Genomic DNA, 144,179 nt, shown 5'->3' with positions numbered 1-144,179 from the left:
AATCCACACTGCTATGATTCTTGCCTAGCTGTGGAAAATCTTGAACTCAAACTCCATCAGGAACATCATGCTTCTGATTAGTGTCCCCTGAATTATTACCTTATATTGATTAAAAAAATCGGAGAGCTTGATCATCAACATAGAAGTGAAACAACTTTCCCAATAAATGGTATTTGAATTTTTTTGCGATGAAAACCATTCTAGCTGCTCTCTTTCGATTGTTGAATATTCCTATTTAGAGCTAAACTAAACCTCCGATTGGCAAAGTAGATTGGATAGTCCGTCTTCCCAACACAATGGGCCAATATTTCTTTTCAGACGATTGAACGTGCAGGCCTCATGTTCAGACGATTATACCACTATAGCCATCCATGAATCCATACATTTCATAAATCGCTATTTTATCCAACATCATGTCCATCAATGGAGTGGGAATGGTCCTTGATTGTCTGGGCATTCAACTTTTGATAGTCGACACACTCTCAACTTCCCGTTATTTTTTGGAACAACCACTATAGGGAATAGCTAGTCACCACTTGCTACCTCTCTTATGAATTCTATTTTCAGTAGGCTGCCAATCTCTTCCTTGATCTTCTAGAATAGTTGGGATTCATTCTATATCAATGCAACCTAACTGGTCTTGCATCTGGCTTAAGTGGTATACTTTGTTGATAGATATTTGGATCGATGCCTTTCATATCCGTGTGCACCCAAGCAAACGCTTCTTTCAATTTTTGAAATAGTTACTTGGCTTTTTCCTTAATCTCGAATTTTAGATGCTTATTAATTTTAATTATTTGGGATTCTCCTCTGAATCAAGATTCCACTTTTCTATTTCTTGGTCCTCTAGTAGTCCACCTCCTTTTCTTTTATCAATGACTCAGCTTCCTTGTCAATTTGAATACATGTAGCATATTCATTGAATGGGTTTCCTGACTCAGTTATCCATGGTTCCATCTCCACTTGTTCAGTACCTTGGTTAGGGTTCTGTTGAGCCAGCAGAGGATCACACCCACATTTTTGCTCACACTCATCATTTTGTAACCATTGATTGTAATAAATGTCTTTCCGACATTAATTTTGATTTGAGCCATTCATTAAGTAACGGGACTCAATTGAGTTTCCAGCTTGTAATCCCGAAGTAATTTCACTTGCTGATGTAATTAGTTAGAGATGTTCTCACCTCCAAGGCTGAGGTATATAAGCCAAAGTTTTTGTAACCTAAAGGAGATTCAGATTATTAATCAAAGTGAGTTTTTGAGCGCCGTGACTGTGTCTGAGAGAGAGAGAGAGAGAGAGAGAGAGAGCGAGATCTTATCTACTTGCTACGCGAGCTACGGAGCCGCCATTGGAGAAGCGACACCGCCATTGTGTTAGCAACGGCGAGAGCTACGCACAGATACCAAGAGTGCGCGCTATCGGCTTCTATGTGGTAAGTTCCTACGAGCTTCGGTGTGAGTTTTCTTCCAACTCGTGTGTCGGAATGGAGCGTGCAGCATATCTATAGAACCACAACGAGTAGAGCTACACATTAGTACCATCGGGGTCAAGTTTCGATCACCTGTATTTTTCGGCCTGTCTTCATACGCGTTTACCGCACGGAGTGGTTATAGGTTGATTTTGCAGTTCAAGTCTTTAGGGTGTTGTTCTTACCTAGTGTATAGACTTCCCCTTGAGTTTGAGATCGATTCAATGATTCTAGATCCTGTTTCGTATAGCATTCGTTCGTAGTACGGATTTCAGTCACTTGCGTATTTTAGAACTTAGATTTGATTTCCTTAGTAGTGATTGTCATTAGAAGGTCGAGTAGGTGATTTGACACCCACCTAGTTGTTTCCATGCGCCTGCGGGTCAAGCTCCGTCCTCGTCTGACAAATTCTGTTGTTGGTTGAGTTCTCGCTATTTAGCTTCCGCTAGCGGCGTAACCGCCTTAACATTTGGCGCCGCTGCCGGGACGAGAGCCCTAAGTAGGTGACCTTAGACTAATCCTACGAGGTGAGTCGTATAAACTACTTTGTATACTTTAGTTAGAAAAGATCTAGGAGTGGTGGACTCCGAAGATCTCGAGAGATACTAGGAAGTGGGGTATTCCTGGGTCTTCCGTGTTGACAGTATTTTTAGTTTAGCTTAGATTTGTTTGTTGTTTTGTTGGTGTTGAGTAGTTGTTGATAGAAGAAGAATTTGCTAGTCCGTGAGTGACAGTGGATCTCTTTAAAATCACAATTACCAAACCCATTTTATGATTAGGAATAGCTTAGGTAGGACTTCATTTGATCCTGATCTAGAGCTAGTAATCATTGGAGTATTTGCTTGATATGGTTGATTGCATGTTAGATCACTAAACCGTCGAGTTAGTAGTGAAACTTGCAATAAACAAAAGTCAGAGAAATTTTTGTGTATCTGGAGTTGCTGAGCACTTGAGAAAGCTTTAGGAAGGATTCTGTGCCAAAAAACTGGAAATCTGCAACTTTAGACATCATACGCGTATGATGTCTAAATGACCAAACAGAGACCAAAACAAAAATTTTGACTTTACCAGAGTGTTCAAAAGGGGGGTTATACCCTAATTTCAACTTAAAACAAGAGCATTAACACTCAAAGAAACCCAAAAAGACAAGTCGGAGTCCAAGAAACGCAAAAAATAGGAAATTTTGGATTCAGATCTTGTTTTTACATTCAAACCTGACAAAAACACTTGAAACTCAATTATAAACATTGGAGAAGGCTTAAAACCAAGAATAGTCAAAATCTGGGACAAAAGACATCATACGCGTATAATGTCTTTTTAGCACATCCACTGCTTATTTTTGATATCTGACCTGACAAGATTGTTACAAACACTGTAGAAAGCATAAATATCAAGTCTTGACCCAAATTGATGAAAAAGACATCATACGCGTATGATGTCTTTGACCTAATTTTGGACATATTTTGATACTTTGCCAACACAGATCCATTGTAATAGCTGTCTAGAGGTTATATTTCAAGTTTCATCCCATTTGGATCACAATTGACCAAAAACAAGTCAAAAGCGGAAAATTGCCAAGAAAAGCCTAAATTAGCCATAACTTGCTCAAACAGAGTTCAAACTGAATTTTGTGAGTGGACAGAGCATAAGGGGGCTACTGAGAGTGAGCATAACCAAAATAGTCCAAATCTGTGAAAAAAGACATCATACGCGTATAATGTCTTTTTCAGCATAACTGCAACAAAATTCTCACTTGATGAAACAGAAGTTGTCCAACTGACAAGATTAAACAATTGACCAAGTATCAATCAGTTTGGATCAATTCTGACCACAAAAACTTGGGAAAACAAATTGCCGAGACGGAAAAGTTAAAGTCCTTTAGGGGAATTGATGAATTTGAGATCGGGCAGGAATCTCCAGAATAACCAACCAAAACAAGGGGAACAAGCAAGTGTCATATCAACCGAGGGAAGTGTAAACCAAAGTTGGGTGCAACCATTAGAGCCGATCTTTGAAGGAAGTGTTTCTGATACTTCTTCGGAGAGATCTTACGAGATTTTCACCGAACACGGAACACTTGAACCTGAACAACAGAGAAAATATGGCAGCAGGATCATCAAACCCTTCCGCCACAATGAAGCTATTGTTCATAAAATACCAGTACGACAATGAGCAAGGTGCCAAGATCTACAAAGATGGAATGGACCGCTATTGTGTAAAGATAGAAGATAGACCTAGTGAGTTCAAGGACTTAGTGCCTGTGAGCTATAGCGGAGATAGATATCTAGATGACGAGGGTACCATGTACTTGGTAGTCCTAAACCCTAACATTGTGGACAAGTGGGGATTGATGGGCACCAAAGCCAAAGTAGATGAAGAACTTGAGGAGAAAGCACCAATAATGAACTTCCCTGATGCGAGGTTAAGAAGAGAGAATGAAACTACAAGGATCAACACTGATAACATCTATGTGGGGCTATACAAATATAATAATGGGGAGCAAGATCTCTATTATAGATGTGAAGAACCCTACACCGGAGAGTTGACAGACCAAAAAAGACTTTATGTCTTTACCTACACAGAGGGATCGGAAGTGAAAATTGCCGCTTACGACAAGTAGGGAGGCAATACTCAACAATGGGCAAGAAAGAATTAGAAGGATATACATACTTTGGGGGACCACTACATCAGTATTATGTTACTTCTAGCTCACAAAGACCAGCACCAACAAATGGAGTGCAAAACCCAATGACGACAGGAGGACAAAGAACTCAGGTTGCTGACTCTTTCAGTCAACCTCAGTACTCGAAGCCCGGACCAATGGGATCATTACATTCCAGAGAGTCAATGGATACGAATCGAGGTAGTGCAGTTCCAATCCCCACATATACCACTCCAGGTCCAAGGTTCGAAGCGGAACCATCACATTTACCTCCTAGTAGTAGATTCAGGGCAGGGGAACCGACAAGGGTAACCCATGAAGTCCATGATGCTAGAGAAAGCTTTAGCCGGGACACAGGAGCAATGAGATTGGTAGCAGACCATAGACGTATGAGACCATCTCAAGTAGCCAAGTGTATGCCAAAGAAGTATGGTGGTTCAGGAGATCCGTATGCACATGTGTCACTCTTTAAGCAAGTCTTAAGAGCTGAGCAGATAACAGATTTCCATACACAATACGAGGGATTTGGTCTTACTCTAGAAGGTACGGCATTGACATGGTTTCAACCACTGAACATAGGGGGATTCCATGACATTGACCATTTGCTAAGAGAGTTTGCTGAGGAATTCTCAAAACGAGGGATTAAGCACAATACGGTCTCACAAATATATGCTTTTAAACAGAGAGAACACGAAAAAGTGAAGGAAGCTTCACTTCGCTTCAAACAATACATTGAGAGATGTCCAGTACGTGAACGACCACAAGATGACAGACTATCTGTTCTCTTTATTGAGGGATTGAGAAACGACACTCTCAAGAAGGACTTGCACTTGAAAGCTTGTACAAGTTTCGAGCAAGTAACGAGAGAAGCATTGTACTTAGTGGATAACTGTACGGTTTATGGAGAGGTGTCAGCGGATACAGATTTTGCATCCAGTAGCTCTTCCTCCGTAGCGAGCGAGACTACCACTAAAAAGAATGTTCAAACAACAACCATGCCAAATGTAGAGCAAATGATAGAAGATGCTCTAAAAAGGATGGCACCATACCAAAAACCATTGCCAAAACCACTGAAATGGTGTGCTATTGAACAAAAATGGACAAACCATCCAACAGAGGAGTGCTATTACAACAAAGGGTATGTAAGGGAGCGTCAGTATGCACCTCCTGCTCAATTAGCACCACCTCAGGTACATCCAGTACCTCGATACCCAACGGAAATGTACCAGACCTATGGGGATAGAAAGACCGCAACCGGTATTGGGACAACAACCACCTTTACCAGGAGCAAGACCAGTGGGCATTAGATATGCACCAACCTTAGAGAATCAGGAAGAACAAGCCTTAGTGCCTGTTCAAGCCTATTATGAAGAATCTGGTGCACACATGTCTCCAACTGTGTATTACCCACCAGAAGAACCCAAACAACCAGAACCATGGGGCATGATTGGGAATGTTGGAATACCAACAGTTACAAGTGCTTCTGATGAAGAGAGATACAATTTGGACGCAAGAACATTGATGTTCATAGCTCATGGAGGGTTAACAGGACAAAGACCATCCTATCCACAAAGGACGAATCAAGTGGGACCAAGACCAGCACTAGGACCCTGTTACAAGTGTGGAGGTGACCATCTGATGAATGTTTGTCCACATACGGAAATCATTAGAATTAACGCTTATTGCACTGAGTGTGGGGTTACTCACTTCATTGAGGATTGTTCAAAGAATCCAAACAAAGTGCAAAAGACGACATTGAATATGCTAGAAACTATTCCTACCAGCAGTGGGTCTGAAAATGAAACTCTGATACCAACGCAAGTTGTTACTAGAGCTCAAGCTAAGAAAACCACTAGAGAACCTGAGAATGGAAAGTTAGCGACTGAAGTGGTTAGTCAAGGACCGCGGAGTCAGAGAAACACATGGAAAGCTAGAAAAGCACGCATGAAGTTGAGAAAAGAACGTGAAGACGCTATTCTAGCTGAGGAACTAAAGCGAACTAAAGATAGATTAGAAAAACTTGAGAGTCAAAACGGGAAACGAGAGATGAGCCCGGAAAGAACGAAACAAAAGAGTATCAAAGAAACAACGAGCTTAAGCTCAGGGGGATCAGTGCTAGTCGACAAAGTACACGAACCATTGGACGCACTGATGAGAGCTTACGAAGCTAGGTTAAAGAACAACCAAACACAAGAACAGAGGTGGATGACATACCCAAACGCGGAATTGGAAAAGCAGAGACTTGAAATGTGCCAGAGAATGATCGAGACTGCACAAGCCTTATTAGAACCACCAAGAGAAACAATGAATTGTGGAACGGAAAACCCAATTCAGCAAGAGACTATCATTTCACGGGTAGCTGAAAAGACTCCCAGTGCACAAAAGCCTGAAAATACACACAAGGATGACCGCATAGTATTGAACACAACCGATCAGGAGATAGAGAGTTTTCATCCAGTCATACAGAGGTCTTACGGAAGAGATGAGGATTACAATGAATTTTGGAAAACAAGTGAGAGAGGCAAACTTTGCAAACGAGCTAAGTTGCCAAGCTAATCAGACAAATTGGGAAAAGGACATCAGGAATCCTCCCATAGTGGAATTTGAGGCAGGATCTCAAGTGGACTTGGATCTGCAATCTTACTGGGGAGATGGGGGCTCTGTTAGAACAATGGAGAGCAAACCTCATTCACTGAATACCTTACCTTCATACTTAGGAGAGTATGAAGCAAAATCCGAGATTAGAGCACTTCCCTCACGAAGAATCTCATCAGAAAAAGTCATGGACTCGCAAGGATTGATAGAGATCTTGTCAACACCAGTGACATGCACTATCACTCTAGCTGAGCTTTTGAGGCTAAGACCACATATGTGGACCACTGTAGGAAAATGCTTGGAGAAATTTGGGATAAAAGACCCAACATCGAGACTGCAAGAGGGTATACAAGAGCTGAGCAAACCACAAAAGAACGCTAAGCCTGTACCCTTAAACAAGGTCGGAGAGTATTGCGAAGGTGAAGAGGGGAATACAACCTTACCAGTTGAATTCCAAGGAGTGAACACGATGGCAATACTAGACAGCGGAGCTGGGGTAGCCATTGCTACAAAAGAAATCTGGAAAAAATGGGGGAAACCAGCAATAAGGAAGACTAGGTTGAAACTCCAATTAGCAGATGGACACATGGAGAAACCTATGGGGTTATTAGAGAAAGTCGTAGTGACTTCTTGCGGCATTGAATACGAACATACTTTTGCTATTGTCGATTTTGGCAAGGAGAATAACTATGATATCATACTGGGAAGACCATTCATGAGACAGTTGAAAATGGTCCAGGATTGGGGCTACGATCACATATACCTGAGAAATATGGAAACCACTACACGTGTGAACCTGAAAGACCATAGCTACAAAGATGTGAACCGAACACCGGTAGAGGAGTTTGATTCAGCTACTTTGGCGGGATCCGAATTTCCAGCTTGGTTAGGTAAGCCCAAGGAGTTATGGATGTGTGGAGCCTCGAAATGTGGAAGTCTGAGGCGAGAAGAATATGTTTTAGAAAGGGCTATCGAAGACGAAACTTATATAGGAGAACCCTTTCCAGAGGACACGCTTGAACCATTAGAATGGACACACATTCTAGCAACCCTAGATGTTTGTGCAATTCCGGATGGTCCCACAACGAAATTTTGCGACAAGGACGGGTACGACGTGGTTCCGTACTTCATGTTGAGAACTGTACTCGAAAAAGAAACTGAAAAGAACGATACACTGGAAAAGGAAGATGAAGAAGAGGTGTTTCACACGACATTCCCGATCATCCAGTGGGGAAATGAAGCAGACAACGAGTCAACGGACAATTCAAGCGGAAACGAAGAAACTATAACGGATGTCCGATTTTATGATTTTCCGAACCAAACTAAACAACGCCAGAAACGCTATAGAGCAAAGAGAAAAACAAAGGGGGTTAGAACCAATCCGATGCCTAGAATAAGAGGAAAAAATCAATTCCTAATGCTAGTAAAGGCGGAAGATTGTGTTAAGGACAAGATTTCTGGAAGAATGAGAGGCAATGATCAAAAGAGCTTACGAAAAGACAAAAGAAGAAGAAATCAAGTTCAAAAGAATGGAACGAAAACTGAAACAGAAAAATCAGAAAAAACAAGCGCAAGCAACAGAACACACGAGTCCAAGTTAGAACGTAGAAACAAGTACAGAGAGCTCAAGAAAACTCTGAAAGAAGTTTGGACGACAGAAATTGAGAGTGGAGAGGACGAAAACGCCAAAATCAAGGAAAACATGGATGTTCCCTCTCACTACAGGAAATTCACAATAGAGGATAGGAAGGTGGTATTAACCCAACCTATTCGAGAGAGAAAGGAGAACGAATCTTATGACGGACCGGAGGATGCAAAAAAAGTTGATTTAGCAGCTCCAGGTGAGACACCTAGACCGGTGTACATAGCCACAGATTTGTCTCCAGGCGAGGAAGAGAGACTTTTGAGTCTTCTCAGAGAGTACAGGGATGTGTTTGCATGGTCTTATAAGGACTTAAAGGGAGTTGACCCATCGATATGCCAACACACAATCCCACTAAAACAAGACGCAAAGCCTAGCAGACAGAGACCATACACATATAATGATACGTTTGCTAAGCGAATCAAAGAAGAGATAGATAAGCTAATGGAAGCTGAATTCATATACGAGATTGAACACACCGATTGGGTATCTCCGATTGTGGTGGTACCCAAGAAGAACGGAAAACTCCGAGTGTGTGTCAACTTAAAGAAAGTGAATGCTGCAACAATCAGGGACAATTATCCCCTGCCGATAACTGATCATGTTCTAGAGCGTGTATCAGGGAAAACAGCATACTCCTTTCTTGATGGTTTTTCAGGATATAACCAGCTAGCCATAGCACCGGAAGATCAACATAAAACAGCTTTTGCAACGGAGTGGGGAATTTATGCTTATCGGGTTATGCCTTTTGGTCTAACCAATGCTCCCGCAACCTTCCAGAGGCTGATGACGCATGCTTTCAAAGAATACTTAAGGTTGTTTCTAGAAATATACATGGATGACTTATGTGTACATTCTCTTCTGAGAGATGAGCATCTAGAACACCTAAGAAAAGTATTTGAGAAATGTAGGACATATCGCATTTGTCTCAATCCTGAGAAATGTGTGTTTATGGTCCGACAGGGCAGAATTCTGGGACATATTGTCTCACAAAACGGAATATCCACGGATTTAGAGAAGATAAAAGTTATAGTGGATATGCCTAGACCAACCAATGCGAAACAAGTACAGAGCTTTATGGGACATTGCGGATATTATAGACGATTCATTTACATGTACGCTATAATAGGCCAACCACTTTACAGGCTAATAGTGAACTTTGAATGGACAGAGGAGTGTGAGGAATCATTCAAGAAATTGAAAGAGGCACTCATTACTGCTCCAGTCTTGAAATCACCAGATTGGGAGAAGATATTCCATGTGCATATAGATGCTTCGGCATATGCAATAGGATGCATTCTGGCTCAGCCAGAAGAAGGAAACATGGATTTTCCTATCTGTTACGCCAGTCGACAGCTCAACAATGCAGAGAAGAATTACACCACAACAGAGCGAGAGGGATTAGGAATGATATATGCTGTGAAGAAATTTCGGCATTATCTTCTAGCCAACAAGTTTGTGTTTTTTACGGATCACCAAGCCTTGCTCTACCTAGTGAATAAACCATGCAATACCGGGAGAATAGTGAGATGGTTCATTATCTTACTGGAATTCGACTTCACGGTAGTAGTAAAGAAAGGAAAAACACATCTTAGAGCTGATCATCTTTCGCGATTGACGAATGGGAAGACCCTATAGGAGTAGATGACGACATGCCAGACGCGTACTTGTTCAACATAGAAATGATACCGAAGTGGTCTCAAAATGTCGTTAGCCTATTAACCTATGGAGGAGAGTTTGATAGAAGAGAATACAACCAGAAACATATTGCTATTCAGCAATCCAAGAATCTTCAATTGGTTGCAGGAAGGTTGTATCAATTGGGAAATGATCATGTTTTACGACTATGCATCAATCCTGAGGAATATAATATATATCTGCGCGAAGCACATGTTCAGGAATGTGCATTTCATTGTTCAAGAAGGAACACATATAGGAATTTGTTACAATTGGGAGTCTATTGGCCAGGAATGAAAGAAAGCGTACATGAATATGTCACTGTATGTATTGTATGTTCATCAAAACCGCCAGCAGAGTATTCGACATTATATCAGATAATGATCGCTCCGAAATGGAGTCAGTATATTGTTGAATATCTCACAAATAGAACTTTCCCAGAAGGAACGTCAAAAGCTCGTCAGAAATCTGTAGAGACAGAAGCTAGAGATTACGCTTTAATAGGAGATCAACTCTATAAGAGAGGTAAAGACAACCAGCTTAGGATTTGCGCATCAGAGTCTGAGTATGTGATAATCCTGGAGCAAGCTCATGGAGGAGTAGGTGGAGGCCATTTCTCAGGTGATAAGACAGCAAAACTTGTCTTAGCCGCAGGAATATGGTGGCCAACATTACATATGGACGCTGAGGAATACGTTAAACGGTGTGATGACTGTCAGCGGACCAAAGTACCACTTAAAAGAGATGATATGCCGCTTAGACCAATGATGGGGGCAAGAGCTTTTGCAAAATGGGGGATTGATTATGTCGGACCCATTTCACCTCCTGCATATAAGACTCATGCACAATACATCGTTGTGGCTACAGACTATCTAACAAAGTGGGTCGAAGCAAAGGCAACTCAAAAAGCAGATGCCAGGACCACGGCACAATTTCTATATGAATACGTCTTTGTACGATATGGATTGCCAATAGAAATTGTGAGTGATCGAGGCACACATTTTATAAATGAAGTGATAGAGATCCTTCTAGATGAATTCATGGTAATCCATAGGAAATCAGCCCCGTATCATCCACAAGCAAACGGACAAGCTGAAGCAACAAACAAAACCATATGCACGGTCCTTACGAAGATTGTATCTGAGTCGAGAACTGACTGGGACCAGAAGTTGCATTCAACATTATGGGCATATAGGGTAGCATATAAAACATCAATAGGAACGACCCCATATAACATGGTTTTTGGGCTAAATGCTATCTTACCAATAGAATTCTTGATTTCAACCTTAAGGGTGGCTAAGGATCTAGAGTGGACAGGGCACGAGCTTTCTGATAGAATAGATGACCTGGAAAAGCTAGACGAGCTTCGCCTAAAAGCAGTAGCTTCTATCTACGCTCAAAAAAGGCGACAAAAGGAATTTTTTGATAAGCATGTGCGGACTAAAGAGTTTAAGGTTGGGGACTATGTCCTAGTTTACACTCTGAAACAGCATGCTAAGAAGCTTAAAAAGCGAGGGATGGGACCTCTGGTGATTAAAGATCTATCACCAAGTGGAGCCGTCAAGCTTGCTACATTAGACGGAGAAGAAATGCCCAATTGGATTAGTGGATGCAGAGTGAAAAAGTATCTTTTGCCGCTAACCCAAGACATGCTTCTCAAAATACATCAAGAAAAGCTGCGTGTCCAGAAAAAGAAAAAGATTGTGGAGGAAGCGCAAGCCGAGGCGAAGGAAAGAATGGAGAAAAGAAGACTACTGCGTCAGAAACAGCGCAATGAAGGAGCAATACGAATAAACGCAGTCAGTATAACAGAAATGGATAATGACAAAGAAGAACCCATCATTGAATGCAAAGTAGGAACCAACCAAATCAAAGCCAGAGCACTATTGGATTCAGGAGCTCAAACTAACCTACTTTCACTCAGTTTGTATAGACAATTGACAAATGACACTAAATTACAAACTGCCAAGCAAGAGTTAAAGAGTTACTCTGAGAATTCAATCAAAACTGTCGGATGCACAGTTTTACATATACAGATTAACCAGTATGTGTATCCTCATATGTTTTACGTGGTTGAAGACCAAGCTACACAACATCCATTATTGCTAGGACAACCATGGCAGAAGCAATACAATGCAATGATTGACTGGAGTTCTAAATCAGTGCTTATCAAATACGAAGGTGAAAGTCAATCAGTTAAGTTCACCAAAGGAGCAGAGCCAACTCCAAAGGAAGAATCCAAGAACAAAGGTAAACAACAACCAGAGAAAAAGAAGAAGCAATGGCAACCAAAAGTTTCTATACAACTGGATTGCTCTTCGACGAGGAACTCTCAACATTGGATAAGGAAGACAAGCAATAATATAACAGCTCAACCTTGGGAAAAAACGGAGTCAAAGTTGGTATGGAGACCAAAAAAGGTTGTGCCAGAGAACACAAAGGTGGAAAACAGAGTCTTCAATACCAGACAACAGAGTGATTCCAGACAATCAAGGACAGTGAAACAGATCTGGATTCCAAAGAAGTTCATGACGGCACAAAGCTATAGCAAGCAAATTTGGATCCCAAGATTTGTAAACAGGAACTCCCTTCAGTACAATCAACGGAAACTCCTAGGTATTTCAAGGCGAGGAAATCAACACAAAGAACAAAGCAGGTTTGGGTCGCAAAGAGTTTGTGGCAAGCACAAGCGAAGCGGAAGCAGATTTGGATTGTGAAAAAAACAACAAGGTAAAGAAGAATCCATCTACTGATTCTACTACCGAAGTGCCAAAACCAACCCAAAACCCGACCACCAATCCTTCAATCAAACAAAGAGCAGCTTTATTGGAAAGACTGTTGTATCATCGCTCTACAATTGCATTGGGAACTTATGACCAAAACAACTACAATGCTTCGCCCACAGACACTTCATAGTCGTCCAGGAGGACTCAGACTAGGAGGGGGGGAGGTATACAGGTATACAGGAGCTACAAAGCAGCTACAAGCGACAAAAACAAAGAAAAACAAAAATTATATTACAAGGGCAGTGTCTTACATGATTTTGCAATTTTTGTTTGATTGCGGATATTGATAATATTTATGCCCTTATATACCTTGTTTTGCAACAAGAAGAGATCAAATGATGAATTTGGGTCTCTAGACGTGTAAATATCACTAAATAAGAGTGTTTTTGGAGCTAAAAAGTGAAAAAAAGTGGTAATCCAAGTCCAGAAATCACAAATAAGTGTATATTCATATACACAGGGTTACCAGCTATTTATTGTGTATGTTTGGAATTTTTTGGCTTCAATTTGCTATTTTCCTTTATTTTTTATGATTTTCTTAATAAAAGTAAAAGAAAAATAAAAAAGCAGGTGAAACGAGATCAGAAAAAAGAAAAGAATAGATGGTGATGATCCTAATGACAAGGGCAACCCATGGTAAAAATTGAGTACAATTCGGGAAAAGTTGCGGAAAGCCCGAAATGACAGAATTTTGGCAAAGTGGACAGATTTCTCAGAAACAGGTCAAACGGAGTCCAAATTGAGAAATTTCAAATCCTAAAGTGCATTTCACGACGAGATAGGAGCACATGTCAAATTTGGTAACAAGTGATCCGGGAAGTCCGAAGTTAAGTATTTTTCACTCACTTTCAAGCTCATTTCCACTATTACCTTCTTGGAGAGAGCAAAGAGCACACAGGAGCATCCAACCTTCTACAGCCTTCTACGACTGCTACGAGAGCTCAGAGGACACCAGACATGAGAGGTAGACTCGTTGCCATAAGCTTTTGATGCTTATCATTAACTTTTGTCGCGAAAACTGACCAAAACCAAGAAACAAGAGCAGACGGGGAATGGGGTAGAATGCTAGGTAGTGGCACAACCGCCTAACCAAACCTTGCAAGAACTTATAGGTGGGTTACCCTAGTATAGAAGATGGGTTTCTAACACTCAAAGCTCGAGAAAGAACGACTGGAAAAACCCTAGGTCAACAGAGCCTGCAAGAGGCAAACAGGAAAAAGTTGTCGAAACGACACAAAACTTCTCAGGAAGCTTAACAACATCGAGGGCAATGCAACCATGGAGTATCTCCAGGTTTGGACCACCAAAAGTGGTCAAACAACCGATTCGGCTGCGGACACACAAAGCGTCATTTTGGCATAACGGCTGAAATTGACGACCGAATGAAATGAAACTTCACAAGCAGCTTCAAATATACATGGATGACTTATGTTTGCAAGCAAAACCCAAAAGAAAGCTGATTCACTTACCGATGGTGAAAAAGACGCTTTCGGGCAACCAAATGGAGAAAGATGGAGAACGGGGAGCCAAAGTCAAGTTCAACCAAATAGATGGCTTCACAACATATCCAATGAGCTGGAAATGCAACTCTCGAGAAGAAAAGTTGAAGAAATTCAACTCCAAGGCAAAAAGACGACTTCGGAGACTGAAATGCCTATAAGGGGGCTTTTTAGCTAAACTGATGACTTTTTAAGTTGAAAACTAGTTAGCAGGGCTTAGGGCACTAGCACAAAGCATTCTTTGCACAAAAAGACCAACATTTCAAGAAAAGACATCATACGCGTATGATGTCTCACAGCATGATTTCACATCCATTTCAACATTTGAGTGCATAGCCTCATTCCACATGTTAATCACATCCTATGAACCAAGTATCATGAGAATTGGAGTTAGAAAACCCAAGGAAAACCAAAAAGACGCAAAGTAGGCCATAAAATTGATTTTTGGTCCTAATTTTGTCAAAATAACTCCAAACTCATTGAAACTTTGTAGGATTGTTGATTAACACATCTACAAGCTATCTGGAACCAAAAAGCACCATTTTGACACAAAAGACATCATACGCGTATGATGTCTATTTGCACTTACAGAGCCAAAACTGCTCATTTGTCATCATACATCCATTATATATATCTAATACATGCTACATATGAAATTTGGAACCATTTGGTCAAGAGGATCACCCCATTAGCCCAATTGAGGAAAATCCTTCACCTAAAGCCTATTTTTGGCCCAAATCCAACATACTCAAGTCCAAACCAAGATTTGAGTAGAAACAGTCCTTCACTAGTACATGGGGAGTCCACAGAACCAATCCCATGCAAAATTGATGAAAAAGACATCATACGCGTATGATGTCTCCAGAGCCATTTTTAGCCCAAAATCTATCCAAACTTCATAAATCCACTGAATAAGCCTATCTAAAGCCAAATCCAAGCTTATAGAGAAATTTGGTCCAAAAATACACTAAAAGACATCATACGCGTATGATGTCTCACTATGTGATTTTGGCACCTCAGGGCTTCAACCACCAAACAGAAGTGATCTACATGCCATTTGAAAGTGAACCACCAAGTTTTATCCAATTTGGATCATAAAATCCAATTCCCTTTCAAAATTTTGCCAAGAGCCGGAACTGGACTAAACTGGCCAAAACTTGACCAAATGGGATCCAAACTCAAATCCAAGCATATGATACTCATGTATACACTATCAGCTACAAGCACAACCAATATGAAGTCATTTTGACACAAAAGACATCATACGCGTATGATGTCTCCAGCATGATTTTGAGCCCATTTTGCATATTTTTTCACCTACCTTGCATCCTTAGGCCCTGAATAGCTCATGTTTCAATTTTCAAGTCATTTGAATAGTTAAAAGCTTCATTTCGGCTTTCAGTACTAAAAAGACGCTAACTTCTGAAATTGGAGTTACAGGATCCATGGATTCCGCCAAGTCATCGGCAACGAAGAGAAAAAGACCGACAATCAAAGATGCTCTTGCAGAAGCGGAACCCTTTGACATTCCAGCAGAAACCCTCAAGCCAACCAAAACTTGGGTGGAGGAAGCAGTATTGGAGAAAGAGGGAATAAAGATCTACCAGGGGACTTTCAGAGATCCTCAAGGGCAAGCGGTGGATGTACCGATGATCCCACAGAATTGGTAGATTATAGCAGGTCAGAAGACATCAGCAGGTACCTGGAAAGGGCAGACTTGCACAGTTTCTTCACCTCGAGACCATCAGGTGTGGATACAAGAAGAGTGTACGAGTTGGCAACATCCATTCAGAAGGATGGAAAAGCCACATTGACAGCCATGGATGGAGAGAAAGTAGAAGTACAGATCACTCCACAGCTCATTGCAGACGCATTGAAACTGCACAACAAAGGGAGCTCAGTCAGGGAAAGAAGAGAGGCCATAGAGGTCTATGGGCCCAAGAAACAGAATGCGACCTATGGAGATATGGCGGACCCAAGAGCGGCAACCCTTTGCCGACTGTACAACCAATTTCTTCATGTTTGCAGTAAAAGACCGCAAAAGTATACGACACCACCCCATGCCATTGCAACCACCATCACATGGGCATTAAAGAGCAATATGCCAAAAGAGGTGAATTACGCTCAACACATCCACGAGCAAGTAATTGCCATGCACAACGAGAAGCCAAAGTACATAGGAGGAGCGAAAATTCTGACAAGAATAGCTTATGAAGCTATTGGAGCTAGAGATCAGTGGCCAAAGGTTCCCTCCCAGAATGAGTGGCTTAGAGAAGCCGACGAGGAGGAAGAACAGCCCGAAGTATCCAAGAGGGCATCCACAAGAGCACGCCGAAAACTAGAAGTAGTTTCAGAACCTGCAGAGGATGTGGACGAGCCGCTTAAGAAGAAAGTAAAGAAGAAGGTTGCTCCCAAGCAAACCAAAAGTCAGAAAGCGGCAAGAATGGAAAGACTAGTGGAGCAGTTTAGAGCGGAAAGAGCTCTAAAGGGTGACTTTGAAGAAAAGTGGGTGCCAGACCCCACTAAAGTCAGAACTAGCTCAGTCAGGCCACATATTGATCAATACGATCAATATATTAAAGCTTATGAGGAGTCAGAGGCTATTCTGGAGCAGCAACCTGTCGAGCCATACACTGAAGAGGAGGTACAGCAATTAAAAGCTGAGCTGAAAAAAGACGACAAAGGGAAAAGGAAAGTAAATGAGTCTACTAAGCCTCAAGAGAAAAATGGGTAAGCCGACAAAGGGAAAGCCAAGGAAGCTGAGGACAGATATCCCTCTATGACTGATGTACCAAGCCCTAAGAAGACGGAAAAAATTATGGAGGAGACCACAATAGAGGTGGACACAGATGATTTGGAAAAGCCAGAGGCCGAGACCAAAGAAAAGAAGATAGATCCAGTCCAGCAAAACAGAAATGATTATGAGGATCTGGTAGAGATAGGATACACTGAAGAAGAGGCCCTTGAGGCAGTTTATGGGATCACCCTACAAAAACAAGATGAACAGAGAGGGACGGAGAAAAAGACAAAGAGTAAAAAAGAAAGTGAAGAGAAACTGGACGAACCGAAAGTACTAGAAGAGCCAAAGCCAGTAGAGGTGGTGGCGGAAGGAGCTTTAGAGAACATGCACATGGTGCATGAACTGCTCAGCAAGATAAAAGAAAGGTCCAAGGCAAAGGAAGTAGAGATTGAGACAGCCAAACAAAGGGAAGCGGAGTTGCAGAGAAATTTAGAGAATGCTATGACTTAATCTGAAAGTCATAAAGCATCACTCTATGACGCGGAAAACGAGAGAGACGGCTTGATACTCCAACTAGTTGAGGCTTCAAGAGAAGTAACAAGTGCACAGGAAGCAAGGGAGCGGATAGAGGATGAGTTGGAGGCGGCCAAGGATGAGCTCATTGAGCTAAGGGAGAGAGTCGAGCTCCAAGAAAGAACAATCACTAGACTCAGGACTACCCCTAGAGCTAGCAGAGCAGGAACCGAACAAGAGGGAGCTATCATACCAGCTTTGGAAGACCAGGTCCGAAGCTTACAAAGAGAGCTGAGATTAGAGCAAGTGCAAAGGTTGCACATTGCGGAGGGATCATTGGCCGCAGAGGAGAGGCTCACATTAGAAAATCAAACACTACGGACAGAGAATGAGGCCCTCCGCAAACAGCTCCAAGATCTACAAGAGCAACAAAGAAGAGAGACAGAGACACCACAAGAAGAATCAGGTGGAGCAGCCATAGAGCTACCAGAAACTGGAGAGGCAACCACAATTGAAGATCCAGCCCCAGCTCAAGAGGTGGCCTCGACTTCAAGAATCTCTGAAGAAGAAGAACAAAGGCTCCATGACCAAATAGAAAAGTCAGCAGAGGAAGTGCCAAGGCGGAAATGGAATGGGAGAGGAGACTCCTAATCTCCATTAGACTTCAGGGACTAGACACAAAAGTGCTCCATGAACAGTGGATGCAACCCAGCCTGCCTTTCCCTTTGATGAAATTTGAAGTGCTAAAGACGAAAAAGAGAATAGAGGAGGAGCAGTATGTCGCTCTTTACGAAGGCGACATCACAAAGGAGGAACAATCAAAGAAGATAGTAGATTCACAACCTAGATGGAGGAAAGGTTGGCTGAACAAATACCCAGCCTACCTCATCTACTTGGTGGAGGCACCAAAGGAGATTCGGGAGGATGCAACCTTCTGCCCGGTGCCAAGAGTCAGAAACTGGAAAGAGCATGGCAGGATTGCAGAAAAGAAGCCAAATTGGCTTAATTATCCCAGGATGCCAGGACCAAAGGCAGGAGAGAGAATAGGTAAAGCCTACATGGTGAAAACCCTAACGGGCACCATCAAGCTCTTTACTGGCTCTCCTGACCTTTCATGTCAGATGCTCAAGAAAAATCTGCAGGACTCTCTTAGCTTGCATTGAAGTGTTCGCGCCAGATAAAGCCACGACCTCGAGTCTACTATCGACGGCCGACACAGTGACTGATATGATGTATGATCTTTCATTGCAGCCTTCTCCAAAAGTGTTACACCTCCTATACCAAAGGATTATGTTTTTGCCTAGCTTCCACATGCAAACATTCGAAGAAGCTTTCTACACCGGCTTTTTCACCCACGAAAGCAAAATATTCGGCCCAACCTTGACCATCGGCAACCTACGATACGAATCACATTTGCAGATGCTCAAGACGACAGGACTTTATTGACCAAGCATAAAAGTCATGTCAGGGACGACATGAACGCGGAGGGGGGGAGTGTTGAGCCAGCAGAGGATCACACCCACATTTTTGCTCACACTCATCATTTTTGTAACCATTGATTGTAATAAATGTCTTTCCGACATTAATTTTGATTTGAGCCATTCATTAAGTAACGGACTCAATTGAGTTTCCAGCTTGTAATCCCGAAGTAATTTCACTTGCTGATGTATTAGTTAGAGATGTTCTCACCTCCAAGGCTGAGGTATATAAGCCAAAGTTTTTGTAACCTAAAGGATTCAGATTATTAATCAAAGTGAGTTTTTGAGCGCCGTGACTGTGTCTGAGAGAGAGTGAGAGAGAGTGAGAGTCTTATCTACTTGCTACGCGAGCTACGGAGCCGCCATTGGAGAAGCGACACCGCCATTGTGTTAGCAACGGCGAGAGCTACGCACAGATACCAAGAGTGCGCGCTATCGGCTTCTATGTGTGGTAAGTTCCTACGAGCTTCGGTGTGAGTTTTCTTCCAACTCGTGTGTCGGAATGGAGCGTGCAGCATATCTATAGAACCACAATGAGTAGAGCTACACATTAGTACCATCCGGGTCAAGTTTCGATCACCTGTATTTTTCGGCCTGTCTTCATATGCGTTTACCGCACGGAGTGGCTATAGATTGATTTTGCAGTTCAAGTCTTTAGGGTGTTGTTCTTACCTAGTGTATAGACTTCCCCTTGAGTTTGAGATCGATTCAATGATCCTTGATCCTGTTTCGTATAGCATTCGTTCGTAGTACGGATTTCAGTCACTTGCGTATTTTAGAACTTAGATTTGATTTCCTTAGTAGTGATTGTCATTAGAAGGTCGAGTAGGTGATTTGAAATCCACCTAGTTGTTTCCATGCGCCTGCGGGTCAAGCTCCGTCCTCGTCTGACAAATTCTATTGTTGGTTGAGTTCTCGCTATTTAGCTTCCGTTAGCGGCGTAACCGCCTTAACAGGTTCTCGGTGTTGGCTTGCCCTTGACCCACTTCTGATCTGTAATCATCCTTATCCTAGGTTGATTGAGTTGGTGTTCTGCCATCCACTATTATTGGCCTCTCACCTCGATTGGACTCAAGAAAATTGTCATGATACTGTGCAGCAGGGAAAGTGTGTCATGCTCTCAACTGTGGGTGCTCCTCAGTGCAGTATGCATGAAATCCTTCCAGCAAGAAGAAAACACAATAGAGAAATGGAATAACAACCGAAAGACATAGCAAAAGACTCAAAACTCAATGGACTCGACTAACTCATAGATCCAATACAAACTCTGGTTGGCACTCTCAGCTCCAAGCACAAGACTCTTAGGTACAATGGGGGTGTCATCTCCAATGTGCAAGGAGAGTGCAATTGTGTGGTGCTAGACTGAACTCACAACTCAAACTTTAGACTTGTAGGATATCTAAAACCTATGAGACTCCAACAAATTGAGCATATACACAACCATAAAGAGTGTCACTGGATAACTCAAATATCCCTGACACTCTAGCTGCACCTATCTTCAAAGTGTGGCAGGGATGAATTGGCCATGGTGTCCTCTAGATCACTACTCCTAGCACATGTCACTATCTAGACAAAACTCCATAGAGTCTTTCTTGGCTAAAGTTAACATATATTGCATCTTGTAGAAAAATTTGATGCACTTGGGCAACTTACATAGGAGCCTAATATCCCTGGAGCTGATGGGATCAAACCATAATGCATTTCAAATGGTGTCAAATTGCATAGTTCAATGTGGATGGCTATACATACAAATTCTATCTAGGATTGATGGAAGATATCAATCCCAATCATATTAGAAATATAGGCTTAATGAATGTCTTCTAAAGCTTAATTCAACCTTTGAAGTTGTTTGACCAGCTGTATCCATGTATTTCATCCCATTTTATACCATCAAATGACCTATCTTCTCATGTGGCCACACTAGCATATTCGTTTGCAAAGTTGGAAGTGTAGTTTTCTATGAACAAAAATTTATTTATTGTCAGATGTTTCATTGCATGGTGGAGTCAACAAGATTTCATGAAGAAATTTCATGTGACATGAATCAAAAACTCATGTCCAAGTAGTTAAATCTTACCTTGAGAGCTTGTTTCAATCAACCTCTCTTGTCCCCAAAGTTTCTATTCATCTCTGGATTCCTTGTTCAATTTCTATCAAGTTCTGTTTTTAATTTATAGTAGTCATAAATAGTACGCCATCACTAGACCTAACCCGTTCTATCCCCCCCCACACACACACACACACACAAACATAAACCCCTCTCTCTCTCTCTCTCTCTCTCTCTCTCTCTCTCTCTCTCTCTCTCTCTCATTTCATAGACTCCACAAGTCCATCTACACCTAGCTATCTCTCACTCACAAGTAATCATTAGTGTCTCAAAACAACAAGGAGCATACACATAAGATTATGCTTAATATACATACCATGAGTAGTTAAAGGTACAATTATGTGGGTTTGAGAGGAAAATGCGCATGCTAAAATAAAAATAGAACTCATCAAAATCTAATGGTATTTGTATATTGCATATACATTATAATCAAAACAATAGATATGTCTAGACAGCTAAAGGTATATCAACACGTGTCAATAACAATATGTCTTTTTTGTAGCATATAATCGAGTCATATATAATCAACCCCTTTGAATAGATCAAACACAAACACTTGTTTGACAAACAGGTTCAATGCATTTCACATTTTCTTTGAATCACATTTTGGGTCAAGGTCTCAATGCATTTCAAGGGTAAAAGAGCTTGTTGCATGTGCTCATCAAGTGTGAATAGGGTTTCAGCAAGATGGCCATGCGTATAACAACCCTAACAACCAAAAGATTATATAAATAAAGATATCATATAATTTTTATTTTCAACATGCACATAAATATGCACACACATATATTTACACATAAAATGTTATAATTAATAATAATAAAATTTTAAATTAGGCTCTTTAATTACTAATTTTGACCTAAATGTTTACTTAAACAAAGTAATACGAACTTGTTTAACATGAATGTTTACTTAAACAAAGAAAAATTGTTAATTTGTTTATGTTTAGATTAATTTATGGCTTTGTTACTTAGAGCTGTCTACTCTAAACAATTTTCTTAAAGTAAACTGCTCTACACAATCTTTTTAACGCTATCGGAGTTGCATGTAAGCCACTTAAGGTTGACCATATAAATCCGCTTAGGGTTGTCTGTTTCAAACCATCTTAAGACCACATTGGTTTGACTGTCTCAATGTGCTTAAGAGTAGCTACATAGTGTTTTCAGCTTATGTTTAGAGATCTTGTCAGAAATCGCTTGCGATGTTTTGTTACTATGACAAAATTATTTTCCTGAAAACTCGATCTCGAGCAGCTATCCAAGCAAGATATTTGCACATAATAGTAGGACAATTGGCACTTTTGTCAAGCCCGACCACAAGCCATTTATCTGAGATTAGTTGAAAATCAAGAGCTAGTTGAGGAGTAAGCCAAGAGCTATCAGATGAAAGCCATTTTCTAGGAAGTTGAGAAATTTTATGAAGGAAGCCTTCCTTCACTAATTCCTTTAAGTCCGGTAGGACTTTCATCTCCAGTCGAAGAGCATTGACAAGGTCAATGAGGCAGCTAAGTAAAGCTGATAGAGCAAGGTAAGGGTTTTTTGGATAGTTGGGTATGTGATTGAGCCCTTTGGCTAGTACTCTTCGTATTGTGGTATTATCGATAATGCTAAGATCCTGGGTACAGACATGTTTACCAAATCCTTCAAAATTCTTGCAAAATGAGGTGAATTGAAAGCAAGTACAATAAGGGATTGTTTCTTGTCTAAGAAAGTCATTATTTAAAACCAATCCTTTTATAGGATGATGGTATTTCCATCCTATGAGAATGTTGTCAAGCAGTTTATGATCACCAAAAAATATGTCAAAGCACTCACAAAAAAGGATTTTTGGTGAGATCCAATCGAGAAGGATATTGTGAAACAGACATTGTATGTAGATAGCACCATGATTCGAATCATCTTTGCTGAGAATCCTTCTTCCACAAGGATTGGTAGAGACCTGCAATATATTCATGGGTTAGATTTCAGGGAAGTTTCGGATTGCGGGGAATCTACCTCTCCCTCTTGTAACACTACTAGATTTTCCTTGATTAGATGAGGAACTAGGTGTAAAAAACGAGGTGAAGGAGTTGAGAGTGGCCACAACGTTGGCTCTTTTTAGAGCAAGAGACTCATCATCTTCAATACAAGGTTTAAGCAGATTAGTGATGAATTTGACTCCTTTAAAGTTAGCATAGGTGGTGAGGTATAGACCGCGCTCATCTGCTTTAATCTCTTTCAGAATATCATGCCTAAGACCGCGGAAAATATTAAAGGCAATTTGTGCAGTCACAATCTGCTTAGCCTGTCCACCAAGCCATAACAAATGAGGGGACAGATGAAAGTCGACAGGTTTCTCTGGAAATAACAGATCCAAGTGGTTGAGGATAAACCATATTGCATGGTCAAACCACATGATGCTTGATTCACAAGTAGCTTTGGGGGCCAGAAACCTGCAAGCACAATTTACATGGGGACGGAAGATATTCCACATACACCTGTATAGAAATCCGGATTGCTTTTTGGAAATTCCATACTTCCTTTAGTACGTATGTACAATCCAACATGTTAGGGGCATTTGGAGTGGTCGATGAGGTGGAGGATTAAAGGGTGCTTTAATTAGTTCTCCCTTGTCCAGGAATTGTCCTCCTTTGAGAATCTTGATTTTACAGTCTTCTACTGTTGAGGCTAGGAGATTGTCCAAGTACACCCAGGTTTCACTAAGAATGGGGGCAAGGAAAGCCTTGTTCAGGAGAACCCATAGTTGATGATCAACTCCGAGAGATTCAATTTATATTTGTCTTATTGGTAAGACAGGAAACACTTTAGAGATTTTTGGTACCATCTCCAAGAGGTTGACATCATTGAGGGGACAAAGATTGTTTTGGAATTCTTTTACTGCCTCTAGTGCAGCACTATCTCTACAGAATATTCCTCCACTTGGAGGGATGCAGGGTTGTTTGAGGTGCAGACAAACGAGGGGTTAAGCCCACAGAGTTTCTAAGGAAGTTTGACAGCTTAGCTCCAGAAGAGGAAAACTGAGCAAGCTCTTGCTGATATTGTGTAGCAAGGACTGGAAGTTGGGCAATATATTGGGTCAATAAGTTAATTCCTTCTAGGGAGTCCTTGTCCAGTGTAGCCAGAATTTTTACCCAGTCGTTAAATGACAACATATGCAAGATAGACAATTTTTTATCCAAGACAAGAGCTGAATCATAAATAAGCTGTGAAGCATCCAAACTGCTTATACATCTGAGGACAAGAGATGAAGCCACAGAGAGGGGCTCCGAGGTAAGTTCCAATCCTTGAGATAAGGCCAGAGTCTGCAAAAACAGTGAGGTCAGGTTTACTTTTTCTTGCCATAGTATGTAGTACATAGTTTGGCTTTCCTAGCAAGGACAGGTCTAGTTCTAGAAGCCAAGGCATCCTTTGGTATTTGTCTTTTAATGTAAAGCTTAATCTGATCAAGAATCTTTGCATGATTCTTAGGGTTGTGATTAGTGCTCATGCGAGCATTCAATCTATAGCATGAGCAGTCCTGAAAAAAGTGACATAAAGATCAGCAAAAAGTGTCTAAATAGTAAAGTATACTTGGTCATGCAAACCTTCAACCGGCAAAAGTCAGAGACTATGGTAGCCGTGAGCACGGAACCAGGAAAAAGATTCTAAAGGGGACCACCTAACACCAGTCTACCAATGAAGGATTTATGGACTGTGGATCCAATTTAGAGCTCCATTCCTAAGAAAATATCCTAGGCCAGCATCCCGGTTTTCCCAAAAAGGAGAAACCTTATGTATAGCATGTGTGTGTAGCTGTTTAAATCTTAACTAATAAAACATAATTGAATTTTTACATTCAGAAGACAACTCGCCAAGGAATAAATGAACTGATATGTACAAAAATAACTCATTATTAGAATTATTTAGGTACAATGATTGTAGGAAAAAGATCCTCTTTCAGTAAAATTAGAAATAGGAGAACTTCCTGGTTCCTCAGTGAGTAATTCATTACAGAAAGGTTGCTTGCCAAAGAAAAGAAAGCCATCCAAGATAAGATAGAGTCCTTACCTGCATCCATCCAAACAAGACAACAATTATGTTAGCCTTGGATGTGTTTTACAGGTATCAATGGACTATATCAGTTGTTATCCATGTCCATCTTATAGGTTTTAATTACTTTAGACAAGCTAGTTTATTCATTATGTTAGCAATTTTTCATATTCCTTTTTAAACTATGGTGGAGTCCATCAAGGGTAACACCAAGAGCCACCCCTTAGTGACTATGTATAAAGAAGCAACTATATACTTACCTTCTTCAATTAGTAGAACCCATGTTATCAAAGGTAAAAAGATGCGGGATCCGATATTTTTTGTTTAACCAGAGGTTATAGATGCCTCGTTTTTTTTACACCAACTAATAAGAAAAGATAAGAGCAGTAAAGAACTTTATCATTTTCTTGCCAGACAGCTTGGAGGCTATACCCAAGCCAAAAAATATCCACTTACCTTCTTTATCCAAAGAGTCATTATCGATTATCTCGACCAATAGTGTCTGGTCATGCCAACCATGGCTTATTTCAAAAGTTTAGAAGAATGTGCTGCTATATATTTACCTTCGGAAAAGGATGTCAGGTTATTCCCATATGCAATGTCGGGCATATGAGTTCAAAAATATACTAAGCAAACAGTTAATCACGGAAGACAGAAAGAGAGAGCCCTCTGGTTTCGAGAACTGTCAGATGGAAAAAACCAATAATCACAGCGATAGCAACCTATTGTTTGTTTTCACCAAGTGGCCCATTAGCCATAATCCCTTGTAGCAACCATTTACACAGTCAGTATACAATAACAGCCCGCCTTTTGCTTCTTACCCAACAAAAGCGTGAACGGTCATCAATCCAACCTTCATGCTTCATCACCACATACTCACCAACGTCTACTATTATTTATGCACACGCAGCAGTATTGCGCCCTGAGGCCACCCCATAATGCAAACCATGATTATTTTGTATGCACAAGAGGCCCACGGCCCCCCCATAGTGTCTGGGATTTTAGCAAACAAAGAACCAATCAAGTTTTGAAAGTATATGCACCTGCAGTAATTGACATAGCCTACAGTAAGCCAAAAAAGTCGGCCCAACAAGTTCTAGGTCAGGAGACATTTCTTATGCATATGGCAGGGATGCTCTCAATATTTTTTTCACTATATCCAGCCTTTTAAGACTATCAGCAGGAAGTGTTAATATGCTCAGTTTTTGCAAGAAGCCCAAAACAAAAAACGAGCCTACACAATATGCATATTTTTACCAACCAAGAGGTAGGAAAAACCTTTAGTATGTGTAACAAACGGTGCAGAAAAATAGTAAACTCAACAAAGGAGGGATTGAACACCTGAGTCACCTCCGAGGAGAGCTCCATTCTCCTTGGTAGTGGCAAGCAGACAGGAAGTGTTTCACAAAATGACCCAATATAGCTAAGTGAGGGGCAGAGATGCACCCTCACCTTTTTTTATAGCAGGAGGAGGCAAGCCTTTCCCTTGTGCAGTGTCATGGACTCGAGAGAGGAAGGCCACGCTTCACCATGAGTAGGAGATACAGCATCGAGTACCCCGCCTATAGTTTTCAATGGAGATCCACAGACTGGGGGGAAGATGAGGGCCACCTTCGCTACTCCCTAAGGGCAATAGCCATTGATCACACTCGACAGAGCATCATTACTTAGTAAAGGGCTTGGCCCCCGGTAGTAATCAACAAAAAAATTTTGACCTAGTATGGTCCAGGCAGCAAGAGTCTAAAAAAGGAAAGGGGGGGGGGGGGGGGGGTGTTGGCGAGGTTTTTTTCATATGCACAGTATACAAGTGAGTGTGTGTGTGTGTGTGTGTGTGTGTGTGTGTGTGTGTGTGTGTGTGTGTGTGTGTGTGTGTGTGTGTGTGTGTGTGTGTGTGTGTGTGTGTGTGTGTGTGTGTGTGTGTGTGTGTGTGTGTGTGTGTGTGTGTGTGTGCACCCGCCCTTACCCAGGCACCACACACAATGGGTCGGTAAAAGGCCCATTGTGTATGGGCCTACTACCTAATGAGAGAGATAAGACTCTCTTTTTGAAATAATAGCCCCGGCCAGTTATGTAGATTGAGGGCCTGAATGATGGTATTCTTGATCTGATTACGGTTAAACCCGTTCCGGCAGTATTTCCTGATATTTCCTTTGATGAATTCTATATGAGGCAGCTTGAGAAGATCCTTTCTCCAAATAAATCTAAGGTCAAAACCGCCTGTGGATGGGGAATGAAGGGAAATTGAAAGGTTGAGAAACTGGGTTGATTTGCAGAATTTCTCAACAGCAGTTGGATTTTCTGGGAGGGAGGTAGGCTCAATTTTTAAGCAGTGGGGGTAGATTTGATCAATCTCGTTTGAGAACATTCTGTTGTTAACACTCAGCAGGTCATCCATATATCTAAAAGTATGATTGAACAAAAGAAGTATTTTATTATTAGTTTCCAAGTTTTTTTACACACCATTTGTATTCAAAAAAGGCAAGGTAAATGTTACACATAAGAGGTAAGCAGGAGAAGCCCATAGGAATGACAAGGCATTGGTTAAAGCAAGAGCCACCTGCAATCACAGTGCAGTTATTCAATAGCCAGAAGATATAGGCGCAGATCTTTGCTTCATTGAAGTGTAGAGGGTGTATGGAGTGAGATGTTTGAATCCATCTGGGTTTTTTGGATAGAGAGATAGAATGATACTTTCTTTTTTATCATTGGAGAAGGCTAATTTAATAACCTTAGCTAAAACAGTCTTAAGGGTGTATGGAGTGAGATGTTTGAATCCATCTGGGTTTTTTGGATAGAGAGATAGAATGATACTTTCTTTTTTATCATTGGAGAAGGCTAATTTAATAACCTTAGCTAAAACAGTCTTAAGACCGAGTTCTCCACTAAGTGAAATGTTTTCATAGCATTGTGTTATGTCAGCTGAAAAGATGTGGAAGATATGTTGAGGAAGGTTAAGTGTGACTTCTGTAGCGTTTTTTGTTAGCCGGAAGGGATTGTATTGGATTTTTCAGAAGTTTTTGCAGATTTTTTGTTTCTCTACACAAATGAGTTCAAATTCTGTGAGAATAATATCGAGGCATAAAGTAATATCCTTGGTGATATCTGTGAAGATGCAGTTAGAGGCATCAGATATCCATCTGAATTTACGTTTGTGAAATTTATATGTAGGCAATAGTACAGGTAGCCTCGTGTTATTAAGAGAATAGCCAAGTTGTTCTAGATGTTTAGAGATCTTGTCAGAAATCTCTTGCGGTCTTTTGTTAGTATGACATAATTATTTTCCTGAAAACTCGATCCCGAGTAGCTATCCAAGCAAGGTGTTTGCACATAATAGTAAGACAGTTGGCACTTTTGTGAAGCCCGACCACAAGCCATTTATCTGCGACTAGTTGAAAATCAAGAGCTAGTTGACGAGTAAGCCAAGAGCTATCAGATGAAAGCCATTTTCTAGGAACTTGAGAAATTTTATGAAGGAAGCCTTCCTTCACTAATTCCTTTAAGTCCAGTAGGACTGTCATCTCCAGTCGGAGAGTACTGACAAGGTCAGTGAGGCAGCTAAGTAAAGTTGATAAAGCAAGGTAAGAGTTTTTTGGATAGTTGGGTATGTGATTGAGCCCTTTGGCTAGTACTCTTCGTATTATGGTATTATCGATAATGCTAAGATCCTGGGTACATACATGTTTACCAAATCCTTCAAAATTCTTGCAAAATGAGGTGAATTGAAAGCAAGTACAGTGAGGGATAGTTTTTTGTCTAAGAAAGTCACTATTTAAAACCAATCCTTTTATAGGATGATGGTATTTCCATCCTATGAGAATGTTGTTAAGCAGTTTATGATCACCAAAAAACATGTCAAAGCGCTCACAGAAAAGGTTTTTTGGTGAGATCCAATCAAGAAGGATATTGTGAAACAAACATTGTATGTAGATAGCACCATGATTCGAATCATCTTTGCTGAGAATCCTTCTTTCACAAGGATTGGTAAAGACCTGCAATATATTCATGGGTTAGATTTCAGGGAAGTTTCGGATTGCAGGGAATTTACCTCTCCCTCTTGTAACACTACGGGATTTTCCTCGATTAGATGAGGAACTAGGTGTAAAAAACGAGGTGAAGGAGTTGAGAGTGGTTGGCTCTTTTTAGAGTAGGAGACTCATCATCTTCAATACAAGGTTTAAGCAGATTAGTGATGAATTTGACTCCTTTAAAGTTAGCATAGGTGGTTAGGTAAAGACCGGGCTCATCTGCTTTAAGCTCTTTCAGAATATCATGCACAAGATCGCGGAAAATATTAAAGGCAATTTGTGCAGTCACAATCTGCTTAGCCTGTCCACCAAGCCAAGAACAAATGAGGGACAGATGAAAGTCGACAGGTTTATTCTGAAATAACAGATCCAAGTGGTTGAGGATAAACCATATTGCATGGTCAAACCACATGATGCTTGATTCACAGGTAGCTTTGGGGGCCAGAAACTTGCAAGCACATTTTACATAGGGGCGGAAGATATTCCAGATAGACTCTGTATAGAAATCCGGGTTTTGCAAATTCCATACTTCCTTTAGTACGTATGTACAATCCAACATTTGAGGGGCATTTGGAGTGGTCGATGAGGTGGAGGTTTAAAGGGTGCTTTAATTAGTTCTCCCTTGTCCAAGAACTGTCCTCCTTTGAGAATCTTGAGTTTACAGTCTTCTACTGTTGAGGCTGGGAGATTGGCCAAGTACACCCAGGTTTCACTAAGAATGGGGGCAAGGAAAGCCTTGTTTGGTAGAACCCATAGCTGATGATCAACTCCGAGAGATTTATATTTGTCTTATTGGTAAGACAGGAAACACTTTAGAGATTTTTGGTACCATCTCCAAGAGGTTGACATCATTGAGGGAACAAAGATTGTTTTGGAATTCTTTTACTGCCTCTAGTGTAGCACTATCTCTACAGAATATTCCTCCAGTTGGAGGGATGGAGGGGTTGTTTGGGGTGCAGACAAACGAGGGGTTAAGCCCACAGAGTTTTCTAAGGAAGTTTGACAGCTTAGCTCCAGAAGAGGAAAACTGAGCAAGCTCTTGCTGATATTGTGTAGCAAGGACTGGAAGTTGGGCAATATATTGGGTCAATAAGTTAATTCCTTCTAGGGAGTCCTTGTCCAGTGTAGCCAGAATTTCTACCCAGTTGCGTTAAATGACAACATATGCAAGATAGACAGTTTTTTAATCCGAGACAAGAGCTGAATCATAAATAAGCTGTGAAGCATCCAAACTGCTTAGACATCTGAGGACAAGAGATGAAGCAACAGAGAGGGGCTCCGAGGTGAGTTCAAATCCTTGAGAAAAGGCCAGAGTCTGCAAAAATAGTAAGGTGAGGTTTACTTTTTCTTGCCATAGTATGTAGTACATAGTTTGGCTTTTCTAGCAAGGAAAGGTCTAGTTCTAGAAGCCAAGGCATCCTTCGGTATTTGTATTTTAATGTAAAGCTTAATCTGATCAAGAATCTTTGCCTGATTCTTAGGGTTGTGATTAGTGCTCACGCGAGCTGTCAATCTATAGCGTGAGCAGTCCTGAAAAAAGTGACATAAAGATTAGCAAAAAGTGTCTAAATAGTAAATTATACTTGGTCATGCAAACCTTCAACTGGCAAAAGTCAGAGACTATGGTAGCCGTGAGCAGGGAACCAGGAAAAAGAGTCTAAAGGGGGCCACCTAACACCAGTCTACCAATGAAGGATTTATCCACTATGGGTCCAATTTAGAGCTCCATTCCTAAGAAAATATCCTAGGCCAGCATCCCGGTTTTCCCAAAAAGGAGAAACCTTATGTATAGGATGTGTGTGTAGCTATTTAAACCTTAACTAATAAGACATAATTGAATTTTTACATTCAAAAGACAGCTGGCAAATGAACTGATATGTACAAAAATAACTCATTATTAGAATTATTTAGGTACAATGATTGTAGGAAAAAGATCCTCTTTCAGTAAAATTAGAAATAGGAGAACTTCCTGGTTCCTCAGTGAGTAATTCTTTACAGAAAGGTTGCTTGCCAAAGAAAAGAAAGCCATCCAAGATAAGATAGAGTCCTTACCTGCATCCATCCAAACAAGACAACAATTATGTTAGCCTTAGATGTGTTTTACAGGTATCAATGGACTATATCAGTTGTTATCCATGTCCATCTTATAGGTTTTAATTACTTTAGACAAGCTAGTTTATTCATTATGTTAGCAGTTTTTCATATTCCTTTTTAAACTATGGTGGAGTCCATCAAGGGTAACACCAAGAGCCACCCCTTAGTGACTATGTATAAAGAAGCAACTATATACTTACCTTCTTCAATTAGTAGAACCCATGTTATCAAAGGTAAAAAGATGCGGGATCCGATATTTTTTGTTTAACCAGAGGTTATAGATGCCTCGTTTTTTTTACACCAACTAATAAGAAAAGATAAGAGCAGTAAAGAACTTTATCATTTTCTTGCCAGACAGCTTGGAGGCTATACCCAAGCCAAAAAATATCCACTTACCTTCTTTATCCAAAGAGTCATTATCGATTATCTCGACCAATAGTGTCTGGTCATGCCAACCATGGCTTATTTCAAAAGTTTAGAAGAATGTGCTGCTATATATTTACCTTCGGAAAAGGATGTCAGGTTATTCCCATATGCAATGTCGGGCATATGAGTTCAAAAATATACTAAGCAAACAGTTAATCACGGAAGACAGAAAGAGAGAGCCCTCTGGTTTCGAGAACTGTCAGATGGAAAAAACCAATAATCACAGCGATAGCAACCTATTGTTTGTTTTCACCAAGTGGCCCATTAGCCATAATCCCTTGTAGCAACCATTTACACAGTCAGTATACAATAACAGCCCGCCTTTTGCTTCTTACCCAACAAAAGCGTGAACGGTCATCAATCCAACCTTCATGCTTCATCACCACATACTCACCAACGTCTACTATTATTTATGCACACGCAGCAGTATTGCGCCCTGAGGCCACCCCCATAATGCAAACCATGATTATTTTGTATGCACAAGAGGCCCACGGCCCCCCCCATAAAGTCTGGGATTTTAGCAAACAAAGAACCAATCAAGTTTTGAAAGTATATGCACCTGCAGTAATTGACATAGCCTACAGTAAGCCAAAAAAGTCGGCCCAACAAGTTCTAGGTCAGGAGACATTTCTTACGCATATGGTAGGGATGCTCTCAATATTTTTTTCACTATATCCAACCTTTTAAGACTATCACCATGAAATGTTAATATGCTCAGTTTTTGCAAGAAGCCCAAAACAAAAAACGAGCCTACACAGTATGCATATTTTTACCACGCAAGAGGTAGGAAAAAACTTTAGTATGTGTAACAAACGATGCAGAAAAACAATAAACTCAGCAGAGGAGGGATTGAACACCTGAGTCACCTCCGAGGAGAGCTCCATTCTCCTTGGTAGTGGCAAGCAGACAGGAAGTGTTTCACAAAATGACTCAACACACCCAATATAGCTAAGTGAGGGGCAGAGATGCACCCTCACTTGTTTTTATAGCAAGAGGAGGCAAGCCTTTCCCTTGTACAGTGTCATGGACTCGAGAGAGGAAGGCCAGACTTCACCATGAGTAGGAGATACAGCATCGAGTACCCCGCCTATAGTTTTCAATGGAGATCGACAGACTGGGAGGAAGATGTGGGCCGCCTTTGCTACTCCCTGAGGGAGTGGCCCCCGGTAGTAATCAATAAAAGTTTTTTTGACCTAGTATGGTCCAGGCAGTCGGAGTCTAAAAAAGGAGGGGGGGGGTTGCGAGGATTTCTTCATATGCACGGTATACAAGTGTGTGTGTGTGTGTGTGTGTGTGTGTGTGTGTGTGTGTGTGTGTGTGTGTGTGTGTGTGTGTGTGTGTGTGTGCACGCCCTTACCCAGGCACCACACACAATGGGTCGGTAGTAGGCCCATTGTGTATGGGCCTACTACCTAATGAGAGAGATAAGACTCTCGTTTTGAAATAATAGCCCCGGCCAGTTATGTCGATTGTGGGCCGGAATGATGGTATTCTTGATCTGATTACGGTTAAACCCGTTCCGGAAGTATTTCCTGATTAGCATAGATATTTCTTCCCAGGCCAGAGAAGAGGTAGATGACGAATAACAAATTAAGTAGAGAATCCCAATACAGGAGCAAATAGAGTCTTGTATGGCCTGTTGCTATTTCCTTTGATGAATTCTATATGAGGCAGCTTGAGAAGATCCTTTCTCCAAATAAATCTAAGGTCAAAACCGCCTGTGGATGGGGAATTAAGGGAAATTGAAAGGTTGAGAAACTGGGTTGATTTGCAGAATTTCTCAACAGCAGTTGGATTTTCTGGGAGGGAGGTAGGCTCAATTTTTAAGCAGTGGGGGTAGATTTGATCAATCTCATTCGAGAACATTCTATTGTTAACACTTTAAGCAGTGGGGATAGATTTCATCAATCTCATTCGAGAACATTCTGTTGTTAACACTCAGCAGGTCATCCATATATCTAAAAGTATGATTGAACAATGGAAGTATTTTATGATTAGTTTCCAAGTTTCTTAGACACCGTTTGTAATACAAAAAGGCAAGGTAAATGTTACACATAAGAGGTAAGCAGGAGAAGCCCATAGGAATGACAAGGCATTGGTTAAAGCAGCAGCCGCTTATAATCACAGTGCAGTTATTCAATAGCCAGAAGATATAGACGCAGGTCTTTGCTTCATTGAAGTGTAGAGGGTGTATGGAGTGAGATGTTTGAATCCATCTAGGTTTTCTGGATAGAGACATAAAATGATACTTTCTTTTTTTAGCATTGGAGAAGGCTAATTTAATAACCTTAGCTAAAACAGTCTTAAGGTCGATTTCTCCACTAAGTGGAATGTTTTCATAGCATTGTGTTATGTGAGCTGAAAAGATGTGGAAGATATGTTGAGAAAGGTTAAGTGTCACTTCTGTAGCATTTTTTGTTAGCCAGAAGGGATTGTATTGGATTTTTAAGAAGTTTTTGCAGATTTTTTATTTCTCCACACAAATGAGTTCAAATTCTGTGAGAATAATATCGAGGCATAAAGTAATATCCTTCGTGATATCTATGAAGATGCAGTTAGAGGCACCAGATATCCATCTGAATTTATGTTTGTGAAATTTATATGTAGGAAATAGTACAGGTAGCCTGGTGTTATTAAGAGAATAGCCAAGTTGTTCTAGATGTTTAGAGATCTTGTCAGAAATCTCTTGCGGTCTTTTGTTAGTATGACAGAATTATTTTCCTAAAAACTCGATCCCGAGTAGCTATCCAAGCAAGGTATTTGCACATAATAGTAGGACAGTTGGCACTTTTGTCAAGCCCGACCACAAGCCATTTATCTTCAATTAGTTGAAAATCAAGAGCTAGTTGAGGAGTAAGCCAAGAGCTATCAGATGAAAGCCATTTTCTAGGAAGTTGAGAAATTTTATGAAGGAAGCCTTCCTTCACTAATTCCTTTAAGGCTGGTTGGAGTGTCATCTCCAATCGGAGAGCACTGACAAGGTCAGTGAGGCAGCTAAGTAAAGCTGATAGAGCAAGGTAAGGGTTTATTGGATAGTTGGGTATGTGATTGAGTTCTTTGGCTAGTACTCTTCGTATTATGGTATTATCGATAATGCTAAGATCCTGGGTACCGACATGTTTACCAAATCCTTCAAAATTCTTGCAAAATGAGGTGAATTGAAAGCAAGTACAGTAAGGGATTGTTTCTTGTCTAAGAAAGTCATTATTTAAAACCAATCCTTTTATAGGATGATGGTATTTCCATCCTATGAGAATGTTGTCAAGAAGTTTATGATCACCAAAAAATATGTCAAAGCACTCACAAAAAAGGTTTTTTGGTGAGATCCAATCGAGAAAGATATTGTGAAACAGACATTGTATGTAGATAGCACCATGATTCGAATCATCTTTGCTGAGAATCCTTCTTCCACAAGGATTGGTAGAGACCTGCAATATATTCATGGGTTAGATTTCAGGGAAGTTTCGGATTGCGGGAAATCTACCTCTCCCTCTTGTAACACTACGGGATTTTCCTCGATTAGATGAGGAACTAGGTGTAAAAAACGAGGTGAAGAAGTTGAGAGTGGCCACAGAGTTGGCTCTTTTTAGAGCAGGAGACTCATCATCTTCAATACAAGGCTTAAGCTGATTAGTGATGAATTTGACTCCGCATAGGTGGTGAGGTATACACCCGGCTCATCTTCTTTAAGCTCTTTCAGAATATCATGCGTATGACCGCGGAAAATATTAAAGGCAATTTGTGCGGTCACAATCTGCTTAGCCTATCCACCAAGCCAAGAACAAATGATCAACTCCGAGAGATTCAATTTCTATTTGTCTTATTGGTAAGACAGGAAACACTTTAGAGATTTTTGGTACCATCTCCAAGAGGTTGACATCATTGAGGGAACAAAGATTGGTTTGGAATTCTTTTACTGCCTCTAGTGCAGCACTATCTCTACAAAATATTCCTCCAGTTGGAGGGATGGTGGGGTTGTTTGAGGTGCAGACAAACCAGGGGTTAAGCCCACAGAGTTTTCTAAGGAAGTTTGACAGCTCAGCTCCAGAAGAGGAAAACTGAGCAAGCTCTTGCTGATATTGTGTAGCAAGGACTGGAAGTTGGGCAATATATTGGGTCAATAAGTTAATTCCTTCTAGGGAGTCCTTGTCCAGTGTAGCCATAATTTTTACCCAGTCGTTAAATGACAACATATGCAAGATCGACAGATTTTTATCCGAGACAAGAGCTGAATCATAAATAAGCTGTGAAGCATCCAAACTGCTTATACATCTGAGGACAAGAGATGAAGCCACAGAGAGGGGCTCCGAGGTGAGTTCCAATCCTTGAGATAAGGCCAGAGTCTGCAAAAACAGTGAGGTCGGGTTTACTTTTTCTTGCCATAGTATGTAGTACATAGTTTGGCTTTTCTAGCAAGGAAAGGTCTAGTTCTAGAAGCCAAGGCATCCTTTGGTATTTGTCTTTTAATGTGAAGCTTAATCTGATCAAGAATCTTTGCATGATTCTTAGGGTTGTGATTAGTGATCATGCGAGCTGTCAATCTATAGCGTGAGCAGTCCTGGAAAAAGTGACATAAAGATTAGCAAAAAGTGTCTAAATAGTAAAGTATACTTGGTCCTGCAAACCTTCAATCGGCAAAAGTCAGAGACTATGGTAGCCGTGAGCAGGGAACCACGAAAAAGAGTCTAAAGGGGGCCACCTAACACCAGTCTACCATGAAGGATTTATCGAATGTGGGTCCAATTTAGAGCTCCATTCCTAAGAAAATATCCTAGGCCAGCATACCGGTTTTCCCAAAAAGGAGAAACCTTATGTATAGGATGTGTGTGTAGCTGTTTAAATCTTATCTAATAAGACATAATTGAATTTTTACATTCAAAAGACAGCTGGCCAAGGCATAAATGAACTGATATGTACAAAAATAACTCAATATTAGAATTATTTAGGTACAATAATTGTACGAAAGAGATCCTCTTTCAGTAAAATTAGAAATAGGAGAACTTCATGGTTCCTCAGTGAGTAATTCATTACAGAAAGGTTGCTTGCCAAAGAAAAGAAAGCCAACCAAGATAAGATAGAGTCCTTACTTGCATCCATCCAAACAAGACAACAATTCTGTTAGCCTTGGATGTGTTTTACAGATATCAATGGACTATATCAGTTGTTATCCATGTCCATCTTATAGGTTTTAGTTAACACCAAGAGCCACCGCTTAGTGACTATGTATAAAGAAGCAACTGTATACTTACCTTCTTCAATTAGTAGAACCCATGGTATCAAAGGTAAAAAGATGCGAGATCCGATATTTTTTGTTTAACCAGAGGTTATAGATGCCTCGATATTTTTAAACCAACTAATAAGAAAAGATGAGATTAGTAAAGAGCTTTATCATTTTCTTGCTAGACAGCTTGGAGGCTATACCCAAGCCAAAAAATATCCACTTACCTTCTTTATCCAAAGAGTCATTATCGATTATCTCTACCAATAGTGTCTGGTCATGCCAACCATGGCTTATTTCAAAAGTTTAGAAGAATGTGCTGCTATATACTTCCCTTCGGAAAAGGATGTCAAGTTATTCCCATATGCAATGTCCGGCATATGAGTTCCAAAATATACTAAGCAAACAGTTAATCACGGAAGACAGAAATAGAGAGCCCTTTGATTTCGAGAACTGCCAGATAGAAAAAACCAGTAATCACAGCGTTAGCAACCTGCTGTTTGTTTTCACCAAGTGGCCCATTGGCCATAATCCCTTGTAGCAACCATTTACACAGCCGGTATACAGTAACAGCCCACCTTTTTCTTCTTACCCAACAGAAGCCTGAACGGCCATCAATCCAACCTTCATGCTTCATCACCACATACTCACCAACATCTACTGTTATTTATGCACACGCAGAAGTATTGCACCGTGAGGCCACCCCATAATGCAGACCATGATTATTTTTTATGCACAAGAGGCCCACGGTCCCCCCATAGTGTCTAGGCTTTTAGCACACAAAAAAACCAGTCGGGTTTTGAAAGTTTTGAAAGTATATGCACCTGCAGTAATTGACATAGCCTAGAGTAAGCTAAAAAAGTCAGCCCAACAAGTTCTAGGTCAGGAGCCATTTCTTATGCATATGGCAGGGATGCTCTCAATACTTTTTTCACTATATCCAGCCTTTTAAGACTATCAGCAGCAAGTGTTAATATGCTCAGTTTTTGCAAGAAGCCCAAAACAAAAAACAAGCCTACACAGTATGCATATTTTTACCAAGCAAGAGGTAGGAAAAACCTTTAGTATGTGTAACAAACGGTGCATAAAAAAAGTAAACTCAGCAGAGAAGGGATTGAACGCCTGATTCACTTCCGAGGAGAGCTCCATTTTCCTTGGTAGTGGCAAGCAAACAGGAAGTGTTTCACAAAATGATTCAACACACCCAATATAGCTAAGTGAGGGGCAGAGATGCGCCCTCACCTATTTTTATAGCAAGAGGAGGCAAGCCTTCCCCTTGTGCAATGTCACGGACTCGAGAGAGGAAGGCCATGCTTCACCATGAGAAGGAGATACAGCATCGAGTACCCCGCCTATAGTTTTCAATGGAGATCGACAGACTGGGGGGAAGATGAGGGCCGCCTTCGCTACTCCCTGAGGGCAGTAGTCACGCTCGACAGAGCATCATTACTTAGTAAAGGGCTTGGCCCCCGGTAGTAATCAATAAAAGTTTTTTGGACCTAGTATGGTCCAGGCAGCAGGAGTCTAAGAAAGGAAGGGTGGGGGGGAAGGGGGATTTTTTTTGCGAGTTTTTCTTCATATGCACAGTATACAAGTGTGTGTGTGTGTGTGTGTGTGTGTGTGTGTGTGTGTGTGTGTGTGTGTGTGTGTGTGTGTGTGTGTGTGTGTGTGTGTGTGTGTCAAATAGCATTTAACATTGCATACCAACAGAAGCCAAAATTCAGCAAAGGAGATGGAAGTCCCCGATATTTTTCAAAGGTATCCACCAACAAAAGGGGAGTACAGTATCTATAATAGAAAATGTGGACATGCTATAGCATTGAAGACGGGAAAGTAGTATGTGAATATAGGAGTCTCTTCTAGTGTTCACTTATTTTCAAAATGCTCGTGGAGAATGTTTTGCCCTACATTTAGGCTTGTATACATAAGATATGAATGCATATTGTTTACCAAACATGCTACCTTCTTATGTTCTTACTAAACATGTTGCTAACTTACAAAAATTAAATGAATTAAATGGTAATTCTTCTGATATTTTGTCATTAGAGTGACAAAATGAAAATATGCCCTTCCATAAGGGTACTACGTCCCTATGTGTCTTTTGGAAGAACATGGAGCCCTTCTCCCCCAACAGGTGGACACGTGTTTTAAAAGAAAAAAAAAAGAGGAATCTGTGAAGATGCTCGAGGGAAAAAGGGATAGAAGGCTCTCTTTATCCCGATAAAGCCCATCCATCTCTCTCTCTCTCTCTCTCTCTCTCTCTCGCCCATAACGAGCGAGTTTGCAACTCCATTGGCCAAGGGCTGATGTAGGTGAGTCCTCTCCCGAGAGTTAGTAACGCAATCGCTAGCTAGGGTCTGCTGCATGCACCTTTGCACATTTGTGACAAGATTGTTAATCAAGATTGTTGGAGGAAGGTGTTTTTGAAAGGGGGGGCAAGGAGTGGTAGTACAAAAGGCGGGGAGGGGAATCTGAGTGCAAAGAAGAGGGAATCTTCCTCTAATTAATTTTTTAAATTAGACCCATTAGTGCAAAATCAAGGATAATAGGGTTTATCTGTATACATTTGCTTCATTAGCATTATTACATGAAAGAAATGTACCTCTTCGTTTTTCTATAGTTCCCACTACAAGCTTTCAAGTGAGCCCACTTGTTGGCAGTGCAAACTATAAAACTTTTAGATCTTATATATTTTCTACAATAAACTATAAATTTATATTTATTTTCCATCTGTATAGTATTCTAATCTCTACCATTTGGTGTCCTCAATTTCAATAAAAGTTATAATCCTTGCAAAACATCTCAAACAAATAACATCTCGATTCTTTTAAATCTTTACAATGCTAGGTACTTTAATTTCTTGATAAACATGATCATAATCCTTGCAATCATTCCCATACAGAAGGGCATGCTGCATACTTTTATTCTGTGTTTGAAATGTAGAATTTTCTTGTATATCCGTAGTCGAACTAAATGACGTGTATTAATGTCACCGTCGAGTGGAAAAATCAAAATGAGGAGAATCTTTAGAGATTCTCTCTCTCTCTCTCTCTCTCTCTCTCTCTCTCTCTCTCTCTCTCTCTCTCTCTCTCTCTCTCTCTCTCTCTCGCGCGCGCGCGCGCGTGTGTGTGTGTGTGTGTGTGTGTGTGTGTGTGTGTGTGTGTGTGTGTGTGTGTGTGCACGCGCGCGCATGCGCATGCGTGTGTACCTCTCATATGAGAAAGCTATTTCACAACCACATCGGAGGACTACAATTGTGCATACATACACGTAGGAGAGCACTAGCCCTTTTTCCACAACAATCTATGCACAAGGCACATGGTTAATAAACAGAAGACGGTGAGGTCATTCAATTTGGCATGATCAAAACTAGCCTGACATGTCTTAAAAGATGTCGATGTAGGTTCTGTGTAACGACAGCACATTTACAAGGAGAAATGCTGGCGTAATACCTGTATACTGTGTATATCCTCCAAAAAATACAGCACACAGCAGAGCATTAAAAGCAATATTGCAGAGCCTGAGAGCCTGCTCACTACTCTGCTCAGCAAGATTAACTAGTGAGACCAGTCAAAATCGTCTAAACACAAACAAAGAGCCCTTGGATCCTCTTCCCAATCTCACTCTCTCGTCCAGATAGATGATGGCAATCTTGACACTCGATGTCCCTCCATATTGGAATTCAAACCGTCCAAATTTCAGATAAGGAGACTCGAACCTTATTTGAATCCACCTGTTGTCTAGAGCCTCCAATTTCCCTGAAATAAAGGAACTCTCTCTCTCTCTCTCTCTCTCTCTCTCTCTCTCTCTCTCTCTCTCTAGTTGCGCGCGCGCAAACACACACAAGCGGCTGATTTCTATTACTTGAGAATTCCCTTTGGAAGCCCAAACGGGGTTGATCCAAAAGGGGCAAGTACAAATGTAAATACATAGCAGGCTCGTAGGCAAACTGGTATAAAAACTAATACAGCTAGCCACAAGGGAGACCAAAAAATTAAACCTCTTGTAAAGTAAATAATGACAGGAGAGATACTCCCAGCAACCTCTGAAAGATAAGACACCTCCAGCAATGACTCCAAATCAATGAGCTCGAAGGGAAGCAACAACAACATGAGGCCTACAGACGATGAAGGTGGTAAGAGCTATTGGAAGAAACAACCCGTTGAGATTTCAACCATAGACAAAACATTGACCTCGCGAATCCAACTCAGTGCATCAGCAACTTTATTGGTGGATCCATCTAGCCTTCTGGCCTCTGAGATCACCCCGATCACACACATACCACAAAGAATGAGAATCAATCCATGCCAAAAAGGTAGAGCAATATACATAATACCGCCACTTCTTAAAAGTATGGCCCTAAAGCTTGTTCTCATACGTTGGATAACGCATTTCAACATCAAAAAGCTTCCTCCGTCCAAATGCAACAGGACGTTCATCCCGATAAAGCGTTGCACCCATAGTTACATGGAATGGCCATTTTCAGGTCTCCGTTCCCTGTTCCCATTCTAGCTTCCAGTTCCAAATCCTTGTTCTGTGTTTCGGACGCGAGCATCCATAACAGGGAATGGCATTTCATACTAGTTGACGTTCCCCGCTCCGCGTTCCGATTTCCCATTTCGGGTAACTATGGTTGCACCTACTGCATAATCACTATCATCCGTCTCAACAACAGATGGATTGCTAGGATCCACACTATATAGCCTTGGTGCAAAAGTCACCAAGTGCTGTAGTCTCTTAAAGCAGGGTTACATTTATGATGAGGTCCCGAACTCTTCGGTCCTTTCATCCCTCTTTTCAAAATTTGTCTAAGCAGAGTAGCAACTTTGGAGTAGTCCTTAATAAATTCGCGAAAAAATCAAGTAAAGCCTAAAAAGGATTAGGTGAACATTCTTTTAAAATGAGTCAATTTCGCACTTTGTCAAGCTTATCACGATCAATGTGAATTCCATCACAAGTAATAATATGATCCAAATATAGCTGCTCTTTCTAGAAAACTCGCACTTAAGTCTTTAGCATAAAGCTTCTCACTTCTCAATACTTTGAGAACAACGTGTATAATAAATAAGCGCAATATGTTTGGATAGAGTACAATTGTAAAGCAAGATATCATCGAGAAATACAACACGAAGTTTCGTAGACACAGTCTCATCAAATCATTCCTCATCTACTTAAACATAGCACGAGCATTAATCAAACCAAAAGGCCATCCTAAAATAGGTCCCCCCGTCGCACTTAGCAAGTTGGTGGATACTAGGAAGTGAACTCAATAAAGGCATAAAACCAAGGTGGGGTCCCCAAAGGAAAGTACCCGACATTTGGGCCACATTGCATTTTTGGATGCGGTCGCAATGGGGATAGATGGTCAAGAGACCAGTGGGAGCCCAACGGAAGCATCTACTAAAAATTAGGGAATTACTATTTTGGGCCATGAAATCTGTTCGAGTCATTATCTCCGGAATGCCAAGGGGAACGTTTTAGAACTCTGCTGCAAAGTCAACTGGGCAACCAATCGTAAGATTTGTAAGCGGCAATCCCGAAACGGGAAATTGCTTATAAATGCGCCAAGTGGCACAATTTGGTGCACTTTCCTCATGCAAGAAGAAGTGGCGCTGAATTTCTAGCTGGGAAGCTCATTTGCAAGCTCCTGCCACAGGTTAAGAGCTATTGTGTGCAAGCTTTCCCTCTCATGCACAGTGTAGTGCAAGAAGAGATGTCTTGCACACTCTACACTGCTCTCTCTCTCTCCCCTACGTGCAGTAATGTGATGCCCCACAAGAAGGCTCTTCATTTGACTCATGTACAGCTGTGTGGTTACATGCGTTTTTGCTGAGGCAAGAGCCTCTCTGAGCAGGAATAGGAGCAGCTAGTTGCTGCTTCAAAAGCAGGCACCGGTGAGGGTGACAACCTCACCGTAAAGGTGTGATTTCAGCCCCAGTTATGCGCTGTATTTTTTACTGTTTTTCAGCCATACGGAAGCCAAAACCATTGGGAACAATGCCCCACTGGTAGAGGACAATTCGGGGACTGTTTAGGGCTGAAAACAAGGCAAAAACCAATAAACACAGCGAGCTGAATTTACTGTTTTAAACAGAAATCAGAGGGTTTATGCCAGCGGAAGTGAGTTCCAGCAAGGGAATTGGTTTCGGGCAAGTTTTGGGGCTGTTATGCTGCCAGAATAGGTGGTATCTAGCTGGATACAGGCAAAGAATTCCCAAGACTCTTCTTTGTAAATACCCTCTTAAAGAATAAAGAAATACCGAACGGGGCGCCAATTTTGGGGCCTGCAGGTCGTCTCGTCTGCTCGGGGCATTCTAGCTTCCAAGCTGTGTGTGCTTAAGTGCTAATTCCCGTCGCAGGTTAACCTTGTAAAGTGCTCTGTGTGTGTGTGTCTAAAGTAAAGAATTTTGGGTGAAAGCCAAAGCCTACTGCCCTACGGGCCGGTTTCAAGGTTCCGTTGCCAAAAAATCAATCACTTTTTCCTCAAGAGTGAGCCTCGGTTGGTTTGGTAAAAACAAAGAGTACAGGAATGCGGGATTACACTATGGCCGACAAAGGGAGCGGCATTATGGAAGAGGGTTCCTCTCCGCAGGACAGACAGGAAATTCGAGATTGGCGAGAGCTCACGGCCACGCCTGTCTGTACCTCTTGTTGATGTGAATGTCCCTCCAATACAGGGCTTTATGACTGGGCAACTCGAGGATAATGCGTTCGGGACTCGGTTAGTTGCTGCGGTGAATGTGTTTTTGCAACTAGTGTAGAACCCAAGGTTTATGGAGTTCTTGTAAGTGCCACCAGTGCCACAGCAAAATAGGCAACAGAGCGAACAGAGCTTGTTGAGGCTCAAGCCCAAGTACTTCATGCGTCTCAGCAGGATAGGGAACACTCGCATGTTGCGGAGTTTGGGGCTCCAAAACAGGTTCCTCCCATCCTTGAACAAGTGGTTAGGACGCCTATTCCACAGGTTATACCAGTTCAACCCGCCACCTTTCAGAGCCCACATGCTGTCTTGAATGGACAGGGAACTGGTTACCAAGCAATGCACCCAGTTTTTCCACCACCCACGGTACATCCTGGGTATTTCAGGGGTGAAACTGTGTTCCAGAGTATGGCTGGTTATGCGCTTGGAATTCAGGCGTACATGCCAGGAACAGTGTTTGGGGGTATGCAAGGCATGATGCTAAACCCCATGTATGGTAGCATCGGCATGCCGCAAGGTTTTCAGTGCAACGAGGGCCAGTTTGGGGTGCCGCATGGCCATTTTGGCATGGCTGGTTTTTCTAGACAACAGCCAGATATGGCACCTTTGACACAAAATGTTAATGGCCAAGATGTGGCGATGATTCCTATTACAGTGCCCATGTTGCAGACCATTCCTTATGACAATTTGGGGGCACTGGAAAAGCCGAAAGCTTACAAAGAAGGTGGTGCAGCTGTAAAGTTCAACACTTTTAACGACTTCGAGGATAAAGCAAAGGCTCTCACTTATGTCCAGCAATTTGATACAGCTTATGCAGGAGGGAATTTTACAGAGGCCTCTAAGGTCAGGAAAGTTGCCACTTTCTTGAAAGACAATGTGCTTACATGGTGGACGACATTGTTAATGCAAGGACAGGCACCCGCCACTTGGGTCTACTTCAAGTAAATGTTTGCATCTGCTTGGCTGTCAGATGAATTTAAAGCCGACGTCATGACAGATTGGCACCAGCTTACTTCGGCTACACGCAAGAGCTTGTTGGAGTACAATCGGAGGTTTTATAAAGCGCTAGTCTCAGTGACCTCCTACAGATTTGTGCCATTGATAGAGCAGATAAGCCATGGGAAAGCATTGCTATGGACTTTATCTTTGATCTTCCAAGAACGCCAACAGGGAATGATGATATATGGACCATTATCTACAGGTTCAGCAAGCAAGCCAAGCCCATTTCATCCCTGTTAGGAAGAAGATAAAATCTTATCAGATGGCACGCTTGTTCATGTACAATGAATGTGTTTAAGTACCATGGTATGCCACAATCGATTATTAGTGATCGTGATCCTCGCATGACAAGTTTGTTTTGGAGAGGATTGTTTGAGAACATGGGCACTACGCTTAAGTTCTCGTCTTCGTTTCATCCACAAATCGATGGACAGTCAGAAGAGGCTAATTCTACTGTCTTAGATCTGTTGAAATAGCTATGTGTCAGATAATAAGGGCAAGTGGGAACAGTATTTGCCTATGCTTGAGTATGCATACAATAATACGGTGCATTCGTCGAGTGGCAAGGCACCTTTTGGGATTGTTGAAGGTGGCAAAAAAGTTCCTCCCATTTTGCATACAAAGGACAAGATCTTTGAGGCAGATCGATATGTTGAGAACATGGATGAAATGTATAAGAAAATTAAAGTTGCCTTGGCGAAGACTCAGGCAAAGCAGAAAAAGGTTGTTGATCGTCACCATCGTGAATTGTTGTTATCACCTGGTGATTGGGTTGTGTTAAGGTTCGAAAAGGCAAGGTTAAAGAAGATGAAGGGCAAGGAACGGTTGTTTCCTAAGCTCAACATGCGTTACTATGGGCTAATTCTACTGTCTTAGATCTGTTGAAATAGCTATGTGTCAGATAATAAGGGCAAGTGGGAACAGTATTTGCCTATGCTTGAGTATGCACACAATAATACGGTGCATTCGTCAAGTGGCAAGGCACCTTTTGGGATTGTTGAAGGTGGCAAAAAAGTTCCTCCCATTTTGCATACAAAGGACAAGATCTTTGAGGCAGATCGATATGTTGAGAACATGGATGAAATGTATAAGAAAATTAAAGTTGCCTTGGCGAAGACTCAGGCAAAGCAGAAAAAAGTTGTTGATCGTCACCATCGTGAATTGTTGTTATCACCTGGTGATTGGGTTGTGTTAAGGTTCGAAAAGGCAAGGTTAAAGAAGATGAAGGGCAAGGAACGGTTGTTTCCTAAGCTCAACATGCGTTACTATGGGCCTTTTCAAGTGCTTGACAAGATCAGTGATGTGGCTTACAAGCTCAAATTGCCTGATGCGAGGAAGATTCATAATGTGTTCCATGTGAGTCTTCTAAGACCCTTCGTGGGTGATGTGCCAAAAGATATGCCAGATGAGGATCAACCACAAGTTGAGAAACTTGATGAGATCCTGGTACCTGAGCAAGCTTTGGCACATAAGGACAGAAAAGTTAAAGGATAGGTTCTAAGACGCTACTTGGTGAGTTCAAGAACTATCCGCCTATGGATGCAAAGTGAATGGAAGAGCATGAACTGGCAAAAACTGTCAGAGTCACCAAATGTATTGCAGCTTTACCTTGAAGCCTTTGGGTTACAACCTACTTATGCCCCAACCCAACGTGTTCAAAGGAGGGGTAATGATAGGACTAGCACATCAAATGTACATATGAATTCGGTGTAATAGATGGAAATGACAGAAGTATGAAGGTCTCATTAAGTCATTTGTATCCATGTGTTACGACCTTTCTTGCGGATACATGCGATGATAAAAGAGTGCTAACAACACAAGATCATCAGTGGAGTGTATTTATGGTATGCAATCAAGGACGTTTGCAATTTCAAGAGGGGGGTATGTCACGAGGACGTGGCAATTGTTAACTATGTCACGAGGACGTGGCAACTGCTAACCTTAGTTGTTGGTTTCTTTCCAATGATTTTTGTTTTATTTTGGAGACCCTCTTTTTGAAGTTGCAAATGGTCGGACATTATATGGCCAATGTGAACGGTAGTTTCACCCGCAGACAGGAAGTTGGTCGGTACTGGGATTCGTATAGTAAGAGGATGTCTAGGCTAAGTTCCAGATCATGTAGGTCCCCCCATCGCACTTAGCAAATTGGTGGATACTAAGAAGGGACCTCAATAAAGGCATAAAGCCAAGGTGGGGTCACCAAAGGAAAGTACCCGACAGTTGGGCCACATTGCATTTTTGGATGCGGTCCCAATGGAGATAGATGGTCAGAAGACCAATGGGAGCCCAGCGGAAGCATCTCCTAAAAATTAGGAAACTACTATTTTGGGCCATGAAATCTATTCGTGTCATTATCTTCGGAATGACAAGAGGAACATTTTAGAACTCTGCTGCAAAGTCAACTGGGCAACCAGTCGAGAGATTTTTAAGCGGCAACCCCAAAACAGGAAATTGCTTATAAACCCGCCAAGTGACACAATTTGGTGCACTTTCCTCATGCAAGAAGAAGTGGGGCTGAATTTCTAGCTGGGAGGCTCATTTGCAAGCTCTTGCCAAAGGATAAGAGCTATCGTGTGCAAGCTTTCCCTCTCATGTACAGTGTAGTGCAAGAAGTGATGTCCTGCGCACTCTACACTGCTCTCTCTCTCTCCCCCCTACGTGCAGTAAGGTGATGCCCCACAAGAGGGCTCTTCATTTGACTCATGTACAGCTGTGTGGTTACATGCCTTTTTGTTGAGGCAAGAGCCTCTTTGAGCAGGAACAGGAGTAGCTAGCTGCTGCTCCAAAAGCAAGCACCAGTGAGGGTGATAACCTCACCGTATAAGTGCAATTTCAGCGCTGGTGCGCTGTATTTTGACTGTTTTTCAGCCATACCGACGCCAAAACCATTGGGAACAGTGCCCCACTGATAGAGGACAGTTCGGGGACTGTTTAGGGCTGAAAACAAGGCAAAAACCAGTAACTACAGCGAGCTGAATTTACTGTTTTTGGGCAGAAATCAGAGGGTTTACGCCAGTGGAAGTGAGTTCCAGCAAGGGAATTGGTTTTGGGCAAGTTTTGGGGCTGTTATGCTGCCGAAATTTTGCCAGAACAGGTGTTATCTAGCTGGATACAAGCAAAGAATTCCTAGGACTCTTCTTTGTAAATACCCTCTTAAAGAATAAAGAAATACCGAAAGGGGCGCCAATTTTGGGGCCTACAGGTTTTCGGCGTCTGCTCGGGGCATTCTAGCTTCCAAGCCGTGTGTGTGCTTAAGTGCTAATTCTCGTCGCCGGTTACCCTTGTAAAGTGCTCTATGTCTATGTCTAAAGTAAAGAATTTCGGGTGAAAGCTAAAGCCTACCGCCCTACGGGCCAGTTTCATTTCCTCTACTTTGCCTTCATCCAAACTAGTTAAGAGTTGCACAAGAGCCACTGTCGGATGTTGACACGAGTATAGGAAAATCCCACCAAGCGGCCAACAACCCCTCTTTGAGAGAGAACCTCAAAACAATCACAAATTTTGTGAGATAGATCTTCTGAAATGGAGGGTGCCATAATACTAGAGAGAGAGCCGATGAAAAATACATTAGACCGAATCCTTGACGTTTCCTTCCTCACCTCTAAAATCTAGAAAAGGTTGTAATGTGAGTGAGCAGGAGTGTACCCCTCAAATGCAAAAGAGGCTGAAATGTGTGTGTGCAAGAGAGTGTGAGAGAGAGTCGCAGGTGGGGCAGGAATGGACATGCGGGGCGGGGGTGGGCAGGTTTAAGAGGCGGACGGGGGTGGCACGTTAGCGAAGGGTTGGCAAAGGTGGGCTGGTTGGGCGGTCATATGCTTTAAAGTGCAACTATATGCTTTGAAGCATGTCATTACACTCCAAGGCATGTCATATGCAGGTAGGGCGGGGGCAGCACGACAGGCAATTTGGTAACGCATTTGACCTCCCAGTTGGTCTTGCTCCTAAATCAAGTCTATCGCCTTTGTGAATCTATTGCCGGTGGTGCGAACAGAGAGCTATCGGTATCAAGCTGCAGGTTTCAACAAGGCGGAGATGAAGGCTAAGGTTGAAGTTTGCTTCAACATTTCTTTTTGAAATTTAGGTCTTTCTTAGACCGTGTTTAAACAAAAGTTAAGGCTATTGCGGTGTCGAACATGTCTTTTGGTACTGCAATCTTTCGCACAAGCTCTTTGAGTTTTCTTGCGATGGTAGTTGCGCCAAGGAAAGACCTCATCACTCGACAAGAAGCAAGGATTACAAATCTGGAGGCTAAGGTTCAAGAACTCATTGAGGAGAACGGAAAACTAAAGGAACGTTTGCGTAAACTTGAGGATGGGAAAGAAGTAGAGAGCCAAACTCTGCTTGCAAAAGCACAGGAAGTCGCATCCTCCCTCGTTGAGAGTGTCATGGTCGTCCAAAAGAAAGCTCATGAGGCAGCGCATAAAAAGATTGAGACAAAGATACAAGCAGCCCTGCAAGAGTGCCGACTACAAGAATCTCTTAGCCTTAAGGTCGTCATCGGGGGGCTCGACCCACCATGGTGCACTCGACGAGGACACCTCGAAGAAGCAATCACCAAACTTAATGACATTCTTCAACCAGTTCAGATCAAACCCGAAACCGTTTCTTGGATCAACGACACACATAGGCATGTGCCACCCAAGCATTGTATTCTCATTTTCAAGGACAAAGAGGAGCGGATCAAGTTGCTACGCCAATCCCGACTCTTGAAGGAAACAAAGCTTTGGATCATCGATGAATTAACCCCAACACAACTCAAGATGAAAGCAAATGAACTCAAGAGGATGCACGAAGCGCACAAGCAAGGTAAATGGGCAGTCTATCAAGGCGGTAAAACCATCATCCAAGAATTCAAAACTCCCAAATCAGCTATCTCTTCACCTGCTATTTTCCTCTACTCTTTTGATGGACCCTCGGTCCTTAACTGATATGTATCAAACGCCCTCACATACTTGGAGCGATTGTTACGTTTTGTTTTTGGTCCCATGGGTTATATCTGACCTCCGTGGACGATAATTCAATCCATCTATCTATCTATCTCTCTCAAGAATTTTTCATTTGCAGGCACGTGGCTAATCACAGAGAGCAAGCAATCGCCTCCTTCAGCTCGCTGACCATCCCTCGACAGAGATGTCCCATTCATTGAGGGTCACCGTCACCCGTTGCAGCCCAGTTTATCATACAACTCACCTTTACCGACGTGACTTTGATATGGTATCAAGCCGACGGTGTGCTCAAGAGTCCGATCGTTTATCAAAGCCTCTTTGAGGTGCTAATGCTCATACTTGGTCATTCATTATCCTCAAGAGTACACCACTAGTAATCAATCACATCAAGATGAGGAAGAATGCAAAGATGGTCATAGTTTTTTCATAAATTTAACTACTTTCATTCCAGTATGATATTTGGCATATGACGTGCGTATGATATGATCAAACCATAGTTACTCACACAAGATTTATATGGTGAATTGAAAATTACAAATCAATCGCTAATGGCATGTGCAAGATTTGAACGCACTGGCTATCAAACTTTTCTAAGTGCAATCATTAATTAGTCTCATTAGTAGCATGTTTTCTTGGGCCTTGAATGGCATGCAACAGATGGAATTACTTGGGAATCTCAATCATACTTTTCCATACTTTCATACCCATATGCGTTTGCCATATGAAAAAACTATGTCTGGGTTCCTCACTTGGTTGGTCAACACCCAGTTTGACCTCAATTTTCCAGTGGGACTTCTCAATTCGCTCATTCGAAGCCCACAAAATCTCATCGCCAACAAGTCCTTCGGATCTTGCACTGTTTGCAGCAGTCACAATTATTAAGGATCAGGTATGGTGCTAGAGGTACGGACTCTAGGATTCATTGAATGATTTCCATTGGAATGGAGATCCACAAACACAACGGTCATCTGCTAAAATTTTCTTTTGTTATACAACAATCAAGGCAACAGTCAATTGTAGTCAGCCCTAGATCCAAGCAAGGGACAGACAAAGTAACCCCTCCCTTACCATCATGTAGCAAATAAGGATCCAAAATTTTAGAGAGTATCGGCATTTTTAGGGCTGCCGCCAACAGCCAGCAATGGCGACCTCTTCGAGACCTTTTCGTTGTGAAGAATCTGCAGTTACAGCCCTCAACACCTGCATTTTGGAAAATTATTGTGGTGCCTTGTAGCCCTAGATCTGGGGAAGAAGCTGGAACAAGACCCAAGAAGCTTCACAATCAAATCAGTCCCATGGATCCCTATCTTCACCCAAGCAGCAGATACACCTTCCCATCATCCCCAAGAGATGCCTCAACATAGGAGTTGCTTGGAGCCATTGGGTAGAACAGTTCGGAGTCTCAAAGAATGCGGATGACGTGCAAATTTTCCATTCGGGTCGATCTACACCAATGGTATCATCATCATTGCATGAGCATCAACGCACGGTTCTTATACACATCATTTGTGCAATTCACAAGCAAATACCACTCTAGTAATGGAGAGGAGGGCCTTTGAGAGGGTTCGTTAGGACCCCATCATGGTGTATCTACTTCTCTCTCCATCTCTCTTTAAGATGACCTTCACCTCTTCTCCTTCTCTTTGAAGGTCAAGAACATTCCTTAAACAAAGAACTAAAGAGCAAAGCAATAGAAAAACCAGACAAGAAGGGCTGCAAGGATTAGTGTGATCTCTGATCTCTTAGTCACATTTCTCTTTATCATTTGTTGTGTCTGACAAGAAATAAGTGGGGAGCTACTAGAGAACAAGCAGCACAAAGGAAAGAAACCGAGGGGGGAGATGATCGGTGTAGCTAAAACTAAAAAGACCACGAACCACCCTTTTTACAGCAATACAATCCTTTGAAAACCAGATGCTGACATGACACACAGCTTGAAGACCACACATTCAAAAAGTCACACCTCTTTACAGAAATAATTAGAAACCAAGTATTGGCATTACACGACATAGCGCTCGGGAAAAGATAGGTTCACTTTATCCAAAGCCCATTCAAAATGAAAAATGGCCGGCTCAAATTTGGGTGAGAAGGTTCTTAAGCCGGTTCAAATGATGGACTTTTTAGTTATAATATGAGATTTTTAGTGTGATTATCCCTCTCTTTGGAGTTAGCCTGCTCATATGAGTGTGAAAAGGTTCCAAAGCCGGGTCCACAAAAAATGTTTCCTGAACCCTGCTTGAAGCCCATCGTCCCAAAAGTCAAGTATAAGCATGATGTTACATAAAGCATTCCCCAACCTAACAATGACAGTTGCAGTGTCCACTGTAAGCAGTAAATGCCTTTTATGCATGCACAACTTTCCTAAAATTCCAAACTTTATAGAAAATAATAAGAAACTTTACAAATGCATAGAAGGCAATCACTGCATATAGCCAACCGCCATACAACCCCGCGCGTACACCCACAAATACATGCACGCATGTGGTTCCCTGTGTGTAAATGTGTACATGTACGTGTGTGTGTATATATGGATGTCATATAGCTGGCAATCAACAAGAAGCAAAAGAAAACGTTTAAACGCACTACTAGAGACTAAATAGAGCCAATCACCTTTTAAAGATACTTCCCCATCCAATATGCCCAAGGCAGCGAATGATACTTTGTTGCTCACAAAATCTGGTTCCTTGACCATCTGCACCATTTCCTTGGTCTTCAAAAGTGCGCGGCCTATCACACTTCGATAGTAGCCTCCAGTTGCAGTTGGATTAGACGAGTACACAACATCCCACTCTAAACATAAGCAAGGGTGCAACTTAGCATTGTTCAGTAACAGCACCATGCTGGCATTAAAATGATAGTCTTGAGGCTTTTTTTTAAGACTCCAAAGTTCAAATGCTAATTAAAATAGTTACCCCAAAAAAAAAAGGATAAACCCCATTATGCAACAATGGGCTGAGTAATGCTAACACTAGGGCTCTTGCTTTAGAGAAAAAAGCACAAATCAATGTCCCAAGCAACTAAGCAAGGTCACCCAAACAACAAACTCCGCATGAGTTCCAATATTGTCACTTTTTGGTAGACAACTATCTCGCATTCCTATTTCAAATTGTTTTACCCGAACATAAGCCATTCATTTTATTCCTTTTCCTTGGCTGGAGTCTAGAACCTAGTCACTTTTGTGTGCAAGTTGAACAAAATCCTTGAGGATTCTTACTGGTTTTGCTTGATAGGTACAAGCTGATTCATCATGTGATTAAAGGTCCTGTCCATATTGATTAATTACTAACTGCAAAGAATTGTGTCACAAGTTGCTGACGTGGCCAACCCTAGGAAGTTAGGGCCATTGAAGAGCTACAGTTGGACAAACTGACCATGAAAACAAACCCTAAAATGCTGGCATGGCAAGGACGCTCAAATTGCTGACGTGGCAGCACTATACGAAATGGCCCGCAATTTGCGGAACTGCTGATGTTGCAACTGTACGGACTGCCCTAAATCACAGAACAAGTTTTTGGTCCCACCATTTGACTCAATTGCTTTTGGGGATGAGAGATTTTCATGTTCACTCCTTTTCAAGGCCAAGGAAATCTGTAAAGGAAGAAGGGGGGGGGGGGGGGGGGGGTTCTTTCTGGCATTCCAGAGTGTAGGAAGCATAGGAGTACCCGACTGTTGTACCTTGATTGAAGCAATATAAAAGAAATACCGAGAGGGACACCAGGGTTTTGGGGCCAGTGCTCGCTCTCTCTCTCTCTCTCTCTCTCTCTCTCTCTCTCTCTCTCTCTCTCTCTCTCTCTCTCTCTCTCCCCAAGTCTTGAGTTCAACTCTCCTCGTCGGATAGATCTTTAAGGTCTCTTGGGATAGTTTCTTACGACATTAAATATTCTCTTCTTCTTCTTCTCTCTCTCTCTCTCTCTCTCTCTCTCTCTCTCTCTCTCTCTCTCTCTCTCTCTCTCTCTCTCTCTCTCTATTCTTTTCAGTTGGCACGTGGTACCCTCTTGTTACAGTGGTATCAAGGCTATAGGCATCTGCTCTTCTAAGAGCACACCGATCCCTTCTAGAGCAAGTAGGGCAAGATGGCACTTCTTGATTCTACATACTATTTGTGTTCCTCCTTGATGAACTCTGCAACTGGTGCAACCATCTGACTTCTACCCGGTGAAACTCCCTTTAGCACCGTCGTTGCCACCACCTCCTCCACCGCCCATAGTTACGAGGAACAAGAACGGGGAACGGGAACGGGGGGGGGGGGGGGGGGGGCGGCTCCGGAACAGGACGAGAACGGGGAGGAGGGCGGGTCGGAACAGTCGACTAAAGTAAGGCTTGAATTACCTCCATTCAGCTTAGTCCCAAATCAACTCCTAAACAACCCCAAACCTGCCCTCAGCTGCCCCAAATAAGTCCTCCAAACAGCCCCAAATCTGCTCCCCAAGTGCCTACTTTTGCTCGTTCCACCCTGAGTGTAAGGTGCAGCGGAAATGAATGCTGAACTTTGCTCAAGAAGAGTGCTCCGAACTGTGCACAAGGGTTCCTTTTACTTACGGAAGGGAGAGCCTTACGTTCCTTTAGTGAGAGTGCAAATGATCACAAACAAAGTGGATAAACACTGTGAATGAAGGTGCTCAGACTGAGAGATAGAGAGAGAAGAATACGACACCAGAATGTTGTCAAACCCTCCTCCGAAGGCCCCACTCTCTATGGCGAGAGCGCTCAGCCTCAATGGTCTACTATTGATTGCACAAATCTCTACAATGCAATGGACTTGCCGACAATGTCGACAACAATGAGGACGACGACGAGACGGGCTGAAATCTGAAAACGCTAATGGCTGAAAACTGCAAATCTTTATCTGCTGAATTCTGACTCTATGTCGATGACGACGAGGCAACGACGACGCACTGAAAACGCAGATGTTGAAATCTGCGTTTTCCGGGCTGAAACTGCAAACGCTCGCTTATCTGACCGTGCGGCGAGGATCCGTTGCGAGAAGGTGAGGTTTGCGAGGTTTAGGACTTCTATTGCGGTGTGTATGCTGAAAACTGAAAACGCTGGTCTATCTATTGAATCCGTTGCGGAGGAACTACAAAACGCTAAGTTGCCAACGTGTACACACCTGAAGCTCGCTGCAGCTGCCTCCACCCCCTCCCTCTACGCACATTTCCTGCAGCCCATCGCCCTCACCATCGTTCTCTCTCTCTCTCTCTCTCTCTCTCTCTCTCTCTCTCTCTCTCTCTCTCTCTCTCCCCCCCAACCTGCTCGCGCCTTGCCCTGCCTTGCACTCTGCGCAGCAGCCAGCCAGCGCGCCCAGCCCGCCTCAGCTCTCAGCCTACCCGTCCGCCCTTCTTCGACACAGCAACAGACACAGAATGGCGGCTTCTGCTCCACCACAGAGAGACTCCACTGAAGATCCCTCACCCGACACCGTGGAGCCGACCCTTCGACTTGCTCTTTCATCAGAAGAGCAGCGAGCTTGATGGCCGAAGTGGAGCGCTTGAAAGCAACTTTAATTATCTGTAAGATCATTGGCACTCGGCCCAGTCGGGGCGAGATTCGGGACTTACTACAGGCCCGTCTTCTCTCCGATGTGGACAAGATCACCGATGTCCAGATCCTCGGGAGAGGGTACTACCAGCCTACCACGTCGAGTTCGAGTCTGCAGATATGACGACCAAGGCGATTTCGATGAGCCCACTCGGCATCAAAGCAGCTCGAGCTTACTTCCGACGTTGGCATCACCGTTTTGACCCGACTACAGACGTGCTCGAGGAGGAGGCAGACTTACTGATTTCGGTCTGTTTCCTAGGCCTGAGGCGAGAGTACCATCCCCTCCAACCCAGGATTGGTCCCATGTTCGAGACAGTTCTGGAGTCTCCACGCACAGCAGCTTCAATTGTGGCCAGGGCCGCTATCTACCTACTGTGCGGGTTCTCGTTCGTGACACGCACTCCCTCCCCAAGGTGGTACTGCTGCCTAGGGTAAGTGGGGGATGGATCAGACAGAGTGTAGAGTATTCGGGTCTCCCGAACCAATGTTTCATATGCAAGCAGATGGGCCATATGCCAAAGGCCTATCCTCGCGGGAGACCTCGACCCACAGCGCATGCGCAACCTCCCAAGGCTGAGCATGCCAAGCAGCCAGCTACACAGGATGCACAGGCTGGTACTTTGACAGAGACCAGTGACCAGCCAGCTGATGGTTGGCAGCAAGTGTCTGGCCGCCGCCGTCAGGGGAGAGCTCACCCCACTGCTCCACTTGGTGGCCGACCTTTCGCAGCTCAGCAGCACTGGGTTCCGATTGGGAACCGTTTTGACCCCCTTCAGCAGGGCCTGTGTACCCCACTGCTCCACCTGGTGGCCAACCTTTCGCAGCTCAGCAGCACTGGGTTCCGACTGGGAACCGTTTTGACCCCCTTCAGCAGGGCCTGTGTAACGACTTGGACACTCCAAGTCAAGAATCAATCGCGACAGCACCAAATAACCACTTCAAACAATTCACAGATCACAATAGATTTGCACTGGCCCGGCGGAGTTTCGTGCCTAGAGATATTGGCCCCAAAGACTAGCGTCCCTTTCAGTATTTCTTTTTGTATTAATCAGTTCAGAGTACAAGAGAGTGGCTCGGGGTTCACTCTCAGAGCATCTAGACGCAAATCTTGAGCGACGCAAATCTTGCTTTTTCTCTACGCAATGAGAAAGAGAGAGAGAATGCTTTTGCTTTCAAGTTTTGACTCTCTGTGAGAGAGAGAGAGCAGTTGCTTTTGATTTGAAGCTTTTGGGGCTCTGCTTTTGGCATCCCTTGTAAACATTTAAATAAGTGGTTTGGGCCTTCACTTCTCAGAGCATCTGGACGCGGACTCTAAGAGTGAACCCCGAGCCACTCTCTTGTACTTTTGAACTGATTAATACAAAAAGAAATACCGAAAGGGGCGCCAGTCTTTGGGGCCAATATCTATAGACACGAAACTCCGCCGGGCCAGTGAAAATCTATTGTGATCTGTGAATTGTTTGAAGTGGTTATTTGGTGCTGTCGCCATTGATTCTTAACTTGGAGTGTCCAAGTCTATTACAACCTGCCTGCGGAGGCCCCGTCCACTTCTATTCCTCCACCACCGCCTCGTCCTCCTCCCTAAGCCGCTGCCTCCCCCACCTCCACTTTCGCCCCCCGTCCCTCCTCTATCCCCGATGAGACCCACAGCCTCGTCTCCCGACCCTTCCGCCACTCCTCCTCAGACGCAGGGTACTGGACACGCTTCTGCCGCGAGGCGTTCTCTTGGTAGTGCTTTCGCTACAAACCATGTGTGGCTAGAGAGGGACAGCCCCATTTGAGGCCACCTTTTTTGGTGCTCACTTCTCCCTTTGCAGCAATCCCCAGGGGCCTGACCAGCTTCGACATTCGCAAACGACAGGATTTCTTCGACTACAGCTTCACTCGGTTTCTAGGTGATTCCTCTCCCGACTTGGAGGAGGCCAGCTTTCGAGTCCACGTCCTCTTTCTTGTAGCTAGAGGCAGTGAGGCCCTCGACACAACGGTGGGTTTCTCCTTTCCGTTGTGCGGTAGAGATATCACAAAGTGGACCCAGCACACAGTCCTGGACTAGCTCCAGACCCTGGCTACTTAGTTCTCACACCACACGAGGGACACCTCCAGATGCAACGGATTGCAGACACATTGTGGTGCATTTGTTTGCTGACAATCAGTGCCCTCCGTGTTATGTTTTTGTGTATGAGGATTCTTGGAGAGAGGATGTAGCCCTTCAGGCTGCACGCTCAGCTTGGGCCTAGGCGGGACAGTCACTTCTTGCGCGCTTGTCTAGAGGTCGTTCGGATGCGGATTACTCCCCATCCAAACGGGCCTCAAAGATAGCGAGGTTGGCTGTTGTGGCAGCATTTGTTTTCTCTCACTGACTCCATGAGGATCATCTCATGGAATGTGCAGGGGTTAGGAGGGCCCCAGTTTCAGTGTCAGAGGGGTCGGCTGCGTCAAGAGCTGCAGAGATGCCTTGTGGGTGGTGAGATTGACATTCTTATGTTGCAGGAGCATCATCTTTGTGAGAGCGGTCAGATTTTGCGTGGTCGCTATGAGACTTTTTGGTCAGCTGCTTTTGGACTTGGAGGCATCCAGGGTGAGGTATGTATGACCATTATGGACTCTTTGCAGTTCGCCATTGTGAGCAGGGGGATTATTGTGCCAGGCAGGGCTCAGTGGATTACTATGCAGGTTCAGGGTTGCCTGATGGGCTTCCTGAACATCTAAGCGCCCAATGCAACGAGCGCACATGCAGAGTTTTGGGCTCACATTGCAGAGTCTCTGCCACACAAGCAGAGCAAAGGTGCACTGGGGGAGACTTCAACATGTTGGAGGACCCAGCTGACAGGGTTGAAGGTAGCCATACTACTGTGCATGGAGATGAGTTGGCAGCTTGGGAGAGGTTCTGTATGACTGCGGGTTTCAGATGTGTGTCAGCATTCTAGCTTTGTGAGGCCACCTCACAGCCTGGCCTTCTCTAGTTCGGACCGTCGAGTGGGAGGAGTGAATCTATCTCGGATAGATCACTTCTACAATAGTGATCACTTATGTGACTTGGGTGGGACTGTTGGCATTTTGGCCAAGACTTCCTTTTCGGACCATCCACCAGTGATCCTCACAGTGACTGATAGGCAGAGAAGGGGGAGCACGATGCTACGCATCCAGAGAGGGTCTTGCTGGACTCTGAGCTCAGAGAGCGAGTGGAGGCTCTTTGGACAGAGAGCTTAGACTCACAGGATTCTCCTGCTGACAGAGTGGCCTCAGGACTTGCTTAGCTTAGTCAGCTCTTTCTTCAGGAGTCTTCGGCTCGCCTGGCTACAACGAGAGAGGAGGAGCAGCATCTCCGACGGGGTGTTGCTTCCTTGCAGAGGATGCAGGAGCAGCATCCAGACAGTCCTTGGTTGGAGAAGCAATTACAGCAGGCTCGCCAGGAGCTCGTCAGCACAGAGGAGAGGCGCCATGAGTTTGCTTTCCATCGACAGGCATCTCAATGGACCGAGGTGGGTGACAGAGTGACAGATGCTTTCTTTGAGGCAGTGGGACCTCCGCATACGCATGCCAAGGTCAGTCAGTTGAGGAGGCCCGACGGGTCAGTTGCTTCAAAGCCAGACGACATGCGTGCAATTGCTACTGACTTTTACCGTGATTTATTGTCTGCAGAGCCCCAGTCAAAGCGTCAGGATGCATGCAGAGAGCAGGTGTGGGCACAGATGCCTTGTCTTATGACTGAGGAGATGCGTCAAAGGCTTGAGCTGCCTCTATAGCTAGAGGAGCTGCACACGGCTCTTTGTGCGCTCCCCCCTGGTAGCTGTCCAGGTGAGGATGGCTTGACTCCTAGCTTTTTCTTGGAGTACTGGGACTTGCTTGGCTCATATCTTTGTAGTGCTTTTCAGTACATCCTGGACACAGGTGAGATGCCTGACAGCATGAGTGAGAGCCTGATTTACCTCATTCCCAAGGAGGGTGGCTCCTTGGATGAGATTCGACAATGGCGCCCCATCACCATCCTCAACTCAGCCTACAAAATTCTTGCCAAGGCTCTGAGTTTGAGGATTTAGCCACTTCTTCAGAGCCTTATACATGGGACTCAGACAGGTTTAGTCAAGGAGCGTAGTATCCTTGACAACATCTTCACTTTTTGAGAGGCTTCTGTCCTCGCACGGCTCCGTGATGAGGATCCAGTGATTCTTCTTCTCGATTTTGAGAAGGCCTACGACAGAGTTGACTCGGATATTTTGGAGGGTACTCTACGCAGGATGGGCTTCTCAGATGCTTGGATCAAAGGGGTGTCAGCTTTGTACAGACAGGCACACAGTCAGGTGCTTTTAGCAGGAGGTAGAGGTGAGGTTCGGTCAGACAAGGCTGCCCTCTTGCCCCCTTTCTCTTTCTGTTCTATGATGAGGCGATGAGCAGGTTTTTGGTTTCACAGCAGGTTGGTTTACGTGGCTTAGCGCTCCCTATTTCGGGAGATGAGCTACTGGACGCTGAGTTTGCAGACGACTCAGCCTTGTGCTTGGATGGCCAGGAGGCCAACCTACACAGGTGTGAACACACTCTTGAGACTTTTTGTTGTGCATCTGGCGCACTGATCAACTGGAGAAAGAGAGTGGCTTTCTCGGTAGGTAGTGCTCCTACGCCCGATAGGATGCCAGGTGAGGGTTTCATGTGGATTCCCCCAGGGACTGCACTTCGGTACTTGGGCTGTCACTGGTCAGGTTGGTTTGAACTTGTCTCCCGAGCAGCAAATTGCTCCCCTCCTCCTGTCTATCAGGAGGAAGTTGTTACATTGGAGCTCCGCAAGACTTTCTTTGGCAGGCACAGTTAAGTGGCCAACCAGGTGTTGTTGGCTACTATGTGGTACATCACTTCTTGTTGGATCTTCTCGAGTTCTTGTATTAGCCACGTAGAGAGGCTGATCAGGAACTTCCTTTAGTCAGGGCGTGACACTCAGATAGCCCGGGCCAAAGTGGCATGGCACATCATCACTCTTCCTTGTTCTCAGGGAGGTTGGGGATCATAGACCCAACACGGCAGAGCAGAGCCCTTCTTGGGAAGTTCATCGTCAGAGGACTTCTTCCAGGTGAGGAGCCCTGGAAGGAGTTCTTGCTTCAGCGGCTTAGTGCTAGGGTGCCTCAGGCTAAAGGTCCCTGACGACCCTCGACTAGATGGATTTTCACAGAGATGCACAAAGTTGGCTTGAGCAAGAGACTGGAGGACCGCTTTGCTGTGAGTTCTTGCTTCAGCGGCTTAGTGCTAGGGTGCCTCAGGCTGGAGACCCATGGCGACCCTCAACTCAATGGAACCCCATGGTTAGCACTCAGAGAGGCCACTTGGTTGGTAGTCGGCCTCATGTTTCCTGGGGTCCCATGGCAGAGGGTCCAGCACGCTCTCTAGGTGACTGGCTACAATTTTCAGGCTTGTCAGACGAGCTTCAGGGCATTCAGCTACAAGGCATGAGAGGGGTGCAGAGCATGTGTCAGGACATCTCGAGGCAGTACCAATTGAGTGGCTCGCACCTCTCGAGTCAGCAGCGCCCAGATGGATGGGAGCCTTCACGTGACTGGAGGTTCTCATCTCAGTTCGAGCTTGCTTAGAGACTATACCCTCCCTGTTTTTCGAGCTACATGATGAGGGACGCTTACACTGAGTTGCAGTAGAGGCCCCGCAGGTGGCAGAGAGCTGTTTTCAGAGGATTCGCGTAGTGGGCATCTGTGGGAGGACTTGTGTCATAGATCCCGACCCAGCAGCTCTTGAGACTGGCCACTAGAGACTGTGGGCTTGGGAGAGCTGTCCACTGGCACGAGTACAATGGAATCCTGGAGAGTGGCTGTGGAGGGACCGTTTCTCCTCTACAGACCATCCAGGTGTCCCTTTCTTTTAGTACACTGTTCGACTAGGACGTCACATACTGACAGCGCAGAGAGAGACTTGTCCTGCTGCAGCACCTCATTGGCAGGAGGAGGGTCTCACAGCTGAGTTCTCCGCAACTTTTTGGAAAAGGTTGTGGGACTTCAGACAGCCGAGACGAGTCACTTTGTTCCAATGGCTGGTTGTACACAGAGCTACTGTAGTTGGGAGTTGGCTTCTACATAGTGGTCTCTTGGCCGCCTGTGCAGCTTGTGACCATCTTGTGGAGAGTCAGCGTCACTGTCTTTGGGACTCTCTTTTGGCACAGCAGATGTGGCTTCGTGTCCTTCGGCTGATGCCAGCTCTTTCCACAGCTCGGAAGTACACTTGGGGGGCAACTGCTTGGTCCACTCTCACGGGCCCGGCACTTCAATTTGAGCTATCTTCCACCAGCAGGATGATAGTGATGCAGGGGGGTCGACCTACACTCCAGCCTGCTACAGAGCTTACTCCACAGGAGTGGTGCAATGAGAGAGAGGAGTGTTGGGAGCTCATCAATGGCCTGACACTCTCGTTCATCTGGCGGGCCCGCTGCTTCCGCATCTTCAAGGCTCGCCCTGTACCACCAGTAGGCACTATTCGGGATCTTTGGCTAGAGCTGATCCATACTCTCAGAGGACAGTTCGAGAGACTCCAGGGCAGTTCTGACCGCATGCGGGAGCGCAGAGAGACTTTCCTTCGACTCTGGCGTCCTGGGCCTTTTTTCACCATGGTCAAGGGTGTGCTCAGATGGCACTACCGTCCACCTGCGTGGCTTTTCCCTCCTCCCATCTCTTGATTTAGACTCATTGTACATATGTTGTTTTCTCATTGGGAGAGTCTCCCCATCATGATTGTTGTAGCCCTCTCTTGTAGAGGAGGTTGTCACCCTATGGGCACTTTCATTAACTAATAGAAGGATCTATTTCTCGGAAAAAAAAAATCGCTAAGTTGCATGCTGCTCCAAAAACGCTAGGGCTGATCCTACTGGTCTGCTAACGCTAGGGCTGATCTGTGATCTGCTGTCGCCGGCCTGCTACAATTGCAAAACGTTGAGGTGGTTCTGCACTTGAAGAAAACGCTAGGCTTGGTCCTTTGGCTGAAAACGCTATGTCTCCTGCCGGGGGTTCTTGCTAAGAAGGTGCACTATCAAACACGCGGTTCCTTCTGCCTCTTCTGCCAGAAAGTGCTAGCGCTAGGGTTTCTTATATGCTTCCTTGCTCATTTTGCCCTACCCAGTTTTCCAATAAAAGTCACTTGAAAATAGTAACTGAAAATTGGATAAAATAGGGAAAATAGTTCTATGCACTGTAAAAATGCTCCTCATGGGTTCTGATGGAGATCTCATGATCATGATGTGAGCAACCAGAGGATATTCATCTACTCTAAGTGCATGGACATGCACGGTCTGCGAACAAACTCACAAAAGTGCCAGAACACTTCCTAATCTAACTAAACTGAACGCATGTCATGACGTAGCTTGTCCACGTACACATAGGGTTAGATGTGCACGACGTGACATCCCCTCCTTTTCAAAGTGAGGTACCGGTACCAAACTCTATGTCGTCGGGGAAGATCGCCAACAGCATCTGGAATCCTGGAAAGGACTCCTCGCCGGCCCACTCTGATGCCTGGGTCATGCGATACTTGAACTTCATAAACGTCTGCAACGCTTGCTTCTTTGGGCCGCGCCGAAAGCAACACAAAGTCATTTGTGGCTCCTTCAATGCTTCACCTTCGTCGATAGTCATGCGTCTACCTTCTTCAAGAATCTCCAAGGATGAAAATTCCTAAAATCACTTCCAACACAAAAACATGAACATACCCATTCCATGTAAAGAGACTGGAAAACTTCTAGTCTTCTGTAAAGACTGTGCATGCAATGTAGATGAACATAGAGACGGAGTGCCAAACCGTTCATCAAACACACGCAAACAATGGGATCGAATCCTTACTTTCTGATCTCAATTAATCAACTACGGCAAATCACAATCGAAATGCCGATGCTTGATGCTCAATCCTTCTTGTGCTCTTTTTGATACAGTGTCATGCCAAGAAAGACACCTGGAATGTGAATTTCTTGAATGCAAACTTTCATCTTTCCATGAGTAATCCGCATACATCCATGCTCATTCATGAGTGAATCGTGTTCATCGTACAACATGTCATGCCTATAAACAGGGATCACATAAGGACGGTGACTAAAATACACGAAAGCATCACGAATGAAACACTCGAACAATGCGCACTAACTAATCACTCGAACACATAATACTTCCTGTGGGGGTTCTTTGGAACTCGACTTGAGAGACAAGATCGGTTCTTCGTGATCGATCCAATCTGCAATCAAGTTAGCTTCACTAGACAAAGTATCAACTAAACCATCATCCTTGATCATGCAAATCATCATGCTCGTGAATAATCACATCTTGATCATGCAAATCATCATGCTTATCATTATCATGCAAATCATGTGTGTCATGCTTTGGGAAGGAAAGACTGAGAGAGTCTCCTTCTCCTGAATATCTTTAATCTGCGCCTGCACATTAGAAATAGTAGGACCAACGCGGCTTTCCTTTCGTTGTGCTTATGCTCTATTTCGGCTCTTCTTTCTTTGTGCTTGCGATCCATTTCTGCTTTTCTTTCTGCTCTTCTTTCTTCGCGTTCTAACTTTCTGTCCATCATCATCTTGTCGAAAGCCTCCATAGAATTTGGTACAATCCTTGGCGTAGATGGGGATGGGGAAGGGTCGGAAAAACCTCCTGGTGGGAAAAATTCTTCTTCACCTTTTTCATGCTCATCACCTTCATGCAAAGTATCCATACTGCTTCGGGTGATGACCATACATTGAGATCTTTGGTTCTTAAGTTCACGAGAAAATTGGGTTCTTGCCGGTCTTGGGTTCTTGGGTCTTGAGTCTTGAAGTTCTTGAGGTGCTTGAAGTTCTTCTTTAGATTGCAATCTATGTTAGAGAAGGATCTTTCTCTTACCCGAGCTCTTCTCTTTCCCGCGAGCGCACCTCTTGGCGGCCTTGCACTCACACCAAGGTTTCCTTTTCCCAGCTCATGTCGATTGGCCAGCCGCTAAGTGCACGGTCCGCTCTCAATGAGTGAAAAGAGAAACAAGGGGAGGCCGGACAAGACCTTCTTTCTTGGGTTTCTTGTCACTCTTCAAAAACACGATTAAAAATCGACACGCCCAAGAGAACTTGGGTTACGTGCAACCGCAACAAGCAAAAAAATTTCTTGTGGTTCTTTTCTTGAGTGATACAGAAGACTGGCAAAGCTCTGATACCAATGTAAGGTGCAACGGAAATGAATGTTGAATTTTGCTCAAGATGAGTGCTCCGAATTGTACTCAAGAGGTCCTTTTACTTACGAAAGGGAGAACCTTTCGTTCCTTTAGTCAAAGAGTGCAAATGATCACAAACAAAGTGGATAAACACTGTGAATGAAGTTGTTGAGGCTGAGAGATAGAGAGAGAAGAATACAACACCAGAATGTTGTCAAACCCTCCTCCGAAGGCCCCATCTCTATGGCGACAGCGATCTACTATTGATTGCACAAATCTCTACAATGCAATGGACTTGCCTACGATGTCGACGACGATGAGGACGACGAGGAGAGGGGCTGAAATCTCAAAACATTAATGGCTGAAAACTGCAAATCTTTATCTGCTGAATTCTGACTCTATGTCGATGACGACGAGGCAACGACGACTCGCTGAAAACGCAGAGGCTGAAATCTGTGTTTTCCGGGCTGAAACTGCAAACGCTCGTTGATCTGACCGTGCGGCGAGGATGTGAAATCTGCCAGGTTTAGGACTTCTACTGCGGTGTGTCTATGCTGAAAACTGAAAACGCTGGTCTATCTGTTGAATCCATCGTGGAGGAACTGCAAGTTGCCTGCTGCTCAAAAATCGCTAGGGCTGATCTTGCTGTTCTGCTAACGCTAGGGCTGATCTGAGATCTATTGTCACCGGGCTGCAACAATTGCAAAACGTAGGGCTGGTTCTGCACTTGAAGAAAACGCTAGGCTTGGTCCTTTGGCTGAAAACGCTAGGTCTCCTGCCGGGGGTTCTTAATGAGAAGGTGCACTGTCGAACACGCGGTTCCTGCTGCCTCATCTGCGAGAAAGTGCTAGCGCTAGAGTTTCTTATATAGTTTCTTACTCTATTACCCTACCCAGTTTACCAACAAAAGTCACTTAATAATAATAACTGAAAATTGGCTAAAATAGGGAAATAGGTCTATGCACTGTAAAAATGCTCCTGATGGGTTTTCATGGAAATCTGATGATCATGTTGTGTGCAACCAGAGGATATGCATCTACTCTAAGTGCCTGGACATGCACGGTCTCCGAAGAGACTCACAAACGTGCCAGAACACTTCGAATCTAACTGAACTGAACCCATGTCATGACGTAGCTTGTCCACGTACACATACGGTTAGATGTGCACGTGACATCCTCGCCTTTTCAAAGTGAGGTAAGGGTACCGAAGTGTATGGCGTCGGGGAAGATCGGCAACAGCGACTAGAATCCTGGAAAGGATTTTTCGCCGGCCCACTCTGATGCGTGATCTATCTGTTGCATCCATTGCGAGGAACTGCAAAACGCTAAGTTGCCTGCTACTCCAAAAATGCTAGGGCTGATCCTGCTGTTCTGCTAACGCTAGGGCTGATCTGTGATCTGTTGTCCCGAGGGTTCTACAATTGCAAAACGCTGGGATGGTTCTGCACTTGAAGCAAACGCTAGGCTTGGTCTTTTGGCTGAAAACGCTAGGGGTTCTTGCTAAGAAGGTGCAGTGTCAAACACGCGGTTCCTGCTGCCTCTTCTGCGAGAAAGTGCTAGCGCTAGGGTTTCTTATATACTTCCTTTCTCATTTTGCCCTACCCAATTTCCCAACAAAAGTCACTTATAAAAAATAGGGAAAATAGGTCTATGCACTATAAAAATGCTCCTGATGGGTTCTAATGAAAATGTGATTATCATGTTGTGTGCAACCAGAGGATATGCATCGACTCTAAGTGCCTACACATGCACGGTCTGCGAACAGACTCACAAAAGTTCCAGAACACTTCTTAATCGAATTGAATTGAACCCATGTCATGACGTAGCTTGTCTACGTACAAATAGGGTTAAATGTGCACGTGACATCCCCTCCTTTTCAAAGTGAGGTACTGGTACCGAACTGTATGGCGTCGGGGAAGATCGCCGACAACGACTAGAATCCTCGAAAGGACTCTTCGTCAGCCCACTCTAATGTGTGGGTCATGCGATCCTTTTTTTTTCCAAGAAAAAGATCCTTCTATTAGTTAATGAAAACTGCCCATAGGGCTACAACCACCTCTGCAAGAGAGGGCTACAACAAACATGATGGGGAGACTCTCCCAATGAAAAAACAGCATATATACAATGAGGCTAAATCAAGAGATGGGAGGAGGGAAGAGCCACACAAGTGGACGATAGTGCCATCTGAGCACACCCTGGACTATGGTGTAGAAAGGCCCAGGGCACCAGAGTCGAAGGAAAGCCTCGCGGCGCTCTTGCATGCGATCGGAGCTGCCCTGTAGTCCCTCAAGCTGTTCTCTGAGAGTATGGATCAGCTCTAGGCAAAAGTCACGAACAGTCTCTGCTGGTGGCACAGGGCGAGCCTCAAAGATGCAGAAACAGCGGGCCCGCCAGATGAACCAAAGTGTCAAGCCACTGATGAGCTCCCAACGCTCCTCTCTCTCACTACACCACTCCTGTGGAGTAAGCTCTGTAGCAGGCTCGTGTGTAGGTCGCCCCTCCTGCATCACTATCATCCTGCTGGTGGAAGATAGCTCAAACTCAAGTGCCGGGCCCGTGAGGGTGGACCAAGCCGCTGCCCCCCAAGTGTATTGTCGAGCCGTGGAGAGAGCAGGCATCAGCCGAAGAACTCGTAGCCACACCTGTTGGGCCGAGGGACACTCCCAAAGACAGTGACGCAGACTATCCACCAAATGGTCACAAGCTGCACATGCGGCCTAGAGACCACTATGCACTAGCCAGCTCCCTACTGTTGTAGCTCTGTGAGCGACCAGCCACTGAAACAAGGTGACTCGCCTCGGCTGTCTGGAGTCCCACAACCTCTCCCAAACGGCTGCCAAGAACTCGACTGTGAGACCCTCCTCCTGCCAATGACGTGCTGCAGCGGCGCGGGCCTCTCTCTTTGCTACTAGTATATGACGTCCCATTCGAACAGTGTACTGAAAGAACACGACTCCTAGGTGGTCTGCAGAAGAGAAGTGGTCCCTACAAAGCCACTCACCAGGATCCCACTGTACTCGTGCCAGTGGACAACACTCCCAAGCCCACAGCCTCCAGTGTCCAATCTCAAGAGCTGCTGGGCCAGGGTCTATGCCGCAAGTGCTCCCACAGATGCCCACTACTCGGATCCTATGAAAACAGCACTCTGCAACCAGTGGGGCCTCTACTGCAACTCACTGTAGTCGTCCCCCACCCTCAAGCTCGAAGAATAGGGCTGGGACAGTCTTTAAGCAGGCCCTGACTTAGATGAGAACCTCCAGTCGTGTAAAGGCTCCCATCCACCGGGGTGCCTGTCACCAGCGTGTGACTACTATCTATCCCTTTTGTTGATTTCTTTCTTATTATCTATTTACTTTCACTTTTTGGAAACACCCCTCGGGAAATCTAACTGCCCTGCATTGCATAGCCAGTGTGGAACTGTCCAGAGGGAGTCCAGGCCTGAGGGCAAGAGAGCACTAAGGTTGGACAAGGACTATGGTTAGCCAAGTGGGGTCATTGACTAGCCAAAGTGGAATCCTTTGCTACAGAGGCTACATTTCAGTTTTGGATGTGGCCGCAGTGTACAAAGAGGGTCGGATGACCTAGAAAGATACAATGGCAGCATCTCCTAAAATTTAGGGAACTGCTATTTTGGGACCTGAAAATGTGTTGGCGTCATTACCTCCGGAATGACAAAGGGAACATTTTCTTACTCTGCCGTGAAGTCAACTGGGCAACCGGTTGGGATATTTTTAGGCGGCAACCCCGAAACGGGAAAATGCTTGTAAATGTGCCAAGTGGCACATTCTGGTGCCCTTGCCTAATGCAACAAGAAGTGGCGCTGAATTTGAAGAGGGGAGAGCCTCATTTTCAGATTTTGTCACAGGTTAAGAGCTATGGAGTGCTTGCTTTCCCTCTTATGCACAGTGCGGTGCCAGGAGTGATGCCCTGCACGCTACGCACTGCCCTCTCTCTCCCCTTTGGCAGTATGTTATGCCCCTCTAGTGGGCTCTTCATTTGACCAATGTACAGTTGTGTGGGTTCATGCGCGATTGCCGAGGCAAGAGCCTCTTGCACAGGTACTGGATTAGCTAGCGGCTAATCCCCCCGCAGGTACAGGTGAATTCGGAGAGGTTTCACGCCAGAAATCTCGTCCGATTCAAAGGGCAAGTAGCCCTACAGGTGCGGGAGCTCGAGGACTTGCTAGGGATGCGACCGGCACGCGAAACGGAGCCCGAAACAGTGAATTACAGCCTGCTGTGTATTTTTGCAGGTTTAGGGTTTTGGCCCTAAACGGACCCTAATACCCCCAGGAGGTTCGGGGACGCAAGGGGACCGCTGTACAGGCGATCTGGCGCATTTTCAGGGCTGAAAACAGAGAATTCAGCGTGCTGCAGATTCTCGCCAGGTTTTGTAAAGTGCCCGTATGCGTCGGGAAAGTCGGTCAATGCGTGGGAATACTGACCGTGAAGGGTTCTAGTACAGTTATGCTGCCGAAATCAGGCTGGAACAGTGGAAATTCAGCCGAGTTTGTGCGGGGCAGCTTGTAGGGAACCACAGCGTTTATTCCCTCTTTTGAACAATAAAGAAATACCGAAAGGGGCGCCTAAGTTAGGGGCCAATCTGGTGTCTGTCTACTCATACAGGTGCAATCTAGCAGCCTGTATCCCTCTCCCCTTTGTTGTGTCTTGAAAGTACAGGTAAAATAGACGACTAATAATGGGTGAAAGCTAAATCAAGGTTTAAAGTAAAGTCTACCGCCCTTTTTGGATTGAACAGGCCGGTTACATGGTTCCATCGACGGGATTAAATCACTTTTTCCCATAGAAGTGAGCCTTGGTCAGTTTTGGGCTTGAAGACACAGGGGATCATAGACCAGACACAGGGAATTGCAATTATGGCTGACAGACCAAATGATGTGACTGAAGAGGTTTCCTCTTCACAGGGTCAACAGACACATGAAGTGGGTGAGTCCTCAAGACCACCACAGACTGATGATGATATATTCAGGACCCAGTTGGCTACTGCTGTGGCTATGTTCACACAAGTAATGCAGAATCCGAGGTTTTTAGCCTTTCTGCAACCTCTTGTTCCGTCTCAGCAAGTTGGGTCACTGGATCATATTCAAAAGCCTGTTAAGGCTCGAGCACAGGTGATTCATACCGCACAGTCAATGGAAACACCTGTACACTTGACGGAGAACATGCAGTCTCCACAACCTATGCCTAAGGTGCAAGAACAGGTGGCTGAGATGCCAGTCTTTTAAGCTGTACCAATTCAGCCCGCCACCTTTCAACAGCCTATAGCTGGTTCTAATTGGCAGGGAAGCAACTTACAGGCTATGCAACAGGTCTTCCCACCACCTTCAGTACACCCTGGCTATTTTGGAGGTGGATCCGTATTCCAGAGCATGGCTGGTCATGCACCTGGAAATCAGTTTTATACGCCAGGAACAGTGTTTGGGGGTGCTCAAACGATGATGCCTAACCCCATGTACAGTGTCATGGGTATGCAACCAGGGTTTCAAAGCACTCAGGGACAATTTGGGATGCCACAAGCAAATTTTGGTATGGCTGGAATTACAAATCAGCAGCCAAATATGGCATTTCCAGGTCAAGTTAATAGCGGCCTAGGAACACAGATGAACCCTAATAGTGTTCCCATGTTTCAGTCACTTCCATATGACAATTTAACGCCGCTGGAGAGGCCAACTCCGTACAAAGAAGGTGGCAAAGGAGTGTCATTCACGACCTTTACAGGGTTTGATGACAGGAAGAAGGCTCTTTCATTCCTCCAGCAGTTTGACAAGGCCTATGCAGGGGGAAACTTTACAGAGGCTTCAAAGGTCCGCAAGGCAGCCACTTTCTTGACAAGGAATGCGGGACAATGGTGGACAACTTTATTGCGTCAAGGGCAAGCTCCGTCCACATGGATTTACTTCAAGCAGATTTTTGCAGTAGCATGGTTATCTGATGATTTCGAAGCAGATGTCATGACAGAATGGCACCAGCTTAATGCTGCCACTTGCAGAAATCTGGATGATTACAATCGGAAGTTTTGGAAAGCTCTACTTCCAGTAACTTCCTATAGGTTTGTGCCATTGACAGAACAGATTGAAAAATACTGTTGTGGCCTACCCAAAGGATTGAGAAAATACTGCACGAAGACAAAAGTCACTACTTTGACGCAGCTCATCGAGGTAGCAAACACTGGCAATGGTTTGCTCAAGGGAGAAGATTGTGAATTTAACACTGGCGTCAAGGCAGGATCAGGCAAGAAAAATTCAGCCAAGAAGCACGTTCCCAATGAGGCTCCTAGAGGGACTCAGGAGTCAACCAACGCAAGGAAAGACAAAGCTACGGCTGAATCAGAAAAGGGACCAGCAAAGAAATGGAAAAGACGTTTTCCTCGCAAGTCAGAAGAGCAAAAGAAGGTCCTGAGGACAGAGAACAAATGCTTTATATGTGAGCAGCCTGGCCACATTGCTTACAACTGTCCTACAAAGAAAAGGCCAGCTGATTCTGAAGACAAGGAGGACAAGAAAGGAAAGAAGCCCATGGCTGGTCTAGTGCCAGATATGGTGGGCGACAAGCCAAATTCAGATGCAAGTGAGCTTTGCAGAGCATGGGGAAAGGTCAGGGATCAAATAGTGCTTATCTTCTTTGATCCAGGTGCCAAAGCCAACTTCATTTCCTCAGAATTGGCTTCAAAGTTGGGAATCAGACCTGAAGAGATGGGGTATACAGCAGAGGCAGGTTTGGCATGTCCTGGCCATACAGAGGCTGTGACACCCATCATTGGAAAGTTGCGTCTACATATCCAGTCCTATGTAGATGCTGAAGAATTTTACATCATGCCACTGGACGGATGTGATGTGTTGTTAGGTATTCCTTGGTTGTTTCGTGTACAGGGAATCATGGATGCCTACAACAAAAAGATCACTGTACAGAGCAGGGGAAAGACTCACATTCTGGATGTAAAGCTTAAAGGGGAGTCTATTCCTATTGTATCAGCTTCTGCTATTACTTCTGTAATGAAAAAGCATCTTTCTGCGTACTTGGTTTTTGCACGTGAAGTGTCAGATTGTGATGAATCAAATTTATCTGTGCTAGATAAAGAAAGGTCAATGTTTTTACAACAGTATAGTGACTGTTTTTCCGATTCATTACCGTCTCAATTACCGCCAGAGAGACCCGAGGACCATGCGATAGATTTGGTGCCAGGCTGTAGCCCACCAAATAAGCCTCCGTACAGGGTTAGTGCGGCTCAGCAGAAAGAGATAATGGGCCAAGTACAGGAGTTGTTAGAAAAGGGGCTGATTCAGCCCAGTTCATCTCCATTCTGTTCTCCAGTGTTGTTGGTGCAGAAAAAGGATGGCTCATGGCGTATGTGCATCGACTACCGTGCACTGAACAAGAATACCATCAAGAATAGGCTTCCTATACCTAGAATTGATGATATTATGGACAAATTAGAAGGAGCAGGTATGTTTAGCAGGATAGATCTAAAGAGTGGGTACCATCAGATCCGCATTAGATCAGAGGATGTGCACAAGACTGCTTTTAGAACAACGTTTGGCCTTTACGAATTTTTAGTGATGCCCTTTGGTCTCACAAATGCTCCTGCTACGTTCAATAGGATGATGGACAGAATTTTCCGTCCACACCAGCAGTTTGTTGGTACGTTCTTTGATGACATGATAGTCTATTCAAAGAATGAAGAGGAGCATAGGCATCACTTGGCCATTGTGTTCAAAGAGCTACGCAGTCATAGGTTGCTCATCAATGCAAAGAAAAGTGAGTTTTTTCTGGAAGAGATTCACTTTCTGGGACACATTGTCTCAAAGGATGGTGTCAGAATGGATCCTGCAAAAGTCGAAACGATCAAGTCATGGCCAAATTTGAAGACGGTGCATGATGTCCGAAGCTTTTTGGGACTATGCTCCTATTACAGAAGGTTTATCCGAAATTTCGCTGAGATTGCTTCACCTTTACATGCTCTTCAAAAGAAGGCAGTCACCTTCAGATGGACACAGAAAGAGATTTCAGCTTTTAATCTCTTAAAGGAAAAGATGACTTCAGATCCAGTCATTGTGTTGCCAGATCTTAGGAAGTCATTTGTGGTCCAGTGCGACGCCTGCGGTAGTAGCATTGGTGCTGTGCTAATGCAAGATGGCAGGGTAGTAGCCTATGAGAGCAGAATTTTGCAAGGGCCAGAGATGACCATGCAGGTCTATGAGAAAGAGTTACTGGCTGTGATTCATGCGCTCTTAAGTTGGAAACACTACCTGCTAGGTGCAGATTTCGTTGTCCAAACGGATCATCAGACCTTGCGATACTTCTTGACACAGACAAAGTTATCTGAGAAGCATATGCGATGGGCAAATATCTTGTCCATGTTCCATTTTCAGATTGTGCATATGGAAGGCAAGAAGAACGTTGTGGCTGATGCCTTGTCAAGGAAGCCACAAATTTCAGCTGTGTCGATTCCTTATCATCATGAACTTGATGATATGAGAGAACAGTATGCAAATGATGAAGATTTTGCAAGGGTCTTCGAGCAACTAATGGATGGACAACGTCATGAACACTATCTTCTTAAAGACGGGTTCATGATGATGCATGGCAGATTGTGTGTCACAAAGCCATTGCGAAGCAAAGTTATGGAAGAGAGTCATGTCCCACCGTATGCAGGGCATCGTGGTATCGATGCTACAGTTAAAGCGGTAGAGACATTCTTCTATTGGCCTACATTGAGAAGGGATGTGGATGCCTTTGTGCGAGAATGCCTAATATGCCAAAAGGTCAAGTTTGACAGGCAAAAGGCACCAGGGTTATTGCAACCACTACCTATTCCAGATAAACCATGGGAAAGTATTGCTATGGATTTTATCTTTGATCTTCCGAGAACGCAGACAGGAAATGATGGTATTTGGACCATTATTTGCAGATTCAGCAAACAGGCTCATTTTATTCCTGTCAGGAAGAAGATAAAGCCAGATCAGATGGCACGCTTGTTTATGAGCAATATTTTCAAGTATCATGGCATGCCACAGTCGATTATTAGCGACCGTGATCCACGCATGACAAGTTTGTTCTGGAGAGGCTTGTTTGAGAATATGGGCACCACGCTCAAATTCTCTTCGTCATTTCATCCTCAAACAGATGGGCAGTCAGAAGAGGCAAATTCTACTGTCCTAGATCTGCTGAAGTGCTATGTGTCAGAGCATAAAGGAAAGTGGGAGCAGTATTTGCCATTGGTGGAGTATGCATACAATAATACAGTGCATTCATCAACTGGCAAGGCACCTTTTGAGATAGTTGAAGGTGGCAAGAAAGTTCCTCCCATACTGCATACAAAGGACAAGATATTTGAAGCAGATAAGTATGTTCAAGACATGGATGAAATGTACAAGAAGGTCAAAGTGGCCTTAGAAAGGACTCAGGCAAAGCAAAAGAAAGCAGCTGATCGTCACCGTCGTGAAGTGGTATATTCACTTGGTGATTGGGTGCTTTTACGTTTTGAAAAGGCAAGGTTAAAGAAGATGAAGGGCAAGGAAAGACTGTTTCCAAAGCTCAGCATGCGTTACTATGGACCTTTTCAAGTGTGCGACATAATCAGTGATGTTGCATATAGGCTGAAATTGCCTGACAGTTGGAAGATTCACAATGCGTTTCATGTGAGTCTTCTCAGACCCTATGTGGGTTATGTGCCAGAAGATATGCCAGCTGAAGATCAGCCGGAAGTCGAGGAACTTGACGAGATCTTGGTCCCTGAACAGATTTTGGCACACAAAGAAAGGAAAGTGAAAGGCAAGGTTGCTAGGCGTTACTTGGTAAAGTTCAGAAACTATCCACCAATGGATGCTAAGTGGATGGAAGAAGGTGAACTTGCAGAGTCACCAACTGTGTTATCACTTTACCTGGAAGCCTTCGATTTGCAACCTACCTTGACCCCTTGAGTTTCAAAGCTACATGGATTGTCAGTGTGACAATGGCTTCTGAAACAAATGATGTACATGGTATTTAAAGTGAGCTCAAATCAAATACCTGTTACATGAATGTTAGAGCTGTACAGATTGTCAGTTTGGCAATTGCTCTTATGGAATGTCCAAAAGTTTGGTTAGTGCTATAGAAGTGAGTATTTCTTGTCAGTTTGTCAAGGATACAGTGATTGCTTCTATTGAAGAGTACATGTGTAACTGCATTCTTAAACTGTCGGTTTGGGTATGCTCGAAAGTGTTACGGGATCCAACGTGTACTATAAGACAGTGGCAAAATGTGCAGCTACCATTTTGTCATTGGAAAGTTAGTGACTCAAAGCAATGGCAGAGTGCGAAGCTACCACTATGTCATTGGGACAGGGTTCACACGCAGGCAATACATGAGTCGACGAGGTGTTGAATACACCAAGGTTGACAATGAGCATGTATGTGTCGTATATGTGTCGACAGGTGTTGAATACATCAGTGTTGACAATAAGCATGTACGACAGAGATGCAAACGAGGACGTTTGAGATTTCAAGAGGGGGGTATGTCACCAGCGTGTGACTACTATCTATCCTTTTTGTTGATTTCTTTCTTATTATCTATTTACTTTCACTTTTTGGAAACACCCCTCGGAAAATCTAACTGCCCTGCATTGCATAGCTAGTGTGGAACTGTCCAGAGGGAGTCCAGGCCTGAGGGCAAGAGAGCACTAAGGTTGGACAAGGACTATGGTTAGCCAAGTGGGGTCATTGACTAGCCAAAGTGGAATCCTTTGCTACAGAGGCTACATTTCAGTTTTGGATGTGGCCGCAGTGTACAAAGAGGGTCGGATGACCTAGAAAGATACAATGGCAGCATCTCCTAAAATTTAGGGAACTGCTATTTTGGGACCTGAAAATGTGTTGGCGTCATTACCTCCGGAATGACAAAGGGAACATTTTCTTACTCTGCCGTGAAGTCAACTGGGCAACCGCTTGGGATATTTTTAGGCGGCAACCCCGAAACGGGAAAATGCTTGTAAATGTGCCAAGTGGCACATTCTGGTGCCCTTGCCTAATGCAACAAGAAGTGGCGCTGAATTTGAAGAGGGGAGAGCCTCATTTTCAGATTTTGTCACAGGTTAAGAGCTATGGAGTGCTTGCTTTCCCTCTTATGCACAGTGCGGTGCCAGGAGTGATGCCCTGCACGCTACGCACTGCCCTCTCTCTCCCCTTTGGCAGTATGTTATGCCCCTCTAGTGGGCTCTTCATTTGACCAATGTACAGTTGTGTGGGTTCATGCGCGATTGCCGAGGCAAGAGCCTCTTGCACAGGTACTGGATTAGCTAGCGGCTAATCCCCCCGCAGGTACAGGTGAATTCGGAGAGGTTTCACGCCAGAAATCTCGTCCGATTCAAAGGGCAAGTAGCCCTACAGGTGCGGGAGCTCGAGGACTTGCTAGGGATGCGACCGGCACGCGAAACGGAGCCCGAAACAGTGAATTACAGCCTGCTGTGTATTTTTGCAGGTTTAGGGTTTTGGCCCTAAACGGACCCTAATACCCCCAGGAGGTTCGGGGACGCAAGGGGACCGCTGTACAGGCGATCTGGCGCATTTTCAGGGCTGAAAACAGAGAATTCAGCGTGCTGCAGATTCTCGCCAGGTTTTGCAAAGTGCCCGTATGCATCGGGAAAGTCAGTCAATGCGTGGGAATACTGACCGTGAAGGGTTCTAGTACAGTTATGCTGCCGAAATCGGGCTGGAACAGTGGAAATTCAGCCGAGTTTGTGCAGGGCAGCTTGTAGGGAACCACAGCGTTTATTCCCTCTTTTGAACAATAAAGAAATACCGAAAGGGGCGCCTAAGTTAGGGGCCAATCTGGTGTCTGTCTACTCATACAGGTGCAATCTAGCAGCCTGTATCCCTCTCCCCTTTGTTGTGTCTTGAAAGTACAGGTAAAATAGACGACTAATAATGGGTGAAAGCTAAATCAAGGTTTAAAGTAAAGTCTACCGCCCTTTTTGGATTGAACAGGCCGGTTACAGTGCCTAGCTGGAACTGACTCTCAGATGTCCTGACACATGCTCTGCACCCCTCTCATGCCCTGCAAACTGGAGCCCCTACACCTCCTCTGACAAACCTGTGAACTCTAGCCAGTCACCTAGAGAGCGCGCTGGACCTGCTGCCAAGGGACCCCAGGAAACATGAGGCCGACTACCAACCAAGTGGCCTCTCTGAGTGCTAACCATGGGGTTCCAGACGAGGGGCTGCCGTAGGCGCTCCTCCGTGCACGTCGGCTGTCTCTGCTCCAGGCCACGCCATAAGAGCTCCCAAGATCGAAGCAAACTCACAACGAAGCGGTCCTCCAGTCTCCTGCTCAAACCAACTCTGCGCATCTCTGTAAAGATCCATCTGGTCAAAGGTTGCCAAGGGCCTCCTGACTGAGGCACCCTGGCACGAAGCCGCTGTAGCAAGAACTCCTTCCAAGGCTCCTCACGTGGAAGAAGTCCTCTGACGATGAACTTCCCAAGAAGAGCTCTGCTCTGCTGTGCTAGATCAATGATCCCAAGCCCTCCCTGAGAACAAGCGTGATGACCTGCCAAGCCACCTTGGCTCGAGCTATCTGCATGTCACGTCCTGACCAAAGGAAGTTCCTGATCAGCCTCTCTACCTGGCTGATACAAGAACTCGAGAAGATCCTGCAGGAAGTGATGTACCACATAGTCGCCAACAACACCTGGTTGGCAACTACTACTCTGCCAACCAAAGAAAGTCGTGGTGAGCTCCAATGTAACAACTTTCTCCTGTTAGACAGGAGAAGGGGAGCAATCTGCTGCTCGGGAGACAAGTCCAAACCAACCTAACAACCCAAGTACCGTACTGCAGTCCCTGAGGGAATCCACCTGAAACCCTCTCCTGGCATCCAATGTGGCACAGGAGCACTACCAACCGAGAAAGCCACTGTCTTTCTCCAGTTGATCAGTGCGCCCGATGCACAACAAAAGGTCTCCAAAGCCTGCTCACATCTGTGAAGGTTGGCCTCCTGGCCATCTAAGTACACGGCTGAGTCGTCGGCAAACTCAGCATCCAGTAGCTCATCTCCCCAAATAGGGAGTGCTAAGCCCCGTAGACCAACCTGCTGTGACACCAAAAACCTGCTCATCGCCTCCACATAGAACAGAAAGAGAAAGGGGGCAAGAGGATAGCCCTGTATGACCGAGCGTGTAAGCATGAAACGATCACCTCTACCTCCTGCCAAAAGTACCTGACTGTGGGCCTGTCTGTACAAGGCTGACACTCCTCTGATCCAAGCATCTGAGAAGCCCATCCTGCGTGGAGTGCCCTCTAGAAAGTCCCAGTCAACTCTGTCATATGCCTTCTCAAAATCACGAAGAAGAATCACGAGGTCTTCACCACAGAGCCGTGCCAAGGCAGAAGCCTCCCAAAAAGTAAAGATGTTGTCAAGGATACTGCGTTCCTTGACAAAACCTGTCTGGGTCCCATGTATAAGGCTCTCTAAAAGTGGCTGAATCCTCAAACTCAGAGCCTTGGCAAGAATTTTGTAGGCTGAGTTGAGGATGGTGATGGGGCGCCAGTGTCGAATCTCATCCAAGGAGCCACCCTCCTTGGGAATGAGGTAGATCAAGCCCTCACTCATGCTGTCAGGCATCACTCCTGTGTGCAAAATGTATTGAAAAGCACTACAGAGATCTGGGCCAAGCAGGTCCCAATACTCCAAGAAAAAGCTGGGAGTCATCAACCCATCCTCACTTGGACAGCTACCACGGAGGAGGGCCCTAAGAGCTGTGTGCAGCTCCTCAAGCTGAAGTGGCATCTCTAGCCTCTGACGCATCTCCTCAATCACAAGACAAGGCATCTGTACCCAAACCTGCTCCCTGCATGCATCCTGCCGCTCTGACTGGGGCTCTGCAGACAGTAACTCACGGTAGAAGTCAGTAGCAACTGCACGCATATCCTCGGGCTCACAAGCAACTGACCCGTCGGGCCTCCTCAACTGACTGACCTTGGCATGCGAGTGCCGAGGTCCCACTGTCTCAAAGAAAGCACCAGTCACTCCGTCGCCCACCTGAGTCCACTGAGATGCCTGTCGGTGGAAAGCAAACTCATGACGCCTCTCCTCTATGCTAGCAAGCTCTTATCGAGCCTGTTGTAACTGCTCCTCCAACCAAGGACTGTCTGGATGCTGCTCCTGCATCCTCTGTAATGAAGCAATGCCCCGTCTGAGACGCTGCTCTACCTCTCTCGCTGCAGCCTGGCGAGCCAAAGACTCTTGAAGTAAAAAATGGCTAATCTGAGCTAGGCCTAAGGCCACTCTATCAGCAGGAGAATCCTGCCTATCCATGCCCTCTGTCCAGAGAGCCTCTACCCTCTCTCTGAGTGCTGAGTCCAACAAGACCCTCTCTGGGATGCGAAGCATCGTGCTCCCACTCCTCTGCCTGTTTGCCACTGTGAGGATCACTGGTGCATGGTCCAAGAAGGAGGTCCCTCCCAAGATGCCCATTGACCCTCCCAAGTTACTGAAGTGGTCACTAGTGTAGAAGCGATCTATCCGCTATAGATTCACTCCTCCCACTCTGCGGTCCGATCGAGAGAAGGCAAGACTGTTTGGGGGCCTCACAAAACCAGAGTGCTGCCATGTATCCGAGACCCTCAGAGTCATACAAAACCTCTCCCAAGCTGCCAACTCGACTCCATGCACAGTGGCATGGCTGCCACCAATCCTGTCAGAAGGGTCCTCCAACATGTTGAAGTCCCCTACTATGCACCAATGATCTGCCTGCGGCAGAGACTCAACAATCTGTGACCAAAACACTGCACGAGCACTCGCCACATTGAGCGCATAGATGTTCAGGAAACCCACTAGGCCACCCTGAACCTGCATAGTAATCCACTGAGCCCTGCCTGGCACAATAACCCTCTGTCCACAATGGCCTACTGCAATGAGTCCGCAATAGTCATACATACCCCACCCTGGATGCCTCCAAGTCCAAAAGCAGCTGACCAAAAAGTATCATATCGTCCACGCAAAAGCTGACCACATCACCGAATGCGGCTCTCACACAGATGGTGCTCCTGAAGCATAAGGAGATCAATCTCTCCTCCCACGAGGCAACACTAAAGCTCCTGACGCAATCGGCCCCGCTGACGCTGAAACTGGGGCCCACCTAGTCCCTGCACGTTCCATGAGACGATTCTCATGGGGAGCGAGAGAGAACAGATGCTGCCGCAGCAGCTAGACGGGCTATCTTCAAGGCTGGCTTGGATGGGAAGTAATCCGCATCCGACCGTCCTCTAGATAGGCATGCCTGCAATGAGTGCCTAGCCCAAGCCCAAGCAGAGCGAGCCGTGCGTAAAGCAATCTCCTCTGTCCACGAGTCCTCATGAATGTATACATAGCATGGCAAACACTGTGTATCAGCAAAGAAGTAAACCACAATGTGCCTACATCTTGCCGAGTCTGGGGGTGTCACCGCAAACTTGGCCAATGGCCACAAAGTCTGTAGCATGTCTGTAACTCCTAGTTCTCCCATGTGGTGAGAGAACTCTAGGACCTGTGTATGCAACCATTCCAACAATGAGTTGAGAGTCCACTCTGTCTGGACCTTGCCGCAAAGGTGAAAGGAGAAACCAACTGCAGCGTCCAAGGCCTTTGTCCCCCTAGCGGCAAGGAACAGAGCATGGACCCTGAAGCAGGCTGCCACATGGTCTGCTGAGGGGTCGCCGAGAAAACGAGTGAAGCCGTAGTCGAAGAATTCCCATCGGCGCCAGATGTCAATGCTCGTCAGACCACGAGGGATAGCTGCAAGGGAAGATGTCTATACCTGCAGAGGGGGCCGTAAGAAAGGCTGACCCTCTCTCGATAGGCGACTCCTGGCAAAGGCGATGCCAAGAGATCTCCTAGCCGCCGGAGAAGGCCCTGCCCCCTGGGACAACTGTGGAACAGGAGTAGGAGGGGGGAGGGTGGAAGGAGCAAGGGGGAGCAGTAGAGAAGAGGGGCAGAGAGGGGGGGGGGGGGGGGGGGGGGGGGGGGCCCACAGAGGTAGAGGGGCGAGGTGAAGAGGCGGTGGGAGCAGGAGGCGGGGGGAGGATGAGGAAGAGGGGGGGAACTTGGAGGGGGAGAGGCTGTCGAAGGTGAAGCTGGGATGAGGACTGGAGCAGGGACCTCCTCCTGCTCAAGAGGACCAAAGCGGTTCCCCGTGGGAACCCACTACTGCTGAGTAGGCACCTGAGGGCCACTCTGAGTGCTAGGCTGACGTTGTGGCCCCTGTCATCGTCTACCACGGGCATGCTGCCATCCCTCCTTCATTGGAGCCCCAGGCTCGGAGGGTGGCTCTGCATGTGTGCGATGTGTCTCTGTCTGTGGCTGCGGGCCAACCCTGGCAGGCTGGGGCTGAGGCTGTGGTGTAGGTCTAGGCCTCCTCCGTGGACAGGCCTTCGCTAGATGGCCCATCTGTCGACAAATGAAGCACTGGTTCGGGAGGCCCGAATACTCCACACTCTTAAACCAACCCCCACTCACCGGAGACAAAAGAATAACCTTCGGGAGCGTGTGAGTCTCTCTGACCAAAACTCGAACTGAGGGAATGTCAGCTGCCGTACGAGGTGTTTCCAGGACAGTCCCAATAGCTGAGCCGATCCTGGAAAGAAGTGGTAAGTACTCCCTCCGCAAACCCGGAAAGCAGACCGAGATGGGGATGTCTACCTCCTCTACTAGAACATCCGAAGCAGGGTCAAAACCATGTCGCCACTGTCGAAAGTGGGCACCTGCTGCTCGGACGGTCAATAGACTCATGGCAATGACCTTGGACGCCATCTCGGAGGTCTCAAACTCGATCTGATAGTAATTCCGTCCGAGAATCTATACGTCCAAGATCTTGCCCACCTCTACGAGAAGGCGGGCTTGGAGAAGGTCACGTAGCTCTCCTCTGCTGGGTCGGGTGCCGAGAATCTTGGAGATGACCGAAGTCGCCTGCAATCGCTCTACCTCTGTGGCTAGGCTCGCTTGCTCTGTCGGCGAAAGAGCAAGTCGAATGGTGGGCTCAGCGAGGTTGGATGAGGGGGCTTCGGGCGAGTCCCTCTGTGGCGAAGCTGGAGCCTCCATTTGTGTCTACTGCTGTGGCGTAAGATAAGGGCGGTGGAGGATTCTGCAACTGGGCGCGCATAGCACTGTCCCAAAAAAAAAAACACAGTGCTAAAGGAGCCGAACTGCAGGAAGCTGTCCGGAAGAAAGAAGGCAGGCGGGCGGGGGGGGGGGGGGGGGGGGGGGGGGCACGAACGACTACAGCAGGGAAAGCAGCACGCGGGCGAGCAGAGGAGGGCGAGGGCAGGCAGGGCAGCGGGGGGGGGGGGGACGCAATGGCGCAGCGAGGGGGGGAACAACAGCAGCGAGCTCAGGTTTACTTATAGATTTAGCGTTTAGGGTTTAGGGTTTGCTGTGCAGAAGGCCCCTGTCCAAAATGCAGCTGATTACTTGACTTCTCGGGTCATGCGATACTTGAACTTCATAAAGGTCTGCAACACTTGCTTCTTTGGGCCGCGCGGAAAGCGACACAAAGTCATCTATGGCTCCTACAATGCTTCAACTTCGTCTATAGTCATGCCTCTACCTTCTTCAAGAATCTCCGAGGATGAAAGATCCTGAAACCACTTCCAACATAAAAACATGAACATACCCATTCCATGTAAAGTGACTGAAAAATTTCTTGTCTTCTCTAGAGACTGTGCATGCAATGTAGATGAACATAGAGACGGAGTGTCAAACCGTTCATCAAACGCACACAAACAATGGGGTCCAATCTTGACTTTCTGATCTAAATCAATCAACTGTGGCAAATCACAATGGAAATGCCGATGATTGATGCTCAATCCTTCTTGTGCTCTTTCTGATACTGTGTCATGCCAAGGAAGAGACATGGAATGTGAATTCCTTGAATGCAAACATTTCACCTTTCCATGAGTAATCCACATACATCTGTGTTCATTCATGAGTGAATCGTGTTCATCGTACAACATGTCATACCTATGAAAAGGTATCACATAAGGACGGTGACTAAAATACAGGAAAGCATCACGAATGAAACACTCAAACAACGCGTGCTAACTAATCATTCGAACACATAATACTTCCTGTGGGGGTTCTTTGGACCTTGACTCGAGAGCCAAGATCGGTTTTTCGTGATCGATCGAATCTGCAATCAGGTTAGCTTCACTAGACAAAGTATCAACTAAACCATCATCCTTGTGAACAATCTCATCATTATCCTGCAAATCATCATGCTCGTGAATAATCACATCTTGATCGTGCAAATCATCATGCTTATCATTATCATGCAAATCATGTGTCGAGCTTTGGAGAAGAAAAGACTGAGAGAGTCTCCTTCTCCTGAATCTCTTTAATCTATGCCTGCACATTAGAAAATAGTAGGACCAATGCGGCTTTCCTTTCGTTGTGCTCACGCTCTATTTCGGCTCTTCTTTCTTTGTGCTTGCGATTCATTTCTGATTTTCTTTCTGCTCTTCTTTCTTCGCGTGTACTATCTTTCTCTCCATCATCATCTTGTCGAAAGCCTCCATAGGATTTGGTAGAATCCTTGGCGTAGATGGGACCAATGCGGCTTTCCTTTCGTTGTGCTCACGCTCTATTTCGGCTCTTCTTTCTTTGTGCTTGCGATTTAATTCTGATTTTCTTTCTACTCTTCTTTCTTCGTGTGTACTATCTTTCTCTCCATCATCATCTTGTCGAAAGCCTCCATAGGATTTGGTAGAATCCTTGGCGTAGATGGGAAAGGGGGAGAGTCGAAAAAACCTCCTGGTGGGGAAAATTCTTCTTCACCTTCTTCATGCTCATCACCTTCATGCAAAGTATCCATACGGCTTCAGGTGATGGCCATACACTGAGATCTTTGGTTCTTAAGTTCACGAGGAACTTGGGTTCTTGCGGATCTTGGTTTCTTGGGTCTTGAGTCTTGAGGTTCTTGAGGTGCTTGGAGTTCTTCTTTAGATTGCAATCTATGTTCGAGAAGGATCTTCTCTTACCCGAGCTCTTCTCTTTCCCGCGGGCGCACACCTTGGCGGCCTTGCACTCACACCAAGGTTGCTTTTTCCCACCTCACGTCGATTGGCCAGCCGCTAAGTGTACGGTCCGCTTTCAATGAGTGAAAAGAGAAACAAGGGGAGGCTGGATAAGCCCTTCTTTCTTGGGTTTCCTGTCACTCTTCCAAAACACGATTAGAAATCAACACGCCAAGTGGACTTGGGTTACGTGTGACCGCAACAAGCAAAGAAATTCTTGTGGTTCTTTTCTTGAGTAATACAGAACACTGTCAAAGCTCTGATACCAATGTAAGGTGTAGCAGAAATGAATGTTGAACTTTGCTCAAATGAGTGCTCCGAACTGTGCTCAAGGGTTCTTTTACTTACGAAAGGGAGAGCCTTCCATTCCTTTAGTGAGAGAGTACAAATGATCACAAACAAAGTGGATAAACACTGTGAATGAAGGTGTTGAGGCTGAGAGATAGAGAGAGAACGATACGACCCCAGAATGTTGTCAAACCCTCCCCCGAAGGCCCCCCTCTCTATGGCGAGAGCGATCTACTACAAATCTCTACAATGCAATGGACTTGCCGACGATGTCGACGACGATGAGGACGACGACGAGACGGCAGGCTGAAATCTGAAAACGCTAATGGCTGAAAACTGCAAATCTTTATCTGCTGAATTCTGACTATATGTCTATGACGACGGGGATGATGACGAGGCAACGACGACTCGCTGAAAACGCAAATGCTGAAATCTGTGTTTTCCGGGCTAAAACTGCAAACGCTCGCTGATATGACCGTGCGGCGAGGATGTGCGACGGGAAGCACTACGGTGTGTCTATGCTGAAAACTGAAAATGCTGGTCTATCTGTTGAATCCATCGCGGAGGAACTGCAAAACGCTATGCATGCTGCTCCAAAAACGCTAGGGCTGATCTTGTTGTTCTGCTAACGCTAGGGCTGATCTGTGATCTGTTGTCGCCAGGCTGCTGCAATTGCAAAATGCTGGGCTGGTTCTACACTTGAAGAAAACGCTAGGCTTGGTCCTTTCGCTGAAAACGTTAGGTCTCCTGCCGAGGGTTCTTGCTGAGAAGCGCACTATCAAACACGCGGTTCCTGCTGCCACTTCTGCCAGAAAGTGCTAGCGCTAGGGTTTCTTATATAGTTCCTTACTCTTTTTGCCCTACCCAGTTTCCCAACCAAAGTCACTTAAAACTAATAAGTAAAATTGGCTAATATAGGGAAATAGGTCTATGCACTGTAAAAATGCTCCTGATGGGTTCTGATGGAAATCTGATGATCATGCTGTGTGCAACCAGAGGATATACATCTACTCTAAGTGCCTGGACATGCACGGTCTGTGAACAGACTCACAAAAGTGTCAGGACACTTCCGAATCTAACTGAACTGAACCCATGTCATGACGTAGCTTGTCCACGTACACAAAGGGTTAGATGTGCACGTGACATCCCCTCCTTTGCAAAGTGAGGTACTGGTACCGAACTGTATGGCGTCGGGAAAGATCGCCAACAGCGACTAGAATCCTGGAAAGGACTCTTCGCCGGCCCACTCTGATGCGTGATCCAAGCCTAGCGTTTTTTTCAGGTGCATAACCAACCCACCGTTTTGCAATTGTAACAACCTGGCGACAGCAAATCACAGATCAGCCCTAGCGTTAGCAGAACAGCAGGATAGAAAACGCTAGGGGGTTCTTGCTGAAACGGTGCACTAACAAACACGCGATTCCTGCTGCCTCTTCTGCCAGAAAGTGCTAGCGCTAGGGTTTCTTATATACTTCCTTACCCATTTTGCCCTACCCAATTTCCCAACAAAGGTCACTTAAAAATAATAGGTGAAAATTGGCTAAAATAGGGAAAATACGTCTATACACTGTAAAAATGCTCTGATGGGTTCTAATGGAAATGTGATGATCACGTTGTGTGCAACCAGAGGATATGCATCTACTCTAAGTGCCTGGACATGCACGGTCTGCGAACAGACTCACAAAAGTGCCAGAACAGCTCTTAATCTAACTGAAATGAACCCATGTCATCACGTAGCTTGTCCACGTACACATAGGGTTAAATGTGCACGTGACATCCCCTCCTTTTCAAAGTGAGGTACTCGTACCGAACTGTATGGCAATGGGGAAGATCGCCAACAACGACTAGAATCCTTGAAAGGACACTTCATCGGTCCACTCTGATGCGTGGGTCATGCGAACTTCATAAAGGTCTGCAACACTTGCTTCTTTGGGCCGCCGAAAGCGACACTAAGTCATTTGTGGCTCCTTCAATGCTTCAACTTCGTCCATAGTCATACGTCTACCTTCTTCAAGAATCTCCGAGGATGAAAATTCCTGAAACCACAAACAACACAAAAACATGTAAAGTGACTGGAAAAATTCTAGTCTTCTGTAAAGACTGACAAGCATGCAATGTAGATGAACATAGAGACGGAGTGTCAAACCGTTCATCAAACGCAAGCAAACAATGGGGGCGAATCTTGACTTTCTCATCTAAATCAATCAGCTGTGGCAAATCACAATAAAAATGCCGATGCTTGATGCTCAATCCTTCTTGTGCTCTTTCTGATACTGTGTCATGCCATGGAAGAGACAGAATGTGAATTCCTTGAATGCAAACATTTCATCTTTCCATTAGTAATCCGCATACATCCGTGCTCATTCCTGAGTGAATCGTGTTCATCGTACATGTCATGCCTATGAAAAGCGATCGCATAAGGACATTGACTAACATACAGGAAAGCATCACGAATGAAACACTCGAACAACGCGTGCTGACTAATCATTCGAACACATAATACTTCCTATGGGGGTTCTTTGGACCTCGACTCGAGAGCCAAGATCGGTTCTTCGTGATCGATCGAATTTGCAATCACGTTAGCTTCACTAGACAAAGTATCAACTAAACCATCATCCTTGTGAACAATCTAGTTATTATCTTGCAAATCATCATGCTCGTGAATAATCACATCTCGATCATGCTCGTGAATAATCACATCTTGATCATGCAAATCGTCATGCTTATCATTAGCATGCAAACCATGAGTGCTCCGACTGTGCTCAAGGGTTCCTTTTACTTACGAAAGGGAGAGCCTTTTGTTCCTTTAGTGAGAGAGTGCAAATGATCACAAACAAAGTGGATAAACACTGTGAATGAAGGTGCTGAGACTGAGAGATAGAGAGAGAAGAATACGACACCAGAATGTTGTTAAAGCCTCCTCCGAAGGCCCCACTCTCTATGGCGAGAGCGGTCTACTATTGATTGCACAAATCTCTACACTACAATGGACTTGCTGACGATGACGACGATGACGAGACGGGCTGAAATCTGAAAACACTAATGGCCGAAAACTGCAAATCTTTATCTGCCGCATTCTGACTCTACGTCGATGACGACGGCGATGACGACGAGGCAACGACGACGCGCTGAAAACGCAGATGCTGAAATTTGCGTTTTCCGGGCTGAAACTATAAACGCTCGCTGATGTGATCGTGCGGCAGGACCTGTTGTGCGGGAAGGTGAGATCTGCTAGGTTTAGGACTCCTACTGCGGTGTGTCTATGCTGAAAACTCAAAAGGCTGGTCTGTCTGTTGAATCCATCGCGGAGGAACTGGAAAATGCTAAGTTGTCTGCTGCTCCAGAAACGCTAGGGCTGATCTGTGATTTGTTGTCACCAGGCTGCTGCAACTGCAAAACGTTGGGCTGGTTCTACACTAGAAGAAAACGCTAGGCTTGGTCCTTTGGCTGAAAACACTAGGTCTCCTTTCGGAGATTCTTGCTGAGAAGATGCACTGTTGCACACGTGGTTCCTGCTGCCTCTTCTGCAAAAGAGTGCTAGCTCTAGGGTTTCTTATATACTTCCTTACTCATTTTGCCCTACCCAGTTTCCCAACAAAAGTCACTTAAAAATAATAAGTGAAAATTGGCTCTACCCAGTTTCCCAACAAAAGTCACTTAAAAATAATAAGTGAAAATTGGCTAAAATAGAGAAAATAGGTCTATGCACTGTAAAAATGCTCCTCATGGGTTTTGATGGAAATCTGATGATCATGATGTGTGCAACCAGAAGATATGCATCTACACATAGTGCCAAGACATGCAAGGTCTGCGAACAAACTCACAAAAGTACCAGAACACTTCCTAATCTAACTGAATTGAACCCATGTCATGACGTAGCTTGTCCACGTACACATGGGGTTAGATGTGCACGTGACATCCCCTCCTTTTCAAAGTGAGGTACTGGTACCGAACTGTATGGCGTCGGGGAAGATCGCCCACAGCATCTGGAATGCTGGAAAGGACTCTTCGCCGGCCCACTCTGATGCGTGGGTCTTGCGATACTTGAACTTCATAAAGATCTGCAACACTTGCTTCTTTAAGTCGCGCCGAAAGCGACACAAAGTCAATGCTTCAACTTCGTCGATAGTCATGCGTCTACCTCCTTCAAGAATCTCCGAGGATGAAAATTCCTGAAACCACTTCCAACAGAAAAACATGAACATACCCATTCCATGTAAAGTGACTCGAAAAATTCTAGTCTTCTCTAGAGACTGTGCATGCAATGTAGATGAACATAGAGACGGAGTGTGAAACCGTTCATCAAATACACGCAAACAATGGGGTCGAATCTTGACTTTCTGATCTAAATCAATCAACTGAGGCAAATCACAATGAAAATGCCGATGCTTGATGCTCAATCCTTCTTGTGCTCTTTCTGATACTGTGTCATGCCAAGTAAGAGACATGGAATGTGAACTCCTTGAATGCAAACATTTCACCTTTATACGAGTAATCCGTGCTCATTCATGAGTGAATCGTGTTCATCGTACAACATGTCATGCCTATGAAAAGGGATCACATAAGGACGATTTTCCTGTGGGGGTTCTTTGGACCTCGACTCGAGAGCCAAGATCAATTCTTCCTGATAGATTGAATCTGCAATGAGGCTAGCTTCACTAGACAAAGTATCAACTAAATCATCATCCTTGTGAAAAATCTCATCATTATCCTCCAAATCATCATACTTGTAAATAATAACATTTTGATCATGCAAATCATTATGCTTATCATTATCACGCAAATTATGTGTGTCGTGTTTTGGAGAAGAAAAGACTGAGAGAGTCTCCTTCTCTTGAATCTCTTTAATCTGCGTCTGCACATTAGAAAATAGTAGGATCAATGCGGCTTTCCTTTCGTTGTGCTCACGCTCTATTTCGGCTCTTCTTTCTTTATGCTTGCGATCCATTTGTGCTTTTCTTTCATCTCTTCTTTCTTCGCGTGTACTATCTTTCTATCCATCATCATCTTGTCGAAAGCCTCCACAGGATTTGGTACAATCCTTGGCGTACATGGGAAAAGAGGAGGATCGAAAAAACCTCTTGGTGGGGAAAATTCTTCTTCACCTTCTTCATTCTCATCACCTTCATGCAAAGTATCCATACCGCTTCGGGTAATGACCATACACTGAGATCTTTGGTTCTTAAGTTCACGAGGAACTTGGGTTCTTGCGGGTCTTCTTGGGTTCTTGGGTCTTGAGTCTTGAGATTCTTCTTTAGCTTGGAATCTATGTTATAGAATGATTTTCTCCTACCCGAGCTCTTCTCTTTCCCGCGGGCGCATCCTTTGGCGGCCTTGTGCTCCCATCAAGGTTGCTTTTTCCCACCTCACGTCAATTAACTGACCGCTAAGTGCACAGTCCGCTCTCAATCAGTGAGAAGAGAAACAAGGGGAGACTGGACAAGCCCTTCTTTCTTGGGTTTCCTGTCACTCTTCAAAAACACGATTAGAAATCAGCACGCCCAAGTGGACTTGGGTTACGTGCGACCGCAACAAGCAAAAAAAAATCCTGTGGTTCTTTTCTTGAGTGATGCAGAACACAGTCAAAGCTTTGTTACTAATGTAAGGTGTAGTGGAAATGAATGTTGAACTTCGCTCAAGATGAGTGCTCCGAACTGTGCTCAAGGGTTCCTTTTACTTACGGAAGGGACAGCCTTCCGTTCCTCCAGTAAGAGAGTGCAAATGATCGGAAACAAAGTGGAAAAACACTGTGAATGAAAGTGCTGAGACTAAGAGATAGAGAGAGGAGAATACGACACCAGAATGTTGTCAAACCCTCCTCCGAAGGTCCCACTCTCTATGCGAGAGCGGTCTACTATTCATTGCTCAAATCTCTACAATGCAATGGACTTGCGAAGATGTCCACAAAGATGAGGACGACGACGAGACAGGGGCTGAAATCTGAAAACACTAATGGCTGAAAACTCCAAATCCTTATTTGCTAAATTCTGACTCTATGTCGACGACGACAACGATGACGACGAGGCAACGACGACGCGCTGAAAACGTAGATGCTGAAATCTGTGTTTTCTGGGCTGAAACTGCAAACGCTCGCTGAGTTGACGGTGCGGTGAGGATCTGCTGCGAGAAGGCGAGATCTACAAAGCTTCTGCGGTGTGTCTATGCTGAAAACTGGAAACCCTTGTCTATCTCTTGAATCCATCGCAGAGAAACTGCAAAACGCTAAGTTGCCTGCTGCTCCCAAAATGCTAGGGTTGATCCTGCTGTTCTGCTAACGCTAGGGCTGATCTGTGATCTTTTGTCGCCAAGCTGCTGCAATTGCAAAACACTGGGTTGGTTCTGCACTTGAAGAATACGCTAGGCTTGGTCCTTTGGCTAAAAACGCTAGGTCTCCTGCCGGGGGTTCTTGCTGAGAAGGTGCACTGTCGAGCACGCGGTTCCTGCAGCCTCTTTTGCCAGAAAGTGCTAGCGCTAGGGTTTCTTATATACTTCCTTACTCATTTTGCCCTACCCAGTTTCCCAACAAAAGTCACTTAAAAATAATAGGTGAGAATTGGCTAAAATAGGAAAAATAGGTCTATGTACTGTAAAAATGCTCCTCATGGATTCTGATGGAAATCTGATGATCATGTTGTGTGCAACCAAAGGATATGCATCTACTCTAAGTGCCTGGACATGCACGGTCTGCGAACAGACTCACAAAAGTGCCAGAACACTTCCTAATCTAACTGAACTTAACCCATGTCATCACGTAGCTTTGTACACATAGGGTTAGATGTGCAAGTGACATCCCCTCCTTTTCAAAGTGAGGTACTGGTACCGAACTGTATGGCGTCAGGAAAGATCGCCAACAACGTCTAGAATCCTAGAAAGGTCTCTCGCGGGCACACTCTGATGCGTGGGTCATGCGATGCTTGAACTTCATAAAGATCTACAACGCTTGCTTCTTTGGGTCGCGCCGAAAGCGACACAAAGTCATTTGTGGCTCCTTCAATGCTTCAACTTCATCCATAGTCGTGCGTCTACCTTCTTCAAGAATCTGTGAAGATGAAAATTCCTGAAACCACTACAAACACAAAAACATGAACATACCCATTCCATGTATAGGGACTAGAAAAATTCTAGTCTTCTGTAAAGAATGTGAATGCAATGTAGATGAACATAGAGACGGAGTGTCAAACTGTTCATCAAACACACGCAAACAATGGGGTCGAATCTTGACTTTTTGATCTAAATCAATCAATTGTGGGAAATCACAATAAAAATGCCGATGCTTGATACTCAATCCTTCTTGTGCTCTTTCTGATATTGTGTCATGCCAAGGAAGAAACATAGAATGTGAATTTCTTGAATGCAAACTTTCATCTTTCCATGAGTAATCCGCATACATCCGTGCTCATTCATAAGTGAATCGTGTTCATCGTACAACATGTCATGCCTATGAAAAGGGATCACATAAGGACGGTGACTAAAATACAGGAAAGCATCACGAATGAAACACTCGAACAACGCGTGCTGACTAATCATTCGAACACATAATACTTCCAGTGGGGGTTCTTTGGACCTTGACTCCAAAGCCAAGATCGGTTTTTCGTGATCGATCGAATCTGCAATCAGATTAGCTTCCCTAGACAAAGTATAAACTAAACTATCATCCTTGTGAACAATCTCATCATTATTCTGCAAATCATCATGCTCTTAAATAATCACATCTTGATCATGCTCGTAAATAATCTCATCTTGATCATGCAAATAGTATCTCCTTCTCTTGAATCTCTTTAATCTGCGCCTGCACATTAGAAAATAGTAGGACCAATGCGGCTTTCTTTTCATTGTGCTCACGCTCTATTTCGTTTCTTCTTTCTTTGTGCTTGCCATCAATTTCTGCTTTTCTTTCTAATCTTCTTTCTTCGCGTTCAAACTTTCTGTCCATCATCATTCTTGTCGAAAGCCTCCATAGGATTTGGTACAATCCTTGGCGTAGATGGAAAAGGGTGTAAGGTGCAGTGGAATGAATGTTGTATTTTCTCAAGATTAGTGATCTTTACTGCTCAAGGTTCCTTTTAGTTCTTAGGGAAAGAGAGAGCTTTCCGTCTTTTAGAGAGTGTTGTGATCAGGAACAAAGTAAGTGGATCTTGTGCGTGCAAGTGAATGAGACTGAGAGAAGGAGAGAGAAAGTTACGACACCGAGAGGTTGTAAAACCCTCCTCCGAAGGCCCCACTCTCGTCGGCGAGAGTGGTCTACTTGATTGCACGAAAGAGTACAATGCGAATGCAAAGGACTGATGCTATTGGACTATGCCGATGACGACGACGGTGGATGAAAAGCGGATGAAAAATTCCAACTTTGTGCCAAAATTTTCAAAGAGTGCACACCAAAAGTTGGACGTAAACTTAACATCCCTATATGAAACAATGGACTTTGGCAAACCACAGAGGGAGTACCAATGCTTTATGAACAATCGTGCAACATCCTGTGCAGTAACTGTGGCCTTACAAGGAATCAACATGCAGAATTTGCCGAAACGATCAACAATAGTTAAACATTGAGTGTTCCTTGAATGCTGACTTGGTGATAAGTTAGTCACAAAATCCATAGAGATATCCTGGAAAGGTTCCTCGGGAATAGGCAGCGGAAGCAAGAGGCCTTGCTGCTTATCCCGAGGAGCTTTCACTTTTTGACAAATAGTGCAATGTGTGACATAACTAAACACATCTTTTCGCATTTTAGGCCAATAGAAAAATCGTCCAATCTTTTCCAATGTGGTGTTCATACCTCTGTGCCCACCCGTGAGAGAGTCACGTGCATCATGCAATATCGCTGGCCTGAGAGAGGACAACACACATAGACGCTGACGAAAAAATAACAATCCATCACGAATGAGATAGTTGCTGGGCCCTTGGGAAGCAAGAGCCTGCAACCAATACTTACCAAACTCCGAATCTGCATACTGATTCTTCATGCTGTCAAAAGACTCACCCTGTATAGAAAATGTGGTTCTTGACTCAAGAGCCAAAATCTGTCCTTTGCGACTCGACGCATCTGCAACAAGGTTAGCTTTTCCAGGCACGTACTCAATCAAACCTCCAAATTGCTCAAAAATTTGTGACCACCACGCTTGGCGATCACTCCAATGTGCACTAGACATGGACTGCAGCCACTTGAGGGCTTGATGATCTGTGCGCATTGTAAACTCTCTACCATACAAAAAATGCTTCCAATGCTTAAGAGAGTGAAAGACAGACAAAAGTTCTTTATCATAAACAGAATAATTCTTTTCCGTACTATTGAGCTTCCGGCTAAGGAAAGCTACTGGGCGACCATACTACTGGAGCACAGCGCCTATGGCGACATTGCTCGCATCCGTCCATACCTCAAAGGGATCATCCCAAGAGGCAAGGATAAGACAAGGGGCTTCTGTCACCGTAACGTTGAGAGCTGCGAAAGCCTCAATGGCTGCCTCGGGTAAGTCTACGCGCTCACGGCGAGTCTTTATCCCTTTCAAAACAACAGTCATTGGTGCAGCAATGCGTGCAAAATTCTCTATGTGCAAACTATATGCTTGACATAAACCAAGAAAAGAACGCACATCATATGCAGTTTTGGGCAAATCCCAATTATGAACCTGTTCCACCTTCGCGGGGTCTAGCTTGATGCCATCTACAAAAATGATATAACCCAGATAAGTAACTTCAGTAAGAAAAAATTTAGACTTCTTAGCTGCAATGTACAACTGACACTCATCCAAACGAGTTAGTACCCTTTCAACATCTCTTTCATGTTGTTCCCACGATGCAGAAAAAATGAGAATATCATCTAAAAAGATGAACACACATACACCTACCATGTCGCCGAAACGACCTACCATGAGACGATTGAATGTACTCACGGCTCCTGTCAATCTAAAAGGCATAACAATATACTCCCATTGCCCACGCTCAGTGCGAAAGGCGGTCTTGAAAATGTCGCCTTTGAATACCCGTAGCTGATGGTATCCACTTTTGAGATCGACCTTGCTGAAAACCTTTGCCCCATTGAGACTATCGAGGATATACTCAATGTGAGGCATCGGAAACTTGTTCTTGACGGTCATCTTGTTTAATGCCCTGTAATCAACACACAGACAAGACGAACCATCCTTCTTGCGAACGAACAAAATAGGAGCAGCAAAAGGACTTACACTGGGACGTATGAATCCTCTAGCCACCAACTCCGTGAGTTGTCGCTCTAACTCTTCCTCCTCTGACTTGTTCAAACGGTAGGGAGCCTTACTGACAGGCTGCGCTCCCTCCATAAGCTCGATGCGATGGTCTTCCGGCCGCTCCGGTGGAAGACGAGGTGGAAGATCATCCTGCAAAAAGAGATGTTTAAATTTCGTAAACAACTCCGAATACTTACCTGGAGCCTGAATGCTCTGGGAAACTGGGGCAACATAAATAAATGCCGCTTGTGCTCCTCGTCGTAATTCACGCTTTACCTAAATGCGAGATGAGAGGCAAAGAATGCAAGCCCTCCTCAACACGAATGGTGAGGAGGGAATCAGATTTGGCATGTAAAATGAGAGTGTTAGCTTCAAAATCAATGAGAGCATTGAGTTCACGAAACCATTTTATACCCAAAATCATATCACATCTTGAGAGAGAAAACACGAGAAATTTCCTACGGAAAGAAGCTTGCTGAATGGTAAACATCACATCAAGGCACTTCTTCGTGATGAGAGAGTCCATACCAGGAGCGGAGCCAGAAACCTCGACAGGAGATTTCGGACTAACCTCTAGGCGAGCTCTCTCAACAAGAGGGGGACTAATCACATCATGCATACTACCTGGATCAAACAATATGATGAAACGCTGTCCTTTTACATGACCATAACACTTCAAGAGAGATTCATCAATGTGTGTGTCAGAGTCAAGAGAAGATGCTGGTTGTGTTGTGACAGAGTTTGTGGTAGTTGTGGGTGCCTTCGGTTCTTTATGTGGGACTGTCTTAGGACAGTTTTTCTTAATGTGACCCTTAATGTGATATTGAAAACATCTACCTTCTTTAGCATAAATCACTTGTTCTTCCTTACATACTCGTTCGTCTCTTATTTTATTAGGTAGATACTTTTGGAGATTCCTCCAATGCCTCAATATCTAAGTCTGTGTCAACCATTTCACAAAATGCAACTCAAGGTTTGAACCTACGTGCACAGGAGGAGCGTCAGGAACAACGGTGCTGTAAACCAACTGTACATCAAGGCACAACTGTCAAATCGAAGAAACATGTTATTTCTAGAAAAATGAATTCGGACTGATCACCTCTTGCTGCTTGCCTCTCTCTGCTCGTCGCCTCTTTGCTTGCGGCTTTCGTTGCATGCGCTCGCTGCTTTCTGCTTCTCGAGTCCTACCCAAACGTGTGTGCCACGCATCATCTTGCCAAATTCGTCGATTTAACGATTTTCTCAAAAACGCATCTCCTTAGATTCTCCATGTTCCCCACTTTTTTGAAATCGTGGGCACATACTTCCGCCGTGATGTATCCTCCTATAATTCCTTGAGAAGCTTTTTCATCGGGGGTTAGCTTAGGTTTTCCAGGTGCTTTAGCTTTACCCTTAGATTCATTGTGAGAGTTCTTTTCCGAGGAATTAGAGGAAGAAGGGCTAGAAGAATTACCATGCTTACCGTTCTTACCATTCTGTGTGTTCTGAGAATTCTGAGATGTCCCTTGAGAAGACTTGTTCTCCTTAGGCTTTCCCTTGTTGTGCTTCATCTCTTGGGCGAGAGCGATTACTACCGCCTTGTTGAGATCCGTGGGGTCAAAGAGTTCAACATCAAACTTGATGTATTCATCTAACCCAAAGAGAAAAGCCTCTTTGCGCTCATCATCTGACTTGCGTAGTTGAGTGCCTAGCTACAAAACACGGTTAGAAAAAGACATGGCTGGCATACCATGTTGCTTGAGATTACGCCAATCCTCTCTCAAGCGTACAAGATACTGAGGTGGCATAAACCGCGCCTTGAGCTTGTCTTGGAAATCAGGCCAACTACAAAAGAGGGGCGTGAAATCGTCGGCTGCCTCTAGGTGCGCGGCTAGCTGTGCCTCTTGCCATGCATGGTACCAATTTATGGCATCACCGGCAAGGTACATAGCTGCCATCAAAACTTTGCTATTTCCTGTTTTCTTAGTTGTCGCAAAATAAGCATTAAATTGATGCAACCAAGAATGAATAACTGTAGCATCCATCTTACCGTCATACTTACTGAAAGTCAACTTTTCTGTAACTGGATGGTTGGAATCCGCATCGTGGCTTGCGCCACTTAACGAACTTCCCCGATCTTTGGGTGGATCGGTCTTCGAGGCTAGGACTTGGGCAATAAATTTTTGATTGCGAAGCTCCCTTTGAGCTTCATGCTCGGCCTCCATAGCCAATCTATGCGCAGCACGATCGGCCTCCAATGCTGCGTTTCTTGCTGCGGCTTCTTCCTTCCTTGGTTCTTTTCTTTCTTTTCTTGCGTCGAGCTCGCGTTCTAAAGCAAGGCGCTTGTCTTCCTGTCGATCCATCATGGCCATCATTTGCTTCATTATTGCCTCCATAGGGTCTGGCATAGATGGCGAAGGGGGAGGGTTGGAAAAACCTCCTGGTGGAGAGAATCCTTCGTCGCCTCTCTCATGCTCATCACCAGAATGCAAAGTATCCATGCCGCTTCGGGTGACGACCATGCACTATGACCTTGGGGTCTTAAGCTCGCGAGGAACTTGGTTCTTGAGGGTCTTGAGGTTCTTGATTCGTGAGAATCTTGGGTTCTTGAGGGTTCTTTCGCTTGCAAATCGCGTTGGAGAAGGATCTTCTCTTCACCCGAGTTCTACTCCTTTCTACGGGTGCACCCCTTGGCGGCCTTGCGCTCACACCAAGGTTGCTTTTTCCCACCTCACGTCGATTGGCCGGCCGCTAAGTGCATGGTCCGCTCTCAATGAGTGAAAAGAGACACAAGGGGAGGCTGGACAAGCCCTTCTTTCTTGGGATTCCTGTCACTCTTCAACAAAACGCGATTAGGAATCGCCACGCCCAAGTAAACTTGGGTTCGTGCGACCGCAACAAGCAAAAAAAATTCTTGTGGTTCTTGTGGTTCTTTCCTTGAGTAATGCAAAACACTTCCAAAGCTCTGATACCAATGTAAGGTGCAGCGGAATGAATGTTGTATTTTCTCAAGATTAGTGATCTTTACTGCTCAAGGTTCCTTTTAGTTCTTAGGGAAAGAGAGAGCTTTCTGTCACGAGGACGTGGCAACTTCTAACCTTAGTTGTTGGTTTCTTTCCAATGATTTTTGTTTAATTTTTGAGACCCTCTTTTTGAAGTTGCAAATGGTCGGACATTGTATGGCCAATGTGAACGGTAGTTTCACCCGCAGACGGAAAGTTGGTCGGCATTGGAACTCGTAAAGTAAAAGGATGTCTAGGCTCAGTTCAAGATCATGTAGGTCCCCCTGTCGCACTTAGCAAGTTGGTGGATACTAGGAAGGGAACTCAATAAAGGCATAAAGTCAAGGCGGGATCACCAACAGAAAGTATCCGACCATTGGGCCACATTGCACTTTTGGATGCGGTTCCAATGAGGATAGATGGTCAGATGACCAGTGGGAGCCCAAAGGAAGCATCTCCTAAAATTTAGGGAACTGCTATTTTGGGCCGTGAAATCTGTTCGCGTCATTAGCTTCAGAACAACAAGGGAAACATTTTATTACTCTGCTACAAAGTCAACTAATGCACAAGTTGACAGATTTTTAAGCAGGAAGCCCAATGCGGGGAAATTGTATGTATGAGTGCCAAGTGGCACTTTTTGGCCAATTTACCAAGTTTGGGAGAAAAGAACTCGTAACTGACTTTTTAGAGCAGTTTTGGAGGCTGTTAACTCTGATTTTCAGCCATTTCTCTCCATTTTTGAGCTTCCCATGACTTTGCCTAGGTCCAAGGAGCTCATTTTCAGCATTGAAAGGTATCATATGCGTGTTTGCAAGGTTGTTTTGCTGTGTTTTCAGCGATACGCAGGTTTTGGCAGCCATGGAAATCTTCCCCTTTTTGCATCTATTTGTTCATAGATGCATTACAAGTTAAGGGCAGAAGAGGGGGCGCTCGATTTATGCTGGGGGGATGCTTCATTGAGAACCTGTCACGGGTTAAGAGCTTGGAGTGCATGCTTTCCACTCTATGTACAGTGTGGTGCTAGGAGTGATGCCCTGCACACTACACATTGCTCTCTCTGTCCCCTACTGCAGTTATGTGATGCCCCACAAGAGGGCTCTTCATTTGACTGATGTATAGTTGTGTGGGTTCATGCTTTTGTGCTGAGGCAAGAGCCTCCTTGAGCAGGAACAGGGTAGCTAACTGCTACTCCAAAGCAGGCACCAGTGAGGGTCATAACCTCACCGTACAGGTGCAAATTCAGCGTTGTGTATGCGCAGAAAATTGACTGTTTTTCAACCATACAGAAGCCAGAACCATTGGGATTATGCCCCACTAGCAGAGGATAGTACAAGGACTGTTTGGGGCTGAAAACAGGGCAAAAACTAGTAAATACAGCGTGCTGAATTTACTGTTTTTGAGCATGAATCAGAGGGTTTATGCCAGTGGAAGTGAGTTCCAACAGGGGAATTGGTTTCACGCAAGTTTTGGGGCTATTATACTGCCGAAATTTCGCCAAATCAAGTAGTATCTAGTTGGATACAGGTAAAGGATTCCTAGGACTCTACTTTGTAATTTACCCTCAAAGAATAAAGAAATACCAAAAGGGGCGTCAATTTTCGGGCCTACAGGTTGTCGGTGTCAACTCGGGGCATTCTAGCTTCCGAGCCGTGTGTGTGTTCAAGTGTTAATTCCCGTCACAGGTTCCCTTTGCAAAGTGCTTTGTGCAGTGTATGTGTATCTAAAGTAAAGAATTTCGGTGAAAGCCAACGCCTACTGGCCCACGGGCCGGTTTCAGCTTTCCGTCTTTTAGAGAGTGCTGTGATCACGAACAAAGTGAGTGGATCTTGTGCGTGCAAGTGAATGAGACTGAGAGAAGGAGAGAGAAAGTTACGACACCGAGAGGTTGTAAAACCCTCCTCCGAAAGCCCCACTCTCGTCGGTGAGAGTGGTCTACTTGATTGCACGAAAGAGTACAATGCGAATGCAAAGGACTGATGCTATTGGACTATGCCGATGACGACGACGATGGTGATGACGACGGCTTCTTGGCTGAAACTGGGACTGGTTATGGGCTGATCTGGACCACCTGTTATCTGCTGTCCACAAAGGCTTAAGGACTGAAAATCCGGTGACTTCTAAGGGCTGAAGTTCCCTGTTTTCTGCTGAGGTTTTAGGGCTGAATAAAACGCTGGTTCTAGGGTTTTCAGGCTGCGTTTTTGGGACTGGAAAACGCTGATGATGATGCTATGTTTCCAAGGTCTTGAACTGATGTAAAAACGATGATTTTCTTGCAGTTTGAAGGCTGATTCTGGCTGCGTTTTGGTGATTGGAAACGCTGCTGATTTTCCAAGGCAAAGCTAGCGATGGTAGGATCTATCTGCTGCTGCCCGTTGACGGTGAAAAACCTCCGAACTTGGTGGTGGTTGGCTGGCGTTAGTGCTGCTGGAAAACGCTGCTGAGGTCAGGGATAAACGCTAGGTTTATTGTCTTGCTGGCGATGTTGGCTTGATGGGAAAAACGCCAGATAGGGGAGGTAGCAAGCTGTGGACCAAACGCTGGCTGATGGGGTGTGGCCTCGCCAAGGTAGGAGAGGTTCTTGCTGAGAGAGGGAGGGAACACCTGCTGCTTGGGGAAGCCTGTTGTGCTCTCTGTTCATCTACCAAATTGTGCTAACTTGGGTTTGCTTATAAATCAACTTACCCAATTTGCCCTACTGACTACCCAACAAAAGTCACTTGTCAAAAATAAGGAAAAATGGGATAAAGTCATCTGAAGAATCCCCAAACTGACTCTGATGGAAATGCTTATGCTTATGCAAGGTGCAACCAGAGGATATGCATCTACACTGAGTGACCGGGCATGCACGGTCTAGGAATAGACTCACAAAAGTGCCATATCACTTCTAATCTAACTTGACTGGACTTGACGGAAACCCTGCTATGGTGTAGCTTGTCCACGGACACATAGGGTTGGGATGTGTCACGTGACAAAGAGGGAGGGTCGGAAAAACCTCCTGGTAGGGAAAATTCTTCTTCACCTTCTTCATGCTCATCACCTTCATGCAAAGCATCCATACCGCTTCAGGCGATGACCATACACTGAGATCTTTGGTTCTTAAGTTCACGAGGAACTTGGGTTCTTGCAGGTCTTGGGTTCTTGGGTTCTTGGGTCTTTAAGTCTTGAGGTTCTTAAGGTGCTTGAGGTTCTGCTTTAGCTTGGAATCTGTGTTAGAGAAAAATCTTCTCTTACTCAGCGCTTCTCTTTCCTGAGGGCGCATCCCTTGGCGGCCTTGCGCTCCCACCAAGGTTGCTTGTTCCCACCTCACGTCGATTAGCCGGCCGCTACGTGCACGGTCCGCTCTCAATGAGTGAAAAGAGAAACAAGGGGAGGCTGGACAAGCCCTTCTTTCTTGGGTTTCCTGTCACTCTTCAAAAACACGATTAGGAATCGACACGCCCAAGTGGACTTGGGTTACGTGCGAAGGAAGCAAGCAAAAAACATTCTTGTCGTTCTTTCCTTGAGTGATACAGAACAGTGTCAAAGCTCTGATTCCAATGTAAGGTGTAGATGAAATGAATGTTGAACTTTGCTCAAGATGAGTGCTCCGAACTCTGGTCAAGGGTTCCTTTTACTTACGGAAGGGACAACCTTCCGTTCCTTTAGTAAGAGAGTGCAAATGATCAGAAACAAAGTGGATAAACACTGTGAATGAAAGTGCTAAGACTGAGAGATAGAGAGAGGAGAATACGACACTAGAATGTTGTCAAACCCTCCTCCGAAGGCCCCACTCTCTATGGCGAGAGCGGTCTACTATTGATTGCACAAATCTCTACAATGCAATGGACTTGCCGAAGATGTCCACGACGATGAGGACGACAACGAGAGGGTCTGAAATTTGAAAACGCTAATGGCTAAAAACTGCAAATCTTTATTTGTTGAATTCTGACTCTATGTCGATGACGACGGCTATGATGACGAGGCAACGACGACACGCTGAAAACGTAGATGCTGAAATCTGCATTTTCCGGGCTGAAACTGCAAACGCTCGCTGATCTGACCGTGCAACGAGGATCTGCTGCAGGAAGGTAAGATCTGTAAGGTTTAGGACTTCTACTACGGTATGTCTATGCTGAAAACTGAAGACGCTGGTCTATCTGTTGAATCCGTGGCGGAGGAACTGCAAACGCTAAGTTGCTTGCTGCTCCAAAAACGCTAGGGCTGATCCTGCTGTTCTGTTAACGCTAGGGCTGATCCATGATTTCCTGTCGCCAGGCTGCTGCAACTGCAAAGTGCTGGGCTGGTTTTGCACTTGAAGAAAACGCTAGGCTTGGTCCTTTTGCTGAAAACACTAGGTCTCCTGCCGGGGGTTCTTGCTGAAAAGATGCACTGTCGAACACGTAGTTCCTCCTACCTCTTCTGCCAAAGAGTGCTACCGCTAGGGTTTCTTATATACTTCCTTACTCATTTTTCCCTACCCAGTTTCCCAACAAAAGTCACTTAAAAATAATAACTGAAAATTGACTAAAATAGGAAAAATAGATCTATGCACTGTAAAAATGCTCCTGATGGGTTCTGATGGAAATCTGATGATCATGTTGTGTGCAAACAGAGGATATGCATCTACTCTAAGTGCCTAATCATATGCGTGTTGACTAATCATTTGAACACATAATACTTCCTATGGGGGTTCTTTGGACCTCGACTCGAGAGCCAAGATCAGTTCTTCGTGATCGATCGAATCTGCAATCAGGTTAGCTTCACTAGACAAAGTATCAACTAAACCATCATCCTTCTGAACAATCTCATCATTATCCTGCAAATCATCATGCTCGGGAATAATCACATCTTGATCATGCAAATCATCGTGCTTATCATTATCATGCAAATCATGTGTGTCGAGCTTTGGAGAAGAAAAGACTGAGAGAGTCTCCTTCTCCTGAATCTCTTTAATCTGCACCTGCACATTAGAAAATAGTAGGGGCAATGCATCTTTCCTTTTGTTGTGCTCACAGTCTATTTCGGCTCTTCCTTCTTTGTGCTTGCGATCCATTTCTGCTCTTCTTTCTTCGCGTTCTAACTTTCTGTCCATCATCATCTTGTCAAAAGCCTCCATAGGATTTGGTACAATCCTTGGCGTAGATGGGGAAGGGGGAGGGTCGGAAAAACCTCCTGGTCTTCTTCACCTTCTTCATGCTCATCACCTTCATGCAAAGTATCCATACCGCTTTGGGTGATGACCATAGACAGAGATTTTTGGTTCTTAAGTTCACGAGGAACTTGGGTTCTTGCGGGTCTTGGCTTCTTGGGTTCTTGGGTCTTGAGGTACTTGAGGTTCTTCTTTACCTTGCAATCTGTGTTAGAGAAGGATTTTCTCTTACCCGAGCTCTTCTCTTTCCCGCGGGTGCACCCCTTGGCGGCCTTGTGCTCCCACCAAGGTTGCTTTTTCCCACCTCACGTCAATTGGCTGGCCGCTAAGTGCACGGTCCGCTCTCAATGAGTGAGAGAGAAACAAGGGGAGACTGGACAAGCGCTTCTTTGTTGGGTTTCCTGTCACTCTTCAAAAACACGATAAAGAATCGACACGCCGGTCGAAAAAAAAATTTGTGTGGTTCTTTCTGTCAATGATAGAGAACACTGCCAAAGCTCTGATACCAATGTAAGGTGCGACAGAAATGAATGTTGAACTTTGCTCAAGATGAGTGCTCCGAACTTTGCTCAAGGGTTCTTGTCACTTACGAAAGGGAGAGCCTTCTGTTCCTTTAGTGAGAGAGTGCAAATGATCACAACCAAAGTGGATAAACACAGTGAATGAAGGTGTTGAGACTGGGAGACAGAGAGAGAAGAATACGATACCACAATGTTGTCAAACCCTCCTCTGAAGGCCCCTCTCTCTATGGCGAGAGCGGTCTACTATTGATTGCAAAAATCGCTACAATGCAATGGACTTGCCGACGATGTCGACGACAATGAGGACAACGACGAGACGGGCTGAAATCTGAAAATGCTAATGGCTGAAAACTGCAAATCTTTATCTGCTAAATTCTGACTCTATGTCGATGACGATGGCGATGACGACGAGGCAACGACGACGCGCTGAAAACGCAGATGCTGAAATCTGCGTTTTCCGGACTGAAACTGCAAAACCTCGCTGATCAGACCGTGCGGCGAGGATCTGTTGCTGGAAGGTGATATCTGCGAGGTTTTCTAGGACTTCTACCGCAGTGTGTCTATGCTGAAAACTGAAAAGGGTGGTCTATCTGTTGAATCCATCGGGGAGGGACTGCAAAATGGTAAGTTGCCTGCTGCTCCAAAAACGCTAGGGCTGATCCTACTATTCTGCTAACGCTAGGGCTGATCTGTGATCTGTTGTCGCCAGGCTGCTACAATTACAAAACACTGGGCTGGTTCTACACTTGAAGAAAACGCTACGCTTGGTCCTTTGGCTGAAAACGCTAGGGGGTTATTGCTGAGAAGGTGCTATGTCAAACACGTGGTTCCTGCTGCCTCTTCTGCCAGAAAGTGCTAGCGCGAGGGTTTCTTATATACTTCCTCACTCATTTTGCCCTACCCAGTTTCCCAACAAAAGTCACTTAAAAATAATAGGTGAAAATTAGCTAAAATAGGGAAAATAGTTCTATGCACTGTAAAAATGCTCCCGATGGGTTCTAATGGAAATCTGATGATCATGTTGTGTGCAACCAGAGGATATGCATCTACTCTAAGTGCCTGGACATGTATAGTCTGCGAACAGACTCACAAAAGTGCCAGAACATTTCCTAATCTGATTGAACTGAACCCATGTTATGACGTAGCTCGTCCACGTACACATAGGGTTAGATGTGCACGTGACATCCCCTCCTTTTAAAAGTGAGGTACTGGTACCGAACTGTATGGCGTCGAGGAAGATCCCCAACAACGTCTGGAATCCTGGAAAGGACTCTTCGCCGGCCCACTCTGATGCGTGGGTCATGCGATACTAACTTCATAAAGATCTGCAACGCTTGCTTCTTTCGGCCGCTCCGATAGCGACACAAAGTCAATTGTGGCTCCTTCAATGCTTCAACTTCGTTGATAGTCATGCGTCTACCTTCTTCAAGAATCTCCGAGGATGAAAATTCCTAAAGTCACTTCCGATACAAAAACATGAACATACCCATTTCATGTAAAGTGATTGGAAAAATTCTAGTCTTCTGTAAAGACTGTGCATGCAATGTATATGATCATAGAGACGGAGTGCCAAGCCGTTCATCAAACACACGCAAACAATGGGATCGAATCTTGACTTTCTGATCCAAATCAATCTACTGTGGCAAATCACAATGGAAATGCCAATGCTTGATGCTCAATTCTTCTTGTGCTCTTTATGATATTGTGTCATGCCAAGGAATAGACATGGAATGTGAATTCCTTGAATGCAAACATTTCATCTTTCCATGAGTAATCCATATACATCCATGCTCATTCATGAGTGGATCGTGTTCATCATACATGTCATGTCTATGAAAAGGGATCATATAAGGACAGTGAATAAAATACAAGAAAGTATCACGAATGAAACACTCGAACAATGCGTGTTGACCAACCATTCGAACACATAATATTTCCTGTGGAGGTTCTTTGGACCTCGACTCGAGAGCCAAGATCAGTTCTTCGTGATCGATCGAATTGCAATGAGGTTAGCTCTTCACTAGACAAAGTATCAACTAAACCTTCATGCTTGTGAACAATCTCATCATTATCTTGCAAATCATCATGCTCGTGAATAATCACATCTTGATCATACAAATCATCATGCTTATCATTATCATGTAAATCATGTGTGTCGTGCTTTGGAGAAGAAAAGACTGAGAGAGTCTCCTTCTCCTGAATCTCTTTAATCTGCGCCTGCAGATTAGAAAATAGTATGACCAACGCGGCTTTCCTTTCGTTGTGCTGACGCTCTGTTTCGGCTCTTCTTTCTTTGTGCTTGCGATCCATTTCTGCTTTTCTTTCTAATCTTCTTTCTTCGCATTCTAACTTTCTGTCCATCATCATCGTGTCGAAAGCCTCCATAGAATTTGGTACAATCCTTAGCATAGATGGGGAAGGGGGAGAGTCAAAAAACCTCCTGGTGGGGAAAATTCTTCTTCATGCTCATCACCTTCATGCAAAGTATCCATACCGCTTCGGGTGATGACCATACACTGAGATCTTTGGTTCTTAAGTTCACGAGGAACTTGGGCTCTTGCGGATCTTGGGTTCTTGGGTCTTGAGTCTTGAGGTTCTTCAGGTGCTTGAGGTTCTTCTTTAGCTTGCAATTTGTGTTAGAGAAGGATCTTCTCTTACCCAAGCTCTTCTCTTTCCCGCGGGCGGACCCCTTGGCGGCCTTGCGCTCACACCAAGGTTGCTTTTTCCCAACTCACGTCGATCGGGCTGCCGCTAAGTGCACGTTCCGCTCTCAATGAGTGAAAAGAGAAATAAGGGGAGGCTGGACAAGCCCTTCTTTCTTGGGTTTCCTATCACTCTTCAAAAACACGATTAGAAATCGACACGCCCAAGTGGACTTGGGTTACGTGCGACCGCAATAAGGAAAAGAAATTCTTGTGGTTGTTTCCTTCAGTGATACAGAACACTGCCAAAGCTCTGATACCAATGTAAGGTACAACGGAAATGAATGTTGAACTTTGCTCAAGATGAGTGCTCCGAACTGTGCTCAAGGGTTCCTTTTACTTACGAAAGGGAGAGCCTTCCATTCCTTTAGTGAGAGAGTACAAATGATCACAAACAAAGTGGATAAACACTGTGAATGAAGGTGTTGAGACTGAGGGATAGTGAGAGAAGAATACGACACCAGAATGTTGTCAAACCCTCCTCCGAAGGCCCCACTCTCTATGGCAAGAGCGGTCTACTATTGATTGCACAAATCTCTGCAATGCAATGGACTTGCCGACGATGTCGACGACGATGAGACGGGTTGAAATCTTAAAACGCTTATGGCTGAAAACTACAAATCTTTATCTGCTGAATTCTGACTCTATGTCGATGACGACGGTGATGACGACGAGGCAACGACGACGCGCTGAAAACGCAGATTCTGAAATCTGCGTTTTCCGGGCTGAAACTGCAAACGCGAGGATCTACTGCGAGAAGGTGAGGTCTACGAGGTTTAGGACTTCTACTGCGGTGTGTCTATGCTGAAATCTGAAAACGCTGGTCTATCTATTAAATCCGTCGCAAAGGAACTGCAAAACGCTAAGTTGCCTGCTGCAAGCGAATAAAAAGAACGTGCACAACAAGAGATGACAACAAAAGCTCTGCATGAGGGGTCCTCAACAGCCAGCAACCGGACGCGATTACGGAGAGTGAGAGACTGTGCACAGTACAGTCTCTCGCGATTACGGATAGCAAGAGGCAACACGCAGTACGTTAGGATAAGCGCTCTCTCTCTCTCTCTCTCTCTCTCTCTCTCTCTCTCTCTCTCTCTCTCTCTCTCTCTCTCTCTCCTCTCTCTCTCTCTCTCTCTCTCTCTCTCTCTCTCTCTCTCTCTCTCTCTCTCTCCACATTATACAAAGAGACCTCTTGAGATGCTCAGAGGCCTATCACCTAGAGGATGTACAAGAAGAGAGTATCGACGCCTCTCCGATGCCTTGGAGGAGCCTACTGAAGTATCCCACTAGCTGCGAAGAGTATGCAGCAACTCAATCCAAATAGCTCTCAAGGTGGTGGATGTAGGGGAAGACTGTGAGTCGAGAATATGAGCACAATGAGCCTTCCACATGGTCCACAGAGTGATAATCCAGATCATAAGAAAAAAACTCCATCCCTCAAGGAGAGATCCAACTTATGACCTGTATCTGGAATTATCTATAGAGTACCCGGGTCTACGTCCCAACGAAGTAGGCATCAAGACCAAATTTGTCGGGTGAGCCCTAAGTTAGCTATGTGACCCTAGAAATCGCAAAAGCCATGCAACTCCACCCCAAGCCACAACTCCATCATGAATCCCCACTTTGATTAGTATACAAAAAACATCTCTACACTGTCTGAGCATATAAACAAACCAAGAAACGGTGCCTCAAGGACTCAGGCTACACAGTACATCTCTCGCAGTCCAATCACGACCAATAATCTTATTTGCCTAGATGAATCCAAGATGAGCCCAGATTCAGCTTAAAAGAAAAAAGAGGTATAGACTCATGGTAGTCACCCACAAGACAATATAACCATCAGCTCCAACATGCATGGTATTGATTAAATACTACAACATCCCACTAATGTCGTCAGTGCCCAATAATGGGTGCAGAACTAGGCACCAATATATGCCCCCACACCACACACACCAGCATACATCAATACATAGATCTGTGTACTGAGTTTCTATCATAACTCTAGAGATGCAAGGCAGAGTCAACCATAATGAAGCCTAGCACTAAAAGAAGCATAAAATAGGAAAAATTATAACAAAAATGAGGTAGTTGATAGGGCACACAAACCATAGAAGATAGAAAGAATTAGCAGAATATCAAATGGTCGTAACTCCGATAAAAACTTCACAATGTGAAGTCTACGTGTCCGCTATACGACTAAAAATTTACCTAGATGAATCGAGGATAAGCCCAGATTCACCCTTAAGGAAAGTGCAAGGTATAGACTCATGGTAATCTCCCATAAGGCAATGTAATAATCAGCTCTATCATGCATAATATTGACTAAATACTATGACATCCCCATTGACGTCGTTCGTCCCAAATAGTGGGTGTAGAACTATGCACCAATAATCTTAGCCCAAGTGCCAACAGGCAATCCAGGATGCACAATCATCCAGATGAAATAGCCTATCATGTGCATGATCCTTAGGTCCAAATACATGACCAAAACTATCACTAACAATTTAGAGAGATGCACGAATCTCACCAGACCTCTAATTGACGTAGACGTTGAACCAAGTGTTGTGTTCTCAAGATGATCCTCCTCCCAAGGGAAACAGTGTACTCAAAAGATGGAAGGGGGGGCCATCAACCTCTAACGAAGGCCACTGTCACTCACCAGGATCCCCCTCCAACTCAGCCGGTGGCCATCCCTGCCATATCCACAATCTCCAAAGCGGTGCCTCCTCTATAGTGAAAACACAGTCAACACGAGCGCCTTCCTAAAGAGCCTACCAATCGAACAGGCCGCCAATGAGCATCCAACTGTTGATCAAGAACCACCTCACCCTAAGAAGCCAATCTGTTGTGATAGCAATGATAGCCAGTCTTCGTAATGCCAAACACCTATGTCCCATGTTGCATAGCAATCGGGTCTCCAGAAAGAGGGCAAACCAACCTTGATGAGAAGGTAAAACAATCAGACCCCCAATGTAGCCAAGTCAATCAAGAGGAATAGAAGTGTCACTCTCTCATACATACAACAAACCCTTTGTTGTTCCCATCAACCATGGAAGCACCCGATCAACACCGTAAAGACATTGCCAGACCTTCATCCCATTTAGCCCAACCAATGTGCCTCCTCTCACCTCGCCGACGGCCCTCTGAATCTATCACATAAGCACTCCAAATAAGTGGTTGTCTCTCCACCTCCTCTACACAAGGTGGGTGTTGAATCAAAGAAAGTCGCAAATCCATCCAAATACTCAAGAAGCAACACATAAAGGGTGACAAATGAGTCAAACGCAAAGGAGAATTTGTAAAGATGAATCTCATGGTAGAGCACCAAGCGCCATCACTATCCATAAACCCAAAATGAGGAGAGGCACGTGACAAAGCATCGTATAGAAATTGCTTCCATTGCTCAGCCCCAAGCAACAAACCACGCACTATGAGCTTGACAAGCAATGCCCTGCTCTGCATCTTTGGATCAATAATCCCCAAGCCTCCAACCTTTCTAGGCAAGATAATTGTATCCCAATGAGCTAGTGGTTGTGTGTCAATAGACCCATCTTAACCACTCCACAGAAAATTGCACACTAGGCAACGCAAACATGCAATGACTCCACAGTGAAGAGTCGTGCAAGATGATGCAAGATGTAGTAAACCAGGTTGTCGCTACAAGGACCTGGTTCACGACGGTCCACAAGGGCTCTTTTGGCCAATGACAAATGCAGGAAATACCAATGCTTCTTTTTGATAGACTGTAAACACGCTCAAACTTCTACTCATAAGACACATCAATGCCAACATGAAAACGCAAGTATCTGCAAGTCTGTCCTCTGGGCAGCCATGTGAAATTGTCATGCACACCCCATTGTTAGTCCCCATCAAATCCTACAAGCAAACAAAAAGACTTGTGTCAGTTGATGAGTGCACCACTGGCCAAGCAAAAGGTAGCTAGAGCATCCCATAAATCCAAAGCGTGTTTGTCACAATGTGCAAAGAGCAAAGTGTCATCTACATACTCTTGATCCAACAAATCTAGTGACCCATGCAAAGGCATAGCAAGACCTCACAATTGTGGAATCTTACCTCACAAGCGGAGCAACATGGCTCAAGAAAAAAAAGAAAGCAGTAAGGTGCCAAGGGGCATCCTGGCTGGACTAAGCGTCCCAGTTGAGATCTCCACCCAATGTGGCCTTTGATTGTGACAACACTAAGCAAGATGATATAAAGCTGCAACTCCTTAAATCCATTGTAAGGAGAAACCCATCCTCTTGCTGTAACAGGACTTGAACACCTCAAGTTAGGAATCTGACACGACACACGAGAGAATCAATAAAAAATACTTCACAAATTTAATCACAATTCCCTTGAGTCAACACGGCCCGGCGTGATTCCGTGCCCAGAGGTATTGGCCCCAAAATCTGGCGCCCCTTTCGGTATTTATTTTTATATTAATGCTTGAGCAAATATTACATAGTACAAGGGTCTTCTCTGCTCATATGCTCGTTAGCACACTGAGTTTAGAGTGGCCCTAAGTTCATATTCATAGGCCCTTGGCCTTCAAACTCAAAATGGTCTTAATGCAGGAGGGCCGTATAGCTTATGAGAGCAGAATGTTTTCCAGATCAAAACAGATTTTCCAGATTAGACCTAACGATACTCCTCGGATATTAGAGCTTTACCTTGAGGCTTTTGGTGTCGCTTTGACTATTCCAAGAGTTACCGATGATCAGCGGGGTGAATCTGGTGCGGTGTGGACTATACAAGAGGGGAGTTACTTCGCTCCTTTGTCACAAATTACCCAGATGGATTAAAGTGTTACAGGCTTGGACACTCCAAGCAAGAAATCAATAGCAGCACACGAACAGAAACTTCAAAATCGTTGAGCTTTACTTAGAGAGAAAGAGAGAGAGACAACACCGCACAGCGGAGTTTCGCGCGCAAAAGCCTTGGCCCCAAAGACTGGCGCCCCTTTCGGTATTTCTTTATTATTGCTCACAGCAAAGTAACTCCCAAGGGTCCTCTGATTCTACGTCCAGATGCTCTAGAAAGTGAGGCCCTTGGGTTCTTCATAAACAGTATGAGGGTTGCCTAAAAGCAGAGCCCCAAAAGCAATCAATTTAAAAGCCACAAGCATTTGCTTCCAAAAGCTGGCGCTGAAATCAGCCAATGTGATTTGTGGAAATCCGTACAGCCTGCCACGTCATCAGCACAAGACGGGGGTGTCTAGATAGCTACCACATCATCAGCTCCATTTACGAAAAAACCCTCCAAAGTTCAAGCTTTGGGTTTTAAGGGTTTTAAGCCCCACGGCCGGTCATCAAAAGTTCTTCAAGTTGGTCGATTCAATTTCTCTTGTCCCCTCGGACATTTCTTTTCCAACTAGTCATGCCACGTCATCACTTTGTGACATTCCCCCCTCTTGAATGAATTGTAATCGCCCTTGATTACGCCTACAAAAACAACCAAAGGATAGAAAATTTCTTCAATAGACACTGACTCTATGTACTCATCATACACTAGACTCCACCAATCCAGCACCTCTCAAAGACATCAGCCACTGATCAATCACAATTCTGTTGAGGATTACTTGATCATTGTAACCATTTAGAGATCACATCCAGACCGCACTGATCTTTCACGGATGTCTTGATCTACCAAATCTTGCTACTATCACATTCTATCTTTTCATTTCACATTTAAATCAAGCAAACCATGCCCATGTGGCATGACCATCCCCACAAGACAGTACATCCACATAGCATGCAGTTCACAAAATCACACACTTAGTTCACACTGAACACCGTGTGTTGCTAAATGGACTATTTTCTTATTTTTTTGAGTAATTTCTTTTTATTGAAATTAGAATATTTAAATATGTGCACTTAGACCGTAAGGTTAGGAACTGTAGATCTACTGAAATTAGCCATCAGGAATATAAAACTCTGATGCGTCATATGATGGGTGACATTAAGCATCGCGAAGGGGTTGTACCATTAGTTCGGTAGGGGAGACCGGGGAACCGATATTCCCGATGCGTCATGTGATGGGTGACGGGAGCATCGGAAAGGGAATATTCTGTGGGTTTGGCAAGAAACCCGAACTCGAAAAAGAAATATGCGTAAAGACGCAAGCACAAGAATAAAGATGGGTTTTGAGAAGCTTTTCTTAAAAAGCGGAATATTTTAACCTGTTTTCGAGGAAGAGCAGACACTTTCCCGAGAGGAATCTTTGTCTGCATTGCATTTGTGCATGTGGTTGCATCTAGAGACGCTTGGGAAGTGTTGTGAAAGCATTGTTTTTAACTTATAAGGTTTTACTGAGTTTTTAAGCAGATTAAGACCATTTTTAAAATACGCCGACCGCCAACTTAATAAGTGGGCAACCACCTGGAAATAAAGCAGCAAAAACCAATCAATACTTTCTCTCTCCCTCTTTCTGGCAAAGCACCAAAAAAAACAAAAAAAACAACGCCAGCGATCTTTACGGGGGCAGCCAACGCTCAGCTATTCCTGTTGTGGCCAGGGAGCTATAAAACCATCACACGCCCTCTCACGAAGGAGAAGTTGCCAGTGCCAGCAAGAGGAGACTCTGCCGCAAGAAGACGCAAGAGATCGCGAGACTACGAAGCACGGAGGTCGCTTTTCCCGTGCAAAGAGCGACAGGTATCAATTGTGGATTCACCGTACGAATTGTTGTCCCGTGTTTGTGTGTGATTGTTTGCAGGTACTTGATAGCGAAGGAGAAGGCGGAAGGCGGAAGGCCTACGCTTGGGAATTCCGAGAACGGATTTGGAAATTGTCTATGTTGACAAGTTTTGGTTGGTTCTTCTGAAAGTTACACCTTTTATGAAGATTTCAGACGAGGAAAAGATGCGAAAGTTGGAAGTAGGGAAGAGCCAACTCCTTAAAGGCTGGGGATCTATGAATAACCAGCGAGTGTTGATCCTCTACGACCCTGGATCGACGGACAACTTCATCTCACTGGAAACTGCACAACACTTGGGCCTTAAACCGGCTCAGCTTGGAACTCCGGTCACTTCCGGTTCGGCATTCGAGGGGTTGACCGCTAATGCAACTCCCGAGCAAGGACAACTCAATCTTCAAGGACCGCGAATGCTTTTCGATGGCACCCATCGTGGGATGTGATATCATCTTGGGTATGCCATCGCATTACCATATGCAACCGGTCCCAGATTATGTAGAAAAGACCCTCGCTTTTGAGCATGAGGGCAAGAACATTAAATTTTTGTTGATGCAGTGGATTGGCTATTCCCTATCGTAAGCCATATCTCCATTAAGAAGGAAATAAAGAAGTGCATTTCTGCTTACTTGATTTTCGCACCTGAAAGAGATAAAACTAATGAGGGTTAGCTCTCTAGTTTGGAAATTAAACTTTTTCAATTTCTTGAAAAGTATAAAGATTGTTTCACGGATACTCTACCAGACAAGCTACCTCCGGAACGTCCGGAAGATCATCGCATTGATCTCGTACCAGGTAGCTCTCCCCCAAACCTACCCCCTTATTGGGTTGGTCTTGCTCAACAAAAGGAAATTTTGAAGTAAGTCAACGAGCTTCTGGAAAAAGGTCGAGTACAACCAAGTACTTCGCCTTACTACTTTCCAGTTCCACTGGTACAGAAGAAAGACGGCACATTTAGAATGTGCATAGATTATCGATCTCTAACCAAGATCACTATCAAGAATCGCTTTCCAATACCCCATATTGATGATATTCTCGATAAGTTGCAGTGAGCAAGCATCTTTAGTCGCATTGACTTAAAAAGCGGGTATCATCAGATACGCATGGCCCCTGAGGATATCCATAAGACTACCTTTTGCACAACTTTTGGACTTTATGAATTTTAGTAAGGTTGTTTGGCTTGACCAATGCTCCTGCCACATTCAATTGAATGATAGATCGAATTTTCAACCCACACCGAGCTTTCACAGGAGTGTTCTTTGATGACATACTAATCTTTCCAAAGACTAAGAAGGAACATCGGAAGCACTTGGACATAGTGTTTCAAGAATTGCGAAAGCACGAGTATTATGTGAATGCAAAGAAGAGTGAGTTCTTCCTCACTGAGATACAATATCTCGGCCATATAGTCTCACACAACCAAGTGGAAATGGATCCCGCAAAGATCTAAGTAGTGCAAGATTGGCCAACTCCCACTACAATAGATAACGTACAAAGTTTTTTGGGATTGTGTTCTTACTATCGGAGGTTTATTCGAGGTTTTGCTCAAGTAGAAGGACCACTTCATGACCTAACAAGGAAAAAGATCCCTTTCAAATGGGGATCGAGACAACAAGGTTCCTTTGATAGACTAAAGTACCTATTAAGCCATGGACCTATTTTGATAGTGCCAGACTTACGGAAACCATTCGATGTTCACTGCGATGCTTCAAGTGATTGCATCGGTGCAATGCTTAACCAAGAAGCCCATGCAGTGGCTTATGAAAGTAGACGACTTAAGGATGCAGAATTGCATGCCTCCGATTGCCTCGATCTACGAAAAGGAACTTATGGCAATGATCCACGCCTTGTCTACCTAGAAGCATCATCTTCTAGGAGCGGATTTTGTGATCAAAACTGATCACCAGAGTTTGCGGTATTTTCTTACGCAACGGAAATTATCTGAGAAGCAGTTACTTTTGTGTATCACCAAGAATTGGAATCACTTCCAGAATTATATCTGAATGACCCAGACTTCTCCTCCAGTTGGAGTTACAGAACGGAGCATATGAATATCCCTATTCTATTCGGGATGGTTACCTCTATCACCACCAAGCAATTTGCGTGGCATAACCATTAAGAAAGAAATCATGGAAGAAGCACATGCTTCACCTTATGCGGGTCATCGGGGAATTCTCCCTACGACCTTAGCATTGGAAAGATATTTCTTTTGGCCAAGCCCTAAAGCAAACATTGATCAATATGTCAGGGAATGCTTGGTTTGCCAAAAAGTAAAGTATGATCGGCATAGGACGCCTAGGTTATTCCAACCTTTACCTGTGCCTGATCAACCCTGGGAGAGTACTACCATGGATTTTATTATGGATCTTCCAAAGACTCAAACTGGAAATGATGCGATCTGGACCATCGTGGACACATTTAGCAAGCAAGCTCACTTTATTCCAGTCAAAAAAACAATCAAAGCAGATTGTATGGCTAGAATTTTTCTAGCACAGATCTTTAAGCATCATGGGCTGCCAAGTCTATTGTGAGTGATCGAGATCCTCGCATACAGGCAATGACGTGCCTTGTTTGATAACCTTGGCACGAAGTTGAATTTTTCTTTTGCATATCATCCTCAAACGGATGGACAGAGTGAGATCGCTAATTCCACAGTATTGGATATGTTGAAATCTTATGTGTCAGAAAGACAGTCTGACTGGGAGAAGTACTTGCCCCTTGTTGAGTATGCGTATAACAATACCGTGCATTTGTCTACGAGGAAAGCACCTTTTGAGATTCTCTATGGTAAGCCTTTGCTTTCACCGATCCTTGTCACTAAGGAGAAGATTTTCGCAGCAGATGAGTTTGTCCGGGATATGGACACGGCACGGCCTATGAGCAAGTTAAGAGAGCAATTTTGCGCTCTCAAGAAAAACATAAGAAAGTTGCAGACAAGCATAGAAGGAATCTGGACTTAACAGTCGGTCAATTCCTCTTACTCAAGTTTGAGAAGGCAACACTAAAGAAACAAGCGACTCATAAAGGAAAAGTGGTAAAACTTTCCAATCGCTATTATGGGCCGTTTAAGATAATTGACCAAGTGAACGATGTGACGTTCCGATTAGATTTACCATCTAATTGGAAGATCCACAATGCTTTCCATGTTAGTTTACTCCGGCCATATGTGGAACCGCCTCCAAGTTAACCTCCTGAGGTTGAGAAAACGGAAGAAATACTCCCATTGGAGCAGATCATTCATCATCAAGAGCGGCCACTTACGTCCGAGAAGATTACAGGAAGTATTTGGTAAAGTTTAAGAATTATTGTCACGTGCATATCTACCCTATGTGCATGTGGACAAGCTATCTCTGGTCTAGGGTTCAGATCAGCTTAGGAAGTGTTCTGGCACCTTGATGAGCCTGTGAGCAAGCCGTGCATGTCCAGGCACTTAGAGTAGTTACATATCCTCTGATTGCACACCCTGTACCACCCATCATATGCATTGTTCAAGCAGAAGGTCCAATTCCCAGCCAGTTTTGAGACAGTACATTTTACAGGCATTTTGGCATTTTTATTAATGTAATTACCAACTTCATGAGGTCGTGGACTGTAGGAGAACTGCTCGACCCAATTTTCCATAGCTATATAGGCAAACATTGGGCGCCCAGTTTTAGCAGAAGAAGCAAAAGAAGTTCTAGCAACTTGCAGTGCACCTTCTCAACAAGACCGACAGAGAGCCCTAGCGTTTTCAGCTAACAAGATCCACATGGCGTTTTCTGTAGCAAATCAGCCCCAACGTTTTCTAGCGTTTTCCTGTAGCAGATCAAGCTTAGCGTTTGAAGTTCCACGACCCACATCAACCAAGCGCATCAGCGTTTTCAGTTTTCAGCACTTAGCCACAGTAGGTCCAGCTCCTAGCCTCGCAGATCTCACCTACCCGCAGAAGATCCTCGCTCTACCGTCGAGTCAGCCAGTGTTTGCAGTTTCAACCCGCTGTTTCCAGTTTTCAGCATCTGTGTTTTCAACACATCGTTGTCGAGTCATCGTCATCGCCATCCTCGCCGACACAGTGTCAGAGATCAGCAACAAAAAGTCAGTATTTTGTAGATTTCAGCATTTCAGCCCTAGCGTTTTTAGTTTTCAGCCCGTCCTCATCTCGTCACCATTATCGTCGACATCGTCGGCAAGTCCATTGCATCTAAACCATTGTACCAGATTTGTGCAATCTATAGCATAGACCTCTCTCGCCATTCACAATAGCATTCACTTTGTTTGTGATCATTGCATTCTCTCTCTAAAGAAATGGAAGGCTCTCCCTTCCGTAAGTAAAAAGGAACCCTTGAGCACAATTCGGAGCACTCATCTTGAGCTATATCAACATTCACTTCCGTTGCACCTTACATTGGTATCAAAGCTTTGACAGTGTTCTGTATCACTCAAGAAAAGAACCACAAGAAATTTTTTGCTTGTTGCGGTCGCATGTAACCCAAGTCCACTTGAGAGTGTCGATTCCTAATCGTGTTTTTGAAGAGTGGCAGGTAACCCAAGAAAGAAGGGCTTGTCCAGCCTCCCCTTGTTCCTCTTTTCATTCATTGAGAGCAGACCGTGCACTTAGCGGCCGGCCAATCGACATAAGGTGGGAAAAAGCTACTTTGGTGTAAGCACAAGGCTGCAGGGAAGAGTCAAGCTCGGGTAAGAGAAAAGCCTTCTCAAACATCGATTGCAAGCTACAGAACTCAAGAACCTCAAGAACCCAAGTTCCTCGAGAACTTAAGTACCCAAGATCTCAGTGTATAGTCATCACCCGAAGCGGAATGGATACTTTGCGTGAAGGTGATGAGAGTGGAGGTGGTGACGAAGAATTTTCCCCACCAGGAGCATTTTTTTCCGACCCTCCCCCTTCTCCATCTACGCCACGGGTTGTACCAAATCCTATGGAGGCTTTGGTCAAGTCAATGATGGACATGATGCTACAACAAGAGGCGCAACGCGCTGCTTTGGATCGCAACCGCGAAGAAAGAAAGGTAACCTTGGAGCGTGAGCGTGAGCAAGCACGCGAAGCTCTACGCATCGCAACCGAAGAAAAGCGAGCGGCTATGGAATCAGAACGTGGGGCAGAGAGAGATCAAAGCATGCAAGAGTTGGTCTTACAGGTACTCACCTCGAAATCCGAGCCACTCAAAGACGTGGACGATTCATCAGGTAGCACAAGTGGAGAAGCGGATTCCAACAATCCAATCATTGAGAAGTTGACGTTCGGTAAGTATGACGGTAAGATGGATGCTAGTGTTATTCATTCTTGGTTGCATCAATTTAATGCTTACTTTGCGACAACTAAGAAAACGGGGAATAGCAAAGCTTTGACGACAGCCATGTATCTTGCCGGGGATGCCATTAATTGGTATTAAGTGTGGCAAGAGGCGCAACTGGCCGCGCACCTAGAGGAAGCCGAGGAAGGCGTGCCGGCACCCTTTCTTTCAATTGGGCAGACTTCCAGACGAGCTCAAGGCACGGTTCATGCCACCTCAGTATCTAGTGCGGTTAAAGGAAGATTGGCGCAATCTCAAGCAAAATGGTACCCAAATCATATCCTTTTCTAACCGTGTTTTGCAGCTTGGCACCCAATTACGCAAATCGAATGATGAGCGCAAAGAGGCATTCCTTTTTGGGTTGGACAAGTATATCAAGTTTGATGTCAAAGTACTCGATCCAGTGGATCTCAACAAGGCGGTAGCGATTGCTCTCGCACAGGAGATGAAGCACAACAAAGGAAAGCCTAAGGAGAACAAGTCTTCTCAAACAACCTCTCACACTCCTCAGAACCCACAGAACGGTAAGAACGGTAAGAATGGTAAGAATGGTAACTCTACTAGCCAATCTTTCTCTAATCCTTCGGAAAAGAACTCTCAAAATGTATCGAAGGGTAAAGCTAACTCACCTGCTAAACCTAAGCTCACCCAAATGAAAAAGCTGCACAAGGAATTATAGGAGAATACATAACGTCAGAAGGCCAAGTCATTTATGCTAAGGAAGGTAGATGTTATCAATGTCACACTAAGGGTCACGTAAAACAAGATTGTCCTAAGAATGCACCTAAAGAACACACAAAGGAACCCACAAAAGTCACATCTTCTATTAATGCAATCAGAGAGCACACAAATGTGTCCCAAGTTTCTCACAACCATGCCAATGCATCTCTCATGCATTGTTATGGTTATGTGAATGATCAACGCATTGTGGTCTTCCTTGATTCTGGTAGTATGCATGATGTGATTAGCGACTCTCGTGAAGAGCGTAAGTCTAGAAGCTCGACCCATTGATCCCAATGAGGCCTCTGGTTTTGCTCCTGGCATGCACTCTTCGTTTACGCATCAATGTCCTGATGTGACCGTGTCCATTCAAAATGTCACTTTTCACTCGAAAGTTTGTGATTTCTCCTCTCTCAGAATACGATTTGATTTTTGGCATTAAGTGGTTTAAAGGTCATAATCCACAAGTTTGTTGGAAAGAAAACACTCTCAGTCTCGCAGTTGAAGGAGCACCTCTCGTGGTTCTTCAATGTGACACTAAGATTCCATCTATGTCACTAATCTCTCACTCTCATTTCTTGGACAAGGATAAAACACGTAGTCTCATTCTAGAGAAGCATGATTTGTTGCATGACAAAGAACATGAAAAGACACATGAAACGGAACACGAAAAAGAACAAGAAAAGGAAACTCTCTCAGTCGTTCCTTTTCCGAAGCACGACATGCATTTTTTGCATGATAAAGATGTGATTGTTCATAAGGATGATGATTTGCATGATGATTTTCCTAATGAAGCTAACCTCATTACAGATACGATCAGTCACGAAGGACCGATCTTGGCTCTCGAGTCGAGGTCCAGGGAAATCACTCAAGAAGTATTGTGTTGGCATAATTAGTCAGCACGCATTGTTCGAGTTTCTCATTCAAGGCGGTTTCTTGAATTTTCGTCACCGTCTTTATGTGTTCCCTTTTCACAGGCATGCCGTATTGTACGCTGCACATGACTCACTCACAGATGAGCACGGATGTATGCGGATGTCTGGGGTTCAGGTCAGCTTAGGACGTGTTCTGGCACCTTTGTGAGTATGTGAGCAGGCCGTGCATGTCTAGGCACTTAGAGCAGTTGCATACCCTCTGATTGCACACCCTGTACCACCCAGCATATGCATTGTTCAAGCAGAAGGTCCAATTCCCAGCCAGTTTTGTGTCAATACATTTTACAGGCATTTTGGCATTTTTATTAATTTAATTACCAACTTCATGGCTGTAGAAGAACTGCTCAACCCAGTTTTCCACACCGATATAGGCAGACATGGGACGCCCAGACTTAGCAGAAGAAGCAAAAGAAGTTTTAGCAACTTGCAGTGCATCTTCTCAGCAAGACTGGCAGGGAGCCTTAGCGTTTTCAGCTAACAAGATCCACATGGCCTTTTCTGTAGCAGATCAGCCCCAGCGTTTTCTCGCGTTTTCCTATAGAAGATCAAGCTTAGCGTTTGCAGTTCCACGGCGCCACATCAACATTTTCAGTTTTCAGCACTTAGCCATAACAGATCCAGCCCCTAGCCTCGCAGATCTCACCTACCCGCAGCAGATCCTCGTTGTACCGTAGAGTCAGCCAGCGTTTGCAGTTTCAGCCCGTTGTTTCCAGTTTTCAGCATCTGCGTTTTTAGCACATCGTCGTCGAGTCGTCGTCATCGCCATCCTCGCCGACACAGTGTCAAAGATCAACAGCAGAAAGTCAGTGTTTTGTAGATTTCAGCATTTCAGCCCTAGCGTTTTCAGTTTTCAGCCCGTCCTCCTTTTCGTCACCATTGTCATCGACATCGTCGCCAAGTCCATTGCATCTAGACCATTGTACCAGATTTGTGCAATCTATCGCATAGACCTCTCTCGCCATAGAGAGGGGGGCCCTTGGAGGAGGGTTTGAAAATCATCTGGCGTCGTATTCTTCTCTCTCTCTCTCTCTCTCTCTCTCTCTCTCTCTCTCTCTCTCTCTCTCTCTCTCTCTCTCTCTCTCTCAGCACCTTCATTCACAGGAGCATTCACTTTGTTTGCAATCATTGCATTCTCTCTCTGAAGAAACGGAAGGCTCTCCCTTCCGTAAGTAAAAAGGAACCCTTGAGCACAGTTTGGAGCACTCATCTTGAGCTATATCAACATTCACTTCCGCTACACCTTACAATTATTCTACTCTAGATGCTCAGTGGATGACTGGGCAAGAATTAGCATCCTATCCCGAGATTCTGGAAGGATATGTACAAGCACTACAATTGAGGACAACTGTTTAGAAGCCAGAGGGATGTTGCTAAATGGACTATTTTCTTATTTTTCTGAGTAATTTCATTTTACTAAAATTAGAATATTTAAATATGTGCACTTGAACTGAAAGGTTAGGAACTGTAGATCTAGTGAAATTATTAAAATCCATAAGGAACGGCAAACTCTGATGCACCATATGATGGGTGACATTAAGCATCGCGAAGGGGTTGTACCATCAGTTGGTAGGAGAGACCGTGAAACGGATATTCCCGATGCGTCATGTGATGGGTGACGGGAGCATCAGAAAGGGAGTATTCTATGGGCCTGGCAAGAAACCCAAACTGGAAAAAGGAATACGCATAAAGACGCAAGCACAAGAATAAAGATGGGTTCTGAGAAGCTTTTCTTGAAAAGCGGAATATTTTAACGTGTTTTCCAGAAGAGCAAACGCTTTCCGTAACGTGTTTTCCAAGAGAGCAAACGCTTTCCCGCGAGGAATCTATGTTTGCATTGCATTTGTGTATGTGGTTGCATCCAAGGACGCCTGGGAAGTGCTGTGAAAGCATTGTTTTTAACTTATAAGGTTTTATTGAGTTTTTAGGCAGATTCATACCATTTTTAAAATACGCCGGCGGCCCACTTAATAAGTGGGCAGCCACTTGGAAAATAAAGCAGCAAAAACCAGCCAGTGCTTTCTCTCTCCCTCTTTCTGGCAGAAGCACAAAAAATCAACAAAAAAAAACAACCAACGATCTCTACACGGGCAGCCAGCGCTCGGCTATTCCTGTCGTGGCCAGGGAACTATAAAAGGCTAAAGCATCACACGCCCTCTCACAGAGGAGTTGCTAGTGCCAGCAAGAGGAGGCTCTGTCGCTAGAAGACGCGAGAGATCACGAGACTACGAAGCACGGAGGTCGCTTTTCCCGCGCAAAGAGCGACAGGTATCCATTGTGGATTCACCATACAAATTGTTGTCTCGTGTTTGTGTGTGATTGTAGGTACTTCATCGCGAAGGAGAAGCGGGAAGGCCTCGGTCTACGCTTGGAAATTCCGAGAACGGGATTAGAAAATTGTCTACAGAGCCTTGACTCCAAGTACAGACGGAAAAGGGATTGAGAGCTCGTCTCTCGGATCTCCCTCACGGGAAGGAACGACCATAGAGTCTAAGAATAGTACGAAGGGGTTTTCTCCGACTAACCCAACTCCTCGAAACTTGGTTCTTGTGCTTATAAAAAGATTCTCCCTAATAAAGGATTCTCTTTAAGGGGGGGTTGGGGAGACCAACCCATCTTCTAGTCCCAAATATTGTGTCGAACTTCTAAGTTCTCCCTTAACTATGTTTAGTTAAAAGATTATTTATTTTCATCTTGTTGATTATTCGTGTGCACTCCTCCCGCTTGTGACACCGTGTTTTCAATCATTCTATCTAGCCATCTCATTCCATCCAGAACTCTTGATGCACCTAGATCACATGTCTCCAATTCAATCAAGGAAATTTCCAATTCAGTGCACAGAGTTCATAAAGTCATTCCGCAAAATATTGTCAGCCCGTCAATACCCTCAAATCTCAAAATAGTGACTTTATTCAATCTAGGCAATATGTGACAAGGGAGTGGAGTGGTTCCCCTCTTGTGCAGTCCACATTGCACTTGATTCGACCTACTTATTCATCGGTAACTTTTGGCATAGACACTGCTAATAGCATAGTTACCAAGAACGGGAAATCGGAACGGGAAATCGGAACGGGAAACCGGAACGGGAACGCGGAACAAAATGCCATTCCCTGTTATAGGTACTCACGTTTGAAATACGGAACGGGGATTCGGAACGGGAACTTGGAATGGGAACGGGGAACAGAGACCTGAAAACGGCCATTCCCTGTTACTATGGCTAATAGGCCAAAAGCTTCAAGGTACAGCTCTCTCTAAAGAGAATTTATGAGGTTCTCTTCCTCCATCCACTTTGCATCGAGGGCAAAAAAGTACCCTTGACCAAATTATCTGGTGGACCTAGCTCACCTTTCAGTTCTTTTCTTGTGCCCTTTCACCTGTTGTCCTTTGACCTGTAAGTAGCCCTGCTAGCCTCCCTGTCCTTGGGACCTAAATCTAGATCTGGAAAATTCCCTAATCTACCAACTGATTCCCTTTCCTTTCTTTCCTTCTGCCCTCGGATCTGTGGGTAGCCTCGCTAGCCTCCCCTATCCGTTGGCACACCACTCTCAATCGTCAAGATCCTGAGACGCACTGTCATCTGATCCCTTTCACTTTCCTTTCCATGTGAGCCAGGATCTATTCTGGAATGAGAATTTCCTCTATCTCTTCCACTTTGGACTGCTCCTCTAGCTCCCTGTCCACTGATACCTCACCTTTGAAAGGTCTCAACAGACTCACATAAAATGCATTGTGAATCTTCCGAGTATCTAGTAACTTCAGTCTGAAGGATACATCATTTATCTTGTCTTGAATTTGGAAAGGCCATAGTATCACATACTTATTACTCAACTTTAGAAAAAGTCGCTTCTTACCCTTTTGTTTCTGTAGGCGTGCCTTCTCAAAGTCTCTATTTCGGCATTGGAACGTTCTCAAGTAACATTTTCAGATTATGTGCAGAAAATTACAGCAAGCATGTGTGCGTGCATTGATTATGCATGAAGGGACACAGTTAGCGGAAGTTAAGACTCTCATTTTTGAGAGCTTTCGAGGAGTTTTGTGGAAGATAGACTCTCGCTTACGAGAGCTTCCCAAAATCTCACAGCAAAGGGAAAATCCTCTTAGTAGTCGTTTTCTCACTCTCTCAATCGGAATCAGAAAAGGAACAAAGAAAGAATAGAGGACGGGCTTTTGCCCCGTTCTTGTGCTTGTAAAGATTCTCCCTTAGTAATAAAGATAATCTCTTTATGGGGAGGGAGTCGGGACCAGCCCATCTTCTAGTCCCCAATGATGTGTCAAGCTTTTCTCTCTCTCCCCCAAATTCTCTCGAGTATATGAATTGCATTTTCCAGTTAGTTTACGCTTCTGTATTTTGGGGTGACAGTAACAAGATTTAGTCAATCAAGACATCTACGAGAGATCGGTGAGAACTGGGTGTGATTGCTAAATACGTTTCAATGATCATGATTCTCATCTAAGATCTCGACAAGGATAGTGATGTGAATGTCATGTGAATGTTCAGTGGTTGTCGTCTTCATGCAAGTACTGGATATGTGTTGTCTAGTGCATCGATACTTAGTGTCAGTGTCTATTGAACTAGTTTCTAGCTTCTGTTGGTTTGGCACGCGTAATAGAGGGCAATTACAATTCTTTCAAGAGGGGGGTATGTCACAAAGTGATGATGTGGCATGACCTAAAGGACGGACTCCAAACAAAGAGGAGTCAAAGCCCTACTGAAAGATGCAGAAGAAGTTGTATCACTTGCAGAACCACTCTGAGAGACCAAAAATGGAAGGACATCCATTTTATAAGTTGTACCAACTTATGGGGTCCTGTCTGATGGGCCCAAGGGACAAAAGGCTAAAGGGAGTGTGGAAGAGTTGATCATGTGGCAACCCTACAGACGCCCACGATTTTCGTTGATGACATGGCAGGCCATATGGACTTCCGCAATCCGCGCTATTGACGTGGCACCTATAAAGATTTTCACAAATCGCGTTGCCTCTCCCTAACGCTAGCTTTTGGGCCCAGATGCTTTTAGACTCGAAGCTTTTCGTATGTATTGCTTTTGGAAGGCCTAGGGCCTATAAATTAAGTGTCAGAGCCTCAATTTCGGGGGAGCACTACTGAGACGAGGACCCTCGGACATTGTACTTTGTGAAGCATTAATAATAAAGAAATACTGAAAGGGGCGCCATTCTTTGGGGCCAGCCTTTCTGGGCACGGAACTACGCCGTGCCGTGTCCTCTCTCTCTCAGTTTTATTCAATTCTTTCAGTTTGCTCACGTATGTTGTGGTAGATTCCCAACTTTAAGTGTCCAAGTTTGTTACAAGTTGTCTTTGAGAAACCACGCTTTGGGTGAGAATTTAGAAAATTATGGGTGTGAAACCTTTGGTTTGAGTGGTTCTTCTTGGTCGGCCACTGAAGCCGCTAATGAGGAAACTGATTGTGCATGCTTCACGGAGCGCAAAGAAGTATAACCCTGAAGCACGTCCAAACGTGAGGCCATCGATGTAACAATAGAGATAGCCTGTTGAAGGGCTGCCATCTGCTCTTTTAGAATTGCTATCATATCCTCGGGCATAATATGGTCATCGCCAACTTGTGATCCGGCCATACTATTGCTTCGAGGGAATATGGTGGCGAGGCTGGAAAGGTGTATATGTTGTAGCAAGGAGAACCTGCCAGGAGAACACTGAGGCCATCCAAAACCACCTAGAGAAAGTCATTGGGGGATGCCCCTAGAATCTTACACACCAGGTTTGAAGAGGTTGTTGGTAGAGAAGTGTCCATCTGCAACAAGTGTGTGTTGCGCCACCACTATAGGTAAAGGGAATCGATATGGCAGCGAGGAAGAACCCGGCACAGGAGCGGGTGCAAAAAAGATGTCCATTGGTGTAACTACTAGCAGAGGTAGGCAGTCAAGAGGTAGATGCAAATCTAGGCTGCCGAACTTCTCCACGCACGCTGTTGGCGCATGATTTCGTGGCTGCTCGTGGCTTTTGTAATTCTCACGCTGCTGGGTGTTTTTGTTTTTAATCACTGGCTTTGAAAAATTGGGGCCGGTCAGTCGTCCACTTTGGCCGGACACTTGGGCATTGAAATTTTGGGCCTGATTTGTTAATAAAAATTGTACGTGGGCTGCTGTGTTTGCTGCGCATTCAGCGTGAGGGAAATCGAGAGGAGAGCCCGCTTGAAAGTTGGTAGGAGCACATCTTGACGCACCCTCTGAGAAGGGGTGCCCTTCCTTGGTGCTCTTTCACGAAGAGGTGCCCTTCTGATGTGCAGTAACCAACAAAGAGAATTCAGCCGCCAACAAAGGGAGAGCCACACCCGCGAACTTCGAAGAGACACACCAGTATACGAAAGGGTGCGATCCAAGTGAAGAGGCGTTGCAAGCACAACCTAATGTCCTTTCACATGAAGAGACAGGTGCGAGCCTGAGCATGAAGGGACACCACCCGATGAAGAGGCACACGAAAGGTTACCCGCAGAAGGTGTCCAGAAATTCACCGTGTATGCCACACACACACACATCTATGTATCTGTCTGTTACCTATGTCTGAAACAAAAAAATTCATGTTATCTTACGCTGGTATGTGTGTGTACCAACTTTCTTCTGCTTCCATGCAACTCCGAAAGAAAGTTAAGAGTGTAGCGGCGAGGGTGAGAGGCTCACAACTTTCGGGTCTTGGGAAAAAAAATTGCTATGATACCATTGTGAGGATTAGTGGTGCTAATCCTAGAATTAAGACTAAAACTTCATACTTAAGATTAACTGAGACTCAAGAGATGAGAACACTGATGTTTGATTTGATTGAATCTGTTACAATAAGTTCCTTATATGGGAATTAAAAGGACACAAGTGAAAAGACATGACCATTGGTCAAGAGAGAGAACTTTAAACCAAGGGTTGTGTCCTTTCGATGTAGAGTCATAACCATTCGGAGTAGAGATGCAACCATTCATTGAAGAGGCATGTCCATTCGCCGAACAGGTGTGACCTTTAAGCGAAGAGACGCGTTTTTTGGAGAATCGGGGTCTCTGATCTGGTGTCTCTTCATGTTTGCATTAGAAACAAAAAGAGTGTCACAAAAATACGGAAGCGTAAACTGACATTTAATTGCACTTCAAATACTCAAGAGAATTAGATGGAGCGAGAAAACTTGACACTTCATTGGGGATCAGAAGATGGGCTGGTCCCCCCATAAAGAGAATATCTTTAATACTAAGGGAGAATCTTTACAAGCACAGGAACGGGACATACGCCCGTCCTCCATTCTTTCTTCTGTTCTGTTCTGACTACTGACTGAGAAAGTGTTTCCACTTTCTTACTGCTTAGGGGATTTCCCCTCTTCTGCGAGACTGGTCGGAAGCTCTCGAAAAGAGAGTCTATCTTCCAAAACAGCTCATCGGAAGCTCTCACAGAGGAAAGTCCATCTTCCGTTATGTGTTGCCTTCATGCTCATTCATTCATGCATCGAACACAAAAGAGAAACAAGCAAAATGCACACGCACATGCTTGCTGTAATTTTCTGCACATAACCTAAAATTCTTACCTGTGTACACCCCTACGCCGAAACAGAGATCTTCTTCGCGATGGAATCGCGCCAAACTTGATGTAGACTTAGGATAAGGAGAGAGAAGAGAATTTCTATGGCTGATCTGCTGAAAACAGCCCTAATCGAGGTGATTAGGGGCTGAAAACAGAGAATTACAGCAGCCGCACTCTGCTAAGAGAGCGTCTAAGGCAGCTTCTCGCGATGAAACTTCACCAGAAGGTGTCTATGACTGTGAGATCCCTTGTTCTTGACAATGGGAGCACAAGGCTACCACATATGTCGCAAGGGGCTGCTCTCAAGCTTCAATGGAGGGCTTCACCGCGTAGAGCACGCTCACATTAGGGGGGGGTAGGTGCACTGCCAGCCCTGAAAATGGGGGAGGGGGGCTCCTAAATAGCCATCAAGGAGAGGGGACGCTAGGAAGAGAGAGAGGGTGAGAGTGAGAGTGAGAGAGAGTTAGTTTGCATTGGTAAGTGTGCCACTTGGCACACTTACTTTAAAAACTTAAAAACCATTCAACTTTTGACTTTAAAAACTTCTAGCTCATTAATTAAAAAAATGTGCAACTAACTAACAACTGCTACCAATGATTCTTTTATGAGAACACCAAAGGTCTGCCGGCGCAATGCCGCACGGGCACTGCACCGCCTTTACCTGTTCACACTTGTCCAGCCGCCCGCCCGGGCACGAACCGTTAAATTTAATTTCACGAAACTTACCCTAAGGCTTTATTAGCTTTATTAGCCTTAGGGTCACTGTTCTAAGGACCCCATCTCATTCATGTGCTTGTACTGACGCACGTATTTTTCTGAGCCTAAAATCTGAGGCTACTGCTTACCCCTTTCTAAAGACCCGATTTCCCAATCACTAGGGCTTCAGGGTAATTTCTGCTAAGGTCCCTCTGAGGTGTTGTGGCCCGCATTTAGGCTCACCTAAGGCCTTAGAACTGCTAGGTCTATTCTGGTGTGCACACAACTAATTAGATAATTCTTTTCTCGTAAATAAATTAATTATTTACAAAGTCTGACTTAGTTACAAAGAGAGGTGATACTAGCTTCAAGAATACGTCACAATCGTGATAAATAATTTCCTTTATCTCTTCCACTTCGGCCTGCTCCTTTGGCTCCCTGTCCACTGGCACCTCACCTTTGAAAGGTCTCAATAGACTCACATAAAATGCATTGTCAATCTTCCGAGTATCTGGTAACTTCAATCTGAAGGATAACATCATTGATTTTTTCTTGGATCTAGAACAGTCCATAGTATCGCATACTTTGCTTTCGAAAAAGCCTCTCCTTACGCTTTCGTTTCCATAGGCGTGCCTTCTCAAAGCGTAGTAGAACCCAATCATCTTCCTTCAGCTACAAGTCACGTCGATGCTTATCTGCTGCCTTCTTGTGCCATGCTTCAGACTTTTCTAGAGCCTCCCGTACCTTGACAAAAGCAACGGCCACATCTAGTGTATACTGATCTCCTTCAAAAATCTTATCTTTGGTGCTCAAAATAGGTGGAACCTTCCTGACACCCTCGATAATCTCAAATAATGCCTTCCCCGTGGACGTATTGTCACGTGCCCACTTCACTTGCACCACGTGGACACGCTTCTGCCATAGTCTAGCATGAGTCTTAGCTTAGGATTGAGCCTGGCACCTTTGTGAGCCTCTAGCAGGACGTGCATGTCCAGGCCAGTCATACCCTCTCTTGCACAAGAACACTCATTTCATCATGCAGGCATTTTATTGCGCGAACCACCTCTTATTAGTCATTTTGGAATTCTTTTTGTAAGTTTGTAAGAAGGTAGGACAAATTGCTAAAGATCTATAAAAGAAACCCTTTGGGCACTCAGTAGAAGCAAAAGAAGCAGAGACACAAGGAGGCAGGCACCCAATAGTCAGGCAGCACCTCAACAAGAGCCCTAGCGTTTACTCAAGAAGAAGAAGGCCCAGATCAACCTGGCATTTTCAGTTTTCAGCAAACAGCCCAGCGTTTTCAGTTTTCAGCTTTGACGCCGTCATCATTAACACCATCGTCGTCATCAACATCGTCATTGTCATCGCAGTCCCTATCTTGACGACCACACCTTCGTCATCGTCATCACAGATCCCTATCTTGACGACGACATCTTCGTCATCGTCATCGTAGTCCCGGACTTGGCGACGACACCATCGTTGTCATTGTCACAGTCACCATTGTCGTCGACGTCATCGTCGTCGACATAGACCAACAATACCCCTCGTCGACATCATCGTCTTCGACATAGACCCCGTCGTCGACATCATTGTCTTCGACACAGAACCGTCGTCGACTTCACCATCTTCGACACAATATCGTCGTCGACTTCATCCTCATCGACAAAGACCCTTAGTACCTCGTCGTCGACCTCATCATCTTCGACATAGACCTCGTCGTCGACCTCCCCATCTTCGACATAGAACCCACAGTACCCGTTGTCGACATCATCGTCTTCGACATAGAACCTCAGTATCCCTTTAGTACCCAGTACCCAACATCAGTAGTGTCAGTACCCATTAGCATCAGCATCTCAGCATTTAGTCATTGTAGCAGCATTGTGCAAGAATAAAGAAAGTACTTGCTTTGGCAATGGAGCAAAGGGGACCCTTGAGGGTTGGGACCCAACATCCCCGTGTCGTCTCTTTTCTCTCTCTCGTCATCTCTCTTTCTTTCAGTTCAGTTCAGTTCTTTCAAGTGAAGTAAAGTGTCCCTTGTGTTTGTTTGCGGAGTACTAGATCCGAGCAAAATCCTTATTCTCTTCCGATGCACCTGACATTGGTATCAGAGCTCTGTGTGCTTCGGTTTCGCGAACTCAAGGGAAGAACCACCAAGAACCAAGAACCCCAAGAACCTAAAGAAGAACCTCAAGAACCAAGAACCCCAAGGAACCCAAGAACAACCATCGAGCCCAAGAACCCAAGGAACCTCTCCCAAATTTGTTTATTGAAGAATCTTTTGAGTCCTCACCATGGATTTACTAGATTCCATCTTCATTGCCATGTCTTTGAAAGAAGATCGACATCGGATACACGAGAACCCAGATCTTGAGTACCAAGATCTCCTAGCTTTGTATGCGAGTATGGAAGGAGTTGGAGACAAGATCTGTCACCAGTGTGTGACTACTATCTATCCTTTTTGTTGATTTCTTTCTTATTATCTATTTACTTTCACTTTTTGGAAACACCCCTCGGGAAATCTAACTGCCCTGCATTGCATAGCTAGTGTGGAACTGTCCAGAGGGAGTCCGGGCCTGAGGGCAAGAGAGCACTAAGGTTGGACAAGGACTATGGTTAGCCAAGTGGGGTCATTGACTAGCCAAAGTGGAATCCTTTGCTACAGAGGCTACATTTCAGTTCTGGATGTGGCCGCAGTGTACAAAGAGGGTCGGATGACCTAGAAAGATACAATGGCAGCATCTCCTAAAATTTAGGGAACTGCTATTTTGGGACCTGAAAATGTCTTCGCGTCATTACGTGCAGTTTGACATGGGGATCATTTTGTTACTCTGTGGCCAAGTCAACAGAGGCTGCAGGTGAGATATTTTTAGACCCGAGGGTCTAAAGCGGGAAAATGCACAAATGAGTGACACTTGGCACTTTGAGGCCAGTTTACTACTTATAGAGAAGGCAAAAACGTGATTTATAGTTGGGAGGCTCATTTTGCAAGTCTCTGTCACAGGTTAAGAGCTATGGAGTGCTTACTTTCCCTCTTATGCACAGTGCGGTGCCAGGAGTGATGCCCTGCACGCTACGCACTGCCCTCTCTCTCCCCTTTGGCAGTATGTTATGCCCCTCTAGTGGGCTCTTCATTTGACCAATGTACAGTTGTGTGGGTTCATGCGCGATTGCCGAGGCAAGAGCCTCTTGCACAGGTACTGGATTAGCTAGCGGCTAATCCCCCCGCAGGTACAGGTGAATTCGGAGAGGTTTCACGCCAGAAATCTCGTCCGATTCAAAGGGCAAGTAGCCCTACAGGTGCGGGAGCTCGAGGACTTGCTAGGGATGCGACCGGCACGCGAAACGGAGCCCGAAACAGTGAATTACAGCCTGCTGTGTATTTTTGCAGGTTTAGGGTTTTGGCCCTAAACGGACCCTAATACCCCCAGGAGGTTCGGGGACGCAAGGGGACCGCTGTACAGGCGATCTGGCGCATTTTCAGGGCTGAAAACAGAGAATTCAGCGTGCTGCAGATTCTCGCCAGGTTTTGTAAAGTGCCCGTATGCGTCGGGAAAGTCGGTCAATGCGTGGGAATACTGACCGTGAAGGGTTCTAGTACAGTTATGCTGCCGAAATCAGGCTGGAACAGTGGAAATTCAGCCGAGTTTGTGCGGGGCAGCTTGTAGGGAACCACAGCGTTTATTCCCTCTTTTGAACAATAAAGAAATACCGAAAGGGGCGCCTAAGTTAGGGGCCAATCTGGTGTCCGTCTACTCATACAGGTGCAATCTAGCAGCCTGTATCCCTCTCCCCTTTGTTGTGTCTTGAAAGTACAGGTAAAATAGACGACTAATAATGGGTGAAAGCTAAATCAAGGTTTAAAGAAAAGTCTACCGCCCTTTTTGGATTGAACAGGCCGGTTACATGGTTCCATCGACGGGATTAAATCACTTTTTCCCATAGAAGTGAGCCTTGGTCAGTTTTGGACTTGAAGACACAAGGGATCATAGACCAGACACAGGGAATTGCAATTATGGCTGACAGACCAGATGATGTGACTGAAGAGGTTTCCTCTTCACAGGGTCAACAGACACATGAAGTGGGTGAGTCCTCAAGACCACCACAGACTGATGATGATATATTCAGGACCCAGTTGGCTACTGCTGTGGCTATGTTCACACAAGTAATGCAGAATCCGAGGTTTTTAGCCTTTCTGCAACCTCCTGTTCCGTCTCAGCAAGTTGGGTCACTGGATCATATTCAAAAGCCTGTTAAGGCTCGAACACAGGTGATTCATACCGCACAGTCAATGGAAACACCTGTACACTTGACGGAGAACATGCAGTCTCCACAACGTATGCCTAAGGTGCAAGAACAGGTGGCTGAGATGCCAGTCTTTCAAGCTGTACCAATTCAGCCCGCCACCTTTCAACCGCCTATAGCTGGTTCTAATGGGCAGGGAAGCAACTTACAGGCTATGCAACAGGTCTTCCCACCACCTTCAGTACACCCTGGCTATTTTGGAGGTGGATCCGTATTCCAAAGCATGGCTGGTCATGCACCTGGAAATCAGTTTTATACGCCAGGAACAGTGTTTGGGGGTGCTCAAACGATGATGCCTAACCCCATGTACAGTGTCATGGGTATGCAACCAGGGTTTCAAAGCACTCAGGGACAATTCGGGATGCCACACGCAAATTTTGGTATGGCTGGAATTACAAATCAGCAGCCAAATATGGCATTTCCAGGTCAAGTTAATAGCGGCCAAGGAACACAGATGAACCCTAATAGTGTTCCCATGTTTCAGTCACTTCCATATGACAATTTAACGCCGCTGGAGAGGCCAACTCCGTACAAAGAAGGTGGCAAAGGAGTGTCATTCACGACCTTTACAGGGTTTGATGACAGGAAGAAGACTCTTTCATTCCTCCAGCAGTTTGATAAGGCCTATGCAGGGGGAAATTTTACAGAGGCTTCAAAGGTCCGCAAGGCAGCCACTTTCTTGACAGGGAATGCGGGACAATGGTGGACAACTTTATTGCTTCAAGGGCAAGCTCCGTCCACATGGATTTACTTCAAGCAGATTTTTGCAGCAGCATGGTTATCTGATGACTTTGAAGCAGATGTCATGACAGAATGGCACCAGCTAAATGCTGCCACTTGCAGAAATCTGGATGATTACAATCGGAAGTTTTGGAAAGCTCTACTTCCAGTAACTTCCTATAGGTTTGTGCCATTGACAGAACAGATTGAAAAATACTGTTGTGGCCTACCTAAAGGATTGAGAAAGTACTGTACGAAGACAAAAGTCACTACTTTGACGCAGCTCATCGAGGTAGCAAACACTGGCAATGGTTTGCTCAAGGGAGAAGATTGTGAATTTAACACTGGCGTCAAGGCAGGATCAGGCAAGAAAAATTCAGCCAAGAAGCACGTTCCCAATGAGGCTCCTAAAGGGACTCAGGAGTCGGCCAACGCAGGGAAAGACAAAGCTACGGCTGAATCAGAAAAAGGACCCGCAAAGAAATGGAAAAGACGTTTTCCTCGCAAGTCAGAAGAGCAAAAGAAGGTCCTGAGGACAGAGAACAAATGCTTTATATGTGAGCAGCCTGGCCACATTGCTTACAACTGTCCTACAAAGAAAAGGCCAGCTGATTCTGAAGACAAGGAAGACAAGAAAGGAAAGAAGCCCATGGCTGGTCTAGTGCCAGATATGGTGGGCGACAAGCCAAATTCAGATGCAAGTGAGCTTTGCAGAGCATGGGGAAAGGTTAGGGATCAAACAGTGCTTATCTTCTTTGATCCAGGTGCCAAAGCCAACTTCATTTCCCCAGAATTGGCTTCAAAGTTGGGAATCAGACCTGAAGAGATGGGGTATACAGCAGAGGCAGGTTTGGCATGTCCTGGCCATACAGAGGCTGTCACACCCATCATTGGAAAGTTGCGTCTACATATCCAGTCCTATGTAGATGCTGAAGAATTTTACATCATGCCACTGGACGGATGTGATGTGTTGTTAGGTATTCCTTGGTTATTTCGTGTACAGGGAATCATGGATGCCTACAACAAAAAGATCACTGTACAGAGCAGGGGAAAGACTCATATTCTGGATGTAAAGCTTAAAGGGGAGTCTATTCCTACTGTATCAGCTTCTGCTATTACTTCTGTAATGAAAAAGCATCTTTCTGCGTACTTGGTTTTTGCACGTGAAGTGTCAGATTGTGATGAATCAAATTTATCTGTGCTAGATAAAGAAAGGTCAATGTTTTTACAACAGTATAGTGACTGTTTTTCCGATTCATTACCGTCTCAATTACCGCCAGAGAGACCCGAGGACCATGCGATAGATTTGGTGCCAGGCTGTAGCCCACCAAATAAGCCTCCGTACAGGGTTAGTGCGGCTCAGCAGAAAGAGATAATGGGCCAAGTACAGGAGCTGTTAGAAAAGGGGCTGATTCAGCCCAGTTCATCTCCATTCTGTTCTCCAGTGTTGTTGGTGCAGAAAAAGGATGGCTCATGGCGTATGTGCATCGACTACCGTGCACTGAACAAGAATACCATCAAGAATAGGTTCCCTATACCTAGAATTGATGATATTATGGACAAATTAGAAGGAGCAGGTATGTTTAGCAGGATAGATCTAAAGAGTGGGTACCATCAGATCCGCATTAGATCAGAGGATGTGCACAAGACTGCTTTTAGAACGACGTTTGGCCTTTACGAATTTTTAGTGATGCCCTTTGGTCTCACAAACGCTCCTGCTACGTTTAATAGGATGATGGACAGAATTTTCCGTCCACACCAGCAGTTTGTTGGTACATTCTTTGATGACATGATAGTCTATTCAAAGAATGAAGAGGAGCATAGGCATCACTTGGCCATTGTGTTCAAAGAGCTACGCAGTCATAGGTTGCTCATCAATGCAAAGAAAAGTGAGTTTTTTCTGGAAGAGATTCACTTTCTGGGACACATTGTCTCAAAGGACGGTGTCAGAATGGATCCTGCAAAAGTCGAAGCGATCAAGTCATGGCCAAATTTGAAGACGGTGCATGATGTCCGAAGCTTTTTGGGACTATGCTCCTATTACAGAAGGTTTATCCGAAATTTCGCTGAGATTGCTTCACCTTTACATGCTCTTCAAAAGAAGGCAGTCACCTTTAGATGGACACAGAAAGAGATTTCAGCTTTTAATCTCTTAAAGGAAAAGATGACTTCAGATCCAGTCATTGTGTTGCCAGATCTTAGGAAGTCATTTGTGGTCCAGTGTGATGCCTGCGGTAGTAGCATTGGTGCTGTGCTAATGCAAGATGGCAGGGTAGTAGCCTATGAGAGCAGAATTTTGCAAGGGCCAGAGATGACCATGCAGGTCTATGAGAAAGAATTACTGGCTGTGATTCATGCGCTCTTAAGTTGGAAACACTACCTGCTAGGTGCAGATTTCGTTGTCCAAACGGATCATCAGACCTTGCGATACTTCTTGACACAGACAAAGTTATCTGAGAAGCATATGCAATGGGCAAATATCTTGTCCATGTTCCATTTTCAGATTGTGCATGTGGAAGGCAAGAAGAACGTTGTGGCTGATGCCTTGTCAAGGAAGCCACAAATTTCAGCTGTGTCGATTCCTTATCATCATGAACTTGATGATATGAGAGAACAGTATGCAAATGATGAAGATTTTGCAAGGGTCTTCGAGCAACTAATGGATGGACAACGTCATGAACACTATCTTCTTAAAGACGGGTTCATGATGATGCATGGCAGATTGTGTGTCACAAAGCCATTGCGACGCAAAGTTATGGAAGAGAGTCATGTCCCACCGTATGCAGGGCATCGTGGTATCGATGCTACAGTTAAAGCGGTTGAGACATTCTTCTATTGGCCTACATTGAGAAGGGATGTGGATGCCTTTGTGCGAGAATGCCTAATATGCCAAAAGGTCAAGTTTGACAGGCAAAAGGCACCAGGGTTATTGCAACCACTACCTATTCCAGATAAACCATGGGAAAGTATTGCTATGGATTTTATCTTTGATCTTCCGAGAACGCAGACAGGAAACGATGGTATTTGGACCATTATTTGCAGATTCAGCAAACAGGCTCATTTTATTCCTGTCAGGAAGAAGATAAAGCCAGATCAGATGGCACGCTTGTTTATGAGCAATATTTTCAAGTATCATGGCATGCCACAGTCGATTGTTAGCGACCGTGATCCACGCATGACAAGTTTGTTCTGGAGAGGCTTGTTTGAGAATATGGGTACCACGCTCAAATTCTCTTCGTCATTTCATCCTCAAACAGATGGGCAGTCAGAAGAGGCAAATTCTACTGTCCTAGATCTGCTGAAGTGCTATGTGTCAGAGCATAAAGGAAAGTGGGAGCAGTATTTGCCATTGGTGGAGTATGCATACAATAATACAGTGCATTCATCAACTGGCAAGGCACCTTTTGAGATAGTTGAAGGTGGCAAGAAAGTTCCTCCCATACTGCATACAAAGGACAAGATATTTGAAGCAGATAAGTATGTTCAGGACATGGATGAAATGTACAAGAAGGTCAAAGTGGCCTTAGAAAGGACTCAGGCAAAGCAAAAGAAAGCAGCTGATCGTCACCGTCGTGAAGTGGTATATTCACTTGGTGATTGGGTGCTTCTACGGTTTGAAAAGGCAAGGTTAAAGAAGATGAAGGGCAAGGAAAGACTATTTCCAAAGCTCAGCATGCGTTACTATGGGCCTTTTCAAGTGTGCGACATAATCAGTGATGTTGCATATAGGCTGAAATTGCCTGACAGCTGGAAGATTCACAATGCGTTTCATGTGAGTCTTCTCAGACCCTATGTGGGTGATGTGCCAGAAGATATGCCAGCTGAAGATCAGCCGGAAGTCGAGGAACTTGACGAGATCTTGGTCCCTGAACAGATTTTGGCACACAAAGAAAGGAAAGTGAAAGGCAAGGTTACTAGGCGTTACTTGGTAAAGTTCAGAAACTATCCACCAATGGATGCTAAGTGGATGGAAGAAGGTGAACTTGCAGAGTCACCAACTGTGTTATCACTTTACCTGGAAGCCTTCGATTTGCAACCTACCTTGACCCCTTGAGTTTCAAAGCTAAATGGATTGTCAGTGTGACAATGGCTTCTGAAACAAATGATGTACAAGGTATTTAAAGTGAGCTCAAATCAAATACCTGTTACATGAATGTTAGAGCTGTACAGATTGTCAGTTTGGCAATTGCTCTTATGGAATGTCCAAAAGTTTGATTAGTGCTATAGAAGTGAGTATTTCTTGTCAGTTTGTCAAGGATACAGTGATTGCTTCTATTGAAGAGTACATGTGTAACTGCATTCTTAAACTGTCGGTTTGGGTATGCTCGAAAGTGTTACGGGATCCAACGTGTACTATAAGACAGTGGCAAAATGTGCAGCTACCATTTTGTCATTGGAAAGTTAGTGACTCAAAGCAATGGCAGAGTGTGAAGCTACCACTATGTCATTGGGACAGGGTTCACACGCAGGCAATACATGAGTCGACGAGGTGTTGAATACACCAGGGTTGACAATGAGCATGTATGTGTCGTACATGTGTCGACAGGTGTTGAATACATCAATGTTGACTAGGAGCTTGTACGACATAGATGCAAACGAGGACGTTTGAGATTTCAAGAGGGGGGTATGTCACCAGTGTGTGACTACTATCTATCCTTTTTGTTGATTTCTTTCTTATTATCTATTTACTTTCACTTTTTGGAAACACCCCTCGGGAAATCTAACTGCCCTGCATTGCATAGCTAGTGTGGAACTGTCCAGAGGGAGTCCGGGCCTGAGGGCAAGAGAGCACTAAGGTTGGACAAGGACTATGGTTAGCCAAGTGGGGTCATTGACTAGCCAAAGTGGAATCCTTTGCTACAGAGGCTACATTTCAGTTCTGGATGTGGCCGCAGTGTACAAAGAGGGTCGGATGACCTAGAAAGATACAATGGCAGCATCTCCTAAAATTTAGGGAACTGCTATTTTGGGACCTGAAAATGTCTTCGCGTCATTACGTGCAGTTTGACATGGGGATCATTTTGTTACTCTGTGGCCAAGTCAACAGAGGCTGCAGGTGAGATATTTTTAGACCCGAGGGTCTAAAGCGGGAAAATGCACAAATGAGTGACACTTGGCACTTTGAGGCCAGTTTACTACTTATAGAGAAGGCAAAAACGTGATTTATAGTTGGGAGGCTCATTTTGCAAGTCTCTGTCACAGGTTAAGAGCTATGGAGTGCTTACTTTCCCTCTTATGCACAGTGCGGTGCCAGGAGTGATGCCCTGCACGCTACGCACTGCCCTCTCTCTCCCCTTTGGCAGTATGTTATGCCCCTCTAGTGGGCTCTTCATTTGACCAATGTACAGTTGTGTGGGTTCATGCGCGATTGCCGAGGCAAGAGCCTCTTGCACAGGTACTGGATTAGCTAGCGGCTAATCCCCCCGCAGGTACAGGTGAATTCGGAGAGGTTTCACGCCAGAAATCTCGTCCGATTCAAAGGGCAAGTAGCCCTACAGGTGCGGGAGCTCGAGGACTTGCTAGGGATGCGACCGGCACGCGAAACGGAGCCCGAAACAGTGAATTACAGCCTGCTGTGTATTTTTGCAGGTTTAGGGTTTTGGCCCTAAACGGACCCTAATACCCCCAGGAGGTTCGGGGACGCAAGGGGACCGCTGTACAGGCGATCTGGCGCATTTTCAGGGCTGAAAACAGAGAATTCAGCGTGCTGCAGATTCTCGCCAGGTTTTGTAAAGTGCCCGTATGCGTCGGGAAAGTCGGTCAATGCGTGGGAATACTGACCGTGAAGGGTTCTAGTACAGTTATGCTGCCGAAATCAGGCTGGAACAGTGGAAATTCAGCCGAGTTTGTGCGGGGCAGCTTGTAGGGAACCACAGCGTTTATTCCCTCTTTTGAACAATAAAGAAATACCGAAAGGGGCGCCTAAGTTAGGGGCCAATCTGGTGTCCGTCTACTCATACAGGTGCAATCTAGCAGCCTGTATCCCTCTCCCCTTTGTTGTGTCTTGAAAGTACAGGTAAAATAGACGACTAATAATGGGTGAAAGCTAAATCAAGGTTTAAAGAAAAGTCTACCGCCCTTTTTGGATTGAACAGGCCGGTTTCAAGATCCCTAACCTCTTCTGCATTCGTATTCGCATGTAGCGTGCATCCATTTCCCTCGTCATAGAACCTTTGGAAAGGACTCCGGAACTACACCTTGGTCCCTCAACACCGGTAATGTTTTCACCAGAGTCAATGTTCGGGGAACAACTCTCCCTACAGCAGGCAGAGTCAGCACAATCTGGTATAGAGCCCAGGTTGATATTCAGCAATCGTAGTAAGGCTAGACACCCTTACACGGTGTTTGCATCGCCAACAGTACCCACAGCACCCAGAGCACCCGCAGTACCATCAGACCCTGGTTTCCGAGAAATTTGCATTGGTTTGTGCATCCATGGCATCAGAAGCATTCATCAGTCAGCATAAGAAGTACAGAAAGAAGTTTGGCAGTTGTGCCTCACTTTTAAAGGGGGGGGTGTCACGTGCGCACTTCACTTGCACCACGTGGACACGCTTCTGCCATAGTCTAGCATGAGTCTTAGCTTAGGACTAAGCCTAGCACCTTTGTGAGCCTCTAGCAGGACGTGCATGTCCAGGCCAATCACACTTGCATACCCTCTCTTGCACAAGAACGGTCATTTCATCATGCAGGCATTTTACCACGCGAACCACCTCTTATAAGTCATTTCATTAAAAGTGACTTTTGGAATTCTTTTTGTAAGTTTGTTAGAAAAGTAGGTAGGGCAAATTGCTAAAGATCTATAAAAGAAACCCATTGGGCACTCAGTAGAAGCAGAAGAAGCAGGGACACAAGGAGGCAAGCACCCAGTAGTCAGGCAGTACCTCAGCAACAGCCCTAGCGTTTTCTCCAGAAGAAGAAGGCCCAAATCAGCCTAGCATTTTCAGTTTTCAACAGACAGCCCAGCATTTTCAGTTTTCAGCTTTGACGCCGTCATCGTCGACACCATCGACGTCAACATTGTCATCGCAGTCCCTATCTTGATGACCACACCTTCGTCATCGTCATCGCAGATCCCTATCTTGATGACGACACCTTCGTCATCGTCATCGCAGTCCCGGACTTGACGACGACACCATCGTCGTCATTGTCAAAGTCACCATTGTCGTCGTCGACATAGACCAGTAATACCCGTTGTCGACATCATCGTCTTCGACATAGACCCCATCGTCGACATCACCGTCTTCGACACAGAACCGTCGTCCACCGTCTTCAACATAGAACCGTCGTCGACTTCACGGTCTTCGACACAGTACCATCGTTGACTTCATCATCATCGACAAAGACCCTTAGTACCTCGTCGTCAACTTCATCATCTTCGACATAGACCTCGTCATCGACCTCCCCATCTTCGACATAGACACGCAATACCCGTCGTCGAAATTGTCGTCTTCGACATAGAACCTCAGTATCCCTTTAGTACCTTAGTACCCAGTACCCAACATCAGTAGTGTCAGTACCCATTAGCATCAGCATCTCAGCATTTAGTCATTGTAGCAGCATTGTGCAAGAATAAAGAAAGTACTTGCTCTGGCAATAGAGCAAGGGGGCCCTTGAGGGTTGGGACCCAACATCCCCGTGTCGTCTCTTTTCTCTCTCTCGTCATCTCTCTTTCTTTCAGTTCAGTTCAGTTCTTTCAAGTGAAGTAAAGTGTCCCTTGTGTTTGTTTGCGGAGTACTAGATCCGAGCAAAATCCTTATTCTCTTCCGCTGTACCTGACACGTATGTAGTATTGTGTTGTTGTAGGAAAACTCTACCAAGGGCAAATACTTCACCCATTGAGTCTTCTCATCAGAGATATACGACTTCAACAAGTCCAAAACCACTGAATTGGCTATCTCCGACTGCCCATCTTTCTGTGAGTGAAACAAGGACAAGAATTTAAGCCTTGTGCCTATATTCTCCTAGATTGCCCTCCAAAACAAGCTCATGAAACGAGGATCTCTATCTGAAACTTTAAGATTCAGGCATACCATGTAATCTGAAAATCTGAGAGAAACAGTTTAGCCAAATGGTCGGCTTTAACTGTCTTCTTTACCAAAATAAAGTGAGCCTGTTTGTTGAATCGATTGATGATTGTCCAAATGCCATCATGCCGACTCTCTAAGTCTTAGGAAGATCAAAAATGAAATCCATTGCTATACTCTCCCAAGGTCAGCTAGAAATAGGTAAAGTTTGTAGTAGACCACATGCATTATGCCTATCACATTTAACCTTTTGGCATACCAAACAATTGGGAACAAACTCGTCCACATCCTTTTTGAGCTCGGCCAATAAAAATACCTTTCTACACCTTTTAAAGTGGTGTCAATGCCGTGATGGCCCGCAAAAGGTGGAGAGTGCACTCTGTCAAAACCTTCTTCCTCAACCCTTAAGTAACACACAACATAGTCTTCTGTCAAATAACCTTCCTTTACAACATAGCCTGCAACTGGCTCCCCACTCTGCAACCGCTCAAAGATGTCTGCAAAGTCTGGATATGTGGCGTACTGATCAACATATCCTCGAAGTGTTGATGGTGAACCACCAAAATAACGCATCCCCCACCAAGTTCCTCTTTCCATAAACATGGACGATCTGAAACTGAAACTGCGACAAAATATTTGCACATCTCCTTTGAGATATGATGCCGCTCTTTGTACCTTGGAGTGCTCTGAGTAACGTCCTTCCTTAAAAGCGATGTCAAACTGCTAGATAAAAGCGGGGGCTCTATGGGTATTCTTGAAGCTTGAAAACGTATCAAACTTAAAAGCCTACCCACCCTCCTTAAAATCCTCGGCCTTTTTGCCCTTATCCTCAAGGTAGTCCTATTGGTTGGCTCTATATAAATACTTTCTCTTCCTCGCGTACATCCGCTCATTGGAATTTGAACTCTCAAAGAACGAGGATTCCTCATCCGAATTGTCAAAATGCTTCCAAGATTTCCTGCGGGATCTACTCTTCTTTTGCCTTCTTATTGCCTTTGTTGTTTTTCAGAGTCTTTCTCCGATACCTGTCTGTTTTGCTCTCATCACTGGAGTCAGGCGAAGAAGAACTCTCTGAACTGTTAGAAGAGGACGATGATGAATTGGGATATCCTTGAAGCGAACACGCTTCTTTGGTTTACTAGCGGCCTCAAAGGTAGATTTGCAACCAAGTACCGAGATAGTCTACTGCTCGACTCTTTTTCCATGACCGCCTCTTAGTCTTCATGAGTCTACTGACTCATCGCTCTGCGGCTTCATCAAATTCGTCCTCAGAGTACACCCTTTGTCTTGGTACCGCCGGTGTAGGTTTCTTCCTTAAAGCCCACTTGAGAGGCGAACGAATGGCAGCACGCCATCGAGAGTGCACCTCGTCAAGCGGATGCTTCGCCAAAAATTTCGCATACTAGGGATCCTTGGAGTACCATAGCATTTGTCGAGCACAGTTGTCGGCCTGTTGTTGGTGAAGCGTGCTGCATATTTACTCTTTTATAAGCTGTGGGTGAAGATGGACCGGTCTCTTCTCCGGACTCGTCATAAGGAGGTCGATGCCCGTTGGAATCCCATTTGTTTTTTTCTTTACTTGAGTGGTCAAATGTAACAGTCCTAGCGAGATTCATCAACTGAATGTATAATTGTTGCAAGTAAAGGGATAAGATCCTCCGTAGAAGAAGAATCGTGTGAGCTCTGATACCAATGTAATAGACTTGGACACCCCAAGCCAAAGATCTAATGCAGCACAAGTGAGAGAAACTGAAACAACTGAACAAAACTGAGAGAAAGAGACAACACGACACAACACAGCGGACTTTTACACCCCAAAGACTCATGCCCCTTCTCAGTATTTCTTTATTATTATGCTTCAACAAGTACAATGTTCGAGGGCCCTCTCCCTCTATGCAGTGCTCCCAAGCAAATTCGCCAGAAGAGAAGGCCCTGCAGGGCACACTTATAAAGGCCCTTGGCCTAGCTAAAAGCAATTACATGAAAAAGTTGAGGTTCTAAAAGAGTTTGGAGCCCCAAAAGCTAGCCCCCACGGGCTGTCCGTAGGGCATGCCACGTCAGCCTGTCAGCACAAACAGCGTTGCACATAGCAAACGCCCATACAGCCCGCAATTTTCAAGGTTTTAGACCCCTCAACCGAGGTAAAATAGGTTGGTACAACTTATTAAGTGGGTTTTCATAAAATCAAGCCACTCGGATAAGTTCCATAAATTGGTTAAATCTTAAACTTCTTCCCGTGAGTTCCTAGGTCCTTTTGTCCAGGCTCTATCCTTTAGGCCATGCCACGTCATCACTTTGTGACACCATCCTACCTAGCTACAAACACATTTACCATGGGCAAGATGCAAACGCAACACAAGAGCAAGCCACCAATACCACTTGCTATAGACAATGCAAGTTTCAAAGGCCTCCAAGGCTGCAATCACAGCACTCCTGTCCCCCATTGCAAATGAAGAATGCAGCCAACAAACACTACTTTGTCTCTTTTTAGAGCGCGCCCTAAGTAAACACTTGAGCACCTGCGGGTTCAAATCCACCTCCAAACAACTGCAATTAGCCAACTCCTCAACCTATGTGTGTCACAAGGCACGCAGACTTGGGCAAGGTACAAGCAGCATACTCCAACTATGTCAATAATCACCTACAGATGCTGGGTGACCAGCCCTACCAGCAGGGGCCTGCACATACACTCCCACATATGTACACACAATCAAGCTAGAGATGTTTACAGTAGACTCAAAACAAGGCGTGACAAAATTTCCACACTAGCTGTGTTGAAAACACTCCTCTAATACAAATGTGATAGCCTTTTCGTCTTTTCAATCTTAAACAGCTATTTTCTCCAATGCATCACACAAAGTGACTACAGGAAGTTTCTACACTTGGGAACTATTTCTCAGGTTTCAATAGTAGGCACACTATCTTAGTTAGTAACGTTTTCAGAAATGCTATCTGCATAGATCAGAGGAGAGCTAACCTCCAAAAAGAAAGGGGCTCTTAAGAGGCTCCGGCATGCATTGCTGCTCCAGGTTTGCTATTATTTGGTCCACCTTGCCTCGCTCTTGCTCTCCAAGCAGCGCACCCCTGTCTGAGCCATCCACCTGTGCAAGTTCCACCACTCAAAAACCTGTAAACGCTCAACCTTAGAACCCAAAAACGAAAAAGATGAAACGCATTGAGCATGCAGCAGTGGTAGTTACGAGTGACAATAGCACGTCCACCAGCTCTCGGGCATTCTTGTGCCTTTCTACCACAATGACGCTGATGCTCCCTAGATTCGCTGCAGCACATCCTCGCCAGTTCCTTCCATCCCAGTAACTCCATACCTTTGGGCGTCTCCAGCTGTTCCCATCACATGCGAGAGCAAGCCGCGAGGTCTGTCCATAACGTGCAGAACTTAAGGCCCGCGCAGTAATGGCCTTGCTCGACGCTAACTCCATTGGAGTTGATTGGCTAAGTGCGGGCACACGCCTTGCATTTCGCAATCCGTGCTGTTCACACGGCACGGCAGCTGTGTGAATATTCTAACTTGTGTGGCCTACACACACGGTGCCATTTAAATTAATTATTTTGTGGCACACAAAGGTTAGTATTAGTTAGTGGCATTACAATATGCCACTGATGTGGCATTTTGCAATGTTGGAGGGCGATGCGACGGGGAGAGCAGCACAATTGCCGGCGTCGACTTAGAGCACAAACAACAATGATGTCGTGCGTTAGCGCGTCCGACAGACAATCGGGGGAGAGAGAGAGAGAGAGGCCCGCCACAGCAAGCGCACGAGTGAGAGAGAGAGAGAGAGCTCCTCTGCAGCCATCGCTGCCTGTCACCACCAACCCCCCCGCCCACACACACACACACACACAAAACGCGCTGCAGAAAGGGGGGGCCAAGATATTTTGGCGGGCGGTTAGCTCTGCCTTGCTATTTTAAAAAAAAATAGAAAGTTTGTCACCTTTACTTTTTTATACTCCATAGCGTCCTTTTTTGTGAAATAAACTAGACTCCAACATGTGGGTGTGATGATCTTATGGTTGTTGGGATGTTAGAGAGTTTGAAAAGCCTTTATCCAGCCTAAAGTGATTTGAACAATGGATCGATGTGAGAAGTG

General features: G+C 44.8%; 1 protein-coding gene across 1 annotated transcript; it reads right to left on the bottom strand.

Annotated features, from left to right (window-relative positions):
- Window positions 1-40,262: 40,262 nt before the first annotated feature.
- LOC147438497 (Plastid-lipid associated protein PAP / fibrillin family protein) lies at window positions 40,263-143,556 on the bottom strand. The gene is made up of 4 exons (XM_086484597.1): window positions 143,271-143,556; window positions 143,048-143,171; window positions 52,214-52,393; window positions 40,263-40,716 (listed from the first exon to the last, which is right to left on the bottom strand). The coding sequence occupies exons 1-4, from the start codon at window positions 143,508-143,510 to the stop codon at window positions 40,529-40,531; spliced, it is 732 nt and encodes a 243-aa protein (XP_086340723.1). The 5' UTR covers window positions 143,511-143,556; the 3' UTR covers window positions 40,263-40,528.
- Window positions 143,557-144,179: the final 623 nt, after the last annotated feature.

Source organism: Adiantum capillus-veneris, chromosome 16, assembly GCF_014529385.1.
Source record: "Adiantum capillus-veneris isolate H3 chromosome 16, ASM1452938v2, whole genome shotgun sequence".
Classification (NCBI taxonomy): domain Eukaryota; kingdom Viridiplantae; phylum Streptophyta; class Polypodiopsida; order Polypodiales; family Pteridaceae; genus Adiantum; species Adiantum capillus-veneris.
The sequence above is the reverse complement of the archived record's forward strand: the minus strand, read 5'-3'. Positions and strand labels throughout refer to the sequence as shown.

Bases quoted from the DNA above. Each gene is read 5' to 3' on its own strand.
- LOC147438497 (XM_086484597.1), bottom strand. From the start codon at position 143,510: ATGGAGTTAGCGTCGAGCAAGGCCATTACTGCGCGGGCCTTAAGTTCT. The intron at 52,394-143,047 runs GTTAGCTCTCCT...GCTTATGTTTAG, and splicing joins GAGCCCCTTTCTTTTTGGAG to AGTGGGATGTTGTGTACTCG. The intron at 40,717-52,213 runs GTGATTGGCTCT...CCTTTATTTCAG, and splicing joins TGGGGAAGTATCTTTAAAAG to GGAAATTGGAGGCTCTAGAC.